The 106,508-nt window shown below is 42.4% G+C and overlaps 6 protein-coding genes across 12 annotated transcripts; 2 read left to right on the top strand and 4 right to left on the bottom strand.

The window, feature by feature from the left end:
- Nucleotides 1–6,520: 6,520 nt before the first annotated feature.
- On the bottom strand, nt 6,521–11,929 carry LOC139581515 (probable E3 SUMO-protein ligase RNF212). 5 transcript variants are annotated; one of them, XM_071411351.1, is made up of 12 exons: nt 11,633–11,929; nt 9,749–9,860; nt 9,354–9,415; nt 9,181–9,255; nt 9,000–9,056; nt 8,813–8,871; nt 8,659–8,718; nt 8,342–8,476; nt 7,745–7,787; nt 7,420–7,483; nt 7,094–7,163; nt 6,521–6,988 (listed from the first exon to the last, which is right to left on the bottom strand). In XM_071411351.1, exons 2-12 carry the CDS (start codon nt 9,855–9,857, stop codon nt 6,835–6,837), a joined length of 888 nt encoding a protein of 295 aa, XP_071267452.1. In that variant the 5' UTR covers nt 9,858–9,860; nt 11,633–11,929; the 3' UTR covers nt 6,521–6,834. The 5 variants fall into 5 exon arrangements, with proteins under 5 accessions (XP_071267452.1, XP_071267451.1, XP_071267450.1 ...); XM_071411350.1 differs by lacking the exon at nt 11,633–11,929 and adding an exon at nt 10,195–11,624 and having other exon boundaries at nt 9,749–9,866; XM_071411349.1 differs by lacking the exon at nt 11,633–11,929 and adding an exon at nt 10,169–11,624 and having other exon boundaries at nt 9,749–9,866.
- A 1,012-nt stretch (nt 11,930–12,941) lies between these two features.
- Nucleotides 12,942–20,194, bottom strand: spon2b (spondin 2b, extracellular matrix protein). Its single transcript, XM_071411347.1, has 6 exons — nt 20,049–20,194; nt 19,137–19,381; nt 18,364–18,587; nt 16,356–16,547; nt 16,039–16,228; nt 12,942–14,914 (listed from the first exon to the last, which is right to left on the bottom strand). The coding sequence occupies exons 2-6, from the start codon at nt 19,366–19,368 to the stop codon at nt 14,733–14,735; spliced, it is 1,020 nt and encodes a 339-aa protein (XP_071267448.1). The 5' UTR covers nt 19,369–19,381; nt 20,049–20,194; the 3' UTR covers nt 12,942–14,732.
- Nucleotides 20,195–35,058: 14,864 nt separating this feature from the next.
- On the bottom strand, nt 35,059–54,594 carry LOC139581516 (C-terminal-binding protein 1). 3 transcript variants are annotated; one of them, XM_071411354.1, is made up of 11 exons: nt 54,493–54,553; nt 51,007–51,038; nt 50,516–50,710; nt 44,678–44,832; nt 41,429–41,573; nt 39,533–39,739; nt 38,771–38,985; nt 38,465–38,595; nt 38,232–38,359; nt 37,993–38,107; nt 35,059–36,247 (listed from the first exon to the last, which is right to left on the bottom strand). In XM_071411354.1, exons 3-11 carry the CDS (start codon nt 50,520–50,522, stop codon nt 36,061–36,063), a joined length of 1,290 nt encoding a protein of 429 aa, XP_071267455.1. In that variant the 5' UTR covers nt 50,523–50,710; nt 51,007–51,038; nt 54,493–54,553; the 3' UTR covers nt 35,059–36,060. The 3 variants fall into 3 exon arrangements, with proteins under 3 accessions (XP_071267455.1, XP_071267457.1, XP_071267454.1); XM_071411356.1 differs by lacking the exon at nt 50,516–50,710 and having other exon boundaries at nt 54,493–54,594; XM_071411353.1 differs by lacking the exons at nt 50,516–50,710; nt 51,007–51,038; nt 54,493–54,553 and adding an exon at nt 47,364–47,684.
- Nucleotides 53,097–61,590, top strand: LOC139581517 (E3 ubiquitin-protein transferase MAEA). Its single transcript, XM_071411357.1, has 9 exons — nt 53,097–53,245; nt 57,922–58,104; nt 58,394–58,597; nt 58,785–58,907; nt 59,000–59,076; nt 59,188–59,296; nt 59,408–59,541; nt 59,814–60,009; nt 60,098–61,590. The coding sequence occupies exons 1-9, from the start codon at nt 53,171–53,173 to the stop codon at nt 60,191–60,193; spliced, it is 1,197 nt and encodes a 398-aa protein (XP_071267458.1). The 5' UTR covers nt 53,097–53,170; the 3' UTR covers nt 60,194–61,590.
- Nucleotides 61,591–65,306: 3,716 nt separating this feature from the next.
- uvssa (UV-stimulated scaffold protein A) lies at nt 65,307–90,974 on the top strand. Its single transcript, XM_071411358.1, has 14 exons — nt 65,307–65,489; nt 65,701–65,826; nt 65,929–66,259; nt 66,344–66,464; nt 66,613–66,996; nt 67,570–67,679; nt 69,795–69,923; nt 80,473–80,578; nt 84,527–84,725; nt 84,910–85,050; nt 85,380–85,563; nt 85,747–85,858; nt 89,484–89,679; nt 90,049–90,974. The coding sequence occupies exons 2-14, from the start codon at nt 65,717–65,719 to the stop codon at nt 90,140–90,142; spliced, it is 2,217 nt and encodes a 738-aa protein (XP_071267459.1). The 5' UTR covers nt 65,307–65,489; nt 65,701–65,716; the 3' UTR covers nt 90,143–90,974.
- LOC139581519 (NK1 transcription factor-related protein 1-like) lies at nt 90,276–98,216 on the bottom strand. The gene is made up of 2 exons (XM_071411359.1): nt 97,358–98,216; nt 90,276–94,390 (listed from the first exon to the last, which is right to left on the bottom strand). Exons 1-2 carry the CDS (start codon nt 97,797–97,799, stop codon nt 93,669–93,671), a joined length of 1,164 nt encoding a protein of 387 aa, XP_071267460.1. The 5' UTR covers nt 97,800–98,216; the 3' UTR covers nt 90,276–93,668.
- Nucleotides 98,217–106,508: the final 8,292 nt, after the last annotated feature.

Here is a 106,508-nt window from a genome sequence, read left to right on the forward strand (position 1 = left end):
CACAAAATTTACACATGGGAATAGGGATCATTAAACACAAGTACATGTGCTATTTAAAATGCATGTTGCTGTTAAAAAGATAGGGGCAGTCAGAGCAACTAATTTAGCTGTCTGTCAGTGTTTTTGTTCTAGATGATAGATGAACAAGTCTTGCGTGCGGACTCAGGGTTGAGAAGCTCTCAGCGGAGTGATTGAAGCAGATGACACACACCTGTGCTGTTGACAGACATCGGTGTTGAGTTCACAGCTGCTCAATGAGGATGACAGGGTGAGGAGCAGGCATCAATGAGAATTGTCTCATTCTGGAACACTCAGTGACAGTATGTAGCCTCGCTAGTTCAGCCTTCAAAACAAGACTTTTGTTGATTGACAATAAAATATACATTTTGGATAATTGTGAATGGGGGCTTTAAATCCAAATCACTAATATATTGATACTATATATTAGTGATACACTATATATTAATACTAATGGTGGACATGCTTTAATTGTAATGTTTAAGAATCAATAGTGCTGAAAAAGAGAGTGTGTGAACCCTTGTACCAGATTCTTGGGCACTTGTGCAACTACCAACTGTATTGTGATGATGGAAAAGTGTCCAGAGGTCTTTACTGGTGCTCACTGAAAGGAACCGTCAGATGAATGAAGTCGGCGTCCATGAAGGACACACCTGTGAATATCTGGCTGAGAATAATTCCCTCTGTTTGCATACCTCCGTCTTTTCAAATTGATATTCAAAACAACAAAACCACCATTTAAAACTGGAGAAATAAAAACCACACAAAAAAGCTAAAGAGGCCGTGGTTTCCCCCAGATGTTTACCGTGCTGGTGAAGAGAGGGGATGCAGAGTGAGAAAGGAAATCTTTGTGATGGGAAAGAGGCCAAGGCCTCTAAAGTCTGCCACGGAGCCGTGACAAAAGCAGCCTAATCTCAGGGTTGTCTTTCAGACTTTCTTTACACATCCTGCCAAGCTGTCTGACAGGAAAGGACTTCCACAGCCCGGCTGACATCACTCAAGCATGGGTTGGAGTCAGGGCCTTCAAAGGCCCTTCACATGCGGGATGTCTGTGTGTGACTAAGAGAACATGAGTGGGCCGGCCAGTACCACCCCACCCTTATCCTCTTTTTACTCATAGACCACCATAGAGGCTATTTCGACTCTCCCAAATGTATCAAATACACAATTTAGATCTTTATCCTTAAAAGCTGTATTCAAATTCATCCTAAAACACAAGTTGTATTCAAATTCACCCTTAAACAAAAGTTGTATTCAAATTCTCCCTTGAACAACCTCTTAAGGATCAGACCCTTTTTTTTTTTTTTTCACCTAAAATGACATACCCTAATCTAACTGCCTGTAGCTCAGGGATTGAAGCAAGGATATGCATATACTTGACACCATTTGAAAAGAAACACTTTGACGATTGTGGAAATGTGAAATTAATGTAGGATAATATAACACATTATAGATATGGTAAAAGAAAATACAAAGAAAAAAACAACCTTTTTTGTATTTTTTTTGTACCATCATCTTTGAAACGCAAGAGAAAAGCCATAATGTACTATTCCAGCCCAGGCACAATTTAGATTTTGGCCACTAGATGGCAGCAGTGTATGTGCACATTTTTAGACTGATCTAATGAACTATTGCATTTCTGTTAAAAAATGTGTTTCGAGACTGCCCAAATGTGCCTTTTTGATATATATTTTTTTATTTCACCTTTTTTTAACTAGGCAAGCAAGTTAAGAACAAATTCTTATTTACAATGACGGCCTACCAAAAAGCAAAAGACCTCCTGCGGGGACGGGGGCTGGGATTTAAAAAAAATATATATATAACATATAAATATAGGACAAAACACACATCATGACAAGAGAGACAACACAACACTACGTAAAGAGAGACCTAAAACAACAACTTAGCAAGGCAGCAACACATGACAACACAGCATGGTAGTAACACAGCATGACAACAACATGGTAGCAAAACAACATGGTAGCAGCACAAAACATGGTACAAACATTATTGGGCACAGACAACAGCACAAAGTGCAAGAAGGTAGAGACAACAATACATCACGCAAAGCAGCCACAACTGTCAGTAAAGTGTCCATAATTGAGTCTTTGAATGAAGAGATTGAGATAAAACTGTCCAGTGCCTAATTGGTTTATTAATAACCTTTCAAGTTCATAACTGTGCACTCTCCTCAAACAATGGCATGGTATTGTTTCACTGTAATAGCTACTGTAAATTGGACAGTGCAGTTAGATTAACAAGAATTTAAGCTTTCTGCCAATATCAGATATGTCTATGCCCTGGGAAGTGTTCTTGTTACTTACAACCTCATGCTAATCGCATTAGCCTACGTTAGCTCAACCGTCCCGTGAGGGACCCACCGATCCTGAAGTAGTTTTTAAAATAAAAGTTGTGTTGAAATCAGAGGCTGTCCATGGGAGTCTAGTGGATTATAGTGCGAGCCACTGACCACTGGTTCACATCACAGGTAGCTGGTGTCATGAAGACAACTGAGCCTGAAGCATATTTACCTGACGACTCGTCCTGAATTGAGATTCACTGCTCTACTGATTTCTCTGTACATCATTGAGAAGAAACGCTAGTGGGCGTGGCGTTTGGACAGAGCAGTGTGGATGGGTAGCCAGGCAAGAACCATATCACTCTTCTACAGAACTTGAGACAACGTATTCTGAACAACAAGTGTGGGCAAAGAGAATCATTTATTTTTGAGATAAGTCTTTCTGTAATTATACCTGTCAACCACCTAAATTGTGGTTGACAAGAACAACATGCCTTGTGAGAATATCCAATTTAAGACTGGAGCATATTAAATGTAATTTCATTTTATCAAGCAGATGTATGCTTCTATGAGAGGACACACTGTGAGTGTTAAATAATTGTGCCCACCATTAGAAATTGTTTTCTTTTCCTTGGTGAAGTGGCACGACTCATTTGTAAGCCCTGCAGCCATCCAGGAGAGAGAGAAAGCACTGATTTACATTTCTCTCTCTGCCTCTCTTTGACACAATGACAGCTTGCCCCAGGGCTGAATTTCACTCTCACTGGACCCCAAACAGGAAATTATACCAAATCCCAGTGAAGCACAGGAGTTCATGCACATTTCTCATATACAATAGTGTCTGTTCACACCTGATGCCTTTTAAATTGTGGTCATTCACAACCATGAAAAGCTACCGAAACGGCGCGTGTTGCTGTGGGCAACAGAGGAAACACAGATTATACAAAGATACCTGTCTGGACAGGCACATCACGACAAGCTCCGCAACTGGGTTCTCCTTTTGCTCTCAGTAATGGTCACATGCTTACAGCTCTAATATTTATCTTTGTTATTTAACCGATTGGTTGAGTAAAATCTTGCAACTGTAGCCAGTGCTGTGGAAAAGAGAGAATTTGGCAGTGTTATGGGCTTGTTGTGGGGTTTATGGAATGGCCTGAAAACTGGGACCAAATTAGACAGGTCCAGATTATGACTCTTGACAGTATTGTCTTTGAGTCAGAAATGCCACTACACAGGGCCCAATGGGGTACAGCATGCCCACGTCTGTATTCTCTCGTTTTGGTAATCCAACGGTCTGACTTACACTTTCGACACACTCGTTTTCAACTCCTCTTTATTGCATGTCTCGTAATGAAGTGAATAATGTACTCTGTGCATCTCTACAACACAATTAAGGCATTGTTCAATCTCAGCTGAATATAAATGAAACACACGTGTCCATGAGGGGGATTCAGTGATGGGCTCATCAAGCTGTAGTCAGCCATGTGTAGGCCCTATGCCTACAGCCTTTAGATTGACCGTTTTGCAATGAAACGCTCCGCCGTGCCTGCTGTGTGGGAGCACATACATTCTGTTTCTGCTCTCGCTTGGCACAATGGACTCTTTGACTAATTTAGATTTAAAGCCATATTAGGAGTTTACCCATGGTTTAAATCCACACAGATTTAGCCCAGAAGCAAGAGGGGATAGGGTTTTGCCTAACCCAACATGATAGCCTGTTTTCTACCTCTGAGTGAGCTAACGATCACCAGGTGTGTGTGTATGTGTGTGTGTGTATTTATGCATGTGGTAGTGTGTGTAGGTGAAAGTATATCTGCCTGTGAGAATGCACATGTGTTGGGGGGGTCATATGTCCATGCAACATATGCATGTAATTATATGTGTTTATACAGTGCCTTCGGAAAGTATTCAGACCCCTTGACTTTTTCCAAATTTTGTTACGTTACAGCCTTATTCTAAAATGGATTAAAATAAGTTTAAAAAATCAGACAGACAATACCCCATAATGACAAAGCAAAAACAGGGTTTTAGAAATTTTACCAAATTAAACAAAATTAGAAAACAGAAATTGAGTTCAGGTTCATCCTGTTTCCACTGATCATCCTTGAGATGTTTATACAACTTGATTGGAGTCCACCTGTGGTAAATTCAATTGGACATGATTTGGAAAGGCACTCAACTGTCTATAAAAGGTTCCACAGTTGACAGTGCATGTCACAGCAAAAACAACACCATGAGCTCGAAGGAATTGTCCATAGAGCTCAGAGACAGGATTGTGTCGAGGCACAGATCTGGGGAAGGGTACCAAAAAAATTCTGCAGCATTTAAGGTCACCAAGAACACCGTACCCTCCATCATTCTTAAATGGAGCAAGTTTGGAACCACCAAGACTCTTTCTAGAGCTGTCCGCCCGGCCAAACTGAACAATCGGGGGAGAAGGCCCTTTGTCAAGGATTGGCAAAGGTTCACTTTCCAACAGGACAACAACCCTAAGCACACAGCCAAGACAACGCAGGAGTGGCTTCGGGACAAGATTTGAACCCGATCGAACATCTCTGGTGAGACCTGAAAATAGCTGTGCAGCAACGCTCCCCATTCAACTTGACAGAGCTTGAGAGGATCTGCAGAGAAGAATGGGAGAAACTCCGTAAATACAGGTGTGCCAAGCTTGTAGCATCATACCCAAGAAGACTCAAGGCTGTAGTCGCTGCCAAAGGTGCTTCAACAGACTACTGAGTAAAGGGTCTGAATACTTATGTAAATGTGATATAAAAAAAATAAAAGTATACATGTGCAAAAATGTACATGTGCTATTACATTTTTTTAAATGATAAATTAGCACAATTTAAAAAAAAAACTATTTTTGCTTTATCGTTATGGGGTATTATGTATAGATTGATGAGGGGGGGGAAATTATTTAATCAATTTTAGAATAAGGCTGTAACTTAACAAAATGTGGAAAAATCAAGGGGTCTGAATACTTTCTGAATGCACTGTATGTGTACAGTGCAGAACACCGTTTGTGGCTCCACTGCACTCATCACAGGGTGCACAACACAGGGATTTAGCATGACTCATTTTGAGTGGAAAGTCAGCTGCAAATCAATGTGAATGGAATTTCCATTCCCTGAAATGTTATCAGAGTATAATTACTTTTTGGGGATTCCCTAATCATATTTCTCTATGTCCAAACTGAGAATAGGTGGTACTTTGAAATGTTCTGCCAAGGGACCTGTACATTAAAGTAATGTACAAATAGTTTTAGGCTGGATTCTAATAAGACAAACAAGGAGGGTCATTTTGGTTCATCGGCCCGCAGGAGACTTTGTTCTGCCAGGTTAGACCCATGTTCCCGCCATGCTTCCTGTGTTTCATCATGCTTCATTTGCGGCCCACAGCTGCCTGAGTTCACGTAAATGAATGAACGGTCCCCATCTCCCTCCACAGCTGTCTTCAGGGTGTCATCATTCCATGTCATCATGTCTGTTAAAAGCGTTAAGGAAACATTGAAACCACAGGAAATAATCATAGTTTGCTTCCAAGGTCTCCTCTATCTTTGTCCTGAAAGGTAGCAGGTCACTGGTAGCAGATGGCTGATTCAGAAGGGATTGGGAAGTGTAGCGTTCTGAGTCTAACTTCCCTCTTACTAAGGTGTTCCAATCCAACACTCACCCTGCAATCTACTTTTGCACGCAAACCACCGCTTTTGCCCTGTGCAAGTCTGTAAATCCTTAAAGTAGTTATGACAGCCAAAACCTGTGCTTGTAAGAAGTAATTTCCTGCCCTTGGGGCTCGAAGCAATCAAGAGGCCATGGAGGTTGTTCTAATCATGTGTCATATCTGCCATGTTAGACAAGCTATTTGAAGAAATAACACAATTATGTTGCCCACGCCTCTTCACACGGTGCCTTTGTGATTAGTTGACCTTGAAAATGCCTCGGAGGGACAGGCAGGCAGCAGCAGGCCCCCCAGAGACAGCAGAGAAGAGAGTAGAGCTGGTCCTGTCCTGGGTGAGTCATGGAACGCTTGGCATTGTCTGGGACTCACTGTGGGTGTTAACTAATTGTACTGCAAATCACAACCTCTAAACATGCCAATCAGATGAGTGGTTCGTTAATGATTAATGACTCAGTGGTACAGAGGTTACAGTACAGGTTTTGTGATTTCAGTGTCTTATTGGTCAATTAATTATTGAGAGATCAATTTGATTGGTTTGTTAAATTTTATTTGTTACTGTGACAAGTAATACTGTAATACTGTATGTAATCCATTACAATGACAATATACACGCTACACTGCACACACAACCAACAGACCACAGCTTCCAAACTCTTCTTAACCCTGTGTGAAGGGGGCTCAATTTCTGAACACTTCCTATTCCACAGCTCATCTCTCCACGGTGGAGAGTTCAACCATTGCCAGGTGACTTGATACTCTAGCTAAGTCACTCGTGGAGGGCATTGAAGTGGATCAGAGACGTCTCCTTGTGCCGTAGTGATGGCTGGCTCTTGGCGGTGTTACGGTGGAGGGCAGGTGACCCCCAGAGAGGACATGACCAGAGAAGACATGGAGGAGTGTCTGTAGGCTGACGGGGGCTTGAACACGGGCGTCTCCCACCCTGTGTTCCTACGATACGGCAGGTTAGGGGTCATCTGCAACTCCGCCAGGCGGCTGGGAGGACAGAAGGCAAGGCATCAAAGTTAATTTATTGTGTCATGGCACATTGGTGTATAAATGATTAAGTTATGATAATGACGTGATTATAACAAGTTAGACCTGACAGTGGCCGAGCGAGCTGAGTGGTTGACTAGGGTGTTCTGATTGGTCGATCGATGGGGGACGGTACCTAAAGATGCAATATTTAGAATTCACACACCACAAGGTCAGCAACACCCTAAATATTGTATGCTAAAACTCAGATATAGTGCTTCCAGACTCATAGCCGAGTCTACAAACACAAACAAGAACGAAAAACCTTATTCAGATACAACAGACAGAAGTTGAATCCATTGAAGCATTGTGCTGTTACGTAAGCAGTGAACAGCTCCACAGGTATCTATCTGTCTGTCTGTGAGTAGAGCAGAGTAGAGTAGCAGACATACCCATCCGGCCGTCCTGTGGAGGGCTGATCAAGGACAACCTCTGGACACTTCCAGAGAGCTCCGGCTGTTCAGGGAGAAAAAAACATTTCCATTTGCACAAACATACGTCTCCATCATTAAAACCAGTTTCAGTCTGCCGTAGACCTCATCACTGGTATTAAACATCAAAGAATGATTTGGCGTCAGGGTATACATGGCTAGTATTCACTCTCAAAACTAAATAAGTATACTATTAATATGAACCGGAGACATATTTAGATACAAATAATCAAAATATTTGTCTCTGATTTTAACCATATTTGGTCAATTGAAAAGGTTCACATACTTTCCTAAACAGACCTCTGTTATCCACCTCCATGTTTTCTGCCCTGAGGGGAAATCACATAACATGACATGTCACATTTCATTCTCATAGAACCCAGGAAGAAAGATTATGGAAATGCTCACTCGGACATAGTGTTCACAAGCCTGCCCAGCTTATTCAGGTGAGACTGGTGTGGTACTGCAGGGCAAAGCCAAACAGCAGCTAGGGTGAATGAAGTCAGGATATACACAGTTTACATTGGAGGATCCCCTTTCTCCCCTGCAGCTCAGGGCTGTTGTGATAGAGGTCTGGAGCAAAGGGCCCCACAGAGAGCCCAGTAGACAGACACATGCTCTGTCTGTCAGCTAGACTAGTCTACAGCATGCTGACTATAAATCAAACCGGGTCAGGACGACCGCAGAACGCAGCACGTCATGTCATATTTTATGTCAAACCATCAGAAAACAGTTACACGATACATTAGCTTGTTCCTGGATATATACTATGTACTGGCATCTATGTTCATTTAGGCTAAATATTTGTAACCTTTAACTTAAGGGTTCACATTTTTTTGATATGTGTAGGCCTAATGCAGATTTCCTAAGATGTAATACTTACAGACTTGTAGTAGATGAGAAGCGAGAGAGGGACATGGGTGAGTTGAATGGTATCTGCATTTGATCTGATTTGATTTGATGTGAACGAGCATTGTGAGAACTACGGTTCAGCTGTGATGTAGAAGCTGCTTTTGCACTGTACAGAGAGAGAGAGAGGAATGTGATTAATCTCCAACCATGGTCATTAAGAGTTGCTCTGAATAAAAAATATGTTGATAACAAATGAGTCCCCTCCATAGTCTCATGTTTGAAAAACAAAGATGACAATAGTGACACCTGGTGAGTAGAAAGCAGTAACACCCATAAAGATATTGATACCTTTGATGCTGACGAGTGCTCTCCAGCTTGGCAATATAGGCATTCTGCTCTGTAATTTTCCTGGTAAATATAAGAATGTTAAAGTCACACTAAGCAGTCGTTAATATGTGGTAGTGAATTCTGCTATGTGATGTCTAATGATTTACATTCTTACTTGGAAATTTGCTGCATTTCTTGCTTCATCTTGAGTAAAACTTCTTCTAACTTTTCATTCTAAACGGGTTGAAAAATAAGGAGCACAGATGTTTCAGATTATAACACCAGAAGAGAGAGGCTACCATTAAACTCTTTGGTATTATTAAATAGTAGTAGAGGTACAACTAAATGTCCTCCAGCCTCACCCTCTGCTGGGAATGCGCCAACAACCTCTTTTGGTGCCTTGCCTGGAATAGTAACACCTAAAAGAGTAGATACATATGTTGTTTTTATACATGCAGTACAACCTTGAGGTGGTTAAAATGATCACTATAAATAGGCTAATATCTTATGTGCCTATCCTATTATGAGCATCAAGAGAAATACCTTGCTTATCTCTGTTAAGTGTTTGGTTGCTACAGAATTGATGTCAGAGAAGAGGGCCTTTACTTCTGCACTACTCTGTGAAAGTAAAGATTGTAAAGTTTAGGTTATCAAATAGATTTCTTTGTGAGCCTCGCCAGATAATCACATCTATAAGATACTGTATCACTGCTTACTTTGTCTGAGAGAGGAGTAACTTGACATTTTGCGTTACATATCATGCACTCCCCTTGATTGGCTGAAAGAAAATGTACAATGTGGTTATTGGAACAAGCACAATATTTTATACAGAATTATGCTTTCAAACTGCATGACGGTTTTTTGTGCGGCCAAATTGTTTCTGTAACATCAGACAACGACCAGCAGAGGTCCGTGTGTTCAAGTTTAGCCTGTGTATTCTAAAAAAGACAGAACTGCTGCAAACCGACAAGTAGGCTGAGCTTCATGGAGGAACATATATTTTCTCATATAGCATCATACGTAAGGTAGTATGAGATGTTGAACGTAATTAATTTAAAGATACATAACAAGGTACATTGGCACAATTAAATAGACAGACAAAACGTGCTACCTTTCTGAAAACACACGTTGCAGATGACATGACCACAGGTGGTAACAGCTAGTTTGCGGTCAGGACCCGGGAGGTTGAAGCAGGAGTTACAGCAGATCCAGTAAGACATTTTCTATAGCTAAGAGATTAACGTTAGCCAATGTTAGATAGTACAAAAATAACATAAAACTACGACATAGTTATAAATTCAGACATTCTATCTTCTTGCTTTTAAGTCGCAGAGATCAGCCAAAATAGATTGATGGCTACCAATTTGGACTATAAAGACGAACTAGCTAGCTAGCTAACGTTAGCTTGCGTGTTAACGCCCCCCCCCAAATAGCTAGCTACAGTAGCTTTTCTTACTTACCTGTTTCTGGGGCAGCTATCTACTAAAAAGTAAATTATATTTTACTGAAGAAAGGTCCACATCTGACTTACATGATGGAACTAGTTAGCAAACTCACAAAACTTTCCGTGTCGTTTTCTGGCTTTAGCAACTGTAGCAATTAACTAGCCCGGCTACCTTCTGATTTTCGGTTTGTTTGCATGTCAGATCGCTTTCTGATTGGCTGGTTACGTCATTATTTACATTTTGGTGCGTTCATTGGAGAAAACAAATTGGGATAGTTGTGTAAGATGAAACAAACACATTTTATGAATTCATACATTGTCTCTAGAAGGATGTACAGTAAAGTAGATGCCTCCTCAGCACTGATCTTAGTCTAGTTTGGAATAGCAGTTGACTCTAGTGGCCACTTTGCATTGTACTGCAAGACATCATTCCTGCTCTAAAGTTCTTATCAAACCAACTTCTTTGCAATCAGGAAGTCTTTCAGTCTTTTGATTTGCCAAAATCCAACTGATAGTTGAATGGAAGTCTACACAACAGCCCACCACAAAACGTTCCCATTGGTTTCTTCACTGATCTGGCAAAACGTCTCATCTAGTTCCTGTGAATATGAATAAAAGACCGTTAAAAGGACAGGCCTAGTAGCGCAACACAATATTTGTTGTTTTCATGTATTGTACTATAGGCCTAGTTCTTATCAAAATAATAGTCAGCTTTTTTCTGAAACTAGACATTTGGAAAATGACCCTTTTCATAACAAAGTGTGTTTGATTATTTCCTTGTGTTGATGTTTAGCATCTGGTCTCTTAGGAGTTTCAGGTTGTTCTCCATGGTCTGAGCTTTGTCTTTGTGCCTCAGCACTGGGGTCAACATCAAAATGAATCCTCTGCATTGGAAATATCAGAACAATATTCAGATATGGTTGTGGAGCAACACAGTCCAGCAGACTCAGTGCATGGTGTGGAGGAACTCACAAGCCTGTCACCGGCGAAAATGGAAAACCTTAGATTTGAGTTGGACTGCATGCACAACCAATGTGGGCCAGAAGCGTGGGATGTGAATTAGAATTTTCCAAATCTGTCATATGTTTTTTTAATTAATATCTAGAAGCAAAATAAAAATGACATGGTGGTCTGGATCACAGTGATAGTGAGGCCAAGAGGAGGGGAGTTAGGGTTCTTTTTCCCAATACTCCAAAAGAAAATTACCTGAGAAAAACACAACACAGACAGCTGATATTTCACATTTTTATTAATCTAATGAGTAAGCCATTATTACAGAAAAAGTAGAGATGATTTTGCAAATTAAGCGTGCAAATACTACTAGAATACTACTGACTTGCCTAGTTAAATAAAGGTTAAATTAAAAATGTAATAGAATATCAAACAAATGCCTGGTTGACTTTATCATGATCTCTGCTAACCCAATGAACATTTTAATTGGTTGACTTCATCATGATCTCTGCTAACTCATTTAACTTTTTAAATGGTTGACTTCATCATGATCTCTGCTAATCCATTGAACTTTTTAAACCACCTGCCCATAGAACTCACCTATCAACCATGCAGAACAATGTCCTCCTCTCCACCTGCCCATAGAACTGACCTGTGATCAGCATGTTACCTGGAATTTCCTTGATGAGGCACTTTTGCTAATATTCACCCAGATCAAAGTACATAGCAGCTATCAGTGCCAGGTAACACAGCACCCACAGCCCAATGCCCCTCACATTCATTTTGACACACAGTATGTGACAAAGTTAAATGAGTATAATGAGCCTTATGGTTGCTAGTGTGCAGGCGACAACTCTGGTGTGAGGAACTGACACCTGCTGTTGCTGCGACCGGCCATCCAAACTGCGTCTGAGTGGGTACCCAAGGTCAGCAGAGAAACTGATAAGCCTGACCAGTAGTAGAAGCCCACATGTACTGATAAAGAAACATGAGATTGTTCACTTATTAACTAGTGTGCACTGTACCATCATGAAACCTACACTCTTAGAAAAAATGGTTCCCAAAAGGGTTCTTCAGCTGTCCCCATAGGAAAACCCTTTAGGGTTCCATGTAGAATCCTCTGTGGAAAGTGTTCTACATGGAACCAAAAAGGGTTCTACCTGGAACCAAATGGGTTCTACCTGGAACCAAAAGGAGCTCTTCAAAGAGTTTTCCTATGGGGACAGCTGAAGAACCCTTTTAGGTTCTCGATAGCACCTTTTTCCCCTAAGATTGTACTCGCATAGTATCTGCAAAGACTGTCCTTCTACATCAAAAGCCAAGAATCTGTCTATTTTTCCTGTTACTTTTCCCAGTAATTTTCCATCATTTGTCATTGGTTTGAAATAAGACCAACACTTGAGAAACAAGCAGAAATATATGAAGCGAAAGGCACCAATGGCCCAGATGTAGGCAATGATTGCTATTTCTTGGAATTTTTCAGAGTCAGTCTATTTCTCAGGTTTTCTGTGGCTTAGGTAGCTTAGGGGTTTTCTAGGGAAGAGCTCATTTGTACTACTTTGAAAGACAGTTTGTCATATCTTATCCTGCGACATGGCATGATGAAGTATGTCAGGTATGACTAATGAAAGCTTTGGCATAGATAGCAAACAACATCAATGAGTAACAAAGATTTTCATGACAGGGACACTCCTTTGAGATCGTTTTGTTTTGTAGGCCTATTTTATGCTGTGGTGTATGCTGTTGTGTAGCATGATGTATTTTGTTGATTGTATGAAATATTGTTGCTTTACATCAATTAAAAATAAAATTGCAATCAACTTACATGTATTTACAGTTTATTGGACTTACAAAGAACATACATACAGACAGACAAACATCAACAAAATTCGGTGTACTGTTTTTTAGAAGGAGGTACATTTTCTCAGAAAAGTACGCATTTTGCCATTTCTCTCTGATTTTGACAATATCTCAATAGCACGATCGAGTGTGAGATTTCTACTGCTTGATACTGTACAGTACAGGTCCAAACCCTGTAAATAAATAGATTCTCTGTAGTAGAGATCATCATGGAAAAGAGTGCTTTATCTGTAAACACACATCTGGTCTATTGTAAGTAATGGAGCCTTCTATGAGGTTTTGGGGTTGACTGCCATATCGTCAGTGGTGTAAAGTACTTCAGTAAAAATACTTTAAAGTACTGGAGAAATTGTTTTAGGTTTTTGGGGGTGTCTGTACTTTACTTAACTATTTATATTTTTGACAACTTTTACTTTAACTTCACTACATTCCTAAAGAAAATATTGTACTTTTAATTCCATACATTTTCCCTGACAACCCAAAGTACTCCTTACATTTTGAATGATTAGCAGAACAGGAAAATTGTGAAATTCACACACATATCAAGAGAACACGTGGTCATCCCTACTGCCAATGTTCTGGCGGACTCACTAAACACAAATGCATCTTTTGTAAATAATGTCTGAGTGTTGGAGTTTGCCCCTGGCTGTCTGTAAATAATGTCTGAGTGTTGGAGTTTGCCCCTGGCTGTCTGTAAATAATGTCTGAGTGTTGGAGTTTGCCCCTGGCTGTCTGTAAATAATGTCTGAGTGTTGGAGTTTGCCCCTGGCTGTCTGTAAATAATGTCTGAGTGTTGGAGTTTGCCCCTGGCTGTCTGTAAATAATGTCTGAGTGTTGGAGTTTGCCCCTGGCTGTCTGTAAATAATGTCTGAGTGTTGGAGTTTGCCCCTGGCTGTCTGTAAATAATGTCTGAGTGTTGGAGTTTGCCCCTGGCTGTCTGTAAATAATGTCTGAGTGTTGGAGTTTGCCCCTGGCTGTCTGTAAATAATGTCTGAGTGTTGGAGTTTGCCCCTGGCTGTCTGTAAATAATGTCTGAGTGTTGGAGTTTGCCCATGGCTAAAAACAAGAACATGGTGCCGACTTTTACGCAAGTAAAATTTTACTGGGTGACTTTCACTTTTACGTAAGTGACGTTCTATACTTTTACTCAAGTATGATGATTGGGTACTTTTTCCAACACTGCTGATTATCTGTAACAGGGGTGTTCAAATCTTACCCTGCAAGGTCTGAAGTATTGCTGGTTTTCTGTTCTACCTGATAATTAGTTGGCCCCACCTGGTGTCCCAGGTCTAAATCAGTCCTGGATTAGAGGGGAGGAATGAAGAAGAAGAAAAAAACAGTGTAACTGGCTTCCAGGTCCAGATTTGAATTTAAGAATGATTTTTCAGACTCATGGCTAGCTACCGCAGAAAACCCAATGACATAGGGAAACATTAATCACAAGGAAGAACTAAGGGCAAAGTTTCTAGACAACCTCTTCACTCCTCAGGCTTCACAATAATTGCATGTCTGTGACCCATTTATAAATCTTTCCCAGTCAGTGGTGGCTGGTGCCACTTTAAATTGAAGTACGGGCTCATAGTAATGGCTGGAATGGAATGGTATTACACTTGTTTCTAATGGTTAGATACTGTTCCATCTATTCCATTCCAGCCATTACTTTGAACCGTCCTCTCCTCACCAGCCCCACTGTTCCCAGTGAATAGGCTAGGAAGCCCAGCGAGAAAAGGGTCAATTTCTACAGCTTGGGCTTCTCCAGTGGAGATGACGGACGCATCTTTCGTACTCTTTGTCGTCTTGCATGGCCTCTTCTTTTCTGTTTCGTACTCTTGCCGGCCAGTCATAAGCAGTTATCAGGGATACATTTGTTCTCCTCTTCCAGTGGGGGGCAGACTACCCCATTGTTTGCTGGTTGTAGGTGAATGTAGCGAGTTCTGTGGCGCACGCCTGAGTCTCCGCATTTGCCTTTGCACAGGCCCCAGGGTGACCATGCAGACACCTCACAGTCTAGAGGGGTGGAATCTAGTGGGAAGGACACCAGATATACTCTGTTAGTAATATGCATTAAGACATTATTTTAGCAATCCATAGAACACTTGAATTGCAAGAGACCAGAGACCTGTAACACATGCGCGTGCAGCAGTAGGGGTTGATATGATTTCAGTGACCCTTTCTCTAGCCAGGCTCTAGGGCCCCCCTGTGTGTGTGTGCGTGGTGGTCTTCTGGAGTTATAACATGCCACACAAGGATAAGCCTTCAGGCATAGGTTAAAATGACTGATTTAGCTAAGCCACCCAACACCATTTCATACGAAAGGGGAAGACTTGATTTATTAATCAAGTTAATTTGCTCAATCAGAAAAAATTGTTATAGAATATTTCCAAGTGCTATGTCAAATATAGCTGTAATACTGTAGGAAACAGGACATTTTATGATTGTATAGAATATACAGGGTAACCAAATGTATTTCGTATGTATGCCAAAGTAAATCCCAATGTAAGGAAATTCTTTAAAATAAATGTTTTTATATATCCAAAGCTCGTAGCGGTACATTCCTGGCTACGGTTGCTAAATCTGGATGAACTTTTATTGAATAATTAAATTACAGAAACTTGACTTTGTATGTTTTAAACATCCTGTGGTTTGCCTAGCCCCCCCCCCCCCCCCCATGTTATGAGCCAGTAAAATGTTGATATCTATCACAGATTGAGGTTATTTTTTGGGAGAATTAGAGAAGCAGGAGGATGTAACGTGGAATAAAAGCAAGGCTGGACTACTTGACATCAGTGCTGAGAGGCAGGAAATGTCCAATGCCTTTGACCTCCTTTATCCTGTGTGTTGCCTGGTTGCCATGGGCACAGAGGAACAGCTCTTGCTGACTCCAACTCAATGCTGGCGCACAACGGATCCGATTACCGCAAGGCTTTACTTTACTCTTTATGTTTTGCCAGATGGCCAGTGCCAATTCTTTGCTCTCTTCTTTCATTTTAATGGGGTTAAATTGAATAAATCTTGGTTCATAAGATGATGATTACGTTAAAAACAATAATTGATCAAGTTTTTTTCTATAAGAGAGGTAGGATTGCAGGATAGCAAGCGATAAATATTAGTTCACTGTATTTGTTTCTTAAATGTTTCTTGCTTACTTATGAGAGAGTCCTCAATCTCATTGCCAATCTCATTGCCAGTCTGGTTGAACTGGGTGGGCTCCATGGGTATGCTGAAGATCTGGTTGTTCTTGGTCTTTGTGAGGGTGACCTTGCCCATGGGTGGCAGATTCTTCAGACGGGGATAATAGAAAGAGTTGGCAGGATGGCTTGGAGAAGATGACGTTATCTGGAAAGGACAAAATCAAGTTGTGTTGTCAACAGCACTTCTGGTATTGATTACCGAAGTTGATATAGCATCATCAGTTACCTACAGCATGGACATGATGATCAACCATGGGCTCTTTTAGATTTACCTGTGTGACTTTGTCCTGAGGAATGGTCTCAAAGTTGGGAGAGGAGAAGGTGAAGCCACTGTCAGTGCCTGCATCGTAGGGGTACAGCTCCAGTGTGACACTCTCCTTCCACTGGTCTCCCTCACACAGGTCAAAGCTGTCCACTCCCAGGAACCAGTCTGGGCTGGGAACTATCCGCACTATGAAGGATAGCTGTAGAGAGAGGGGGAAGTAGGATGGGTTATGTGTGGATGTTTCTAGGAGTCCGTCTAACAGTAAACTCAAATTTAGTGCAGACACTCAAAGGATCAGCGGTCTTAATCTGCTCTTCATTATTCCGTACTCTCATCTTTACAGAGCTTTCCTCAACTACAGTTCCAACAGAGACTTCCAACAGTAAGATTTTTTTTTTTTGCTGACATCTTTTATTGAATACCCCGAGGCCAATAATAAGAAACTGGTCCCAAATGCTGGTCCCTGAATGTTGTGTAAAAACATATATGTACAATACCGTTCAAAATTTTGGGGTCACTTAGAAATGTCCTTGTTTTTGAAAAGAAATCTTTTTTTTTTGTCCATTAAAATAACATCAAATTTATCCGAAAAACAGTGTAGACATTGTTAATGTTGTAAATGACTATTGTAGCTGGAAACGGCAGATTTTTTAAAATGGAATATCTACATAGGTGTACAGAGGCCCATTATCAGCAACCATCACTCCTGTTTTCCAATGGCATGTTGTGTTAGCTAATCCAAGTTTATAATTTTAAAAGGCTAATTGATCATTAGAAAACCCTTTTGCAATTATCTTAGCACAGCTGAAAAGTGTTGTTCTGATTAAAGAAGCAATAAAACTGGCCTTCTTTAGACTAGTTGAGTATCTGGAGCATCAGCATTTGTGGGTTCGATTACAGGCTCAAAATGGCCAGAAACAAATAACCTTTTTCTGAAACTTGTCAGTCTATTCTTGTTCTGAGAAATTAAGGCTATTCCATGCGAGAAATTGCCAAGAAACTGACGATCTCGTACAACACTGTGTACTACTCCCTTCACAGAACAGCTCAAACTGTCTCTAACCAGAATAGAAAGATGAGTAGGAGGCCCCGGTGCACAACTGAGCAAGAGGACAAGATGCTGGCCTTCTAGGCAGAGTTCCTCTCTCCAGTGTCTGTGTTCTTTTGTCCATCTTAATCTTTTATTTTTATTGGCCAGTCTGAGATATGGCTTTTTCTTTGCAACTCTGCCTAGAATGCCAGCATCCCGGAGTCGCCTCTTCACTGTTGACTTTGAGACTGGTGTTCTGCAGGTTCTATTTAATGAAGCTGCCAGTTGAGGACTTGTGAGGCGTCTGTTTCTCAAACTAGGCACTCTAATGTACTTGTCGTCTTGCTCAGTTGTGCACCGGGGCCTCCCACACCTCTTTCTATTCTGGTTAGAGCCAGTTTGCGCTGTTCTGTGAAGGGAGTAGTATACAGCGTTGTACGAGATCTTCAGTCTCTTCGAGACTACGCCAGAAATCAACTATATTGTCATAGAGAGATTACTATGTAAAACCTACACCACATATTCTAAACCCTGTACCAACTTTTAATATAAACGTTTTTTTTCAAGTAAATAGGTGCACATTCAGAGAGGTATATTAGATAGATGGACATTGAGAGAGGTATATTAGATAGATGGACATTGAGAGAGGTATATTAGATAGATGGACATTGAGAGAGGTATATTAGATAGATGGACATTGAGAGAGGTATATTAGATAGATGGACATTGAGAGAGGTATATTAGATAGATGGACATTGAGAGAGGTATATTAGATAGATGGACATTGAGAGAGGTATATTAGATAGATGGACATTGAGAGAGGTATATTAGATAGATGGACATTGAGAGAGGTATATTAGATAGATGGACATTGAGAGAGGTATATTAGATAGATGGACATTGAGAGAGGTATATTAGATAGATGGACATTGAGAGAGGTATTTTAGATAGATATTGAATGCTCTGTGAAGATTGAGAAACTTACAAAAGAGTGCCTTGCAAAGACCTCGAACTCTGAGGTCATCTGGCCCGTTCCCCCAACCAAGGCTGGAGCAGAGAACAGCCCGTAGACACTCTGGATGCGTTCCCCAGCCGCCTCCACCTCCTTCATCAGAGTCCAGGCCTCACCCTTCTCAGAGAACTCCCTTACCCCGTTGCTTGCAAACTCATTCCGCTGCCAGATATGATAGTCTGAACTGTGGGTCACCCCTTGAATGGAAGAATTGCACATATTACATGGATTGTTTCCCCCAGTTTGTGTAGCTCTTAACTAGCAGCTCAGAATGTATTTAAAATGTCTGCTTTTCAGGCACACTGTAAACTAATAGTAATGGATTGGATGCATATACCGCTTTTCCAGGTGCTCAAATAGTTTTAAATTATAGGGAAAATCTGGAAATCTGCAATGCACGTCTACTACCATACATTTACCAGATGTCTATAGTATTTACCTGATGTCTATGTTTTATACATGAATATAGGAATCTACAGTATAGGATTACTATTACAGTATTAACAAAGGGAGTCAGATCACAGGCTAATAATAGTACATTTTATTTTATATATTTTTTGTCATTAAGCAGACGCTTTTATCCAAAGCGACTTAAAATATCAATTAGGGTTAAATGCTTTGCTCAAGGGCACATCGACAGATTTCTCACCTAGTCAGCTTGAGGATTCGAACCAGCAACCTTTCGGTTACTAGCCCAACGCTCTTAACTGCTAGGTTGCCTGCCGCCCAAAAAGTATTTCACTTACCAATGAGAGGGGACCACTGGGCAGGGGGGCGGTAGATTGGGTACTGCTTAGGGAAGGAGGTTTGGCTCCACATCCCTGTAAATGTCAGGCTGTACTTGGCAGTGGTGTCTGCCGTGCACACCGGGTCTATGGTCACAGGCATGGGGTGGACACTCCCAAGCAGGGTTAGGGTCAGGCTGGCTAGCCAGTGCACCACACTGCTAGTGCTGCTCACGTTCATGTCTCTTTCCATGCTTGTTACTGAGCTGGAAAAGAGATAGGGGAAGGAGGGGCATTTCAGGTTCTGCACCACTTGACTGGGCAACCAACAACATTCCTTCTGTGTTAGTTTAAAGTATGTGGTCCATATGACTGATGAGGAAAGAATTTGGCCCATTTCCACAGTTCCAGACTCAAACACTCGCTTAGCCTAAACACAGTGCAACAATGAGTGTGAAAGTGAAATGGGAAACAGAAGCAGGTCAGATGCAGGCTTGACATCAATGTAGATGTTTATATTAATATCTGCACTGATAGAATTCTAAGGTGTTTGCAGTCTATACACGATAATTCGTCTTCATTCATTATTATTGCGTTTGAAATGTACCTGTAGGCATTAGGCTACATGAGTATGAACATTCACAGCTAACCTACTGACAATGAAAGCCTAGGAATGTAACAGCGGTGACATTAAGTCTGACAATTCACATGTGTACGCATTCATGAATATAAATAAGCTTATGCCATTAGGATCATCATGCATTCATAGAACACTTGTTCACAACATTTAGATGAGTGACAAATAGCTTTTGCTTTCCACACATAACACCTACAGTACTCATTGCACGCATGCTTGTCAGATCCGCTCTACACAAAGGTCCATTTGACATTCATTAAGGCAGTGCTTGAGACGACAGAGGAGTGGGTACTTACTGAGTTTGCAGATACAGATGTGGTTATCGTTGAAGTTGAGGAGTGAAACTTGTGCCTGGGCTGTCTTGAGGAGGGACTGCGAGACCTGAACGCTTCCCTCAGCTATTTATGCCTTCCAGAGGTCTCCTCAGTTGAACAATATCAATAACCCCTGCCCTGACCCCTCCCAGCTTCACTGATGCATGCTCCACATTAGCGCTCTCTCCTTCCCTCCTTTTTTCCTTCCCTCCCTCCCTCTCTCCCTCCCTCCTAGTCCTCCCAGGGTGTGAGTGAATAGATCATAGTTGGAAACAAGGGGATATAGTTTTTTCCTAAAAGGGTCTAGTCTACAGTGTGAGTGGAGCTGGAGCAGGGACCACGCCTGCCTATGCAGGGCCTCTTGATTTTTAGGCCAGCAGAGTTGTGGGGAAGTGGCTTGGCCGGCGGACAACTTGGCGATGGGATAGGGATGGAGAGACAGCCTGAGCCGGCAGCCCTTCTAGCCCACATTCAGGCTAACAGCTCCAGCCTGCTGCTGTAATTGCTTTCACATGCTCATGTTTCACCTCCACTGCTCCCTCTGCCGCTGCGGCTGCCGCTGCTGCCCTCCCACTCCCACTCCTTGCTCTTTAACGCCGAGACTAGGGTTATTTGTGAGATTCTGTTGATTAAGTTCCAGAAGTTCAATCAGAAGTGCACATGCAGTATACATTCTGTCGTAAAATCTTGCAAGCAAGCGATTTATTTCACATCAATGTGAGTGAGGTAAGTTAATTGATTATCAATTATCTAATTTAACTGATTATCAATATTCAATGTGTTGATATTTGATTGTACCATATGCACACTGTATTTAATGATGGTAAGGGCTCAAAGTAATGTGCATTGTCTGCTAAAACTCTGTAAAACTGATGAAACATCTGTAACCTTATTATGTTAGGACGTAATAAATACCAGTCAAAACATGGCATGACCGCAGGTGTAGGTCAGGAGTGGCAGAGGCAAATGAAATGTCTACTGAAAGAAAGGAGGGGATACAAACAAAGTGTGGTTGCAGCTATAAACACGGTGCCATGGCCCTCTGACTGTGAGAGTGGTGGAGAAACGTTTAGAGGGGTCTCCCCACAACCACACCTGGACAAAATATTGACTGACTTCTCTGGCACTTTTCTCTTTTTCTCTACGGCACCAAACATTGCCCTTAGCGCTTGTTAGGCAATAATCACCTCCAATTTCCGAGTGTAATTTCCTTGTTATGTCACTTCCATCAAAATATCAAACCATAGCTTGACGGTAATGGAAGCTGCAGACAGGCAGCAGGTGGGATATACGCCAATGTGGGGATATGCTATACATGTTGGACCCTTGTATCGGAGACATCTGCCAAAGTTGTAAAATCCTATACAACTTGCTTAATGAGACTCTCGACGTCTGTGAAAGCTCTACTGTGCCTACACATATTATTTTCAATCTATGTTTGAATAAGCATCTGTTCCAGTGTTGATCTGTGTATTTAGAATAGCAGTTATAAGATTAAGTTTGTTATTAAGTTTCTTCAAGCTTTTTGCATTAATTGAGCCAATGTGAAAGATTGTATTAAGGTTAGGGTTAGCTAAAAGGGTTAGGGGAAGGGTTAGATAACATGCTAAGTAGTTGCAAAGTAGTAAGTAGTTGAAAATGTGCTAATTAGCTAATATACTAAAGTTGTCCCTGATGAGGTTCGACCTATGGGTTGCTAGACGTTTGCATTATAGACCTACCCTTCTACCCCGACCAACCACCCTCCTTTAATTTTGCCTTAAGTAACCTTCTGTCTTATGTAACCATACCAAAACTAACATATCGTACTAATTTGAGTGTCCTGGATTTATGTTAACTATGTTACGTCTAGTCTATGAGACCAGGCTGGAGAGAGACATACATCATGGGAGGATGAGAGGGGATTCTCACAGACGTACAAGTGGGAGAAGAATTAGAGATACATAGAGACAGGTCTGATATTCTGATTTTCATGCACCAACACATTTAATTTAGGAATAGAAATTAAGGTTATAATAATGTAGGATACTGAATACATAGCTAGATCAGTGCCAAAACTCAATGAACTATTTAACCAAACACCTAACCTTAACCCTAAGCCCTAGCCTAGCTAACATTAGCCAGCTAGCTAATCTTAACATTAGTCACCTAGCTAACGTTAGCCACAACAAATTGGAATTCGTAACATATCATACGATTTGCAAATTCGTAAAATATTGTACGTTTTGAAAATCCGTACTGAATGGAGTGGAATTATGCAAAATCCTCTGAGACCAGGTTGCTTTCTCAGGCTCTGTTTCTCCCGTTGAACACAGGTTCTCCTCTATTGACCCACTAAGTGAGAGCCCGCTGGTATTTCAATCATCCACCTCTCCCACCGTGGGAGTCGTCTGACTTCGGCCGGAGGTATAAAGAACATGATTTACAGGGCCTCTCCAAAATAAGAGAGATTTGTTTTCCAGCATGGGTAGCCCTTTTTACAGGGAACTTCACCCTCTCAAATGTTGGTTTGATATATAGGCCTTTGGCACTGACACAATGCGGTTAAATTTCATTTTGTTAAAGTGCAAAATCCATTTCCTCAGCAGGATTTGAAAACAGTAAACCCCTATTTGGCGTAGTCACCTGTGTTTTGTTTACAGGCCACTTCCCAGATGGACCTGGACAATCTAAAGAACCAGACATCAAGATGGTATGATCACATGAAGTATGACACAATTTAAAGGTACTGTAGTATTATAGACAGTAGTGAGATAGAATGTGATGCAGGCTAACATAGTCCTGTGGTGCTCAGATAACTCAGCTGATTACATTAGTGCTGTGACCTGGATTCAGTTAATAGATGCCCATCAGCTAGGGGGCCTTGCAGAAAGAAGGTAACAGTGGTTCCTTGCCAGACACATCCCCATGTCTGTTATACATTCATGTTTTTAATAGAAATAAATCAATAAAAAGGATCTGTTTCAATTTGAGTGAGAGTTGCACTTACAGTGCATTCGGAAAATATTCAGACCCCTTGACTTTTTCCAGAATTTGTTACGTTACAGCCTTATTCTAATATTGATGAAATATTTTTTTTCCATCATCAATCTACACACAATACCCCATAATGACAAAGAAAAAACAGATTTTTTTAAATGTTTGCTAATTTATAAAAAATAAATGAAATATTACATTTACATAGGTATTCAGACCCTTTACTCAGTACTTTGTTGAAGCACCTTTCACAGTGATTACAGCCTCGAGTCTTCTTGGGTATGACGCTACAAGCTTGGCACACCTGTATTTGGGGAGTTTCGCCATTCTTCTCTGCAGATCCTCTCAAGCTCTGTCAGGTGTAATGGGGAGCGTTGCTGCAAAGCTATTTTCAGGTCTCTCCAGAGATGTTAGATCGGGTTCAAGTCCGGGCTCTGGCTGGGCCACTCAAGGACATTCAGAGACTTGTCCTGAAGCAACTGCTGTGTTGTCCTGTTGGAAGATGAACCTTCGCCCCAGTCTGAGGTCCTGAGCACTCTGGAGCAGGTTTTCATCAAGAATCTCGCTGTACTTTGCTCCATTCATCTTTCCCTTGATCCTGACTAGTCTCCCAGTCCCTGCCGCTGAAAAACATCCCCACAGCATGATGCTGTCACCGCCATGCTTTACCGTAGGGATGGTGCCAGGTTTCCTCCAGGCATGACACTTGGCATTCAGGCCAAAGATTTCAATCTTTTTTAATTTATTTTTTCCCCCAATTTCGTGGTATCCAATTGGTAGTAGTTACTGTCTTGTCTCATCGCTGCAACTCCCGTACGGACTCGGGAGAGGCGAAGGTCGATGAGATGCCATTCACGAGGTAAACACATACAGTATACCATTCACTAGCTAAACACAGACAGTATACCATTCACAAGCTAAACACATACAGTATACCATTCACTAGGTAAACACAGACCGTATACTATTCACTAGGTAAACACAGACCGTATACTATTCACAAGCTAAACACATACAGTATACCATTCCCTAGCTAAACACATATAGTATACCATTCATTAGCTAAACAAATACAGTATACCATTCACTAGCTAAACACATACAGTATACCATTCCCTAGCTAAACACATACAGTATACCATTCACTAGCTAAACACAGACAGTATACCATTCACTAGCTAAACACATACAGTATACCATTCACTAGCTAAAGACATACATTATGCAGTTCACTAGCTAAACACATATAGTATACCATTCACAAGCTAAACACATACAGTATACCATTCACTAGGTTAACACAGACAGTATACCATTCACTAGCTAAACACATACATTATACCATTCACTAGCTAAAGACATACATTATGCCATTCACTAGCTAAACACATACAGTATACCATTCACAAGCTAAACACATACAGTATACCATTCACTAGGTTAACACAGACAGTATACCATTCACTAGGTAAACACGTACAGTATACCATTCACTAGGTTAACACAGACAGTATACCATTCACTAGCTAAACACATGCAGTATACCATTCACAAGCTAAACACAGACAGTATACCATTCACTAGCTAAACACAGATAGTATACCATTCACTAGCTAAACACATGCAGTATACCATTCACAAGCTAAACACAGACAGTATACACTAGCTAAACACAGACAGTATACCATTCACTAGGTAAGCACATACAGTATACCATTCACTAGGTAAACACGTACAGTATACCATTCACTAGGTTAACACAGACAGTATACCATTCACTAGCTAAACACATGCAGTATACCATTCACAAGCTAAACACAGACAGTATACCATTCACTAGCTAAACACAGACAGTATACCATTCACTAGGTAAGCACATACAGTATACCATTCACTAGGTAAACACAGACAGCTTTCAGTGTGGTGTACTCTCTGACACTCAATGCTGGCAAGAATATGGGTCTTTCGGTGCGGTCTTTCAATGTCAGGTCCTTAAAGTCGTGAAACTATTGCTCAAAACCCAAAGCTAGCTCTCTTCAAGGATCTTTGAAGCACTCTGTTTTTAGAGGGTAACTCTAAACTCTTTAGCGGGTAACTCTAAAAGGGGTTTATTTTGTTTTGATAGGTGCAAGCGTTTTTTACGAAATACTCTCAATGGACTACAATGCCTTATTTTCTCACAGGTTATTACAATAGAGACCATTTCTCATTTGTTGACAGTGGAAGGGGCTTGGATGGTTGAGAAAGATGACTCTTGGTGTTTTCCGTGCTGTCAGTGTAGTCAGTTTCCGTGCTGTCAGTGTAGTCGCTGGCATTCTCAGGTCTAAATATTTATGAGAGCAGATGGAAAGATTATCATAGAGACAGTTTCATTGCCTTCCCTCATCGAGGCCAATCAACTAACAGTCTACAAAAGACGTTGAAATACATCCTTATATAGGATGTTATTAAAGTATGGCAAAGGATTTGAAACCTTAATTTGAAACTGTTCGCCCTGAGCTTTGTGTGTGTAAACAAATGCCAATGAAATTAACAAACAATTAAGTTTGAGTTATAGCAGAGACATATTTCATCCTCAGGTCACTAGAAAATAATGTTTTGTTTATGTTCAAAAAGTCTATCTTATGTAATATACGCAATAATAAAGTTACGCCTGGTGTTTCCAATAGCATTACTGCATTTCCATTGGACTTACAGAGGATTTTAAGTCAATTTGACTGAAGTGTAAGGTTAATGGACTGGGAAGGAACATGTTGGGAAGGAGAACATACGACTGACCATTGGTTGATGCCAAAGATTTCCACTCCACTTTGGTCATTAATGTTCATTTGTAAATTATGAAAGCAGCCACGCTGGTAATGGACAGCGAAGGCCCTGGTGGACTCGGGGGAATCTAGCTGTCATATTGAATCAAGACCTCAGTTTGTTTGACATTCAGCAGGTCCAAGTATGGACGGGAAAACTTGACTTATGTCAGAGAGGCAATGCATTGCTTTAGCATGTCTTCTGAAAGGCAAGGAAGGTTGTGATTAAGCATCACTTCCCTTAGAGAGCAAGCAGAATGATCTGAGGATGCCCAGATTGTGTCTTAAGAAATACACTTGATGTTGGGGTCAAGTTGAGCCCAATTGCAGGCCTCCAGAAATCTTCTTCTGGTCAGCTGCCCTCCACTCTGGAAGTCATATGCAGTCATGGAAGTGATGAAAGTCCTGGCAAAAATCCCCTTGGACCAGATAGTTGGAAAAATATCTGACATTAATATGTTTATGATGGATTAAAGCAAGTACCATCTGAATTTATTATTTTGTTATTGCTTGAAACTACTTTGATTTTCTCAAACAATACTGCTCTCCAGATGTTTGAATAGGTTCTTGGAATCATGAGTCAATTTTAAGGGGAAATAATGGTGGTTTTGCTTTGGAAAAGCTTGGGAATTGCAACTAGCCTACATGGGAATCAAAACAGTGCATGTAATACAAAAGGCATGATTCACATGTAGTCGAGGTGCAAGCCCATCGGTGCTGACAAGTCATCATTCAGATTATAGCTAAGAAAATCTAAATTGAGTATTGTGAAGGCTAGAACTAAAAGAAAGGATGTTAGCAGGCATTTAAACTCTTCCGTCAATAAAAGACCAGTGTCTTTCTGAGGGAATCTCTCAAACCATTTCTGTAGATAAGCTTGTAAAGATACCACCGAGGTCCTATTAGCCAAAATGTTGATGGAAACCACATGGCACACAACAGCTCCCATTCAAATCACAGGTGGACAACAGAAAGTGGGTCAATCTCCTCAGTCTCGTTTCTCAAAACGTGACCGTTAACGATGAAAAAAAAAATACAGCCTAAATGTTTGCATAGCCAAACCGGACTGTTCTTAATTGACACATAAAAATCCTTCCTCTGTTTTAGTAGTCTTTTTAAAATCACATTTTATTGGTCACATACACATATTTAGCCGATGTTATTGTGGGTGTAGCGAAATGCTTGTGTTCCTTGCTCCAACAGTACAGTAGTATCTAACAATTTTTAGGCCCCATTCCCCTCTTTTCCAATGTTCAAGTTGAACACCTTGATCAATTGTCTGTTTACCTTACATTCCAACGGTTGCTCAATATTATATGGGTCTACAAAAACAATTGCACACATAGTAATGATTGATGTAAGTGTTATAGAGTGAATTACCCAGTTATAAGCTTGTCTTGGTTAAAAAAAATATCAAAGCACTCAACCTTATTAAGTTTTATTTAGTTAAAATGTAGACAATTGGCTTCTGTATACATTTTTGCTATGTAGGTGTTGAAACTAGGTTTAAGACAGTACCCTTCTTTTCAAAGTGGAGCACAGTGATTTTATTGTGAGCTGAGAGGAGGCATCCAAGTTGCCAAGGGCGTCATGCACCCAAAAAATCTGAGGGGGCACAAAGTAGGTGGGGAGGGTCTGTAAGCAGTGGTGGGAAAAGTACTAAGTATATTTAAAACCAGATGCTTTTAGACTTTTACTCAAGTAGTATTTTACCCGGCAACGGTTACTTTAGTAATTTTCAAAGTAATTTTTTACTTTTACTGGTACAGTGGTGGAAAAAGTACTCAAATGTCATAATGTTATTTGAGTAAAAGTAAAAAGTAAATTCTATACATCAAATTCCTTATATCAAGCATACCAGACGGCACGATTGGGAGAGCGGGAGCAGGCGTGACAGTACCCCCCCCCCCCCCCCCAGAGGCCACCCGGCGTCCCACCTGGGTGAGCCTGACGGGTCGGCCGAGGCAAGGGCGCTGGTCAAGCTGGCTGGGGCGTAGAAGCACGACGAACCGGCAGAGGCGTGGGAGCCTGACGATCCGGCTGAAATGGGAAAGCTCGACGATCCTGCTGAGGCGTGGGAGCCCGACAAACCAGCTGTGGCGTGGGATCTTGATGGGCCGGCTGAAGCAGGACGTGGGGTGGGCGCCTGCCGAGCCCACGGAGGCAAGACGACCTCTCGAGCCAGCTAAGGCGTGGAAGCCCGACAAGCTAGCTGAAGCACCCCCGGTTCCCTCGGTGACGGCACCTGGACACGACGTCACCATCCAAAACTCCCTGATGCTTCTTTTAGTGGTGTCAGCATTCTATAAGGATCGACGCTGGTAGACGAGAAACAGGTACAAGGAGTGAACATAGCAATGGACATGGAACAGGTCAGGACAGCGTCTGGACATGAACACATAATGACAATAATGCTGACACAGGGAACAAACGGGAGCAGACAGTTATAGACATGGCAATCAACAAAGGGAAGGAATCCAGGTGAGTCCAATGAGTGCTGCTGCGCGTAATGATGGTGACAGGTGTGCGTAATGAAGCACATGAGCACCAGAAAGGGAGAGTGGGAGCAGGCGTGACAGTATTTGTATTGAGTGAGACCGACAGATCAGAGGCAGTAGGGATGACAATGCGTTATATTGATAGGTGAATGAATTGGACCCTAATTCTGTCTGCCTGAGCATTCGAAATGTAACGAGTACTTTTTGGTGTCAGGAAAAATGTAGGGAGTAAAAAGTACAGATTTTATTTAGGAATGTAGTAAAGTAAAAGTTGTCAGTAAAATATAAATAGGAAAGTAAAAATACCCCAAAAAACTACTTAAGTAGTACTTTAAAGTATTTTTACTTAAGTACTTTACACCACTGTCCATAAGTTGGATCATTTTTCAAACACCTGAAAGACCTTTTTCCTGCAATCTAAAAACATAGTCATTGTGCTTAATTCTATGTCAAAAATATGTTTATTTTTCTGCCTAGCTAAGCATACCTCTGACCGATGTTTCTTATTATTTTTTAAGAAACTAAATATGATTCTCTGCAACTCTGCTAAAATCTGGGTCAAAATTGAAAGGAATGTGAGTCTTATTCAGTACATTTAGATATTGCTTGCTTTTCAAAGTCTACCAACCTTACCATTAGCCATGCCAGCTAAGACAGTTAGACAAGCTAGCTACTCTAACTTGATTGATAGCCTGAAATGGCTTCTCGGTATATGTGTAAATATTTGAATGAACATAACAAGATTCAACAACTGAGACATAAACTGAACAATTTCCACAAACATGTGACTAACAGAAATGGAATAATGTGTCCCTGAACAAAGGGGGATCAAAATTAAAAGTAACAGTCAGTATCTACTGTGGCCACCAGCTGCATTGAGTACTGCAGTGCATCTCCCCCTCATGGACTGCACCAGATTTGCCAGTTCTTGCTGTGAGATGTTACCCCACTCTTCCACCAAGGCACCTGCAAGTTCCCAGACATTACTGGGGGGGAATGGCCCTTGCCCTCACCCTCTGATCCAACAGGTCCCAGACATGCTCAATGGGATTGAGATCCGGTCTCTTCGATGGCCATGGCAGAACACTGGCATTCCTGTCTTGCAGGAAATCACGCACAGAACGAGCAATATGGCTGGTGGCATTGTCATGCTGGAGGGTTATGTCAGAATGAGCCTGCAAGAAGGGTACCACTTGAGGGAGGAGGATGTCTTCCCTGTAACGCACAGCACTGAGATTGCCTGCAATGACAACAAGCTCAGTCCCGATGATGCGGTGACACACCGCCCCAGACCATGACGGACCTCCACCTCCAAATCTATCCCGCTCCAGAGTACAGGCCTCGGTGTAACGCTCATTCCTTTGACGATAAACGTGAATCCGACCATCACCCCAGGTGAGACAAAACCGCAACTCGTCAGTGAAGAGCACTTTTTGCCAGTCCTGTCTGGTCCAGCGACGATGGGTTTGTGCCCATAGGCGATGTTGTTGCCGGTGATGTCTGGTGAGGACCTGCCTTACAACAGGCCTACAAGCCCTGAGTCCATCCTCTCTCAGCCTATTGCGGACAGTCTGAGCACTGATGGAGGGATTGTGCGTTCCTGGTGTAACTCGGGCAGTTGTTGTTGCCATCCTGTACCTGTCCCGCAGGTGTACTGTTCGGATGTACCGATCCTGTGCAGGTGTTGTTACACGTGGTCTGCCACTGCGATGACGATCAGCTGTCCGTCCTGTCTCCCTGTAGCGCTGTCTTAGGCGTCTCACAGTAAGGACATTGCAATGTATTGCCCTGGCCACATCTGCAGTCCTCATGTCTCCTTGCAGCATGCCTAAGGCACGTTCACACAGATGAGCAGGGACCCTGGGCATGTTTCTTTTGGTGTTTTTCAGAGTCAGTAGAAAGGCCTCTTAGTGTCCTAAGTTTTCATAACTGTGACCTTAATTGCCTTCCGTCTGTAAGCTGTTAGTGTCTTAACGACAGTTCCACAGGTGCATGTTCATTAATTGTTTATGGTTCATTGAACAAGCATGAGAAACAGTGTTTAAACCCTTTACAATGAAGATCTGTGAAGTTATTTGGATTTTTACGAATTATCTTTGAAAGACAGGGTCCAGAAATAGAGACGTTTCTTTTTTTGTTGAGTTTAGTTAGGTTCCCAATCTTGAAACCTATCTGGGCTAGCTAAGGCCAACTTCATAAATTTGCTAAGTGGACAAAAAAAAGCAAATAATTTGGGGGGAAAAATGGTTACTGGACCAGTCTGAGGCGGCACGTGCCTCTGTGCCCCCTATGGGCTTGATGCCTCTGCAAGTGAGCATATTCTCCTGCTCCTTTTGGGCATAATAACGCCATAACCCACTTTGGCAAGCGAAAACCCAACACTGCATATGGATCTATAACCCAGTGTGGAGAGAACACTTTCTGTTTAATGTCTTGTATATTTCTCTTTCTCTCTGCCCCAACTCAACCAACTGCAGCTCTGCCCCAACTCAACCAACTGCAGCTCTGCCCCAACTCAACCAACTGCAGCTCTGTTCAGAGAGAGCTGGGAGGAAGTCTGGGAATCCTGTCAGGCAGCGTCTCAGTCACCGCTTGAACTCATCTGTGAAGGCTGGGCCTACCACGCAGGCAGCTTCTCAGTCACTGCTGAATCCATCTGTGAAGGCTGGGCCTACCACGCAGGCAGCTTCTCAGTCACTGCTGAATCCATCTGTGAAGGCTGGGCCTACCACGCAGGCAGCTTCTCAGTCACTGCTGAATCCATCTGTGAAGGCTGGGCCTACAACGCAGGCAGCTTCTCAGTCACTGCTGAATCCATCTGTGAAGGCTGGGCCTACCACGCAGGCAGCGTCTCAGTCACCGCTGAACTCATCTGTGAAGGCTGGTTCTACCACGCAGGCAGCGTCTCAGTCACCGCTGAACTCATCTGTGAAGGCTGGTTCTACCACGCAGGCAGCGTCTCAGTCACCGCTGAACTCATCTGTGAAGGCTGGTTCTACCACGCAGGCAGCGTCTCAGTCACCGCTGAACTCATCTGTGAAGGCTGGTTCTACCACGCAGGCCGCGAACACATCCATATGTTACAAGCACCATATAAATAACAAATTGTGATTCAAGTGTTGAGAGGAGCCAAATGTTTGTTGGACGGGTTGACATTAAAGAGGAAGAACGTCAAGGTAGGAAACCAATCAAGCCTGGACTCCATCTGCTTTTAATGCTCTGAGAGAAACATCTTCCAGCTGCTCTTCAGCCTTTTCCATGGATTGTAATTTAGAGTGCAAAAAACACACAGCTCTTTCCGTTGTCCATGCCAGCAGCCCAACCCAAGTCTGTTGGGGGGGGGGGGGTAGTTTAGATAATATAGCTGGCAACTGTTGCCATGTCTTACAGAATATACCATGATTGTTAGTAGTGTAAATTGTTAGCCATAAGTGAGAAATTTGTCAGATTTCTTTCTAATTTATATTGACATTCACATATAATTCCCTGCTAAAAAGAGTAACCGTATTGCCTCAAAGAAAATCTAACAACTGAGTTGATTGAGTATGCTACTCAACATGCCTCTTATACACTGAACAAAAATATAAACGCAACATGTAAACTGTTGGTACCATGTTTCATGAGCAGAAATAAAAGATCCCAGAATGTTTACACACAAAAATATTATTTCTCTAAAAGGTTGTGCACAAATCTGTTTACATCCCTGTTAGGGATCATTTATCTTTTGCCAAGATAATCCATCCACCTGACAGGTGTGTCATATTAAGAAGCTGAATAAACAGCATAATCATTACATAAGTGCACCTTGTGCTGGGGAGCAATAAAAGGCCACTCTAAAATGTTCCGTTTTGTCACAACACAATGCCACAGATGTCTTAAGTTTTGAGTCTCCACTGCGATTCTCTACCTCTAACCCTACTACAGGGGCTGAGTCACTGGCTTACTGGTGCTCTTTCATGCCGTCCCTAGGAGGGGTGCGTCACTTGAGTGGGTTGAGTCACTGACATGATCTTCCTGTCTGGGTTGACGCCCCCCCCTTGGGTTGTGCCGTGGCGGAGATCTTTGTGTGCTATACTCGGCCTTGTCTCAGGATGGTAAGTTGGTGGTTGAAGATATCCCTCTAGTGGTGTGGGGGCTGTGCTTTGGCAAAGTGGGTGGGGTTATATCCTTCCTGTTTGGCCCTGTCCGGGGGTAACATCGGATGGGGCCACAGTGTCTCCTGACCCCTCCTGTCTCAGCCTCCAGTATTTATGCTGCAGTAGTTTATGTGTCGGGGGGCTAGGGTCAGTTTGTTATATCTGGAGTACTTCTCCTGTCTTATCCGGTGTCCTGTGTGAATTTAAGTATGCTCTCTCTAATTCTCTCTTTCTCTCTTTCTTTCTCTCTCTCGGAGGACCTGAGCCCTAGGACCATGCCTCAGGACGACCTGGCATGATGACTCCTTGCTGTCCCCAGTCCACCTGGCTGTGCTGCTGCTCCAGTTTCAATTGTTCTGCCTGCGGCTATGGAACCCTGACCTGTTCACCGGACGTGCTACCTGTCCCAGACCTGCTGTTTTCAACTCTCTAGAGACCGCAGGAGCGGTAGAGATACTCTTAATGATCGGCTATGAAAAGCCAACTGACATTTACTCCTGAGGTGCTGACTTGCTGCACCCTGACAACTACTGTGATTATTATTATTTGACCATGCTGGTCATTTATGAACATTTGAACATCTTGGCCATGTTCTGTTATAATCTCCACCCGGCACAGCCAGAAGAGGACTGGCCACCCCTCATAGCCTGGTTCCTCTCTAGGTTTCTTCCTAGGTTTTGGCCTTTCTAGGGAGTTTTTCCTAGCCACCGTGCTTCTACACCTGCATTGCTTGCTGTCTGGGGTTTTAGGCTGGGTTTCTGTACAGCACTTTGAGATATCAGCTGATGTACGACGGGCTATATAAATAAATTTGATTTGATTTGAGGGAGTGTGCAATTGGCATGCTGACTGCAGGAATGTCCACCAGAACTTAATTTAATTTTAATTTCTCTACCATAAATTGTCTTTGTCATTTTAGAAAAATGTGCAGTCTGTCTAAACCAGCCTCACAACCGCAGACCATGTGTATGGCGTTGTGTGGGCGAGAAGTTTGCTAATGTCAACGTTGTGAACAGAGTGCCCCATGGTGGGGGTGTGGTTATGGTATGGGCTGTCATAAGCTACGGACAACGAACACAATTTCATTTTATCGATTGCATTTTGAATGATCAGAGATACCATGACGAGATCCTGAGGCCCATTGTCGTGCCATTCATCCGCCGCCATCACCTCATGTTTCAGCATGATAATGCACAGCCCCAAGTCGCCAGTGGTGGAAAAAGTACACAATTGTAATACTTCATTAAAAATAAAGATACCTTAACATAAAATGACTCAAGGAGAAGTGAGTCACCCAGTAAAATACTACTGTGGTAAAGGCCTAAAAGAATTGAGTTTTAAATATACTTAAGTATCAAAAGTAAATGTAATTCCTAAAATATACTTAAGTATCAAAAGTAAAAGTATAAATAATTTCAAATTCCTTATATTAAGCATAGCAGACGGCACCATTTTCTTTTTTCTTTTTATTTACGGATAGCCAGGGGCACACCAACATTTAGACATAATTTACAAATGAAGCATTTATGTTTAGTGAGTCCGCTAGATCAGAGGCAGAAGGGATGACCAGGTTGTGTGAATTGAACCCTTGTCCAGTCCTGCAATGCCGTCAAAATGTAGCGAGTACTTTTGAGTGTCACGGAAAATGTATGAAGTAAAAAGTACATTATTTTCTTTAGGAATGTAGTGAAGTAAAAGTAAAAGTTGTCAAAAATATTAATAGTAAAGTATAGATACCAAAAAAACTACTTAAGTAAAAATACTTTAAAGTACTACTTAAGTACTTTACACCACTGCAAGTCGCAAGAATCTGTACACAATTCCTGGAAGAAAATGTCTCAGTTCTTCCATGGCCTGCATACTCACCAGACATGTCACCCATTGAGCATGTTTGGGATGCTCTGGATCAACTTGTACAACAGCGTGTTCCAGTTCCCGTCAATATCCAGCAACTTCGCACAGCCATTGAAGAGGAGTGGGACAACATTCCACAGACCACAATCAACAGCCTGATCAACTCTATGCCAAGGAGCTGTAGCGCGCCGCATGAGGAAAATGGTGGTCACACCCCTACTTTTTTTTTTATGGTGTCTGTGACCAACCGATGCATATCTGTATTCCCAGTCATGTGAAATCAATAGATCCACATATGAACTGTAACTCAGTAAAGTCTTTGAAAACGTTGCGTTTCTATTTTTGTTCAATATAATTCAGTGCATATCTTTCTACGTTCCAACAGATACACATGGAATTAATCAAGATCAGAGGTTTTCATGCAACATGTCTTTTTAAGCAAGATGAATATGATTTTATTTCTGTATCCTTGAGACCAAATTTGTTTATTGAAAATCATAAGAATAATCTAGTGGAAATTCAGACAGTTACAATAGCCTTGAACCTTGCGTCTACTGTCCCATCTAGTGGAGGTATTTGGTAATGCATCCATTTTCCTCCTATTTGAAAAAGCCTGTCATATCTAATTTTAGTAATCTAATCACACTGTATAGGAGAGCCTAGAAGCCTGGCACACAAGACTAATCATATCAGAACTTGGACAGAATGCCAACGGACAAAGACATAACATTTGACCTTTCAACAGGGACTTTTATTTATTTTTAAAATAATTCATACAAATGCATACAGTCACAAACATCTCTTTTTGGATATTGATTAACCAAAAATAATGATATTTATAATATATAGTATGTATACTGTATATTGCTAACCTACTACTTCACCAGAAGAGAGGCAATGTATGTCTGCTACTAATTGTGCAGCTGGGAGCTGCTTCTCTTCTCAGACACGTTACAATCAAGTCACACTGACACAGGCAAGCAGTACGTCAGGTATGCACAAGACAGGGGGGGTCTTCTCTCCCAAAATGCACAGTTTTAACATTTATACAGAGGCTGAAGACTACAGAACAACATGCCCCTTAAACTGAAAGAACAAATGGAACTTAAAGTATTTTTGCTAATATAGACCAGAGGCAGGCGGGTAGAAAAACAAAGCACTATGTGGTGTAGAAGAAAAAGAACTAGGGAAACTCCATTTCCTGAGAACCTGTGCAAAAGCTGCCTCTTTTGGGGCTTGTTGGGAAACATATAAAACAAATATTCTATTGTCTTTTTAAAATCAGTTGGTTAGTTTTCACCCTTGTTTTTCTTTTAGACTGCACTACAAATAATTGTTTTCATATTTCTAAAAACTGTACGCAAACAGTTACAATCATGTTATAATCAACTACTTCTGCTTTAACAAGAACCCATAGGACACAAAAACAGACATTCGCCCACGTTACTTGGACAAACTATAGTCTAAACAGTAGGATTGGCTTTAAAGGATATTTTTCTCTTTTCGAATCCACAATATTATTCGATTTTTTTTCTACACAAAAAAAAGTTTCAAAAAGACGACCGACTCCACTATGGTTGGACCAGATGAACTGTAATGGACCTCTGTGAGTCTGTCTGTTTCATGGCAGCTGTTTAGAACACATGATGCTTCAGTTCCATTCCTCTTTGGGGTGATGAAGACCAGGAGAGTTCTATGGTTGGACAGAGAGCTCTGTGGGGCGGGGCTACAACTGGTCGTTGGGGTGTTGATCTCTGTCCAACTCCGCTTTGCCTGGCTGGCCCGGCGAGGGGGCGCGAGGGGGGTGGGCGGTGCTGGACAGGCTATGTGCGATGGGCACGGCACTAGGAACGATCCCCTCTACAGACGGAGGGAGCCCCCCAGAGGCCAAACTCACAACACCAGGAGGGTATCTGGGAGGGGAGGATGCCCAGAAAATGAGTCACCAGCATCCACAAATAACACCCAACATTTTATTTTGGCCTGTAGCAAAATATGCATACAGTGCCTGTATCTACATGTTATTCTGTACCAACAGTGGATGTATCAGTGGGGCAAAAAGGTATTTAGTCAGCCACCAATTGTGCAAGTTCTCCCACTTAAAAAGATGAGAGAGGCCTGTAATTTTCATCATAGGTACACTTCAACTATGACAGACAAAATGAGAAAAGAAAATCCAGAAAATCACATTGTAGGATTTTTAATGAATTTATTTGCAAATTATGGTGGAAAATAAGTATTTGGTCACCTACAAACAAGCAAGATTTCTGGCTCTCACAGACCTGTAACTTCTTCTTTAAGAGGCTCCTCTGTCCTCCACTCGTTACCTGTATTAATGGCACCTGTTTGAACTTGTTATCAGTATAAAAGACACCTGTCCACAACCTCAAACAGTCACAGTCCAAACTCCACTATGGCCAAGACCAAAGAGCTGTCAAAGGACACCAGAAACAAAATTGTAGACCTGCACCAGGCTGGGAAGACTGAATCTGCAATAGGTAAGCAGCTTGGTTTGAAGAAATCAACTGTGGGAGCAATTATTAGGAAATGGAAGACATACAAGACCACTGATAATCTCCCTCGATCTGGGGCTCCACGCAAGATCTCACCCCGTGGGGTCAAAATGATCACAAGAATGGTGAGCAAAAATCCCAGAACCACACGGGGGGACCTAGTGAATGACCTGCAGAGAGCTGGGACCAAAGTAACAAAGCCTACCATCAGTAACACACTACGCTGCCAGGGACTCAAATCCTGCAGTGCCAGACGTGTCCCCCTGCTTAAGCCAGTACATGTCCAGGCCCGTCTGAAGTTTGCTAGAGAGCATTTGGATGATCCAGAAGAAGATTGGGAGAATGTCATATGGTCAGATGAAACCAAAATATAACTTTTTGGTAAAAACTCAACTCGTCGTGTTTGGAGGACAAAGAATGCTGAGTTGCATCCAAAGAACACCATACCTACTGTGAAGCATGGGGGTGGAAACATCATGCTTTGGGGCTGTTTTTCTGCAAAGGGACCAGGACGACTGATCCGTGTAAAGGAAAGAATGAATGGGGCCATGTATCGTGAGATTTTGAGTGAAAACCTCCTTCCATCAGCAAGGGCATTGAAGATGAAACGTGGCTGGGTCTTTCAGCATGACAATGATCCCAAACACACCGCCCGGGCAACGAAGGAGTGGCTTCGTAAGAAGCATTTCAAGGTCCTGGAGTGGCCTAGCCAGTCTCCAGATCTCAACCCCATAGAAAATCTTTGGAGGGAGTTGAAAGTCCATGTTGCCCAGCAACAGCCCCAAAACATCACTGCTCTAGAGGAGATCTGCATGGAGGAATGGGCCAAAATACCAGCAACAGTGTGTGAAAACCTTGTGAAGACTTACAGAAAACGTTTGACCTCTGTCATTGCCAACAAAGGGTATATAACAAAGTATTGAGATAAACTTTTGTTATTGACCAAATACTTATTTTCCACCATAATTTGCAAATGAATTCATTAAAAATCCTACAATGTGATTTTCTGGATTTTTCCCCCTCATTTTGTCTGTCATAGTTGAAGTGTACCTATGATGAAAATTACAGGCCTCTCTCATTTTTTTAAGTGGGAGAACTTGCACAATTGGTGGCTGACTAAATACTTTTTTGCCCCACTGTATTACCTGTATGCCCCATTGACCTCAGGGTGACTGACAGCAGGGGTCAGACTGGCCCAGTGACTAGTCTGGCTTAGGAACTCTTTATTCACACAGTTCTTCAGGCTGTCTGGAATACGACCTGGAAGCAGGAAACAGTCACCGATGAAGCACAATGGGCTTATTGGGGAGTTGTTATTATTAGAGAGGGGTGCCTGACACAAGAATCCACCCGAGAATACCCATGCTTAGTGTAATGGTGTTACCTGAAATGGCTCGGCGGATCTCCCTGGCTGCCTCCTCTCTCATCTCAATAGAAGCCTGTTCACTGTACCAGGCAGCGTGGGGAGTACAGATGAGGTTTGGAGCATCTTTCAGAGGGCCCTGGTTGAAACTGAGACAGAAGAAACATGGGAATTTATTGTTAACATCACTTCAACACAGTGTCATATAAATATCAGTAGAATGAAAACAGTAGAAGAATTTAAAGTTAGCTCACCTGAAGGGCTCTGTCTCGTGGACGTCCAGGGCCGCCCCTCGGATCCTCCCCTCTTTCAGGGCCTGTGCCAGGGCTTTCTCCTCCACCAGCCCCCCTCGGGCCGTGTTAACCAGGAACGCACCCTGGCGCATCTACAACACACCATATAAAATATGTAGACCGTGCAGGACACAACTGTAAAGGACATGCTACATTGGTCTTCTTAGTAGATTTAAATCCCCCAGTGCAGTGACATGGACCCAGTAGGCTTCTGTGCGTGAGTGTCTATATATTTCTGTCTGTGTACGTGCATGTCACGGCCCCGACCTGTTTGATGGTAAAGTCGTTGATGAGGTGGTGGTTGTGCTCGTTGAGGCTGCAGTGGAGGGTGACACAGTCGCTGTGGAAGAGCAGGTCCTGGAGGGTGTTGACGCGCTGCAGGCCCAGGGCTCGCTCCACCCCGTCAGACAGGTACGGGTCGTAGAATATCACATTAAACCCAAAGGCTTTGGCTCTCAGTGCTACAGCCTGGCCAACACGACCTGAGGACAGACAAAAACAGACATTTGAGTAATACCCAGACAAGTAAATAGTTACAGCAAAGAGATACAATAAAGATGAATTCCTTACACATTCACTATGCCTGTTTTGTAACAAATCACAGCTCAAAATGGGATACAGAAAAGCCATCGAACTCTACTAAACAAGCCCATATTTAAACAACCATTTCCTATTCATTATACCGACAATGTTATCTTCAGCTAACAGCCAGTTGGGCAGTGAAATACAATGTACAGGTGCAGGATCTTAATTTGAGCCAGTTTACTACAGCAGGAAAATAATCATGCAGCAACAAGAAATGTGAATTATTATGTGGATTATAATTAATGGAAATGTTTGTAGGGGTTGATACATTTTTCGTAAGGGAAAATCAAGTCTGAAATGTCAACGTGGAAAGCCTTTTTAAACCTCAAATACACTACAAGTTTTAAATGTCCTGCATTGGAGGAAAATTATCCTGCAACAGGGTGATCAAATTAAGATCCTACATCTATAATATAACATTGTACAGTAATATCTCACACTAACCGAGGCCGATGATGCCAAGTGTCTCCCCACGGATCCGCGCCGCCCCAGACGCCACCTCCCTGATCTGCTCCACACTCTGGACCCGGGTGCCCTCGCGGAGCGCCTGGTGGAGCCACGTGGTCCGTCTGTACAGGTTAAGGATGTGACACAGTGTAGAGTCCGCTGTCTCCTCCACCGATGCTGCTGGCATGTTACACACTGCTATCCCTATTGGAGGACAGGACGAATGTAAACAGCTACTCCTAATGTAAGGTGGGTATAGACCTACAGTACCAGTCAAAAGTTACAACACACCTACTCATTCAAGTGTTTTTCTTTATTTTTACTAGTTTCTACACAGTAGAATAATAGTGAAGATATAAAAACTATGAAATAACACATATGGAATCATGTAGTAAACCAAAAAGTTTAAACAAATCAAAATATATTTATTTTATGAAGGGATTATAAAGAGCCACCCTTTGCCTTGATGACAGCTTTGCATACTCTTGGCATTCTCTCAACCAGCAACACCTGGAATGCTTTTCCAACAGTCTTAAAAGGAGTTCCCACATATGTTGAGCACTTGTTGGCTGATTTTCCTTCACTCTGCGGTCCAACTCCTCCCAAACCATCTCAATTGGGTTGAGGTCGGGTGATTGTGGAGGCCAGGTCATCTGATGCAGCACTCCATCACTCTCCTTTTTGGTCAAATAGCCCTTACACAGCCTGGAGGTGTGTTTTGGGTCTGATAGTGGGACTAAGAGCAAACCAGATGGGATGGCGTATCGCTGCAGAATGCTGTGGTAGCCATGCTGTTTAAGTGTGCCTTGAATTCATTCTAAACAAATCAGACAGTGTCACCAGCAAAGCACCATCACACCACCTCCTCCATGCTTCACGGTGGGAACCACACATGCAGAGATCATCCGTTCACCTACTCTGCGTCTCACAAAGACACGGGGGTTGGAACCAAAAATCTCAAATTTGGACTCATCAGACCAAAAGGACACATTTCCACCGGTTTAATGTCCATTGCTCGTGTTTCTTGGTCCAAGCAAGTCTTCTTCTTATTGATGTCCTTTAGTAGTGGTTTCTTTTCAGTAATTCGACCATGAAGGCCTGATTCACGCAGTCTCCTCTGAACAGTTAATGTTGAGATGTGTCTGTTACTTGAACTATGTGAAGCATTTATTTGGGCTGCAATTTCTGAGGCTAGTGGCTAATGAACTTATCCTCTGCAGCAGAGGTAACTCTGGGTCTTCCTGTCCTGTGGCGGTCCCCATGAGCCAGTTTCATCATAGCACTTGATGGTTTTTGCAACTGCACTTGAAGCAACTTTCAAAGTACTTGAAATTTTCCGGATTTACTGATCTTCATGTCGTTTCTCATTGCTTATTTGAGCTGTTCTTGCCATAATCTTCTGTATACCACCCCTACCTTGCCACAACACAACTGATTGGCTCAAATGCATTAAGAAGGAAAGAAATTACACAAATGTACTTTTAACAAGGCACACCTGTTAACTGAAATCCATTCCAGGTGACTACCTCATGAAGCTGGTTGAGAGAATGCCAAGCATGTGCAAAGCTGTCATCAAGGCAAAGGGTGTCTCAATCTTTTTTTGGTTACTACATGATTTCATAGTTTTGATGTCTTCACTATTATTCTACAATGTAGAAACTAATAAAAATAAATAAAAACTATTGAATGAGTATGTGTCCAAACTTTTGACTGGTACTGTATCAAAATAAAACTTTTTTTATTATGTAGATCTGAGCAATTGCACTTTATTTAAATGGAATATCATAACATGCAGAAAATAATAGAAGATTTGACCTAGTGACCAGTTCACAGCCTGTAAGTCTTTAGGTGGACATCCGTATCAAGTTGAGAAAGAGCACAGCAGGATCTCACCTAAATCTCCAGCCGACTTGATATCGATGTTGTCAAAGCCGCTGCCTATGCGGACAATGATCCGCAGTGCCTTGAATTTGTCAAGGTCCTCCCTCATTAGTGTGATGGTGTGGTACACCAGAGCTCCTACAGCCTCGTTCAGTACCTGCCAACACAACGCTCTCAGGTTTAGTACATCAGAGCTCCTACAGCCTCGTTCAGTACCTGCCCACACAACGCTATGAGGTTTAGTACATCAGAGCTCCTACAGCCTCGTTCAGTACCTGCCAACACAACGCTATGAGGTTTAGTACATCAGAGCTCCTACAGCCTCATTTAGTACCTGCCAACACAACACTATGAGGTTTAGTACACCAGAGCTCCTACAGCCTCGTTCAGTACCTGCCAACACAACGCTATGAGGTTTAGTACACCAGAGCTCCTACAGCCTCGTTCAGTACCTGCCAACACAACACTATGAGGTTTAGTACATCAGAGCTCCTACAGCCTCGTTCAGTACCTGCCAACACAACGCTATGAGGTTTAGTACACCAGAGCTCCTACAGCCTCGTTCAGTACCTGCCAACACAACGCTATGAGGTTTAGTACACCAGAGCTCCTACAGCCTCGTTCAGTACCTGCCAACACAACGCTCTCAGGTTTAGTACACCAGAGCTCCTACAGCCTCGTTCAGTACCTGCCAACACAACGCTATGAGGTTTAGTACATCAGAGCTCCTACAGCCTCGTTCAGTACCTGCCAACACAACGCTATGAGGTTTAGTACATCAGAGCTCCTACAGCCTTGTTCAGTACCTGCCAACACAACGCTATGAGGTTTAGTACATCAGAGCTCCTACAGCCTCGTTCAGTACCTGCCAACACAACGCTATGAGGTTTAGTACACCAGAGCTCCTACAGCCTCGTTCAGTACCTGCCAACACAACGCTATGAGGTTTAGTACACCAGAGCTCCTACAGCCTCGTTCAGTACCTGCCAACAAAACGCTCTCAGGTTTAGTACATCAGAGCTCCTACAGCCTCGTTCAGTACCTGTCAACACAACGCTATGAGGTTTAGTACATCAGAGCTCCTACAGCCTCGTTCAGTACCTGCCAACACAACGCTATGAGGTTTAGTACATCAGAGCTCCTACAGCCTCGTTCAGTACCTGCCAACACAACGCTATGAGGTTTAGTACATCAGAGCTCCTACAGCCTCGTTCAGTACCTGCCAACACAACGCTATGAGGTTTAGTACACCAGAGCTCCTACAGCCTCGTTCAGTACCTGCCCACACAACGCTATGAGGTTTAGTACACCAGAGCTCCTACAGCCTCGTTCAGTACCTGCCAACACAACGCTATGAGGTTTAGTACACCAGAGCTCCTACAGCCTCGTTCAGTACCTGCCAACACAACGCTATGAGGTTTAGTACACCAGAGCTCCTACAGCCTCGTTCAGTACCTGCCAACACAACGCTATGAGGTTTAGTACACCAGAGCTCCTACAGCCTCGTTCAGTACCTGCCCACACAACGCTATGAGGTTTAGTACATCAGAGCTCCTACAGCCTCGTTCAGTACCTGCCCACACAACGCTCTCAGGTTTAGTACATCAGAGCTCCTACAGCCTCGTTCAGTACCTGCCAACACAACGCTATGAGGTTTAGTACACCAGAGCTCCTACAGCCTCGTTCAGTACCTGCCAACACAACGCTATGTGGTTTAGTACACCAGAGCTCCTACAGCCTCGTTCAGTACCTGCCCACACAACGCTATGAGGTTTAGTACACCAGAGCTCCTACAGCCTCGTTCAGTACCTGCCAACACAACGCTATGAGGTTTAGTACACCAGAGCTCCTACAGCCTCGTTCAGTACCTGCCAACACAACGCTATGAGGTTTAGTACACCAGAGCTCCTACAGCCTCGTTCAGTACCTGCCAACACAACGCTATGAGGTTTAGTACACCAGAGCTCCTACAGCCTCGTTCAGTACCTGCCCACACAACGCTATGAGGTTTAGTACATCAGAGGACAGTTATACAGCACCCTTCAATAAGAGAAATATAACTAAACTAATGTGTCATCCGAATGCATAGTAATTCATTAACCATAGCGGTGTCGTTGTTCCATAGGCCCTGACAGGCCCTACTATTATTTGACCATGCTGGTCATTTATGAACATTTGAACATCTTGGCCATGTTCTGTTATAATCTCCACCCGGCACAGCCAGAAGAGGACTGGTCACCCCTCATAGCCTGGTTCCTCTCTAGGTTTCTTCCTAGGTTTTGGCCTTTCTAGGGAGTTTTTCCTAGCCACCGCGCTTCTACACCTGCATTGCTTGCTGTTTGGGGTTTTAGGCTGGGTTTCTGTACAGCACTTTGATATATCAGCTGATGTAAGAAGGGCTATATAAATACATTTGATTTGATTTGACATGGGCTCTCCATTGGGCTCTTGTAGTGGTAACCCATCTATTCTCACCACGTTTGACGTTTCATTTCATGATCAGCCCAACTGCAGATAGTACCATACGCTCTGCCACTTCTCCCTTTATACGCTGTGTAAAGCCACCATGTAGCTCAATTAAACTGAAAGGGGATCTTTTAATTAGGCAAGGAGCTGGGTGGTTATGGGCCTGTGAAAGGGAATGAGGAGAGAATGTGGGTGCCATCTGTTTCTCCAGGGCCAGGGAGAGCTCAAAGATTCAGCCTGCCATACATTCAGAACCAGAGCAGGAGAAAACACACACTGGGAATCAGCACTACAGGAAGTATGGATGGACAATTTTCCTCTGATGTTCAATTTTGCTTTGTTGCGCTGGGTGGGAGAAACACTGGATATAATCAAGTCTTATTATATTATTATTATTTTTCACCTTTATTTAACTAGGCAAGTCAATTAAGAACACATTCTTATTTACAAATGGCTGCCTACCAAAAGGCAACATAAATTAAAATAAAAAAGATACCAAAAAAGTCTATTGTACTGTTCTGTTAATTAGGGGGATTCAATTTATTTTAACTGAAAAATGTATACTTGTCAGGCTTATTTCTGTCATTGTAAATTAGTTGTTTGTGTCATTGTTTTTAGGACATTGTTGATTACGGTGTTTGAACAAACTTGTTTAACAGCACAGGGTCTTGCATATAATATGGTAAACAAATACTGTTTTTAGGCCAGGGAGTCTTTTTTAAGTCGAATTAACTTGAAACTGGTAGCATGTAAATGAAGCTGAGCAGACAGATAACATGTAGAGCATGGCAGGACCTTCTCATGGATCTCCTGGGTGGACTGGGCATCACAGAAGGCCACAGTGGCCACGTCTTTCAGGATGGGCATCTCTATGGTGCAGTCACGCCCGTCCAGCAGGGCCACCAGGGGCCGGGGGTGCATGGGCCCATTCATAATTGGGGGCCGGATGCCTGTAGACAGAGAGGATGGGTAAACATACTATATTTGACATCATAGTCTACTGTTAAGGACCGCTCACAGACAGGAAGTCTGGAAAGAGGTATGTCTACAGTACGGGTTGTGATATGACATGGCAGTGTGGGCAAATTGCAGCTGTGTTTATGATCTTGCTTACTATTTTCCACCTAAAACCACCACAAATCCAGTTGGTATGTTAATGATTCCCATGCGAGTAAACAAAAATCCAAAAAGGGGTCTCTTACTTTATTTGGGTTTCAGAATTATTTGCGGTTTTTAATCAGTCAATATTGCATCCATGACTGGAAATCCATTTAAAATGTCATAGGTCATCTTCATGCATGTTTCTGAAAAGCAGCCAGGAGCCTTTCATAGAAAATTAGTCACTAAATGAGAAACACCCCCTGATGGTGCAATTCATCAAATTAGCCATTCAAATTACAGTGAGAGTGGTAACTAAACTTTAAATGACATTTAACCAACTGCCATGCTCGTATCAACTATAAAATGACTAAACCACTTCAGTGAGAAACCAATTTAAAGAGCAACTGTGTGGGTCAATTACACTACGGTTCACGCACAGAATAATGCAACAGGAAATCCTCTGTGCATCAAATTGTTAGAATATGTCACATTTTCTACACTGATGCTACTCATTGTCCCAAATAATCTGTGTTTTAACTGTACATCCACTTGTTTTGGAAGATAACAGTAACAAGGGGATGTAGTATACTTTACTACACAATTCAGTCTTCTGGATTAACACTGGAATTAGTCCAAATATGAGCACCAGTTCTACATGGTATTCCACCTGTGAACACATCAACAGGGAGAAATAGTGAGAATGGAAAAAGATCCACATCATCACATTACTGACACATTTACAGACTGCGTTCTAACTGGAAGAAGATATCTTCCATTCCAGTGGAGGATATGACCTTGTGAGAATCAGTAGGAACGACCCTTGGGTCCAATATTCTAAACAGTGTCTCTCGTGGCCTAAGGATTGTCCCTCTTCCGTCTGCTACAGTGAATAGTCATCTATGCTCATACAGTCAAAGCTACTTCCTGAAAATAAGGTCAGCACCTCAGAAAGCCCCAGTTGTGTTCTACAAGGATATCAGAGCTGTCCTCTAACATGCACATGTGAAATGCTTCAAACATAGCTCTATTTTATTTATTAGACCATTTTTTTACAGTGAGCATGCCAGGAATCAGCCCATTCAATTTTAATACAGCACAATAAAATCTATATTTGCATTCATATTAAAGGTAGCATTGTAACTGTAACCACCATAGGGAGAGGGAAAATAGTGCACCTGTGAGCAGCTCGAGCTGTGTGATTTATGATCAGAGCCAATCTGGCACAAACATGGCGTGACCGTCTCTACCCACTGTTGTTCCCACAGGAGATCTCCCTCCCAGATGAGCCAGGGGAGTGTAGACACACCCCTCTCCTTCAGCTCACTCCCTCATCAGCTACCAGTACACACACACACACACCGATACACACGCAAGCGCACGTGTGCACACACACACAGGCAAACACAATCACTCTCTCACGTACACAGATCACTAAGCCCCGTCTGGTTGGTCTACAACACATTTTTCAGTCATGTTCTTCAAAGATGACAAAAATGCTAAAAAAAAATGAACAAACAATGCATGTTTTATCACCACTATCATGACATTCCATGGCCATAATGATATGTGAGCTTTGTATTGTGGTAATTCGGCCAATTTGAGCACCCCAGGGGTGAATTGGTGTGTCAATTTTAATGAGATAAGACACGATCCTTTGATCACAGAATCAAAGACCCCTACGAGCCCAGACATGAATAATCATACAAAGATCAATCATGAAGATCAGACAATACCCCCAATGTAGACAATATGCTGCTGTTGTGAATACAAGAAAACAAAATGTCCAAGTAACAGACGCCAGTATGAAAACATGGAAGTATTCACAATAACAGCATCAGTACTAAGCACCTACAAAGCTGTTTTCTGTACTTCCTGAACCTGAAGTATTCCCCTAGTAGACTGTTCTAGAATCAAAGTTTCCTTCTCCCCTGAAAGGAAAATGAGGAAGCAAGTCAAGGCCGGAACTGGAAATACCGTTCCCCACTGCACAATGAACAGGAAATATGTGCTGTGTGTGTCCTTGCCTCACATTTTTAGAGGGAAATGGTACTATCCTTCATACCACAGGAGGCAAATCGTTCCCTGGATCAACACAGAAAGGCTCTAACCCCCTCACAGACACATCTCCTCTGACCAGGTCCAAAACAGCTAAACAGAAACATATTCGGGAGTGGAAAGCAAGTTATTACAGTATTGTAAGTGGCTGAATGGGAGAGATGAAAGATAATGGAGAGAGAGAGGGGAGGAGGGAAGGAAGAGGGGGGAGGGGAAGGTAGAATACTGTACAGCACACTGAACACACAGATCTGTGTCCACACCACACAACCCAAATCACAGTTAACATTTGGTCCCATGCACAAAAGGAAAGGTAAATGTTTACCTAAAGGCAAGCCTTTGTTCAGCAAATGCGAGCTTCCCATCTTTTTCCCCAAAAAAGGACATTCACTTCAGCAAGACATCATAAATCCACAGCATATGGCGGATACTTGAATGTTCTTCTTCCTTTTCCCCCTCAGTGACAAACATACATATGCTCCCCCTTTTTTTACTTCCCTTATGCTCCCTCACTCTCCCTTCCTTCCTCACTTTCTATTTCGACTATCGCTCTCTGTCACACGCGCGTGCACACAGAACGCAAGTGTCACTGCATTTATGGGAGTGGGAGATCGAGAGAGAGAGAAAGCAGCCGCGTGAGTGAGGTGGCTGAAAGAAAATGAGAAAAGAAATGGGGTGGAGCTAAGGCCACACGAAATGTATCTTTTGTTTTCCGAAAGAAGGCCAAATGTAAAGTGTTATGCAATAACAGAAGATAGGCTATAGCCAACAGAAGAAAAACAAACGCCCTCAAATAAAACGTGTAAATTAAAATGTGATACATGATAACTTTGCTGAGTTTCAATTTACAGTGTATGGTGTACATTTGCTGCATATCAACACAAAGATGTGTAATAACATAATAATGACATGATTGACTTGTTTGTGTTTAAGATTTAAAACAATCATTATAAAACCTACACATCTTTAATTATCAATTGTGATTACATATTTGAAATAAGTTACCATATGGTTTCTTAGTAAATATGATTAAAACCATAGATATCTTGACTCACTGTTAATGACTCTACTGTGTGTACAGTACATGATGTACCTAAGGTGTCATTGTAATTCATGCTCCTGAGATGGTCAGTAACTACATGTGACAAACAAACACAAAAAAACTCTTATTTAAATGACAGCTCCAGTGTGTCACCGGTGATTATCCAGAGCCACAAAAGTCTGAGTCTCTATGGTAAAATAATGAGGTAAATACTTTTGGATTTTTGGAAATACAACACAAGGTTAATTTGATAGCACATTCTATTATCAAACAAATACTGTGTCCCAAAGCTCTCTATGCTGGTTCACACCCTGGCCAGTGATAGTTCTTATGTTGCCATTTTTAAAGATCTATTCACCTGACCACTGCAAAGCAAGTATTTTTTTCTGCACAATTTCTTACAAGTGAATGCTGGAATGTAAACAGATCTCCACTTGTGCTTGAGTGGAAAAGACTTAAGTGGGAGACTTTTGTTTTGCGACTTCATTCCAGCAGATCTAGCACAGCATATCCTCTAACATGTGTCCCATCCAGGCTACATCGCTGTATCATAGGGCTAGATAACTCATATGAGCTGAATTAAAATATCCCAGAAATGTTTCATACGCACAAATAGCTTGTTTCTCTCAAAAGGTTGTGCACAAATTTGTTACATCCCTGTTAGTAAGCATTTCTCCTTTGCCAAGATAATCCATCCACCTGACAGGTGTGGCATATCAAGAAGCTGAATAAACAGGATGATCATTACACAGTTGCAACTTGTGCTGGGGACAATAAAAAAGCCACTCTAAAATGGGCAGTTGTGTCACACAACACAATGCCACACATGTCTCAAGTTTAAAAGGAGCATGCAATTGGCATCCTGACTGCAGGAATGTCCACCAGAGCTGTTGCCAGATAATTGAATGTTAATTTCTCTACCATATGCCGCCTCCAACGTTGTTTTAGAGAATTTGGCAGTAGGTCCTATCGGCCTCACAAACGCAGAGCACATGTAACCATGCCAGCCCAGGACCTCCACCTCCGGCTTCTTCATTTGCAGGATCGTCTGATACCAGCCACACTGATGAAACTGATGGGTTTGCTGATTACACTATAGGTTTGCACAACCAGTCTCTGGGAAGCTCTTCTTCGTGCTCACCGTAAGGTATCTGTGACCAACAGTGCAAACCTGTATTCCCAGTCATGTGAAAAATGTACTAATTTCCTCATATGAACTGTAACTCAGTAAAGTCTTTGTAATTGTTGCGTTTCTATTTTAGTTCAGTGTACGGGCATGTTGGCACATTGCATCTGCCAATTAAATAGCCCCAGATACAAATATTCCTTTGTGGATCATTTAGCAAAGTAACATCTAAACACGAACAGAGCTGGGAGAGAATGGAACAACAACTGACTATAAACACAGAGTGTGATACAATCTGGAACCGCCACATAACACATGAAACAGTGACTCATTGAATACGGAACACAGAAAACACAAACACAAATATCTTGAACGACAATATGGCATCCACTGTTATATCACAGAACTGTACATGAAATAAGACATGCAGTAGAGGGGAGAGAAGAAGATGTGAATGGTAAAGAGAGAAGGACAGAGGAAAGGAGGGGAGAGGAAGATGCCCCAGAGAAAGATTACACTGTCTGAGCCAATGGTCTGAGCACAGACTGCAGCCATCTCCCCAGCACTCACTGCAGCGTAGCTAATGGTTCTGCACCTTCACATCGGATTCCACCAACAACCAGAGAGATGCACAGGCCAACCAAAGCACTGGCCACATTTAGTTTGATAACTGACAGCAAGTCTAATGTCGTCTTTTAAGTTGCAACGGACCTATGTGAATGGTATACTGTAAATAGCAAATGCTGGTTATATTTGTGGAACTAGCCAAATGTATAATTGGATTGGTTATGCTTTTCTGAGAGAGAGAGAGAGAGTCAATAAAGCCCTTTGAATTGAATTGGGGGGGGTCCAACAGACCTATCTTTTCGATTAGGAGAATTTAAAAGGTGTGTGGAAAATCAGAAACCTGTGGTGTAGGACTCAGTGTTGATTGCTTCAAAATTCTTTGCTCCTTGTTCTTGAAAAAGCACAGGCGTATCAGTGTAAAATGCACTACTGACTCCTAGTAATAACACCGAAAAATCTCCCACACACACACACACATTATCTCTCAGTAAAGAGGGCTGGGAATGGCATCACAATACAGTTCAAAGTATTAGACCACTGATAAACACACAAAAACACCATACTACAGTATCTACAACTTCTCATCTCCATACTTCCCCCCTATGCCCCTCCCCTCTCAGTGCCACTCAGCATACTCCCCCTCGCTGAGTGAACACAACGCTGCCCTGTATCCTGACCTAGTGACCTGGACAACCACACACGGCACAAAGGAACCACAACATGGGGGTGGACGATCACAAACCTTGCATCACCCTCTTCTGTGTCTCAAATCCAGACTGTGCTTGTGCTTGCTAAAACATGCGGCAGAGCATTGGCCAATCATAGGAGCTATGTGACAGCCAATCAAGGTTGGCTGCCTCTGGATAGTAGCCAATCACAATATGGATCATTACTCAACTAGACAGGCTTGGGGGAGGGCTCCTACAGGAAAATAAATCTGAGCATGCAGTGGAGAGAGGGGGAGGGGGAAAGAGAAAAGGGAGAGGGTGTATTGGGAACAAGAGTCAGTAATGGCTGAGTGAAATATTTTTCAAATGGCACGTTGGATCAGACAATAGAACCTTTTGCCGAAAGGAATTCTTCATGATGTTTTATGCACATTCAAAATATAGATCATATACATAAGGAGGTGGTCTACTGTTAATTCTTATATCTTTAGACATTGACAGTGCACTGCTTAAAGTAATGTGTATCTCTATAGATTTGCCATTGAAACCAATTACATATACTTACATGTTCAGGTAGATTTGGTCTTCTTTTTAGCTCTGGAAAATAAATAATTTCTGATCATCAGCATCTGTTGCCATTGTCATGTGATTGTATCACTGAGAAAGAATGGCATAGTGCAAACAAACTGAGTGGATTGTGATCATCATTGATAATAGGTTCTGAGAAGGACAGCTTGGAAAAATTGTCAAAAACTCCAGCCACCCAAGCCATAGACTGTTTTCTCTGCTCCCGCATGGCAAGCGGTACCAGTGCACTAAGTCTGCAACCAACAGGACCCTGTACAGCTTCTACCCCCAAGCCATAAGACTCCTAAATAGCTAATCAAATGGCCACTCTGGACTACCTGCATTGACCCTTTTTTACACTAACTTTCATCCACATACACTACACTGGACTCTACCCACACATACTTACAGTGCATTCAGAAAGTATTCAGACCCCTTGACTTTTTCCACATTTTGTTATGTTACAGCCTTATTCTAAAATTGGTTATGTTGTTTTTTCCCCTTCATCAATCTACACACAAGACCCCACAATGACAAAGAAAAAACAGTTTTTGTTTTCTTTGCAAATGTATATTTTTTTTAAAGAACTGAAATATTGTATTTACATACATTTTCAGACCCTTTACTCAGTACTTTGTTGAAGCACCTTCGGCAGCGATTACAGCCTCAAGTCTTCTTGGGTATGACGCTACAAGCTTGGCACACCTGTATTTAAGGAGTTTCTCCCATTCTTCTCTGCAGATCCTCTAAGCTCTGTCAGGTTGGATGGGGAGCGGCGCTGCACAGCTATTTTCAGATCTCTCCAGAGATGTTTGATCGGGTTCAAGTCCAGGCTCTGTCTGGGCCACTCAAGGACATTCAGACACTTGTCCCAAAGCCATTTCTGCTGCCACTACCATGCTTCACCTTAGGGATGGTGCCAGGTTTCCTCCAGACATGACGCTTGGCATTCAGGCCAAAGAGTTCAGTCTTGGTTTCATCAAACCAGAGAATCTTGTTTCTCATGGTCTGAAAGTCCTTTAGGTGCCTTTTGGCAAACTCCAAGCGAGCCTTTTACTGAGGAGTGGCTTTCATCTGGCCACTCTACCATAAAGGCCTGATTGGTGGAGTGCTGCAGAGATGGTTGTCCTTCTGGAAGGTTCTCCCATCTCCACAGAGGAACTCTGGAGCTCTGTCAGAGTGACCACTGGGTTCTTGGTCACCTCCCTGACCAAGGCCTTTCTCCCCCATTTGCTCGGTTTGGCTGTGCGGCCAGCTCTAGGAAGAGTCTTGGTGGTTCCAAACTTAATCTGTTTTGTACCCTTCCCCAGATCTGTGGCTCCACACAATCCTGTCTCGGTGCTCTACGGACAATTTATTCAACATCATGGCTTGTTTTTTTCTCTGACATGCACTGTCAACTGTGGGACCTTATATAGACTGGTGTGAGACTTTCCAAATCATGTCCAATCAATTGAATTTACCACAGATGGACTACAATCAAGTTGTAGAAACATCTCAAGGATGATCAATGGAAACAGGATGCACCTGAGCTCAATTTTGAGTCTCATAGCAAAGGGTCTGAATACTTATGTAAATAAGGTATTTCTGTTTTTTATTTTTAACTCTGCATTGTTGGAAAAGGACCTGTAAGTAAGCATTTCACTGTTAGTCTACACCTGTTGTTTACAAAGCATTTCAATGTTAGACAAATTACATTTGAGCTTCAGTTCATGACTTACAGGTCATGTAAAGCCCATTATACAATAAAAATATATGACTTCACTTACTTAATACATCTTGAGCAACTTTAAAGGCATTTTGAAATGACCATTTAACATCAAGATATCTTAGATTATACCTACTAGGCTTGTGTTTTGTCAACAGTGTCATTCATGTAGGCCACCAACAGATAGCTCTCTCACCTCTCGCTGACCTCGCAGTTGTTCTTAAAACCCCTGCCGCATGTACAACCACGTATTCGAAAATAAGTTTAAAAAATAAGCTTGCTTGGGCCCAATTTCATTAAACAGACTTTTTTGGGATAGTATCACCCTCTATCAGACATTTTTCTACACACTATCCCCCCCCAAAATAGTATTACTGACGACACCAGCACACTAGATGGCTGTAGTGAGCATACGTATTTTTTGCACTGCAAGTAAAATCCTAGAAATGCACAAATGAAGATGGCGGTGCAAGAGACAGCTGCCCAACTATCCATGGCGCTGAAGGTTCAAGAGTATCCCACTTTGAAGGTTTGAAATGGCTTATTTGAGTGAAAATCAAGACTAACCGGATCGTGATGCAGGCATGAGCTTCAGATTTGTCAAACTATGCGCTAATTCCGATCATTTGGCTGGCTATTAGCTATCAAGCTAACTAACGTTAACGACGTCAGGCAGGGGCAAGTTGGTTCAAAACAACGGGGCAAATGTTAGATTGAGGTTATGAAAATACTTGGTCAGATACAACATCCCAATCCAGTAGTTGATTGTCAATTATCGAGAAGATTGGTGGTTATTCGCAAACGTGGTTAGCAAAAGATATACACATTTGCCACGTATCTTATGCTAACTTGCTAGCCAGCTGATACCTGTCGTGTCGGCTAGCTAGCTTTAGCTGGTTCTCTGTCCATATTCCGTGGCGTGTGAAGTCAGCAATTCATCACACTGCACGTGATAACGTTAACATGACTTGGAATTGGATTGCCAGCTCGTGTGTGAATACGTTTCCTCTGTCACTGACGCAGATTTCAAAACTAACAAATTTCTAGCTTAGATCAATCTAACTAGTTATTCACGTTTGTTTCCAAATTCACCATAGCTAGCTGTTAGCTAGTGTGTCCCTATGAAATCAACATGCCATGACAAGGATGGTTCCTCACCAGCTGTGTGAAGTACAGCGTCACCAAAAATATTCAGATGTCGCTAGCATGCAAGCTAACTAAATTAGTCGCAAATCCAAAGCGACATGAATGCTAGTCAGTTGATAGTTTAGAACTGTATAATTATGGTATTTATGGTCAGTGGACTAGTTAGTAGCTATTGCTAGTTGTTTTTTAAAGCTAGCTAACAAGCGCAGTGTCCTCAAATTACTACCTCGACAATATGGCTGAGAAGATCGAATTTGCAGCCATATCACACTGCGACACTTATTGTTATGTGGCTGCTGCTAGACGGCTGTATGTTTGCTTTCTTAGTCGCCATTTTATCTGAATACTCGTTTAATTAAATTGGGATTGTAAGAGTACTTGTACGCCATTTGAGTGGTTGTTACGTTAATTCGCATAATAGGACTGTGATGATTGATATTATCAGAGCTGAGGCCTTAGTAGCTTTGGGACACACTGTCGGGAGTCTGTGTATTGGTTGGACCCCCTGAGTTGTGAATCATTCTAGTGGGTGGCAACGGAAAATAACCCTACCACAATATAGCCGGCTTAACCAAAGAAACATTTACTTTCAACAAAAGCATTTGTATAATCTCTAGGAACTCTACTTACCAGATGTAATTTGACCCGTGCTATGAAATAAATGTCTGAATCCAACTTTTGTCCGACCCACGCCAGATTTAGCTGTAGGAAGTCTCGCGTGAAGTGCGTGGTCTAATTGCAGCCCTCTAACTCAACGGGAATATGGTGCTGTAAGGACAAAAGTTGGATTCAGACTTTTTATTTAATAGCGAGGGACATATTCCACTTTACATCTGGTAAATAGAGTTCCTAGAGATTATACAAATGCTTTTGTTGAAAGGAAATGCTTCTTTGGTGAAGCCGGCTATATTGTGGTAGGGTTATTTTCCATTGCCAGCCACCAGAACAATGCACAACTCAGGGAGTCCAACCAATATAGACTCCAGATGTCCCAAAACTAAGGCCTTAGGTGGTTGGTTGGAATCTGTTATACACCTTCCTAATATTGCATATCAGAACACCCTCAATTTGTCGGCGCATGGACTCTACAAGGTGTCAAGTGTTCCACAGGGATGCTGGTCCATGTTGACTTGGCTGAATGTCCTTTGGGTGGTGGACCATTCTTGATAAACACAGGAAACAGTTGTGTGGATTTAACAAGTGACATCAATAAGGGATCATACACCACATGACCAGAAGTATGTGGACACCTGCTTGTCGAACATCATTCCAAAACAACCATGGGCATTAATATGGAATTGGTCCCCCCTTTTAGGCTATAACAGCCTCCACTCTTCTGGGAAGGCTCTCCACTAGATGTTGGAACATTGCTGCGGGGATTTGCTTCCATTTAGCCACAAAGCATTAGTGAGATCGGGCACTGATGTTTGGCTATTAGGCCTGGCTCACTGTCGGCGTACCAATTCATCCCAAAGGTATTCGATGGGGTTGAGGTCAAGGGTCTGTGCAGGCCAGTCAAGTTCTTCCTCACCGATCTTGACAAACCATTTCTGTATGGACCTCGCTTTGTGCACAGGGGCATTGTCATGCTGAAACAGGAAAGGACTTTCCCCAAACTGTTGCCACAAAGTTGGAATTACAGAATTGTCTAGATTGTCATTGTATGCTGTAGTGTTAAGATTTCCCTTCACTGAAACTAAGGGGCCTATCCCGAACCATGAAAAACAGCCCCAGACCTTTACAGTTGGCACTATTAGGGCTGTGGTGGTCACACAATTTCATTCGCCGGTGATTGTCAAGCAAATAACTGTCGGTCTCACGGTAATTGACCGTTAATTAACATAAACACATTTAGCATCTCCTGGCTTCCACACATAGCCTACAAGCCATTTTAAAAAGTCTTAATAAATTCATGTAATATACCCTACCCCTTCACAATAAATCCATTATTTATTTTAGACAGGTCTAAAGACGCATGATATGAAGAAAATGTAGTCTATTTCAGAAGAAACAGATAGCATACTCTGCGGCCCGGATTGCTGCGTTGTGCCCTTCTCCCTGAGTGTTTCAGTCATGTGATCAGGTCTTTCTCACAGGCTGCAAGTGAAGACAGAAACATCAGGGGCGCAACTGCGCGCGTCCTTATCCAATTCCGAGGTGCATATTGAAGATATTGGAAGAACTGTCCACATTTACTTTATCAGCCAACAAGATGAGTAGGCCTAACAAACAGCAAAAGCACTAGCCTATGTCAATCTACTATCCCCCATAGTACTAAAGTCGACCTATTCTGTGCAAGAAATAAATATTCCAAACATAGTCTGGGGCAGTTGTGGGATGCGATAGATCCCAAATGAATACAACCACTAGCATCAAAAAAACTTTTTGATGCAATGTGGCTAACGCAACAGATCAGAACGTTTAGCTTAAAATGTTGATAAACTATTAGGATATTTCTTCACATGGTAGTAGGCTATAAGCGCGAATATTCCATTAGCGGAAAACACCATTATCAAAAGTGACCGCAAATACAATTATGCATGTAATGCTTTTATTATAAAGGTGTATTTTTAATGGTGAAAATTATATTCCCCAAATGTGAAACTCACATGCTGCTTATATATGCCAGTTAGGCTCTACACCTCTTGTAAAGCAGGTTAATGTGCTTAATTTTATGAAGTTAATTTGCCACTTTAGTTGTGATACAAACCTTATTAAAACATAGGCCTGTGGGCTAGGCTACATGAGGTGTGTGATTATGATTTGAACAAGTTGCAAAAAAATGCTGGGCATCATTCACAAGTGATAATATATAATTCACAAGTGATAGGCTAATATTGTCACCCATTAGACTATTCTTGATTTAATTTTGTCTTTACATATACTAAATAATATATGTGTGAAATTTGTTATGATTTAGAATGAACCATTATTATTCACCTGTATCGAAACGGGCAGCGGGAAAAAAATACTTGTCATCTATGCACTTAAATAGAGAATGGAGGATGCTTTTCCCCGTGGTTTATTTTCATGCCAGCCAGGTAGGCTATACTCCTGTTGTAAATATAAGCAATGTTCTTAATATTAGGAAAGTTGAGAAATAATATAGTAGGCCTAGCCTATAGAAAGCTGATGGGAACCTCTTTTTATTAGCGGCCATCACTCTGTTTTCTCCCGCAATTGCATAGCCTATAGAAATGTTGCGCAAAAGTGTTTTGATTCGATTTTCGAATACATTTGCATTGATGACGGGGTGATTAGAGGGACAATAGAGTACTGAGTACCAGGCCGTTAGCAAGTTTGGTAGGCTACTAATGACCAGCAGCATCAGAGCTTGGAGAAGCCTAATTACCGTGACTAATTGGTCATGTGGAATTTGACTGCCTTTATGAATCGTGACCGCCAGTGTGGCTGTAATACGGTCAACGCAACAGCCCTAGGCACTATGCATTGGGGCAGGTAGCTTTCTCCTGGCATCCGCCAAACTCAGATTTGTATGTTGGACTGCCAGATGGTGAAGTGTTATTCATCACTCCAGAGATCACTGCTCCAGAGTCCAATGACGGCAAGCTTTACACCACTCCAGCTGATTCTTGGCATTGTGCATGGTGATCTTAGGCTTGTGTGCGGCTGCTCGGCCATGGAAACCCATTTATAACAGCACTTACAGTTGACCGAGGCAGCTCTAGCAGGGCAGAAATTTGACGAACTGACTTGTTTGAAAGGTGGTATCGTATGACTCTGCCACGTTGAATGTATGCCTGAAGATTGCATGGCTGTGTGCTCGACTTTATACACCTGTCAGCAACGGGTGTGGCTGAGATAGCCGAATCCACTAATTTGAAGGGATGTACACATACTTCTGTATATATATATATAGTGTAGTTTTCATCTGGTCGTGTCTGTCAAGGAAAAAGCAGATGTTCATAATGTTTTGTACACTCAACTAGAGGTTATGGATCAAATATTTGGAAACTTCAGCCAAATAATGAACCCTAAATGGTCAAAATGGATGACTGAAACCACCTCATGTAGCTTTTGCATTGATCATATGTACAGGTACCTTATGAAACTCTGAACAAGCGCTTCAGAGCTGCACAGAAGAACATTGACCGGGAGACGAGTCACGTAACCATGGTGGTGGCAGAGCTGGAGAAGACCCTCAGCAGTTTCCCAGTGGTGGATTCTGTGGTGTCCCTTCTGGATGGGGTGGTGGAGAAGCTCAGTGCCCTGAAGAGGAAGGTAGTTGCCCTCTGAACAGTTAGCATTGAAATGTTGCTGTGCAGAGATTTTTTTATTTATTTACAGTATTCCTCGATCAACCCCAGATAGTTTAGCTACCAATATTTCAGCCAACTTCACGTTTGCAAATTTCTTAAGTACTTGTTAAATCTTGTACATGTTTATTGAGTGATTTCAAAACAATGATTTACCAACATAAGTTAATCAAAGCAGTAAAATGAAGAGGATCCAGCAGAGCAGAGCTCAAGTACTACATGCAGTAAGTATAGAACATGTGAATATTGGATAGGCTGCTGAGTCCATCCAGGCGGAGGATGAGAGTGCTAAGCTGTGTAAGCGGAGGATTGAACACCTGAAGGAACACAGCAGCGACCAGCCAGTGGGCGTCAATGTCTGGAAGAAGAAACGAATGGACCGCATGATGGTAGAACACTTGCTGCGGTGTGGCTATTACAACACAGCGGTCAAACTGGCACGGCAAAGTGGCATTGAGGTGCGTCCCACTTCTCTTCGTCAATATGCATACAAGATTACGTGGATACTATTTATAGTTTCTTATCCTTTACAGTAAAATACTTTGGTAGTATCTCCAATGGCTGCTAGTATTTTAATTGTTTAGAGAACTACATTTTCTGTGCTGTCTCTATTTCACATGACCCCTCTTTCTCCCTGTCCTTCAGGACCTGGTCAACATTGAGATGTTCCTCACAGCCAAAGAGGTGGAGGAGTCGCTAGAGCGACAGGAAACCGCCACCTGTTTGGCTTGGTGTCATGACAACAAATCACGCCTCCGCAAGATGAAGGTAAGGCAGGAGATTATGCCATGTCTGTTAGTAGATCATGATGTCTCGTACATTATATGTACATATTAACTCATTGATGCTTCTCCTTCCAGAGCTGTTTGGAGTTTAGTCTGCGAATCCAGGAGTTTATCGAGCTCATCCGACAGAACAAGCGCATGGACGCCGTCAGGTAGGAAACCGTTTCTGCTGACATTGCACATCCTGTAATAAAATATTCAGGTTAACATTGAGACATATTTAAAGTTCAAATGAGAACAATCATGATCCATGTTTTTCACAGACATGCGCGGAAGCACTTCAGCCAAGCAGAGGGGGGTCAGCTGGACGAGGTGCGGCAGGTGATGGGTATGCTGGCGTTCCCCTCAGACACCCATATCTCCCCTTATAAGGTAATACCATAGTAATGCCCTAGCCTGTAGTGTGCATATTCCTTTGTGTATGTCAAATACTGTAGGCCTGTGATCAGGTCTGATCATCTCTTTGTCCGTCAACCCTCACAGGATCTCCTGGACCCTGCCCGCTGGAAAATGCTGATCCAACAGTTCAGATACGACAACTACAGATTACATCAGCTGGGCAACAACTCTGTGTTTACCATCACACTCCAGGCTGGCCTGTCTGCTATCAAAACTCCGTATCTTTTCTGGTCACCGCTCTGTGCTCCTTAGTTTAGCTGTTTCAACCAGTAACATGTGGTGCTCTGTCATCTGCTTGTTTTGGTGATGCACATTGTCTCCGTTTGGTTGTGATGGCCAGGTCTCTATAATTACTTATCTAAAACTGCACATCAAATTCAAGGTCTTCAAAATATTTGGCTCAATGTGTTCTGCCAAAGACCTCCAGCTGTTAAGTACTGGAATGTAAAGTGACAGATACAGTTTTAGCCCTTAATCTTTCTGCTCGCAGTCAGTGTTATAAGGAGGATGGCACCTCTAAAAACCCTGACTGCCCCGTGTGCAGCAAGTCCCTGAACAAACTGGCCCAGCCCCTACCCATGGCACACTGTGCCAACTCCCGTCTGGTGTGCAAAATCTCTGGGGAGGTGATGAATGAGAACAACCCACCCATGATGCTGCCCAACGGCTATGTTTACGGATACAACGTGAGTCTCTACATCCCACACATTTCATCTTTACAATGGCAATGGAGTAATTGTTATTATTCATGTTAATCATTTCTCCTTCCTCTAGTCTCTTCTATCCATTCGTCAAGATGACAAGGTGATCTGCCCCAGAACCAAAGAAGTCTTCAGCTTCTCCCAAGCTGAGAAGGTGTACATCATGTGATGTGATGGATACACCTTGACTATGACCAGCGGGTCCAGTCTGAGTGCAGTGGATCCCCCAGCAGAACCTCTAGCCCCTGCCCCAATGGCAATGCTCCACCATGTGACTGAGCCGAAATCACCCCACAGCCCACCTACCGACCTCTCGTCCTCGACCTGCCAAAACTGCCTCTCACTATGGAGAATAGTCCCAAATCACCTTGGGCAGATTTGTGAAATTAGACTAATTAACAGACTTTTGTTTTTAAAGTGTTGATGTTTTGACTTTTATTTTAACCTAGAGTCCAATCGGTAGTGTGGCACGTTAAAACTCTGTATTGCTCCAATATCATAACAGGAGCTTCTGCCCTTTACCTTAGTTAAACCAGACTTACTTCAGATTTACAGGCTGACCACATTGGTGTTTGTGACATAATGGCACTAATTTCATGATGCGCACAAGTTACATCATTTCTATGTAGCCATGTTGGGGGGGGGGGGAATAAATAGAAATACTTTGAAATTGGTCATCTTGTGTTTGTCCCCCTGTGAAATCTGTGATTGCAGATCTGGGACGATACACTCGATCTTGTAAATACTAGAGAATTGATCATTTGTGTACAGATTCAGGTCTCTCAAAATGTTAATGAGAAACATTTTAAGAACTCCATAGACCTTCCACTGATCAGGTGTGAACAAGCACACTATTGTTGCTTGAGGTACTTCATGGCAACCTTGTACACTGACCTACAGTATACTCTGTACACTTTTGAGGAGCATAGTGGATTTGTCTTGCAAGGGAACATGCCAGGTCTTCTCACCACCTGAAGAAGACTTGACAAGTGGTCCAACATAGAGCTTACAAAATACTTATCTTTTCCAGTGTTTTGTAATAACCAGTGGTCTTCCTAGTTTGTGTGTGTGAAGATTGGAGATGCATAATTGTTTCCTCACCCACAAATGGATGGGTTAATTCATCACTTTTTATATTGATTTAGTTATACAACTCTGATATAGTCAATCCAAAATACTCAATTATTCTATCTTTAGTTTCATATTTTTCAATGATTAACATTGTGCATTGTAATTAAAGAGGATAATTATTATATTTTTTGCTCTTCATTTTTTATGATCTAGTGCTGATTTTTAAGACATTTTGTATGACTAACACAAATTGCTGCAGATTTCACAAGGGGCTACAGTTGGTCCAAATTGTTCCTTGAGATTACAGAGGGTAATCTTACCATATGTTTCAGTACCTACCATCAATCCCACCTTTTTTTCATCTTGGCTGGTTGCTTCTGAACTGTTTAGTATTGTTATTGTGGAGATACCATTTAGAAACTGAGCATGCATGTTTATATTGGTAGGATAGATTGATTGTTCAAAAACGATTGCTGATAAAAGAACTCAAATTGGTTCCTGTCTTTCTTTCTCTCCACCCAACACATCTCCATAAACATTGGTGTGCTACTTAATCAGACTGAATATGATAGTGAGTGATGAATAGTGGTTTGATCCATGGCATATATGTAGTCTGAGAATGGAACACTGACATTGATTGTCCTTATAGTATTAATATTCCTACTATTAAAGAATGGTCATTTATGACAATTGGGTTGACAGCTTATGTTTAACGAACCACATGGAAACTTAGATGTCAACGGGTTGAACCATTGACAGTAATAGACTAAGAATTGAAGATGAACATGTTTATTTGCCAAAACGTTCTCGAACGTTGCAGATAGTAATGCCATAATTAGAGCCTACAGGATTTCTTGTATAGAGGCATGTTAGTTCTACATAACACATTTCTATCTGAACGTTCCAAAACGTTTTACAGAGCTTCTAAACCCAGAGGCGCAACATCGCGAGACATCCGTGAACGCTTGCTAAACAGACCAAGCCAGAGTGGGTTTTGAGAAGTCAATGAGAGAAAGTGGAAAATTCTTCCTTATTTGTCCATTTTCTCTCAATCTAAAGCAAAACCTAGACTCGATCCAATATCGTAAGTAGTTGAACATTGTATTACTCCAACCACGTGAAAGGGACAAACTGACACGTTTTCATTTTCGTCAAATCAAGTATATCGAAGTCAACGTCGCCAACACATCGCCTACAAGTGTGATAGGGGATATCTATTGGAGAAGCAGTTTCTGCCTATCTTCATACCAAATATTTTTTATAACTAAACCAATGTTTTCCAATGGGAACAAATTAGTCATAGTGGGCAGAACAAGCAAGGTGGGCAGAGCCAAGCACGAGCTAGCGAGATCCTATTGGCGCGTTCTAGCATACATCTGCATATTTCCGTTAGGGAACGCCTCCTTTGTCAAGGGCGCGTGTGCAATTCGCCTTTGCACTCCTAAACTTTTGCAAAGGGTAAAGTCTACAAAACTTAAACGCGAAGCGGATGCTTCACATTTATACTTCCGGCCAAATATCTGTCTCATTGTTCAATCTGTGTTCATACGTACTGTATTTGGGTGTGTCCTTCTTTTCTTCAATGATATTTTGTGGCGGATGGCATCCAATATGTTGCATTTTACCGCCACCAACTGGACTGGTGTATAAATCCATTATATTTTGTGACACAAAATGAGGAAGAAACTTACCCTACCCTTATTAAAAATCCTCCACCATATACCACTAATATTAACCCGTTATGGTCCTACACCAGGCAAACGGACACCGCCACTCAACACACCCTGTAACTTCTGAAGTCAGAACTCCAGTCATTCCAATAAAAGTTATACCCCATGATCTTCAAGAATAGGATTTGGGAATATGGAAGTATAGATTAGCCAAATTGTTTTACCTGAGCATGACCCCAAAACTAAGGACTTATTAGCCAGCCCTACTCTGTTGTTTATGATTTTGTTGTCATGGTCGACTGATTGGGCTCATTGATTCAAGTTGAAAAAATAAATGCTGTGCTCATGGAATGGCATGCTTTGAGCACTACTGAAAAGTGCTATTTACATGTGAAAAATGAATGCCTTATGCTGCATTTGCTATAGGCCTATTGTTTACCTTTTAGTTGGCGACACTTTGATACCTTGATAATATGCAGCTGTTTAAAAGGTAAATCCACAGGTATAATAATAACTAAACACCAACCCGCCTCTGTTTTGGTAAAAAGCTGAGGGATGGGCAGAAATGTAACCACTCTCAGATTAATAGACAGAGCTATGGATGCAAGGACTGACCATCCATGATATCAGCATGATTATTTTAACCATGTTATGAGGCTATACAGTGTTTGTTACATTTACAATGTTTACAAACTTTGGAAAAAAACAAGCTTATATTTTGGGTTCTGGGAGTGTGACAGTTGAACTCAACTCATGAGGCATTTATAAGTTACATTCTTCAATAATCAATGGATATATATATAATGTATAAGTCCAAATATGGATGTAGCAACTACAGATTGCCACTTTAAGTCAATCAAAAGTGTGCAAGTTTGAGCATGTGTCCATTATGCCAATGGATTTTTTTTTTATCAGCATAAATTAGATTGAGCAAAAAAGCCCCACATTTATTCAATAGGCTTGGATCCACACTATTCAGCTGTTGAAGAGGGCATTTAAAAAAAACAATGATCTATAGGCAGCTTAAACTTCTTGAATTGAACCATTGTTGGGTTCAAATACACATTTAGATTTGTGAACAGCCATCCACAACAACCACAATCTGTAAGGCGCAAATAGCTAAATGAGAGAGCAGCAGTGTGATTCACATCAATGCGCTATGTAGATATCAATAATAAGCAGTGGTGTAATGTACTTAAAAAAAATACTTTAAAGTACTACTTAAGTAGTTTTGGAGGATATCTGTCCTTTACTATTTATATTTTTGGAAACTTTTACTTCACTACATTCCTAAAGAAAACAATGTACTTTCTACTCCATGCATTTTCCCTGACACCCAAAAGTGCTCGTTACATTTTGACAGGAAAATGGTCCTATTCACACACTTATCAAGAGAACATCCCTGGTCATCCCTACTGCCTCTGATCTGGCGAACTCACTAAACACAAATGCTTTGTTTGTAAATTATGTTGGAATGTGCCCCTGGCTATCCGTAAATAAAATAAAAACAAGAAAATTGTGCCGTCTGGTTTGTTTAATATAAGGAAGTTTAAATTATTTATACTTTTACTTTTGATACTTAAGTACATTTAAAACCAAATACTTTTAGACTTTTACAAAAGTAGTATTTTACTGGGTGACTCACTTTTACTTGAGTCATTTTCTATTAAGGTAAATTTACTTTTACTCAAGTATGACAATTGAGTACTTTTTCCACCACTAATAATTTGTGATATCCGTATCGCCGTAGACTACACCACTGCTGTCAGCCGGGACTCAAGTATGACAATTGAGTACTTTTCCCACCACTAATAATTTGTGATATCCGTATCGCCGTAGACTACACCACTGCTGTCAGCCTTACCAAGCGTTTATTCAAATTTGATCGTCTTTGGATGCCGACCGAAGTCGCAACATTGGAAGACATAGCTCAGACTGTAGCCTACAAAAGCCTATTGCTGCTCTTTTCCCGCGATCCATCAAATACATTTGGTGTGTCATCATAGTGGTCAATGACTTGTGGTCAGACTCGCTCAGGTGGAACAAACTTAAATTTGCGCCTTTTTTCAATGCTGATTTGAATGTCATTAAGAAAACAGAAAAGTTACAAAGATTGTTTTTCGCAAACATCCTCTGAATTTATAAGTAATCCTCGAAGTAATGATCTAGTTTTTCAAAAGCATCTAATCTGATAATGTTTTTGCTGGTAACGTAAAATATTACAGTTACCATTTTTTGGTAATCCATTACATGTAACGGATAACATGTAATCAGTTACTCCCCAACCCTGCAAGTACTTCTCTGCAGCTGCCACCACTACATATATTTTCTGTGATTTACGTTCCATTCCTGCAGTACAGTTAATAATAACCATTGCTATGAACGCTAAAACAACCTGAAGCATCTATCATAGGGATCCTCTCGGGATATTGTGTCCTACTGAAGGCGCAGAAAATTCCTGACCGGAAGTCACTGTGTTTTGTTTGAAGCAGCTGATTGGCTAGGGCTGGGCGACGCATGCTCAGCATGACAGGCATTTAGGAGGAGCTAGCTAGCTGTCTTTGCTACAGACCTTGCTACAGTAGCTAGAAGACCAGACACTGTAGCAGCCAGCAATGTCTTTCATAAGCTCACAATTATGAATTATGATTAAATACGACTGTCGTGAATTCTTCATAAAATATTTTGAAAGGAAATCTATGTGGACGTACTGTACTGGAGTTAGTATGTGTCTCGCTCGTGAAGTGGTCTTTGCCTACGTATTTGCCAGCTAGCATATAGCTAGTTTGTTTTATCTAGTCTCTTTAAATGCCATTAGCTACCACTTTAATTCAAGTATACCCAGGGGTGTCACCGTTGGCTTAGTTAGCTACATTGCTTTTTACATTTGTGCTAATTTGCATACTACCGTTACTGTTCGTGGTTTATCTCCCAGCGCTTCAGGTAAAAGGATGGAACACGCACAACGAGATAAGTTGTCAGAGCTCGTGGAAGAGTTGACCACATCTGGGGAACCACAACTAAATCCAAATAAACTGAAGGAAGTGAAAAAGATATGCAAGTAGGAAGTTCTTTCCTATAGCTAATTTACTTATTCCGCTTCAACTTTACATACAAATGAGTACAATTTTAATTCTGTCAAACACAACTTCTCCTCTAACAGAGTTTCCAACGACTACATTGAGCACTTCTACCACCTGACCATGACGCAGCTGGCCCAGGAGCATGCCGAGATCCGCCTGTCAGCCTTCCAGATGGTCAGTGAACTCTTCACACGCTCACACCACTTCAGGGTCCTGCTGGTGGACAACTTCCAGGAGTTTCTGGACCTGACAGTGGAGACGGACTCAGATGAGCCTCTGCCACCACCCAAAGAGGTGGCCCGAAAGCTGAAGACCATTGCCATCAAAACTGTGCAAGAATGGCAGGCCACTTACGGAGAAGCCTATAAGAAACTGGCCTTGGGCTACCACTTTCTCAAGCAGGTTAAAAAGGTAAGAAGGATGATTACCCGTATTATATAATTTTAAAGGTCACAGTAAAACAAGTAAATGAAGTGCTGTTTGTGTTCCTTTCAGGTGGACTTTCATGATGTTCAGGCCAGAACACTAGCTGAGAGGAAACGAGAGGAGGAGAGACAGAAAAGACTGGAGAGGATTTATAAAGACAAAGTTGAAAAGGCCACCAAGGAAATGGAAGGTGCACACCTTACATATTATTACTATTGTTTTTATTATCATTATAATAATTATATTGTATCACTTCCTTTATACACCAGGTTCAGGGTTTTCATGCATTGAGTGTAGTTAATGTCTAACTTTTCTGTGTTGTTGTTGCTTCTTCTCAGATGCCTCAGAAGAGATTGAAGAGTGTCTTACAGAGATAAACAACTGCATGAAGTTGCTTCTGCCTGTAGAGTTTGACCTCAGTGACCTAGATACCTCAACCCCAGCCAATAATTCAACCGTTTCTGTCTCTTCTGTGCCTAATGAGAAGACTAGCACCTCCAGTGACCTAGACGAACAGCCCTGTTGTAGTAAAGACCTGGAGCTCCAGAGGGAACCCAAGAATCCAGAGACAAGTACAGCAACGAAAACCAATGAGGAGAAGGAGGAAGAGGATCCTAGTGATGAAGACAGCGATATGGAGGATGTTCTGGAAGAAGATGCATTCATACGCAACACAGGACTCATATCTCACAAATACAGCCTGGACCTGAACCTCTCCACAGGTGAGTAGTCACTCACATCTATAGGAACCCACGTAACCTTTAACCTCTCCACAGGTGAGTAGTCACTCACACAGGACAGTTAGACCTATAGGAACCCACGTAACATTTAACCTCTCCACAGGTGAGTAGTCACTCACACAGGACAGTTACATCTATAGGAACCCACATAACCTTTAACCTCTCCACAGGTGAGTAGTCACTCACACAGGACAGTTAGACCTATAGGAACCCACGTAACCTTTAACCTCTCCACAGGTGAGTAGTCACTCACACAGGACAGGTACATCTATAGGAACCCACATAACCTTTAACCTCTCCACAGGTGAGTAGTCACTCACACAGGACAGTTAGACCTATAGGAACCCACGTAACCTTTAACCTCTCCACAGGTGAGTAGTCACTCACACAGGACAGTTACATCTATAGGAACCCACATAACCTTTAACATAATTCTCGAAAGAGTTCTAATCAACACTTCAAAAAGACCACGCTGAATAAGAAGTGCAGTTTTTTTTAAATGTGCCAGACAGGGAAGGAATGTCACCTTTCAGTACTTTTCCTCAATCCCCACAGATTTAAAGTTAAAGGAGACAGAGGAAAATGAAGCAGTGGTGAACACCATGAAGGACCTGCACAAACTGCTCAGTACTAAACACCTGCCTGTCGTCCAGTACTGGGTTCAGGTAGGGCTTCAAATTCAACTGATTTTCAAAAACAGTGGGCTGTGCACATCATTCAAATCAAATTGTATTTGTCACATGCTTATTAGTAAACAACAGGTGTAGACTAACAGTGAAATGCTTACTTAAGAATCCGGGTTCGATCCCAGGTTAGGGGAGGGTTTGGCCAGCCCGGGATATCCTTGTCCTATCGCGGTCTAGCGGCTCCTTGTGGCGGGCCGGGCGCATGCACGCTGACACGGTCGCCAGGTGTACGGTGTTTCCTCCGACACATTGGTGCGGCTGGCTTCCGGGTTAAGTGAGCAGTGTGTCAAGAAACATTGCGGCTTGGCAGGGTCGTGTTTCGGTGGATGCATGGTTCTCGACCTTCGTCGCTCCTGAGTCTGTACGGGAGTTGCAGCGATGGGACAAGACTATAACTACCAATTGGATATCACGAAATTGGGTAGAAAAAGGGGCAAAAAAAATAATCATAGTGACACGAGGAATAAATACCCAGTGAATAACAATACAGAGTAAAACTAACATGGCTATATACAGGGAGTACCAGGTAGTAACATGGCTATATACAGGGAGTACCAGGTAGTAACATGGCTATATACAGGGAGTACCAGGTAGTAACATGGCTATATACAGGGAGTACCAGGTAGTAACATGGCTATATACAGGGAGTACCAGGTAGTAACATGGCTATATACATGGAGTGCCAGGTAGTAACATGGCTATATACAGGGAGTACCAGGTAGTAACATGGCTATATACAGGGAGTACCAGGTAGTAACATGGCTATATACAGGGAGTACCAGGTAGTAACATGGCTATATACAGGGAGTACCAGGTAGTAACATGGCTATATACAGAGAGTACCAGGTAGTAACATGGCTATATACAGGGAGTACCAGGTAGTAAAATGGCTATATACAGGGAGTACCAGGTAGTAACATGGCTATATACAGGGAGAACCCGGTAATAACATGGCTATATACAGGGAGTACCAGGTAGTAACATGGCTATATACAGGGAGTACCAGGTAGTAACAAGGCTATATACAGGGAGTACCAGGTAGTAACAAGGCTATATACAGGGACAACCAGGTAGTAACATGGCTATATACAGGGAGTACCAGGTAGTAACATGGCTATATACAGGGAGAACCAGGTAGTAACATGGCTATATACAGGGAGTACCAGGTAGTAACATGGCTATATACAGGGAGAACCAGGTAGTAACATGGCTATATACAGGGAGTACCAGGTAGTAACATGGCTATATACAGGGAGTACCAGGTAATAACATGGCTATATACAGGGAGTACCAGTACCTAGTCGATGTGCAGGGGTACGAGGTAATTGAGGTAGATATGTACATATAGGTAGGGGTAAAATGACTAGGCAACAGGAATAATAAATGACAGTAGCAGCAGCCTATGTTTGTAAGTGTGTGTGTGTGTGTGTTGGGGTGTCAGTGTGAGTGTGTGGTTCCAGACTTGGTGCACTGGTACCACTTGCTGTGCGGTAGCAGAGAGAACTTGGGTGGTTGGAGTCTTTGACAACTTTTTGGCCCTTCCTCTGACACCACCTGGTATAGAGGTCCTGGATGGCAGGGAGCTCTGCCTCTGTGATGTACTGGGCCGTACTCACCACCCTCTGTAGCGCCTTGCATTAGCTTTGAAGTTGCCGTACCAAGCAGTGATGTAGCCAGCCAAGATGCTCTCTATCATCAAACATGGATAAACCAAAATAATGGTCCTTTAGGACCTGTGTACATGTTCCAGGACAGCTTGATAGTAATGTTGATACTATTTAGGACCTGTGTACATGTTCCAGGACAGCTTGATAGTAATGTTGATACTATTTAGGACCTGTGTACATGTTCCAGGACAGCTTGATAGTAATGTTGATACTATTTAGGACCTGTGTACATGTTCCAGGACAGCTTGATAGTAATGTTGATACTATTTAGGACCTGTGTACATGTTCCAGGACAGCTTGATAGTAATGTTGATACTATTTAGGACCTGTGTACATGTTCCAGGACAGCTTGATAGTAATGTTGATACTATTTAGGACCTGTGTACATGTTCCAGGACAGGCAAAAAGTTGAATACTTTCTCCCAAGGTTTTCACCAAGGCGGGTGTGCCAGAACCGCTCCTCAGACGTGCCATAGACTTGAAGTCGTCACTGGAGAGAGCTCTCCAGAAACATGAAGACCTGCACATTGACTACAAGGCCAGGCATCGCAGAGTGGTGAGTACAATGAAAACATTATTTAGCAAGAAGGGCAGGTGTCAAGCAATAGAGTAATTTGCAAGAAATCCAGATCATATTTTTCTTTGCATGCATTCGTCCTTTTTACTGTCCAGTTGTTGATGTGACTTCTCAGCCTGGTTGCAAGTATATATTTTTACCAGCAGATGGCACTATTTCACAACGTATTACCCACAGAGAGGAAGAAGTTTGCCACTTGCCATACTTTTTTATTTTTATTTAACTAGGCAAGTCAGTTAAGAACAAATTCTTATTTTCAATGACGGCCTAGGAACAGTGAGTTAACTGCCTTGTTCAGGGGCAGAATGACACATTTTTACCCTGTCAGCTCGGGGATTCGATCTTGCAACCTTTCGGTTGCTAGTCCAACACTCTAACCACTAGGCTACCTGCCTCCCCATACGAGTAGGGAAAGGGGGATACCTAGTCAGTTGTACAACTGAATGCATTCAACTGAAATGTGTCTTCTGCATTTAACCCAACCCCTCTGAATCAGAGAGGTGGCTTAATCGCCATCCACGTTTTCGGTTCCCGGGGAACAGTGGGTTAACGGCCTGGCTCGAGGGGTTGACAACTATCAGTACGGTACTGAGGATCATTTAACAAACGTCAGTGTGCAGATATCTGTGTGTGGTCTGTATTATCCACAGGTAAAATCATTTTTTAAATACAAGTAAGTAGATTGCACTAATGCAGTATGCATCAATTGCTGTGTTTTTAATACAGACATCTTTATCCTCTTCACTTTTACATATTTATGTTCAGATCTTCTCTGAAAACTGTGAAATCCCACATGTTATTGTTATTGATTTTCTCATTGGAAAAAGTGAGCGGCATCATTGACATGTTGTCCATGGCCTCAATACCATTAACACCTGAAGGCAAAAGTCCCTAAAATCTAATTCCATGTTCAGCACTTCTGTAATGTCTTTTATTTTAAATAGTTTCAGGGCCTGGAAGTGGAAGAACCACAGTAGTTGTATTAAAAAAATGAATAGTTGGACATTTGTGCGAGGTATGATAGCGGTATTGAAATGGAACGCATCAGGCTGAGATTAGCACAGCGAGAGAGAATGGAGAGGCAGGGCTTTAGGTATTAATAGACAGAACCATTTCTCTCCCTCTCTGGAATACTACGCATACCTAGCAGTTATGAGACTCATCATTATGACACCTGATGTCCCTTTTTAACTGGGCAGGGAGAGCGAGCGAGAGCGTTGCGTTTGAGGGAACGCGGAGAAGTGACAGTGACAGAGCGCCATACTGCTACCTGTAAAGGTTTATCACTGTCAGACAACATTTCCAATGCCGTGTGATAAAGCAACAACTTAAAGTCCTTTATCATAATTAGTTTTTCCTTTTTACCCTTAAAAGCATTTCATTACTGTATTCGCTTTATCGGGGCTCTGACAAGGATGTGATTGCTTTTTCGACTCAATAAACCCGTGCTGATTGGGAGTAAAATTGAGAAATCCAAAAGGTAAAGATGGTAGTTTAGCTGCTTCTCACTCCACTGACATAAAAACATAGACGTGAAGTCAAGGAACAAAGTAATTACCAAAACAACTCAACCCTTAATAGCCTTGTAGTTAGTATATTTGTATGGCTTCAGCCTGCAGGACTACACTACATTGTACCTCCTCACAGTTGCATAACATAACACAGAAACATTTATGAGATCCAATCATGGATTTGGATAATTTATGTTACGTTTTAATTATATGTTGCGTTAATTCTCTATCGGGCTTCAGTGAGTACAACAGAAAGCAAAGTATGCTTGTTTTAAACGTATCCATGAAAACTGCTTTAATTAAAATGTACTCTTGACATCAATTTGATATTTGATTGAGCAATCCATACTCCATGTAGGACCCACTTCTCCATCCTAGTCCTATTGTAAATGAAAGGGCCAAACCTTAACCCACATCCAGACTGAGTGCCTGCTGTACTGCAGTATCCCTCTTCCTCCAGCAGTATCCCTCTTCTTCTAGCAGTATCCTTCTTCCAGCAGTACCCCTCCTCTCTCTCTCTCTCTGTCTGCTGGCAGTGGCACCCATTTGATAAATGGAAGAGGTGGATGTGTCTGACACCAGCACTCTGCAGCTGGCTGGATCTCATTTAAGCACCTTTAATTATTGGTCACTGAGGTTTATGGTAAAGAAGGGAGTATTTGTAAAGCAGGCACCTTTTCAACCCCCTCCCCACACGTTGAACATGCAGCATGGGATGAATATTGCGTTGTTTACCCAGATAAGGCATCTTATCAGGACCAGGAGGAAGAGCAGTAATTGATGTCTCTCTGTTTTTCACATTGGGAAACTGGAGATAAACAGAGAGAGTCTTTCCCCCTGCCTGTTCTGTGCTTCATCCTCACCTGATCAGGCCGTGTGTACAATATCTACAGACTGACTGGTATTAATGTTAGCACCACTCCACACTCTGTCTGGGAGCTAACGGAGAGGCTTGGCAGGCCTAGTCTGTCTTCACCCTCTGCACTCCTGATCCACACTGACCACTGATCTGTACAGGGTTCAGTCAAGCACATGATCACTCATTTGAGATCAGTAAGCAGGATAACTGTTGTTATATCCCCGAATGTCATTATCTTTATGATGTTCAGAGACTGGGCCTATTTAATGTGAACCACTTTCAGCATGCATTTATCTAGACATAGTTCAAATATATTCATCAGATGGGCTAAGTAATAGTCTCATCATCCTATGATTGCGCCCGTGTCACGTCGCTGGTTGGCCCACTCTGCCTGTTCCAGACGTTCAGGATAAAGACATTGGGGAAGCTGACAGTGTCGTTTGGAGGATGTAGACATATATAACTTCATCTGTCAGGTGACCTGGCGGTCCCCTCCAGGATGAGGTCCCGGGGGAGGCCCCTAAGGGGCCCTCATTAGTGTATCCCCCAGACACCCAGTCCGGTAGTAGGTCTGGAATATGGACCATTTACTATTGGCTGGTACCTATCTCCACGTCCCCAAAGCATCCCTCAGTCCCCCTTCTGTTTGTCTTCATGTCAGATCCTCTCCCTCCCGTTGAATCTTATTTACCCAATAGGCCTTTTCTCACTTCATTACTTTATGACAGAAACTCTTTTTATCAAATGCTGCTACAAAGTACCACATAGTATTTGGACATGGCTCTTGACCACAGAACCAATCGAATAGTAGCTAGGCTATATATGCATGGTGGAAATACTCATTAACATCAATCACTATGTGACTGGAAATGCTTTCCAAGACCAAAGCACATTTTGCGTCAGGCTACATTTTCTTATGTAAAGAAAGTAAATGCATTTAAATGATTCTTGCATTAAAGCCTTTACAATCTTCACAGAACACATTCTCCCTCCACAGTAATGCATAATGTAATATACTGAGGAGATGGTGTCTGTCTGTCTGTCTGTGGACTTGTGTGTTTCTGAGACTGAATGCTGTCTTACAGCCACAAGGGACAGCCTGGCAGTGAGGGGCATTACATTGTCTGCATAGACAATGGAGGACAACTTAAAGAGTTTTTCACCTCCAGCAGTCTTGAGTGTGTCCTCCGACCGACCGACTCGCAGCGCTTAATTCCATTCCCCTGGCCGGGCATTCCCCTGGCCCAGCCGCCTTGCTCCAGCAGCCCATACACCTGAGTTATTGGTTTGCTGTAATAATTACCTTCCAGTGAGAGTGGATATTAGCATATAAATAGCAGATGAACGAAGGACCATCACAGCTGAGTACATAACATTTTTGGTTTATAAGATTGAATGGGTTTTTAAATGCATAGCCATCAAACTTGCCAAAAGACAAATGAAGTTGAGTTGAGTTGTCTGACGTTGCCTCCTAAGATATTTTTTTTAAAGGATAACAGACTTAAGGAGTACACTGGAGCGGGCGCTTCCCAGGGCACAAAGTCATTGAGATTGCTTACACAATTAATTAGACCATAGAAAATATATTGGAGGGCACAGGGAGCACTTTAGCCCCCTGAAGGGTGTTTTTTCCAGTAAGTGGTGGATATATAACCAGAACCTCACCTACACCTTTCACTGGGGGAAGGGACGGAGGTTTGGACATGGCCAATCCATAGTTCACCCTGGATGTTTCAAAGCCAAGTAGCGCTGGGAAGGAATGACACGGCAAATAGCACTGGGAAGGAATGGCACGCCAAGTAGCACTGGGAAGGAATGGCACGCCAAGTAGCACTGGGAAGGAATGACACGCCAAGTAGCTCTGGGAAGGAATGACACGCCAAGTAGCGCTGGGAAGGAATGGCATGCCAAGTAGCACTGGGAAGGAATGACACGCCAAGTAGCACTGGGAAGGAATGACATGGCAAGTAGCACTGGGAAGGAATGACACGCCAAGTAGCACTGGGAAGGAATGGCACGCCAAGTAGGACTGGGAAGGAATGGCACGCCAAGTAGCACTGGGAAGGAATGACACGCCAAGTAGCACTGGGAAGGAATGGCACGCCAAGTAGCACTGGGAAGGAATGGCACGCCAAGTAGCACTGGGAAGGAATGGCACGCCAAGTAGCACTGGGAAGGAATGGCACGCCAAGTAGCACTGGGACAGAATGGCACACCAAGTAGGACTGGGAAGGAAATGGCACGCCAAGTAGGACTGGGAAGGAATGGCACGCCAAGTAGCACTGGGACGGAATGGCATGCCAAGTAGTACTGGGAAGGAATGGATCATATTCTTATTTAATGCGCCTGCTTCTGTCTCTAAAATGTATCATGGACACCTTTGCAGATTTTAAATTAGCCTAATTAGGGAAATGTGTATAATTTGATATTTTTTTGAATGAAAAAAGAACACCCATTTTCCTGATTGAATGACATACAATTATTATCTCTGAAATACAAAGGAATAAATAAGTAACAATTAACACCGCAGTTGTAGCCTAAAGCTGCTATATTTGCTATGTAGACCATTCAAGGGAAGATATCCGTATAGTTAACTTAAAATAAAAAATATTATCTAGGGGAACTGTCCTGGAGTATTTTGTAAGAGTGATTTTCTTTATACGTTGTACAGGATAGGAAAAAGGTCTGTTTTTAAATGCAAAGGTGGGGATAAGGGATAGAGCCCATGTTTTAGATAGGCTTGTGTCAGCAAAATGTTTCTCCTCCCCATGCACACCCCTGTATAAGAGTTACAACGCTGCCATCTCAAGATTGCAGTCCTGATTTTATCACTGCAGAATTAAAACTAAAAGAATGTCTGACAACCAGGAATTTCTAGTGGGCTGGTAATATTATTCCATGGGGTTTTAATCTATCAACGGAGAAATAACTGCTTTGGATTAAAGAAGACAACTGGTATAAACAAAATAGCAATCTCCTTTTCCACAATTGCTAGCTACTGGAAATGAAAGACTGTACCTGGGCCTGGAGTAATGTAGAACGTGTGGATTGCACTTTGTCTCCTTTTCCCTGAGTTTGAGGGTGGAATCCGCTAAGTTAGAATAGAGTTTTTAAAGCGATCATTTCTATGGTAAACATTAGGTTGGGGGATTTGGCTGTCTCGTACTTTACCATTGTGGTAACACTTTACACTGTGTCATGACACGTTATAACACGGTCATAACCATGTCATAACAGCTGACATAACTTGTCATAACCTGTAATAATATGGTATTACCACTGTCATGACCCATATATTTACACCTTTTGTGACATATATTGCATTTTATGGCTGGTTATGACACCTACATAAAAGGGTCAAACCCACATTTATTCAAATTAGTTTTTTTCCTGTCAAGAAGTTTCCTTTCGTTTGAAAGTTTGTTTCTTAAATCCTTTGTTGTTGTCATATTTTAAATAACTTGTAGATAATACACTTCATGACACTGTCATGAAGCATTATGACCATCCTGTGTCACTTTACTTGGACTAAAAAAAATACACTATGGCACTGTCAAGAAGCATTATGACCATCATAATCATATAAGCCAGATAGGCCTATCATGTACATGCCTTTATATCAGTCAAAAAGAGGGTGTCTTGTCCTCCTCCTGAGATCTCCTCCTGCATTCATACCAGTCATCAGCAACAGAGCATTGGGGTAGGCGCATGTCTGACATCAATGTGTGCGCAATTACAATGTTAATTTAATATGGTCAATTTCAGAAAATGTTATATAACATAAACATACTGTTGACATGTAGGCTATGATGTAATGGAATGTTTTGCCTTGTGTAGTAGGTTTTGTAGGTTTTTACACTCTTCTGTAGGTGTCATATAACCAGCCATAAAATAACACAATATATGTCACAACAGGTTTCAATATGTGTCATGAACATATTATGATCGCTTTAACAACTCTATTCTAACTTAGCGGATTCTACCCCCAAACAGGGAAAGGGAGAGAGAGTACAAACTAAAGTGTTACCAAATCCATTATTATATTAGAAACCATTATTATATTAGAAACCAGTATCACATTCTATGAAATAGAGGAAAATATCCTTCATTTCTTCAAGTATCATTTCAAAACCATACTGCTCTTTTGCTTTTTTTCTCTCTCTCTCTCTCTCTCTCTCTCTCTCTCTCTCTCTCTCTCTCATATCAGTAATTATGAGTTAATTACTATTTAATCTGATATTGTTGTAATATTATGGGACAATTAAATTGGTCTTCGTGTCTCATAAGCACAAGTGTCTGTTGTATTAAGTGCAGGGCGAAGGATGAGCCACTTATTCACCACCATCTAGCTGGCCTCTCTGAGCAACATGTACATTACTGTGGCTCCTCTCTGAGCAGCATGTACATTACTGTGGCTGCTCTCTGAGCAGCATGTACATTACTGTGGCTGCTCTCTGAGCAACATGTACATTACTGTGGCTGCTCTCTGAGCAGCATGTACATTACTGTGGCTCCTCTCTGAGCAGTATGTACATTACTGTGGCTGCTCTCTGAGCAGTATGTACATTACTGTGGCGCCTGTCTGAGCAGCATGTACATTACTGTGGCTGCTCTCTGAGCAGCAGGTACATTACTGTGGCTGCTCTCTGAGCAGTATGTACATTACTGTGGCTGCTCTCTGAGCAGTATGTACATTACTGTGGCACCTGTCTGAGCAGCATGTACATTACTGTGGCTGCTCTCTGAGCAGTATGTACATTACTGTGGCGCCTGTCTGAGCAGCATGTACATTACTGTGGCTGCTCTCTGAGCAGCATGTACATTACTGTGGCTGCTCTCTGAGCAGCAGGTACATTACTGTGGCTGCTCTCTGAGCAGTATGTACATTACTGTGGCGCCTGTCTGAGTAGCATGTACATTACTGTGGCTGCTCTCTGAGCAGCAGGTACATTACTGTGGCTGCTCTCTGAGTAGTATGTACATTACTGTGGCTGCTCTCTGAGCAGCAGGTACATTACTGTGGCTGCTCTCTGAGCAGCATGTACATTACTGTGGCTGCTCTCTGAGCAGTATGTACATTACTGTGGCTGCTCTCTGAGCAACATGTACATTACTGTGGCTGCTCTCTGAGCAACATGCACATTACTGTAGCTGCTCTCTGAGCAACATGCACATTACTGTGGCTCCTCTCTGAGCAGCATGTACATTACTGTGGCTGCTCTCTGAGCAACATGCACATTACTGTGGCTGCTCTCTGAGCAGCATATACATTACTGGGGCTGCTCTCTGAGCAGCATGTACATTACTGTGGTTCCTCTCTGAGCAGCATGCACATTACTGTAGCTGCTCTCTGAGCAACATGCACATTACTGTGGCTCCTCTCTGAGCAGCATGTACATTACTGTGGCTGCTCTCTGAGCAACATGCACATTACTGTGGCTGCTCTCTGAGCAGCATATACATTACTGGGGCTGCTCTCTGAGCAGCAGGTACATTACTGTGGCTGCTCTCTGAGCAGCAGGTACATTACTGTGGCTGCTCTCTGAGCAGCATGTACATTACTGTGGCTGCTCTCTGAGCAGCAGGTACATTACTGTGGCTGCTCTCTGAGCAGCAGGTACATTACTGTGGCTGCTCTCTGAGCAGCAGGTACATTACTGTGGCTCGTCTCCCTGTTGAAAGCGATAACAGGGAGTAATTTAGACCTCATCCAAAGACAGTTTAGACCCTAATCTGCCATATTCAACACCGCTCACATGCGGTAATGAAAAATAAAATGAGAGGGGCAATAAGAGAAATAAAAAGCAAGCTTTGATCTACCTGTACTACTTGACATAAAGGTAATCATGAAAGCAATTAAGCTGAATAAATGGAAAGGCGTGCGTGAAACAGTGGCTCATACGTGGCGTGCCCTAGACAAACCAAGGACATGAGAATTATGGGTAATATTTTATGAAAATGACCCCTATATTTAAATGGCATTCTGTTATGCGTTGTAGCGCAGGGAATGGTTAACTACCTTTTTGAGTAAATTAAAAGGCATAAATTCTGTTTAGCGGCGATGCTGGCTTCGCTTCATCCCCCAGGCAGAGCAGAACAGAACAGCCTCCCTTAGAGAGGGGAGGAGGAGGAGGAGGAGAGAAAAAAGCCTTGGGTTGCTTTTCACTTTTCATAAATTCCCCTGCTCGGATTCTATACCCAAAAAATAATTTGCGGCCAAGGCAGCTCATTGTTATTCCGCCATGATTGATGGTGGTCATTTACTCTCCTGGGGAGTTAAGTGCCCCTGTCATTCCTGAAGAGCGTAATTGGGAGGTTCCACAGGTCAGCGCCGGTGACAGTTTTCTCTTTTGATTAGTGTTAGAGTGATAGCAAAACGTACAGGCTGGGTGATAGATGAGCATGTGCAGGTAGAGGCTCCAGGCAGAGGAGAGGAGGAGACCATCACCTCCTGTCCTGAACCATGCACACCACCTTCTTTGTTCTCAGCAGCATCTTCTAACAGACAGGCAGACATGGACACGGTGGCCACTCATCTATACCAGCATCAGTTTAGTTTCATCCAACTCATGCCCTGTTGTCTGAGAAGTGGGACGTAATAAATAGTCAAGTACACAGCCTGAGTAATCAGACTTGGGGGGTTTATTTGGTAGTGATTATGGTTGGAAGCCTAATACCTAGGCCGGTGGTTACCACCTAGTCCTCTCAGCTCTTGTTGAGTAGATCTCCCGAAAGCGATTGTGTTGAGGAAATACAGCTGGCTGGCTCAGAGGTGAGAGCCCTCCATATCGCTTGGTGACCCGGACTTTCTCTGACTAGCCTGTCTCGGGTTCCTTATCAGCTCCGCACACAGACACCTCTCCCACACCTGTGAATCAGGGCCACAGTACACTTATCGCTCCATCTGTTGGACAGCCTATTGCTTCCAACAGTTTTATTTCCTCTTCTTTCAGGAATAAAGGATAGGCTAAGATTTGGGTATTAGGTGAGTGGATTGGCCAGAACAGAGAGGTGCTTATGTGCAAACTGGGGAAGGGTGGGTAGTTGAGCAAATGTATCTAAAGGTTAACAACAGCCTTTAGATACCTTTACAACTAATACATGTTGTCTTTTCAGATCATTTGTAAACTTTTAAGTTGTCTGTTTGAAAAGCACTACCTTAGTCAATCATATTGTATCAATTACAGTTACTGGTGAAAAATAACTAAGTTGCCTCCTGGAGAAACTCTATGTAAATCTCCCTCTCTGTCTCCCTTAACCTCAATGACAAAATTAACTAAACAAGCGCTGTTATACGCACTGACAATTAGATGGCACAGTGGTCAAATAAACCACTACGTCAAAAGGAAGCGGAAAAAAATTGGATGTGGTCAAGTGGAAATTCCATTAAGGCTTTGAATTAAAATGTGAAGACGTCCCACGTTACTGCCGAGTTAGCCGTTCGGGCGCTGTAAATCTTGTGAACACCCTGAGGGCCGTGGGGGATACCATTTGAGTGATAATCAGCAACCGGGGAACTGCTGATGAGGTCCTAATTCCTCTGTAACCTGTCTGCAAACAAACACAGAGACAGCAGAGAGGAGAGGGGGTAGGGGACTTGAGGAAGACGGGGGACTTGAGGAAGACGGGGGACTTGAGGAAGACTGGGAGAGAAGAGAGTCTCGGTTTACTTCTAGTGATGCAGGGGCATGGAGAATACGGACGGTGCTGTTTGATTATTGTGGTCCTAGGAAGAGGCCTAGTTTTATGTTAGGCAAGTAAGGATAGTCTTTCTCATGTATTGTTAGCTTATAATAAAATGTCTAACTAGCTACATTGCATTACCATTTAGTAGTTTATTTTATTTTTAACCTTTTATTTAACTAGGCAAGTCAGTTAAGAACAAATTCTTATTTACAATGACGGCCTACACCGGCCAAACCCGGACGACGCTGGGCCAATTGTATGCCGCCCTATGGGACTCCCAATCACGGCCGGTTGTGATACAGCCTGGATTCGAACCAGGGTGTCTGTAGTGACGCACTAGATGCAGTGCCCGCACTAGATGCAGTGCCTGCGCCACTCGGGAGCCCGAATGGTGAAGCGGTCCTTTCCATAGTCAGTCAACCATGTTGAGCTGACCCTGTACTTACAAAGACACCCTCTTCCCATCCACTAGATGAAAGCGCCGGAGGGCAGTGATGACGACGATGATGACTTTGAGGAGGTTCCGGAGAAGGAGGGTTTTGAACCCCACATTCCAGACCATCTACGGGAGGAGTACGGTGAGTTTGCTCAGCTGCAGAGGACCAGGGGCAGGTGCATACACAACAGGGTCACAGCCATACAAACAGCATCTGAGAAGAGCATAATGAAGAGTAATCCCAGTAAGCTCTCACCCTCGCCTCAGGATATCACCACACACACATCACATACTATTGATTGGATTGGTTCAGATAAACATGAGGAAGGTGCCAAAGAATGCCTCTAAAAGCTGGTTTGTTTGTAGAGTGATTGTTTAAAGCCCAACGTGTGCAGTTTTGGTAAAGGTCGTAGGTTAGGACTCAGGCACGTTCCTGGCTCAGGCACGTTCCTGGCTGGTTTTAACTTCAGATGTTCAAAAGTACTTCAGCATTGTACTCAATTATCCAAACTGCTCACCAATGGTAAGTAACATAATTGCTAATTTACCTGTGCTAAATCCCCTTATATGATTTATGACCAATGTTCTATAAAATGTCTTCCATCGCTGACAGCAAACCGGTTTGTTCCAGTTCTATAGCCAGAAGTTCATTTTCCCAGTCTGTGTAATTGCTAATGGCCTCAAGATTGATATATGGTTGCAAGGCTGTAACAAAACGTGCCATGCACAGAGGTCAGAGGTTGTCTGTAATGCAAGTGGATTATAACAGCCTTGTCTCCAACTGACACTATGTCATAATAGTTGACAAAGGGGCAATCTGCAATTGCTACATCCATTTTTTTACTTTCAAATTAGTGATATACACCAATTGATTCTTGAAGAATATAACTTCAAAATGCCTCATGCTTAGTTCAATTGTCATACTCCATCAGAACCCAAAATATAAGCTTGTTGTCTTTTTTTGTAAGCAATGCAAACACTGTATAGCCTCAAAACATGTTTAAAACTGTCATTTTGTTCTCAGGGATGGTCAGTCCTCGCATCCGAAGCTCTGTCTATGAATTTGAGTGGTTACGTTTTTCCAGCTCCATCCCTCAGCTGTTTACCAAAACAGAGGCGGGGCTGACCGCTTTGTTGTTGTTTGAACTGAAGATTTCTCCTTTTATACCTGCTGGCTAAAGAAGTTCAAATTGAATCCTTTCTGGACATGTGATCAAAGACATCTTGTTTCAATATACATTGAGTGCTCAGATTCAGCCTTAAGGTAGCCTAGTGGTTGGAGCGTTGGGCCAGTAACCGAAAGGTTGCTAGATCGAATCCCCGAGCTGACAAGGTAAAAATCTGTCATTCTGCCCTGAACAAGGCAGTTTAACCCACTGTTCCTAGGCCATCATTGTAAATAAGAAACTGATAATAACTGACTTGCCTAGTTAAATAAAGGTTAAATATAAATAAATTCATGTTTTGGGTTCACATGACATTTTCCACCTAATTCCTCGTCATCACATTTTCAAACGAAACTGACCATGTCACTTTAATTAGATTTGTTATCTGATTAGCCCTAGAACCGTCCTCCTTGTGTGTTGTCCAGTGCCTTGATTGGTTTATTTAATGTTCTTAAAGTGAATAGGAACCAGTCTACAAAGTCTGTAGCATGGCCGGGCAGGCTACTTTGATGAGTGATCTATGAAGTGATCTGTGGAAGCCATGGAAAATTAACAATGCAATGCTGTTAATGAGCTCCTATTAGCCCAGTGCTGTAATTTACAACATCCACCTAGCCTCAGTCTCTCTGTAGGGGGGGGGGGTAGACCACAGGGAGTGGGGAGGGAGAGAGCATGCTCCCTAGTCTCTGTAGGGAGGTTAGACCACAGGGAGTGGGGAGGGAGAGAGCATGCTCCCTAGTTTCTGTAGGGGGGTTAGACCACAGGGAGTGGGGAGGGAGAGAGCATGCTCCCTAGTCTCTGTAGGGGGGTTAGACCACAGGGAGTGGGGAGGGAGAGAGCATGCTCCCTAGTCTCTGTAGGGGGGTTAGACCACAGGGAGTGGGGAGGGAGAGAGCATGCTCCCTAGTCTCTGTAGGGGGTTTAGACCACAGGGAGTGGGGAGGGAGAGAGCATGCTCCCTAGTCTCTGTAGGGGGTTTAGACCACAGGGAGTGGGGAGGGAGAGAGCATGCTCCCTAGTCTCTGTAGGGGGGTTAGACCACAGGGAGTGGGGAGTGAGAGAGCATGCTCCCTAGTCTCTGTAGGGGGGTTAGACCACAGGGAGTGGGGAGGGAGAGAGCATGCTTCCTAGCACAGCCAGGCTGAGGTGAACTCACACACACACACTCACAAGATTCTTTGTGACTTACATAAGGGATATTTCCTCATTAAATTGGAAGCAGTCCTCCTGGGGGTAAATAATTATGATTTGGTCCCAGAATGAATCTGGCAAAGTAGTGTTTTTAGTGGTACTAAATGTGATGTATTTAGTACCCGTGTTTTGACTGGATCTCTATTGATTTCGGCTTGAGGACTTTAACGGCACGTTGTAGATGTTTCTCCTGGCTGCTTTAGATGTTTTCTCAGATACCTCAGGGATTTAGTACACATGAAGCCAGTCCAATGGAACAAGTCAAAATACAAGATTCAGTTTTAGGACAAAAATAATAATATTTGTAGCCCTGGTGCAATCAACAGTAAAAAATACAAATAAATTAAAGGTAGCTACTCTACTAGGAAAAATATTTTAAGAAAGTAAAATAGAGAGAACATTTTTGTGAATTTGCACACAAAAAATCATTTTAACATTTTAATCTATCAAATACATCAACCCGTTTCTCAGAAAACAACTCTTATTTTCCTCTTGAAACCAAGCTTTGATCCAAAGAGAGAGAAAGAGCTTGGCCTTTCCCTTTCTTTCTCTCTGTCCTCTTTCTCTCTCACTCCTCTTTTTTCTCCATTCTCTCCACTGCTCTTTTATCTATCCCTTTATCCCAGCAGTCCTGTCAGGACGTTATCTCTTTCTCAAATTTACATTTTAATTACAAGGCCTGCTGAACTCAGGAAAATCAATATAGCCACCATTGGCAGCCCAGCGCCGTGTCTCCCTGCTGCTAGACCTCTCTATGTACTATTATTGATTTATCTCTTTAACACCTGCAACTTTATTGCTTCAGACAAATAGCTACCATTTTGGTCAATTTGAACAGAAAAAGAAAGGATTTGGTAGTATTTCACAATTCCTCAGATGGGGTCTTTGCACAGAACGATGCAGTAAGTCAGAGCGATGGAGGACTCTTGGATTAACCCAGGGATAGGCCTACGTCATGCAGGGAATGGGCTCTGATGAGGAAGAAGACTTGTGCCTGTGACCAACATTATATTCTCTTTTATTGTCCTTTTCCCCCTTTTTCTTGTTGGGGGGAATTGTTTAGGTATATTATTTTCACAAATACGTTTGTGTCATTTATAATGTTTATTAATTCCAAAGGATTTTCTAATGTATCTGGTCTGTTACTAGGAGAGGAGATGAAGATGAGGTTAGATGCTTACATGCGTAGCTGTAAGGTAACTCCCACTTTGTCCTCTGCGAGGTAACAACTGCTCTTTAAACATTTTTTATTTATTTGTTTTAATAAGTTTAAGTTGTCCCGGTATGGGGCTGGGGCAGGTGCGGCTTAGAGCAGAGCTGTGATCTCTCTTCCAGCTTTAAGCTCAGTCTGACCCTCATCGAGCCCCTCTACAGCCCCTCTCTGCCCACCCAGGAGGTAACGCACAGCGGCAGAGCATCTCCTCCACCTCTCCCTGCCCTGGCCTTCACTTCATAACTGTGTTAACATTACCTACAGCAGGGTGGGCAACATCTCCAGGCTTCAGGGCCAGATGGGGATTTAGACATTCAGCGGACGGCCAGTGTGTTTAAGAGGAGAGTCGTATGTTTTCCAAGAGGCTAGGAAAATAAGTAGCTGTTCCACAAGACTATCTGAGCTGAGTAGTGAGCACACAGCACTAAAGCAGTAGAATGTGCTTGATAAATCCGTACATATAAAAAGTATTTGGAAGTTCTTGATGTAATATGTAACGTATGGACACTGGTCATTCCAGGTTTAGAGCTGTCCCCCTCTACCTCTGTGGCCAGTAAGAAGCCGGTGCAGCCTCCAGTGAAGTGTCCTGCAACAGGAGCCTCTCACACCCTCTCCAGACCCAGGAAGAGAGCCACTGACGAGGAGCAGGACCCCACCTGTGCAGCCGCCACACTCCGCCTCTTCAAGCAGCGCCTCCTACCCCAGCCACCTAGCACCAGGTGACCCCTCCCTGCTTCACTTCATAGCTCTAGATGTTTATTGCACTGTTCTATTTCAACTCCCTTGTGTCGTTCCACATGAATTGGGATTTGGGACGGCTACTTTGGAAATATGTCTGTCTCGACCAAAGAGAAGAACCACAGCCTCAACGACTTGTGACTGCTGTTTTCCATCTCTCTCTAGCTCTGCAGCAGGAGGTCATGTGGACCCCACATACCAGGCTAGTGACCCCAGTGAGGACAGGGACAAAGCTCCAGTCATCCCCTTCGGTCTGGACCTCTACTACTGGGGAGAGGAGCAACCCACTGCAGGCAAAATCATCAAGTACATACAGACTCCCAACTTCCTCCATGACTAACATGCTTTATTGAGTATACGTTGAAATGGAACTACTGCACAGAACTGAACTTTTCACTAAGTTTTCATTTGGTGTTGATATGGCCACTAGAGAGCACTATTGTATGTTCAGAGTCACTGTAAAGCTGTTATTAGAGATGAACAGTGTTATAAGTTCTGAAAAGAGACTCTCCCATAATACTTCTGACTAAATTCTCAGCTAATAGCTATAACATTGCTACAGATTGATATTAGTAAAGAGCAGGTCCGTGTACATGGACAGTTCTTCACACCCCTCCCTCTATCCTGGTGTCCAGGAATAGCTCCCAGCACCAGTTCTGGGTTCCCAACGAGGTAGAGGAAGAGGTGGAGAATAAGGAGCTGGCTGCCCAGATGAAGTCCAGGTACATCACGTTCGCTGGCCGCTTCCAGCCCGTCAAGCACAGGTGCAAAACCCCCATGCCCAACGGAGCCCTCTGTGAACGCCAGGACCGAGTCAAGGTGAGCGTTTAAGTTTTTGGTGAAAGTATTACAATTGTCATTGTAATTTCTATTTTTGTATATATTCTATTGGTAATACGTTTAGATACCAGTAAGTGAGGCTTTGCAGTTAGTCAGAATTAGAGTGAAAGTGACGTGTAGAGGATCGTTGTTGATGAGGCCACGAATGTCTGATTCCCATAGTGTCCTTTCCATGGGCTGATCATCCCACGAGACGAGCTGGGAAAACCCACCAATCCAGAGGACGTTGTGCGGCTGGAGAAAGAGGAGTGGAAACGTAGAGAGGACCAGCCTGGTGAGGGACATAAGAGGGGTCCTATTAGAAACTTCAATTCCAAAAAACTACAACTGAAAAAACCCTTTGTGTAATTATCTAGCTCACAACAGACACTGTAATGAAAGTAATATGCTAAAAGAAATCTGATGGCGTTGATAGGTTCCCTTTCATAAAGGTCTTACCAATATCTGCCCTGTGCAGTGGCAGCTCTCTCTGGTCTAGTCTGTGGTAAAGAAGGAGAGATAATGGAAACACTTCCTGCTTCTGACTCCTCCCCCAGAACTCTCCATCACTCCCAGACCCAGGCTCCCTCAAAACTGTCCATCACTCCCAGGCTCCCTCAAAATTGTCCATCACTCCCAGGCTCCCTCAGAACTGTCCATCACTCCCAGGCTCCCTCAGAACTATCCATCACTCCCAGGCTCCCTCAAAACTGTCCGTCACTCCCAGGCTCCCTCAAAACTGTCCAACACTCCCAGGCTCCCTCAAAACTGTCCATCACTCCCAGGCTCCCTAAAAAATGTCCATCAGTCCCAGCCTCCCTCAGAACTATCCATCACTCCCAGCCTCCCACAGAACTGTTTATCACTCCCATCCCATCACACAAAGGACAGGAGCAAGACGGCACCAGAGTCAGGGAGCCAGGGGTTCTTCCACAGCACGGGGATGAGGGCCTTTTTAGTTCAGGAAAAGATGAACTGATGGAATCACAGTCATCATCAATACCCCTGATAATGGACTGCTGTTTCTGGCTCTGGGCTCTCTCTTTCTCTCTCCTGGAGGCCGCACTAAAAGCCAATTAAGGGTGTGTTGGCTGCTGCCAGCGGGGCGTCGGATGTGCTTTCTCTGCCTGCAGTCACTTGTTAACAAACAGGTATCGGGGCCAGCTGACTCGGGCGGCCGCTGGCCACTGGCTTGTGAAATAGCATCTTTTGTAACTAACTACACTATTGATCCCCCACTCCATCAGCGCTGTAGACTCATCCAGACGCTGCCACACAGTGTGTCTCTGGCTCTATGGCCACAGTGGCTCAGCTCAGCACAGCAGCATGCCGGCCCACCAGGCCACCCGCCAGGCCACCCACACCAGCTCTATAAGGACCTGCAGAGATCCATCAATCCTCTCTGCCTGCCTGGTCACTCCACTCACTCTCATAGGGCACTATTGATTTTTACTCTTAATGCCCTCAAATAGTTTCTTATTGTGGCCCCACACACTCATAGGTTGTATTTTAGATTCTATATGAACTAACCGATGTCAGGGTCTCTGACTTGTCAGGCAGAAAGAGAGATAGACCCTGGCTTGTAGACATTGCAGCACTTTTATCTTTCGATGCCAATTCTATCCTAAATATTAACTCCATTGTCAAACCATTCCATACTCTCAAAATAGGTTTGGTCAGGCTGTGATAGATGATCAAGTTAACGCTGTTAAAATTGCATGTCTGAGAGAAACAGTTACGGTTCATGATCAGTCTTTGGCACATTAAGGTATAAGTAGATTTTAATTAGAGTTCCCAATTATAGTCATGACAATTTGTTAATTTGCTATGTGACTCACGATGGCTCACACTGGATTTAGTAATAAAGTTAGCCAGAATATTTGATTAATGATACTCCAGGCTTGTATTGAGGAGTTATTTCAACACAGTTATTATAGCAGCTATTTTCCACACTCCAAAACCCCTAGGTTATTCCCCTGAAATTACATTTACATCAGAGAAATCGTTCAAAAAGCACAGTCTCAAAGAGTGTATGTTTATTTTTGCACAGGTCAGCACAGGCACAGGTCAGGACTGCTCCCGAGGCTCTGTCTGTGTGGAGTGTCTTTCCAGGCTCCCAGCTGTCTGTGTGGAGTGTTAGTCCAGGCTCCCGAGGCTCTGTCTGTGTGGAGTGTCAGTCCAGGCTCCCAAAGCTTTGTCTGTGTGGAGTGTCTTTCCAGGCTCCCAGCTGTCTGTGTGGGGTGTCTTTCCAGGCTCCCAGCTGTCTGTGTGGAGTGTCTTTCCAGGCTCCCAGCTGTCTGTGTGGAGTGTCAGTCCAGGCTTCCGAGGCTCTGTCTGTGTGGAGTGTCAGTCTAGGCTCCCAGCTGTCTGTGTGGAGTGTCAGTCCAGGCTCCCGAGGCTCTGTCTGTGTGGAGTGTAAGTCCAGGCTCCCGAGGCTCTGTCTGTGTGGAGTGTAAGTCCAGGCTCCCGAGGCTCTGTCTGTGTGGAGTGTAAGTCCAGGCTCTCGAGGCTCTGTCTGTGGAGTGTCAGTCCAGGCTCTCGAGGCTCTGTCTGTGTGGAGTGTAAGTCCAGGCTCTCGAGGCTCTGTCTGTGGAGTGTCAGTCTAGGCTCCCGAGGCTCTGTCTGTGTGGAGTGTAAGTCCAGGCTCTCGAGGCTCTGTCTGTGTGGAGTGTAAGTCCAGGCTCTCGAGGCTCTGTCTGTGAAGTGTCAGTCTAGGCTCCCGAGGCTCTGTCTGTGTGGAGTGTAAGTCCAGGCTCTCGAGGCTCTGTCTGTGTGGAGTGTAAGTCCAGGCTCTCAAGGCTCTGTCTGTGGAGTGTCAGTCTAGGCTCCCGAGGCTCTGTCTGTGTGGAGTGTAAGTCCAGGCTCCCGAGGCTCTGTCTGTTGAGTGTCAGTCCAGGCTCCCAGCTGCCTGTGTGGTGTGTGTATGGAGTGTCTGTGGTGGGTGGACGGCCACAGCTGGAGTGGACGCGAGGCTGTTGACAGAGAAAAGGCCCCTGCTGCAGGGGCTTCAGACAGCTTAACTTAATAAGGGCTCTCTCTCTCCTCTCATCCTGGGGATAGGAATGAAAGCACACAAAAGGCAGGACTTAACCACAGAGGGATCACAGGGCTCATGTAATAGGGGGCTTTCACCATCCCCACCCGACCCTGCCTGCCACCCCAGTGGAGACGAACACCCCCCACTCCAAATTAATTTGTAACTAAAATTGGTGCCCCTTTTTTACAGGCTCTCACATGTCGCTCTCAGGGGTGATTGAGGAGAGCCCTAACGCTGGACCCAAAATACCAAAAAATTTTTCAATTATTTTCTCGTTTGTTGTCGTTATGAGGCTGAGTTGATGGTGCAGTTAACCTATTCCATCAAGGTCAGACGTAGCTTTGGAGCGGGCCATCACAGCCATGATTAATCCTCCATACCATCACCATCCTCCTGTAGGACCTTGGAACACATACTGTCTGTCTGGGCCCTGGGCTGGCAGTATGTCTCTGACTTGGTCTCTTACAGCCTCATCAGGTCTTCAACACTGTGTTGTCTGTAGGAGTCATTTTAACATTGTCCTTTATTTAAAACCATAATTCAGTGTTTTGTTGTTTTTTCAATTTGTCCTGTATTTGAATGTTTGGACATGCTCGTCTTCTGGTCCATCCAAGTGTTGGGAGTAAATGGATGTTCATGTTTAGGTCTACCGTGTGATTGGATGTCTGCTGATACACACCATATTTAGGTCTGAGTGTCTACCGTGTGTGATTGGGAAAGGGGGATACCTAGTTAGTTGTACAACTGAATGTATTCAACTGAAATGTGTCTTCCGCATTTAATCCAACCCCTCTGAATCTGAGTGTCTACCGTGTGTGATTGGATGTCTGCAGACTACACACCATGTTTAGGTCTGGTAATGTAAGTTTATTTGATTGTTTAGACTGGCGGGACCCTGAGCTGATGAGAGACATAGAGCTTGCCACTGGGGAGGACCTGGGGTCCTCCAAAACCTTTAGGAAGGGCAAGAAAGGCAAGGGGAAGGGCAAGGGCAAGAAGAAGAAGTACCCCAACCTCAGTGATCTGAAGAAGGGTGTTAACACTTCACGTTCCAGACTAGAGAAGAAGGTTTTCAACCCGTAAGTACTGCAACAAGTGGCTGTCTCTTGTGTTTAACTTAGAGGAAGTATTACCCCACAACACAAGTCATCTCCAACACAATGGATACATGACCTTGGACTCACTAGACGTTGGGTGTTTAATAGACGATAGATGTATTATTTAAAAATATATACTGTAACCTTGTTGCACTTGGCTTAATCGTCCCATGTGTAACTATTTACTTGTCCGTGTACTGTATAGTTTCAAATTCCCAATGTGTATTTGAGAGGATTAATGATTATTCAAACCTCACCTTAACACTTACTGTAGGATAACTGGTGTTCATGATAGGACGTAACCATTATTAAACACCGGTAATTCTAAACCTTTCCTACTTTATTTTTCAGGAGCTCCATGAGGCGAGTGACAGACGTCATGAATAAAATGGACAAATTGAAACACGCAAAGTTTGCAAACCAATTTAATTATGCACTGAATTAACAGGAAGTTGAGGAGGCCAGTGGATTTATAATCCTCATGTACTGTACTGGTAGAAATGACTATGGAGACTTCTACTACATTCACATCTCATGTCCATGTAACAACATCATGTTGAATTGCGTCACATTTATGCTTTCTATTTTGTAAAAAAAAAAAAAAAAAATCTTTGCCAATCTTTGTCACCAGTTAGCTATTTACACTTAATGTAGTCCCCCTTTGGGATTTTCAATGGCAGAACTCTTTTTACAGCTTTTTGCACTGTAACTATTTTTCCAATATCTCTTTTGTAATTATCACAACCATTGAGTGCTTAATGTATCAATGCTATTATGTGTAAGTGGTAACCAAATGTTTAACTGTTGTGACAGGCAGCTTAACAAATGTTTAACTGTTGTGACAGGCAGCTTAACAAATGTTGCTCTTGACTCCCATACAGTTCTGTGTCTGAGTTTGAAAGCACTGTAAGGGCTTATAGAAACTTCTATAGGTTGCCAATAGGTGCCCTGTATCGGACTTCTCTGGACTGGTAGAGAAATACAGCCTGTGAATCAATATGAATAATTTAATATTCACCTGACAAAATATCTTCCTTTTTTTTATATATATGTTTTCTCTGTTGTGTAGTAGTATGATGATGATAGTGAATGTGCTTGTGTTGGATTAGTGAGTGTTGATGGCAAGGAAGGATATCTTCAGGCCCAGTTGGCTGTTTTGGGTCAGGCAGGCACCAATTGGGCAGGTCTGGTGGGAGGCATTAAAAAGTGAATGTTGAGCTTTGATTGCATCAAGGTACTGTCTACTAGTCATTGGGAGCACATTAAACGAATTGTTTGCACATAAGCTGTCGTTCTTTAATATTGAAATGTATTTAACATTCCTGGGATAAAAGTTTACCTCATTCAGTCCACGGTGCCAGCTGCTCAAATATTATTTGATGAGCCCCAATTTGTGCCTTTTTTCTATTTGGGCCTGTCAGCCGAATTTTCTTGCATTATTGTTTACATAACATCTGAAAATCTACTTTATAAAAATGTTTAAAAATAAGAATCCCCTTCTAGCTCCCTACATCACTGGAAAGTTGCCCAGGGATTCAACATGCGGTTGGAATGTCATATTTTTAATGACCGAGCAAGTGTCTGCTTGAGTCATGCATTTAAAAACAAGAATTTCCTGGTAAAAAATCATAATAATAACCTACAAATTCATAGATATTGTTTTACTCTTTTAGATGTTTTGTTTAGCTTATGTCTACGTTCACTAATATATCTATGGTAATTGTCATATTATTAAATAAAATAACTGATATCAATATCCTCTCGTTAATATTATTTAAGATGATAATTACACTATTGCCTAGGAAACAATTCAAACGAAAGTAAGATTTTTTCTGCACAAATGTCGCGCAGTGCGCTGTCCACTGCAATGGGAAATACAAATGAATTTAATGATTTGACTGCAAAACGTGTCGAATATAATATTTACATAATTAACCTTTTAAAAATTACATTTTGTCCAACATAATGCTCCAAGACTCGGACTTGATGAAAACAACTGGCACATAACAAGAAATACCCTTCGTTTGGCTATCCTACTTTCTGCAACGGTCGGGTATGTGCGTCCCAATTTCAATGCACCCCATGCACTAAATAATTCCACAATCTGTACATTTGTTTGCACTTTCTACACAGGCTATATTAGGCTAAGTCGTTTCATGCTTTTGCGTTTGGCCATACCTGCATGTGAAATTCTAGAACGATTCCAGGATCGCGTTCCATCATGGCTGGCATGTGCCATTTCATCACCATTTTGGAGAGCTGGTTAGGGACAGAGGACAGACTATTCCTATTTGAAGCGAAGTAGTCATCAGGTCTAAAATAATATAAATAAATGCTGTATCCATGTCACTTTCGTCCTCACGAATTCGACAAAACTATACTTTAGAATAGACCTAACTTGACTCGATAGCGCAAAAGTTGTACCATTGCGGCTGGAATGTCATATGTTTTATGACGGAGCGAGTGTCTGCTTGAGTCATGCATTTCAAAACAAGGGCTTGTAAGTAAGCATTTCACCGTAAGGTCTACTACACCTGTTGTATTCGGCGGATGTGACAAATACAATTTGATTGACTGGATAGTTTTTGCACTTTTAAAGTAGCCCTAGGCCTATTCAAATGCACCTCCTTATCCCAGACGGCAAAAACATTTGAAAAAGTTGCTGAAATACAATGTATTTTGTTAGGCATCTAATTATTAATTCGTTCAAATATTCCATAGCCTAAATTGTGTTTTACGCACAAGCACATTAGGTTATCGGGAATGTGGCATGATGTTCTTAATGTTTTAAAGTCAAAACCCTTCTTAGAAAGCGTATGTCCGAGAAGACAGTCTAGCCTATAATGTTGTGAAACAAGTTTGCGTTTAAATTACCAGTGATTGTTTTTCCTCATCAATAATCGAGTCAGGGAGCCGTTGTCAAATTTCTTATAAATAATTGCCCAAATCAATAAATCGAAGTAGAGACATGCTGAATAAAATTGTATACCTGAACACCATAGGTTTATGCAACGGGTACAATAGCCAATAACCGACAATTTATAGGTAATTAAATTAAATTAATATAAGTTATGCTATAGATATTAGCTATGGCTGATCCATAGCTTTATAGCTTTCATTTCGACGAAAATGCAACTTAGGTCCTAATAACATCGGTTGCCCCAAAAACTTATAAGTGGAGTTAACCGTTTAATTAAAAAAGGGTGAAAAGACACTGTGTTCAGTTCCAAAATGTCCTTAAATTTGGTGGAAAGAATCGACTAAAAGAAGATTTAATCTATTTAATATTCGTATTAAAGTAGCTTATTCGTTTGTAAATTATAGCCTATTGTTTTATTTTACTTTGTCTTATACTATAAAAGACGAGTCCAGATGAAATGAGCATTCATTAGAGCCAGATATTCTCAGGTAGATTAACTATAGGCCTATATAATAAATGAATAGGGAAAACTTCTATGAAAATAATCATATTCAACTTTCACAGTTTAGTTACACAGTAATTACAATATGTCAAGCCATTCCAGATGTAAATGAACGATATTTATATACATCATGTAGGCCTATTTTTTCAACTCTAATATGTATGAACTGCATTCGAAATTAAAAGCTAGACATATATTTGTCAACATCTGTATGTACATTTTGACCCCGAGTATTCACATACTATCAAAATGAAATCAAAAGTCAAATACAACAAAATCTTCTTTCCTTGGTAAAGGTTGATTTTCTTCGAGCACTTGTCCTTGACGAAACAACATGAAATGTTCAGAGTTCTTCCCATCTACAGCATCAAGTGCATTTAAGAAGTCTTTAGTTAAGGGCATGTCTTTAGTTCTCTAAAACCATACGTTTAATATGGTTATTAAATTCATATCTAATTGGAGTCAATTATTTTGATAATATCGGTGAATTTTAGACGCCTCCGAAAACATGATGTTTGGGCGCAAAACTCTATACGTATCTCCATATCTTTACAGGTGGGAAGTGTAAAACGCAGGCGCTCCGTAAGTCTGAGATCCTAACATGAAAGGTGACAGTACCGCATGACTTGGCAGAAAGGGTAATTGGGTGGTGCAGACTAGCCCGCCTGGTCCGTGACCTGGGTAGCCCGTGTGCATTGACAGATGGCTCATGGGAGGAGACGAGCTGAGTGGACTCAGGCTCCCTAGTCCATTGCTCTGGCCGTTCTGGCCCCCGCCCGTCGGGGCGCTGGTATCTGCGCCAGGGTTTTGTTTCTTCCACTTGGTCCGTCGGTTCTGGAACCAGATTTTGACTTGAGTTTCAGTCAAACTGAGTGACAGTGCCAAATTGAGCCTCTCACACACAGAGAGGTATCGGGTGGACTTGAATTTGTTCTCCAGTGCAACAAGTTGTTCGTAAGTGAATGCTGTCCGGGCCCTTCGGGGCTTACCCGACTTTGAATCGGAGCCAGAGCGCTTTCTCTTCGGCTTTCCTTGATTACTTTGTCCATTCGACCCTGACTGTTGAGTTTGCTGTCCACCAGGACTTCTTGGGCTCTTGCTCGCCTGGTCGTCGTCATCATGGTGTCCCAGTTCCCCCTCCGCGTTTCCAGTTAGGGCGCTGCTGCTCTCCTCACTACACACGTCATCCTGCATCTCGCTGTCAGAGTGGGAGCCTCTTTTGAAATCATTCTCGCATTCGTCGGATCTGTAGGCACACATGAACCCCTCCTCTAGAAAGAAAAAAAGACACATGCCATTGAGTCATTTCAAAATAAGAATCACATTAAGTCCAAGTCAATTAGACTGACAATATTCAATAACTTGACAGAGACTATATTGACTAGCCTAATTAACATAGGATTTGCTCAAGAAAATATGAAGTGATGAAAAATAACGCCAGCTAATGGATAACCTTTATCCTTTCACCTTCCTAAAAAGTGATTGATGGAGGTGTAATGTTGTTTTTATGTCCATGTTGTGTATTTATGTAGCCGAGCCTAATACCGTGTCAATCGCGTAAGTATTTATTACATTTGACCTAAATAATACGCTGCGTAAAAATGGAAAAGGACACAAACAACGTAATTCATGTTAACAATTGTATGTTAGGCTAACAATGAAATAGTGAAAACTGCGTTTGATATGGTCTACTTTCAGACACCTTTATGAAAATTACTTGAGGAAGCTTAATTATTTTGGAAAATATGTCATATAATTTAGTAGGTCATATATTCTAACATTAAATAGATATTCAAAATCCATTTATGTTATTGTGGAGTGGGTAACAGGTGCGCTATCTTGCATTATTAGCTGGGTGCTCTGCCATATGTAAGCTATACAAATATAGAGAGTCGCACACTCATATATATATATATATATATATATAAACTCCCAGTAATTTATTGGGTAAAAACATGTGACTATGACTTCCAATGAAATCCCAAGTTCAAGAACATTGGTAAAAGGCGGAATTACACTTTTTTTGTTGGGACACAATACGTCACCTCAGGCTAATGCGTTTCGGCAGTTATGCCTTGATCAGAGCATCAAGAGACGTGCCAAAGCCATTGTTTTTATGCAAGTGCCTAGGGGATAATTAGCCTATAATTGCCCACGCCTGTGTGAGGGTGGTTTGCATAGTGGTATTCAAAATATTAGTCAACAAACAATTGTTACAATATATAGGCCTTTACAAATACAAATATCCAAATGCACAGATCAGCAGAATTATTTCGACAATTAGCTTTTAAGTATCATGATGACATGTAGGAACAATTTGAGATATTTTGGCGTTACTTCCTACAGCACAATAAAGCCTGCAAAAATAGATGCTTTGTTGTCTAAAAAATAGACATCTGGATAGAACGATTGTGATTGAATGTAGGAAAATATAGCCTACATACCAATGACAGCGCAGCCATATAGTCTACAAGTATGGCCTGAATGATAAATGATCGTTTAGACCTCGAGGATGCATGGTATTTAATCTATCAAGCCATTTACATTAGGCCTAAACTGTTCAATAAGGATATTGTTTGTCAAACCTTTAAGGTTTGTTTGGTTTGTTTTTAAGAGATGCAAGTTAAATAAACAAAGCCAATTATTTTCAGGAGTACCCCACAACATTCAAATGCAGGCCACTTTTACGCACAAGCACCATTTTATGACAAAACAGTGCAATACGAACATAAAATAAAACGAATATTTGCATCAGCCTACTTTTGAATTATTTAATCAATACTCATACATATTCATTTTCCCATCAAGGTCTGGCTAAAGCCAGTTTGTGTGATCGTCTACGGTTGGCTTTTACGTTTAAGCTATAGCCCATGTCCCTGTTAGAAAGGGTTTTAATGTTTATATTGGCAGCATAAACAATATCTCACTAATCCACATCATATCTTCATGTTCAATAATTTTTATATAATATTAAGAACAATGTTTTTTTTGTCAGTTGGTTTGCTAAGTATGTCTGCTTTTTTAACCAGGTAGTACATAACAAATCACCCGGACAACATAATAACTGCAGTGTCCTCTCCTCTGACTAGGTTAGGTTCTATTTAAATGCATAGCCATTAATGTGGTTACGGAGATCAATGTAGGCCTATCTAATTAATGAAATAATTGTTCCCTTTTTTTAGTTGAAAAATGACAGTGGGGGTGATGTGTTTATCTTATAGCAGCAGAGACAATCTTAATCGTGTGTCTTCTTTCTGGGATCAATATCTAGCCTAATAAGTATAATAGGTTTTAATCGTGTAATTATCCGAATTTTGACCCTATAATTTAGTTGTTGAAGGAGTCAGGCAAGCTGCCTGAAAGAGATATACTCAATTCGATAATAGGATATCGACCTAGCCGCGTTCTGCATGCCACTCTGGGGCGATTTTCGCCATTATCCTGCTGCATCTTTAACCTCGCAAAGCACCTTAAATTAAACGTAATCGAAGGATTTTAATTGTTTTTTCTTTAGTTATTACAAACCTTTTTTCTCTGGGGTAGCCTAAGGGACTAGGTGCATGGATGGAATATTACATATCCATTACATATCCTGTAACCTTTACCTCAGATATGATCATATTTATTTCTGAGTTAAAACTTATGAGCGAAAAAAGCGTTCCAGAATATAGAATACAAAGTTAGATGTGAAAAATACAAACTGAGGAACTCCTGGATCTGAAACAACTTGCAGGTCCCTCTAGCTTCAAATACATAGGCTAACCCAGCGTTTCCCAAACTCTGTCCTCGGGACCCCAAGGGGTGCTCGTTTTGTTGTTTTGCCCTAACATTACACAGCTGTTTCGATTATCAAGGCTTGATGATTAGATTATTATTTATATCAGCTGTGTAGTGCTAGAGCAAAAAAACTAAACTTTACTCCTTGGGGTCCCGAGGACAGAGTTCGGGAAACCCTGGGCTAGCCTATAAGGCAAACACTCATCAAGTTCTCTGTCTCGTTATGATCGACACAAATAGGCTTGACGTGGTTTTACAATAATGTCACATATGTCAGTAGGCCAATTGAGCAACTTTCTAAGACATCTGTGTAGCCAACAAGAGCCAAATGTAGGCTACCTAAGATGTCTATTTCAAATCTGATTTTTCAGAGATATGCACAGGCCTACAGCATAACAACAACACTGTTAGAAAATACAATACAAATATACAAAAAACTAAAGATACAAAAATAAACTTACTCAGTCCTGTAGATTTTTGACATGTGTCATAGTCGTCTGCATAAGACTTCTGCTCTACATCATGATTCGAGTCATCACCTCCACGGTTCTCTGTCCCGAAGGCGAATTCGCTGCCTGTCCGGTTAGGATTTGGCTTTTTGCTCGTAAATTTATTTGGGTCCAAAATGTCCAAAACCGAAAATGAAGTGGTCCGGTGAAGCATTGGCATTGCTACCGGAGCCGGCTCTTGACGTGGAGAGTTGTTTCGACTGTCCGCTTGCAGTATGTCTCTACCCCCGGGGCAGGAAAACACCGACAGTGCGTTGGCAGAGAGCCGCTTCTCGCCGTGATTGTCCATGCTTTCCGGAGCGGCCACGACGATCACAGCTGTTTGGGCAGTCACACCGGACGCCGGCGGAGCAGCAACTGAGACGTCTCCCACCTGAACCTTTTCCCTGTTCATGACTTCCCTATCAGAGCTTTAGCACCAAGACAATCAACTTAAGCTTCTCTTACAACCGAAGAAGACATACTAGCGCATGCAATTTGAGAAAAGTAGGCTATAATGTCTGGTGCAATATTCCTGCACAGCTTGCGTTGCCAGACAGACCCCCTCTACAGCTGCACTACTCTGGTCTTTGTTACTCACGGCTGACAGCCAGGAGGTGATGGTTGACTGTTGGATGTTGGTCTCCCTTGCTCAACTACTTTTTGGGGTTTGAACCATCCCCTCAGGACCCTCCAACGTTTATGTCATGCACGCACACCTCGCTCTCGCGCCACCTCCCACCCTCGGTCAGTCGTAGTCAAAACTTAGACACAAGCTACGCCTTATTTATGCATTCATATTCAACTGTGGGTTGTAATTGGCTACAAATGAATCCCATGGCTCTAATAGCCTATTATCTCCGTCTGCGCGCGTGAGGGGTAACAGTGGCGCACTGAGAGTGAGGGATGATATGGTTCCTGATATACTCAATTTCATCTGAACTCCTGAACTGCATGGAAAGGCTCTAAATAGGCTTATTTTTATTTCCTCCCTCGCTTATATAGGCCACTTTGAGGTTGTGAGAATTATTGTTTTAATAAATATTTCCAAGATAATAATGCCATGATCTAACTTTTCCTCAGTATTGAGTGATCCAATGCAAGTTAAGGTTTACAATGTAAAATCGGTAAAAATCAACGTCTAGGGAAGGCTATTATTATTATTATTATTATTATTAGGCTTATTGTTATTAGGGGATTATTGTTAGATGAAAAAGTTCAGATGAGAAAGATTCGTTATCTTTAATGCAAATTAAAGGGCACTTTCCAAAACTCAATTATGCATTGAATAAACTCAGTAATAGCCCTTTCAGTGAAATATTGATTTCTAATCTGAGATGTCATTATTATGCCAGAACAATAATGGGCCTAGACCAAAGAATTGGATTTTGATTTAAAACACTACGTGTTTATTCTAATCTTGAACTTAATATTCCATTTACTTTCATTTTATGCACTCCTTAAACAGTAGCCTATATTATGACAGACTTTATCGTAAAGAGAAAAAAGAAAAAGAAGTGTGCCAAGCCTAACAAAATTGGATTTCCTTCGTCTGGGGGCTGATGACACATACAAGGTCAGTTTCTTTGCAATTACCGCGGGCAATGATCCTTTGGAAAGTAGAAATTAAAAGTTGGGGAAAATAATGGGTAAAACAATCAGCTGTAATTTTGGTAGGGATGAACATGATTATCCTATCAAAAGGGCAAGCCCAGGGGAGTTGGCTGGGACCCAGCCCTGCCCTCCACTCCGCTGCTATAGGAGACTGTCTGCTGCTGCAGACTCCAGTGCAGGGTATTGCGGCCAAGCTGTAATTGAACAGCTGTTAGATATTCTTTCATCTGATCTATGCTGTGTCCTAACAGTGGTTTGAATAGTCTTTCTTTGACGTTTCTTTATGTTTTCGAAGTTTATATGGCAAAATATGCACACAATTGCCGTATATAAGACTTTATTGGATAAATATAGGACAAGTTATATCTTACAGTTATTGTATTTTTTTTTAAGTCTGGTGATAGGCCTGTTTAACCTAAACACGTAGTATACAAAAAAAAAAACGTTTCTTCCTGATATCTCTTTGAACAGATTTTCTAATAATGAGGTTGATGATAACAGAATAACAAACGATAGCTTAATAATGATTAAGCAGAATCATCATCATCATATAGGCCTATTTGACAGCGCTTATTCACTGTTTCATCTAAACTGCTGCCCGCAATGCTGTCACCTCGAGTTAACCCAGATTATCTTCATCAGTGGCACGCCAGCCACCACTGATATCTAACAATTTATAAAACATTTGTTTTTACTTTAATATTTTGTCGTTTATTTTATCCTTAACAGAAAACCTAGGCTATTTTCATAGTCCCATGTAGGCCTGTGACACGCATTATATTTCCCTGCGGTCCAACCTCTTGAACCTACACAATTAATTATATTGCAGCATCCGCGGGTCCTGTTGTCCCGTCAAACAGATTGAGGGGAGGTAGTGCCATAATTACAATTTCCACGTTGCCTCAGTGTCCATTCTCCAAATTTAGACGTATAACGCTCGATAATTTGCATGTAAATAGTGTCTTTCAAGAGCTCCCTTTTGCAACACCCCGCGAGCTTGTATAGCCTAGTATAGCCTACTCGGTTCAGCCACTGAACTTTCGAAGATGGAAGGGCCATGACGTCGCGTGAATTACAGACAGTTACCTGTCAATTATCCGCGCGTTAATCACCCAAATTCAATCTCACGAAAACAGACTCTCTCTTCAACAGCAAAATTAGTAATCTGTCAACATGAAAAACCAGTCTGGCCCTTCCACAGACACCCCCAACCGCTGCAATGTTACAATAACAGCTGAATTAATAATAGGGTCACGCAACGCACCAGGCTCTGGCTGGGCTCTTCCATCTATGGAAGTCCCTGGCAAAATGTTCAGGTCCAGGTCAGGATCAGATTTTTGTGTAAGGAACATCAATTTACATTTGATTATAACATTAGGGGAGACTGGTGCTGGTTGTAACATGGGATAGTTGTAACACTCTCAATATCTCCAATCAGGAACAAGCTAGAATTATGTGACTCACTCTGCACATGCTCAGTTTAGTCCTCAACATTCATGAAGAAGCAAGACCCTGTGATAGACTGCACAATTTATTGACAACAGTCTGATTTTGAGGTAAGAAAGTTTTTTTTAACCAAATTTGTTTTTGTGATGGCATCACCTGCTTTGTAGTTATATTCACCAAACTTATATCAGGTTTATAACCAGTGTGTGTAAATATATTTGATGCAAGTTAGCAATGCTAAAGTTCAACATGTAGTTAAAATTGAAGCTAGCTAATGGTTGCAAGGGTCAGACTGCCATAACTGTGACTCTGAGTGAACATGTCTGTGACTCTGAGTGAACATGTCCAACATTTACACACACACACACACACACACACACACACACACACACACACACACACACACACACACACACACACACACACACACACACACACACACACACACACACACACACACACACACTTAGCTCCGATGTTGTTGTTTAGTTGAGAAGGGCCATTTAATGGAGCGTAAAAATAATACACATTTTATGATTTGTATTATGATTTAATTATTTTTGCCACACAAAATATGAAACAGTGCAATGTTGTTCTCATGTTCTCAATAAAGGTTTTCAATATTTCGTTGTATGTCATGATTTATGCTTGAAAAAAAAAAAAAACATTTTACCCCAAGCCCTGTTACCACTGACCATGGAGGTAGGGAAAATTGGAACATTTCACTCCTTGTATTTGAGAGAAAGTCACACTTTATCTGTTTGATTTAGAGAGATGATACCTATCCCAATATGTAACAGACATGATGGAAGTTGTTCGTATCACATATTGAATGTAGCAGCTCAAATTGACAGAAATGCAAAAAGTGTTACAACCAACCCCAGTCTCCCCTATGCTATTTGACTTGCCCACTGTGACAATAAGCAGCATTCAATAAGTTAGAGACTCCACATAATGACAGAATACACAGAATCCATATGCTAAGACTGGTATATGAGCAGTATTTTGGTAAGATGGCTGAACTCGTTTGTCTTACCATCTGAATGAATAAAAATACAAAATCTGACACTGAAAGAGCAATGGTCAACATCCAATCAACATCCAATACCAAACATGAGGGGGAAAATCCTGAGAGGAGCCCAGGCTACCAGTGAGGGAGTCGGCATGTAAGAGAGAGAGACTGGCATGGCTCTCTTTGGGAGTTGGCATGGAAGAGAGAGAGCCTGGCACGTCTCTCTGTGGGAGTTGGCATGCAAGAGAGAGAAACTGGCATGGCTCCATGTCGGAGTTGGCATGTAAGAGAGAGACTGGCATGGCTCCCTGTGGGAGTTGGCATGGAACAGAAAAAGACTGGCATGGCTCCCTGTGGGAGTTGGCATGATATATAGAGAGACTGGCATGTAAGACAGAGAGACTGGCATAAAAGAGAGAGAGACTGGCATGAACGAGAGAGTGACTGGCATGATAGAGAGAAAGACTGATATGGAAGAGCGCAAGACTGGCATTAAAGAGAGATAGACTGGCATGATACAGAGAGAGACTGGCATGGAAGAGAGAGACTGGCATAAAAGAGAGAGACTGGCATGATGGAGAGAGAGACTGGCATAATAGAGAGAGAGACTGGCATGGAAGAGAGCAAGACTGGTATAAAAAAGAGAGACTGACATGATGGAAGGAGACAGACTGGCATGATAGAGAGAGAGACTGGCATGGAAGAGAGCAAGACTGGCATAAAAAAGAGAGACTGACATGATGGAAGGAGAGAGACTGGCATGATGGAAGGAGAGAGACTGGCATGATAGAGAGAGTGACTGGCATGATAGAGAGAAATACTGGCATGATGGAAGAGAGAGAGACTGGCATGATAGAGAGAGACTTGCATGGAAGAGAGAGTGACTGGCTTGGAAGAGAGAGTGACTGGCTTGGAAGAGAGAGAGGATGACATGGAAGAAAGAGAGGCTGGCATGGAGGATAGAGAGACTGGCATGATAGAGAGAGACTGGCATGATGGAGAGAGACTGGCATGATGGAGAGAGACTGGCATGATGGAGAGAGACTGGCATGATGGAGAGAGCGAGACTGGCGTAAAAGAGAGAGACTGGCATGATAGAAAGACTGGTATCGGAGAGACTGGAATTAAAGAGAGAGAGACTGGCATGATAGAGAGAGACTGGCATGATACAGAGAGAGACTGACATGATAGAGAGATAGACTGGCAAGGAAAATAGCGAGACTGGCATAAAAGAGAGAGAGACTGGCACGATGGAGAGAGAGAGACTGGCATGACAGAAAGACTGGTATCGGAGAGACTGGAATTAAAGAGAGAGAGACTGGCATGATAGAGAGAGACTGGCATGATACAGAGAGAGACTGACATGATAGAGAGATAGACTGGCAAGGAAAAGAGCGAGACTGGCATAAAAGAGAGAGAGACTGGCATGATGGAGAGAGAGAGACTGGCATGATAGAGAGAGAGATTGTCATGGAAGAGAGCGAGACTGGCATACAAGAGAGAGAGACTGGGATGATGGAGAGAGAGAGACAGGCATGATAGAGAGAGAGACTAGCATGGAAGAGAGCGAGACTGGCATACAAGAGAGAGAGACTGGGATGATGGAGAGAGAGAGACAGGCATGATAGAGAGAGAGACTAGCATGGAAGAGAGACTGGTATAGAAGAGAGAGAGACTGGCATGGAAGAGAGAGAGATTGTCATGGAAGAGAGCGAGACTGGCATAAAAGAGAGAGAGACTGGGATGATGGAGAGAGAGAGACAGGCATGATAGAGAGAGAGAGACTAGCATGGAAGAGAGACTGGTATAGAAGAGAGAGAGACTGGCATGGAAGAGAGAGAGGCTGGCATGGAAGAGGGAGAGACTGGCATTAAAGAGAGAGAGACTGGCATGATAGAGTGAGAGACTGGCATGGAAGAGAGAGAGACTGGCATGGTAGAGTGAGAGACTGGCATGGAAGAGAGAGAGACTGGCATGATAGAGTGAGAGACTGGCATGGAAGAGAGAAAGACTGGCATGATAGAGTGAGAGACTGGCATGGAAGAGAGAGAGACTGGCATGATAGAGTGAGAGACTGGCATGATAGAGTGAGAGACTGGCATGATAGAGTGAGAGACTGGCATGATAGAGTAAGAGACTGGCATGATGGAGTGAGAGACTGGCATGATAGAGTAAGAGACTGGCATGATAGAGTGAGAGACTGGCATGATAGAGTGAGAGACTGGCATGATAGAGTGAGAGACTGGCATGATAGAGTGAGAGACTGGCATGATAGAGTGATAGCGCTGCAACAAAGATTTAAATCACCATGGAGGGGGAAAGAATCTCACTCAGTAATGAGCTTAATTAAGGTTAATGAGCTCTGCTCTGCCTCTAGATTATTAAATTAATCTGATCATATGAATGAATCATAATTAGTACAATTATAAACTTAAACATTTTTTACAGATGAAACTGTTTTTTGGTACATAGGACGCAGAATAATTATAGTGGGTATATATACAGTACCAGTCAAAAGTTTGGACACACCTACTCATTCAAAGGTTTTTCTTTATTTTATTAGGGCTGAAATCTGAGGTGCAGTTAACTCTAATGAATTTATCCTCTGCAGCAGAGGTAGCTCTGGGTCTTCCTTTCCTGTGGCGGTCCTCATGAGAGACAGTTTTATCATAGCGCTTGATGGTTTTTGAGGCTGCACTTGAAGAAACTTTCAAAGTTCAGTCCGGATTGACTGACTTTCAGGTCTTAAAGTAATTCAGAAGATAGCCCTATTTAGTAAAATACCAAGTCCATATTTTGGCGAGAACAGCTCAAATAAGCAAAGAGAAACAACAATCTATCATTACTTTAAGACATGAAGGTCAGTCAATACAGACGTTTCTTCAAGTGCAGTCGCAAAAACCATCAAGCGCTATGATGAAACTGGCTCTCATGAGGACCGCCACAGGAATGGAAGACCCAGAGTTACCACTGCTGCAGAGGATAAGTTCATTAGAGTTACCTGCCTCAGAAATTGCAGCCCAAGTAAATGCTTCACAGAGTTCAATGACATCAATAAGAAGAAGAGACTTGCTTGGGCTAAGCAATGGACATTAGACCGGTGGAAATTTGACCTTTGGTCTGGAGTCCAAATTTGAGATTTTTGGTTCCAACCCCGTGTCTTTGTGAGATGTGATGTTGGAGAACGGATGATCTTTGCATGTGTATTTCCCACCGTAAAGCATGGAGGAGGAGGTATGATGGTGTGGGGGTGCTTTGCTGGTGACACTGTCAGTGATTTATTTAGAATTCAAAGCACACTTAACCAGCATGGCTACCACAGCATTCTGCAGCAATATGCCCTCCCATCTGTTTTGCACTTAGTTTGTTTTTCAACAGGACAATGACCAATCACACCTCTAGACTGTGTAAGTCTATTTTACCAAGAAGGCGAGTGATGGAGTACTGCATCAGATGACCTGGCCTCCACAATCCCCCGACCTCAACCAAATTGAGATGGTTTGGGAGAAGTCGGACCGCAGAGTGAAGGAAAAGCAGCCAACAAGTGCTCAGAATATGTGGGAACTCCTTCAAGACTGTTGGAAAAGCATTCCAGGTGAAGCTGGTTGAGAGAATGCCAAGAGTGTGCAAAGCTGTCATCAAGGCAAAGGGTGGCAATTTGAAGAATCTCAAATATAACAGAGATAAAAAAGAGATCCACAGATGCTGACCAATTGGATCCCGGTCTGCTTAAGTGTACAGTGCCTATCATTGTTGCCTCAATAATCCAAATTTTTAATTTAACGTTGTTATCAGGAAATATTCCAAAAGTATGGAAATCAGCTCTTGTTCTGCCACTCCATAAGGACGGAGATAGTAGTGATCTTCATTATCACCCCATTTCAAGGCTTCCTTGTCTAGCTAAGATTCTTGAAACCTTGGTAAATGTACAACTTTGCTCTTTTTTATCTGAGGAATGTATTTTGAATGCAAATTAATCAGGGTTAGGCCAGCAACCACTTCAGTTGTTAATAATGATCTTGTCAATTGCTTTAAACACTAAAATGAAATGTGCTGCTTGTTTGTGGACCTGTCAAAAGATTTTCATACTGTTGATCATGCTATTTTATTGAATAAGTTGCTCTCGATAGGCCTGAGCTCTGACGCCTGTTCACGGTTTCATGATTAACTTAGTGATAGAATTCAGGCCATCGTGATAGATGGAGTTTCTTGAAGTACATCAAGGTGTACCACAGGGGTCGATTTTGGGACCTGTTCTCTTCACTATTATATTAACACCATTGGTCAATCTGTTAAAAATGTTCGACTTCATCTATATGCTGATGATATTATTATGTATGCAATTGCCCAGACTGTTGATCTGGCTGTATCAAATCTACAGTCAGATTTTATAGCTATGCAGGAATCCCTTGCTGATTTAAAATGTGTGCTTAATACCAGTAAAACCAAATACATGTTGTTTTTAAACTTTTTGCAATTTTGTTTCAGATGAACATCATGTTCACTCATTAGATGGTTCTCCAATAGCATTCTGCAGCGATACGCCATACCATCTGATTTGCGCTTAGTGGGACTATCATTTATTTTTCAAAATGACAATGACCCAACACACCTCCCGGCTGTGTAAGGGCTATTTTACCAAGAAGGAGAGGGATGGAGTGCTGCATCAGATGACCTGGCCTCCACATTGAATTCTGTTCAAATAAAATACAAAAGTAGAAATGTTGGAAAAGTACTAGTGCACCACCTCACAATAGTCACAATATGTCACCAGGGTTGGTGCGTCTAGCAGCTAGCCTAAAAACTTTTGACATAGAGTGACCATTCTGATTGGTTCAAGAACAATACGTTACAGTAGAAAGGTTCCGCCTACAAGTGCAAACAGTGCATGATGAACATTGTTTTATCCTGGAGCCCTGGTTTCAGGGTTTGATTGAATAGGACTTTGGGTCCCTTATCGTAAAAACACTGCATAAAAAAGCAACTCAAAACACTGTCTGATTTCTGGTCAATTTCTCTAGAGACATGTAGTTCCAGGGATAGGGCTTGGGG

The sequence above is a fragment of the Salvelinus alpinus genome, chromosome 7 (genome assembly GCF_045679555.1).
Source record: "Salvelinus alpinus chromosome 7, SLU_Salpinus.1, whole genome shotgun sequence".
NCBI lineage: Eukaryota > Metazoa > Chordata > Actinopteri > Salmoniformes > Salmonidae > Salvelinus > Salvelinus alpinus.

Coding starts and splice junctions, on each gene's coding strand:
- LOC139581515 (XM_071411351.1), bottom strand. CDS start 9,857: ATGTCTTACTGGATCTGCTGTAACTCCTGCTTCAACCTCCCGGGTCCT. Junction 9,057..9,180: donor ACTTAACAGAGATAAGCAAG/GTATTTCTCTTG, acceptor CTACTCTTTTAG/GTGTTACTATTCCAGGCAAG. Junction 8,477..8,658: donor AGCACTCGTCAGCATCAAAG/GTATCAATATCT, acceptor CTCTCTGTACAG/TGCAAAAGCAGCTTCTACAT.
- spon2b (XM_071411347.1), bottom strand. CDS start 19,368: ATGGAAAGAGACATGAACGTGAGCAGCACTAGCAGTGTGGTGCACTGG. Junction 16,229..16,355: donor CTCAGGACAAAGTCACACAG/GTAAATCTAAAA, acceptor TGTCCTTTCCAG/ATAACGTCATCTTCTCCAAG. Junction 14,915..16,038: donor GATTGAGGACTCTCTCATAA/GTAAGCAAGAAA, acceptor CCTTCCCACTAG/ATTCCACCCCTCTAGACTGT.
- LOC139581516 (XM_071411353.1), bottom strand. CDS start 47,403: ATGGGAAGCTCGCATTTGCTGAACAAAGGCTTGCCTTTAG. Junction 44,833..47,363: donor GAACAAAGGCTTGCCTTTAG/GTAAACATTTAC, acceptor CTCTGTCTACAG/GCATCCGGCCCCCAATTATG. Junction 38,108..38,231: donor GATCCGCCGAGCCATTTCAG/GTAACACCATTA, acceptor TCCTGCTTCCAG/GTCGTATTCCAGACAGCCTG.
- LOC139581517 (XM_071411357.1), top strand. CDS start 53,171: ATGAAGATGGCGGTGCAAGAGACAGCTGCCCAACTATCCATGGCGCTG. Junction 58,598..58,784: donor CACGGCAAAGTGGCATTGAG/GTGCGTCCCACT, acceptor CCTGTCCTTCAG/GACCTGGTCAACATTGAGAT. Junction 59,077..59,187: donor AAGCGCATGGACGCCGTCAG/GTAGGAAACCGT, acceptor TGTTTTTCACAG/ACATGCGCGGAAGCACTTCA.
- uvssa (XM_071411358.1), top strand. CDS start 65,717: ATGGAACACGCACAACGAGATAAGTTGTCAGAGCTCGTGGAAGAGTTG. Junction 66,260..66,343: donor TTCTCAAGCAGGTTAAAAAG/GTAAGAAGGATG, acceptor TGTTCCTTTCAG/GTGGACTTTCATGATGTTCA. Junction 85,051..85,379: donor ACTGCAGGCAAAATCATCAA/GTACATACAGAC, acceptor CCTGGTGTCCAG/GAATAGCTCCCAGCACCAGT.
- LOC139581519 (XM_071411359.1), bottom strand. CDS start 97,799: ATGAACAGGGAAAAGGTTCAGGTGGGAGACGTCTCAGTTGCTGCTCCG. Junction 94,391..97,357: donor TCAAAAATCTACAGGACTGA/GTAAGTTTATTT, acceptor TTTTCTTTCTAG/AGGAGGGGTTCATGTGTGCC.